The sequence below is a fragment of the Saccopteryx leptura genome, chromosome 2 (assembly GCF_036850995.1).
Source record: "Saccopteryx leptura isolate mSacLep1 chromosome 2, mSacLep1_pri_phased_curated, whole genome shotgun sequence".
NCBI lineage: Eukaryota > Metazoa > Chordata > Mammalia > Chiroptera > Emballonuridae > Saccopteryx > Saccopteryx leptura.
The window spans coordinates 321,589,316-321,695,822 of NC_089504.1; the positions used below are offsets into that span (position 1 = coordinate 321,589,316).

At 45.5% G+C, this 106,507-nt stretch overlaps 2 protein-coding genes and 1 pseudogene across 2 annotated transcripts; 1 reads left to right on the forward strand and 2 right to left on the reverse strand.

Annotated features, from left to right (window-relative positions):
- Positions 1-277: 277 nt before the first annotated feature.
- On the reverse strand, positions 278-55,110 carry ITGB3 (integrin subunit beta 3). The gene is given in 16 exon segments (XM_066363093.1): positions 278-2,663; positions 4,853-5,019; positions 9,325-9,444; positions 11,527-11,627; positions 13,573-13,795; positions 19,011-19,440; positions 21,233-21,367; positions 22,360-22,449; positions 22,858-22,953; positions 24,530-24,691; positions 25,321-25,483; positions 27,030-27,282; positions 28,156-28,351; positions 36,907-36,992; positions 54,820-55,059; positions 55,062-55,110. Coding segments are annotated over 16 exon segments (2,577 nt in total). The 3' UTR covers positions 278-2,597.
- A 4,628-nt stretch (positions 55,111-59,738) lies between these two features.
- On the forward strand, positions 59,739-60,496 carry LOC136391421 (replication protein A 14 kDa subunit-like; annotated as a pseudogene).
- A 17,365-nt stretch (positions 60,497-77,861) lies between these two features.
- Positions 77,862-91,714, reverse strand: MYL4 (myosin light chain 4). Its single transcript, XM_066366225.1, has 7 exons — positions 91,512-91,714; positions 87,124-87,151; positions 81,484-81,633; positions 79,653-79,826; positions 79,098-79,175; positions 78,534-78,577; positions 77,862-78,031 (listed from the first exon to the last, which is right to left on the reverse strand). Exons 1-6 carry the CDS (start codon positions 91,626-91,628, stop codon positions 78,549-78,551), a joined length of 576 nt encoding a protein of 191 aa, XP_066222322.1. The 5' UTR covers positions 91,629-91,714; the 3' UTR covers positions 77,862-78,031; positions 78,534-78,548.
- Positions 91,715-106,507: the final 14,793 nt, after the last annotated feature.

Genomic DNA, 106,507 nt, shown 5'->3' on the forward strand with positions numbered 1-106,507 from the left:
CCTCCCCCTCTCCTTCCTCTCTGTCTCTCTCTTCCCCTCCCGCAGCCAAGGCTCCATTGGAGCAAAGATGGCCCAGGCGCTGGGGATGGCTCCTTGGCCTCTGCCCCAGGCACTAGAGTGGCTCTGGTCGTGACAGAGCGACGCCCCGGAGAGGCAGAGCATCGCCCCCTGGTGGGCAGAGCGTCGCCCCCTGGTGGGCGTGCCGGGTGGATCCCGGTTGGGCGCATGCGGGAGTCTGTCTGACTGTCTCTCCCGGTTTCCAGCTTCAGAAAAATACAAAAAAAAAAAAAAAAAAGTTTGAGAACCACTGGTTTAATCCATTGGATATGTATTCTTTCTCCTTTGATATAGTTTCTTTATATAAACCATCTTATCTAAAGAAAATGTCCAACTACTACTCTAATGGACTCTTGTTTCTGTAGCCAAAGGTTATAGTTAGGCTCTAAATTTCTTGGATTCCTTATCATCCTTCCCCCTCCCTCAGTTATCCCTCCGCCACATTACCATCCCCAACAGTAAAGGGTAATCCATGGGTGACACAGGGCTCGGTTATTTGCCCCATTCCTAATTCCAAGGTTCATTTCAGCTACTTCTTATGGATTCCTCTTCCCTAACATGTGGATGCAAATGTGTGCAAAGTGAACTAAGAAATAGGAACTAAGTGGAGCTTAAGGGCTACATCAGGAGATGTAACCGCTACCAAAAGTTGGAGAAGGGGCCGTAAGACAGGATAGAATGAGGCTTTTTCATTGACAAAAATGACACGGAATGACATCTGTTCTTGCCAAAGCCAGATCTCTCAGGTCTCCCAACTGAAAAAACAAACATCAGCAGCATCCCATGGACTCTTCCCTGTGTGTTTGATGTCACAGAAAGATTTTGGAATGCTGACATTGAAAGTGGCTTTTTAGACTGGCTGGTCCAAAGCCATCATTTATCAAACTAGAAAACTGAGCCTCGGAAAAGAAAGTGACTTGCCTTAATTAAGGTTAACAATTCCTTAGCTGCAACACTGGGGCCAGGACTGAGATTTTCTGATCATCAGATTGTTATAGCTCCTCCCCTTTTTCTTGGGGGTGGGGATGGTTGTAAACACCAATGGAGCAACTGCTGTTGCTACTGCCCATTTCCCTCCCCCCAGGAAAGGTCCAGCATGTCCATATGTCCATCCACACGGGATTCCAGGATAAGAAAGCCCTTACAGATCCAGTAACTGGGCAGAGACTTGCTATGAATGATGCCACGTGGAGCTGTCTGTACCCAGCCCAAGTCTGTATGATTTTTTTTAATACTCTTTTTCCTTGTCATCAAATAAAATTACAAATATAATACAAGTGTGTTTATATACATGTCCCTTTAGTTTAAACAAGCCTCATTGTGGTTTCAGGTGCCTCAATGAGAAAAAAAAAATTGCACTTGTGGCCTCTCAGATTAATGACTGAGTTAAAATGAGGTTACCCAGCCCTCAGGAGAATAGGCCACACATGTTGATACAACTAGCCTATCATTGCACCCTTGTACTTATGCCCAGCAGACTCAGAGACCCGTGGGAATGACTCCTTCACAAGACACCCAGAGGTAGATAAATGCAATCAGCCCCATGGATGGTTGTAGCACAGAGTAGGTGTGTGGAGGTGCCTTCGACAAGGGGCATTAGACCTGAAAGGTGAGCCAGACCTCTGGCTCTAACCGTAGCACCCTCCCTGGGAGGAAAAGCTTTTGGTCATGAAAGTCCCAGTAGGTAGCAAACATCTACAGCAGTGAGAATGTGGCAGTAGGAGGTAAGAGGCGGTGCTGGTACGAGGGTGAGACACTTCTAAACAAACGTCTAGGGTGGAGCTGCCAATGGGGCACATCTGAAGGATTATAATTTTAAACTGGGGACCCTGGCACATTCCTCCAGGCCATGCATGGCCCCTGGGTGGCCCTGCCATCCTCCCTCCCAATGGATCAAAGACTTAGGTGGCAAGGACTCTCTTTATGAGATAACCATGCTGGACCGAGGTGATGGCCAAAGGCACAGGCAGCTTCGGTGGTTCAGCTCTCCCCTGATTGCCCCTTCAGCCTGAGGAGGAAAGGAGACAGAGGGTATAGGTGACACCACAAGGCTGCAAAGCCCAGCTGGTCCCATTGTAGCTGCTGAGAGTCAGGCCCAAGAACCATAAACTCAAGGCAGAGTCAAGGTCCCTTCCTCTAGAATGGGAGGCTTCGGCCCTGCTCTTTTCTTCAGGGAGCACGGCCTGAGAAGGAAAGCTGGTTTCTCACGGAGGTAATGAAGAACATCTGCTCAGCTACGTAGGTCACGCTTGGGTTAAGTAGGGAGACTCCCTGAAGGAGGTGCTCTGAGGACGAAGGCTGAGGAGCTCCACTTATCTAGGATACGTCACAAGTTTTAAATTACACATTCCCCTGTACTCAGCACACTCACACGCACGCATGCACAGAGACCCACACTTCCACATACTGACATTCTCCCAACCCACCCCATTCCAAGTGTCCAGTCCCACCCCACAGATATTATCCCCTGTAAACATGACAGCAAAGATGCCCACAATCTTGGGACAGTGTGAAAGTGATCTGAGGATGACTTCTTGTCATTAAGTGCCCCGATAGGTGATGTTGGTGAAGGTGGATGTGGCCTCTTTATACAGTGGATTGTTGGCCTGTGGAGAGAACAGAAAAGGGTCTTACAGTGAATCTTCAATTCTACCCTCCCTTCAAGGCTTCCGTTTAATCCGAGAAATCTGCCCGAGACACCCTTCTCTGGGCTACACCCTCGGCTCATTGTACTCACACATTCACTCTTAGGATAGGAATGGATAGGAAATACAATAGAAGACGGAATGCCATCCTGCCACTGTTTCTAAGGGCTTCAGTTTGTCCCATCCCTTTTTGGTGATTCCAAAACATTTTGGAATAGCTTTTAACTATTCTTCCCTTTCTCCAACACTCACTCTTTTGCCCTTCTCCCCTTTTTCCTTTATTCTGACTGTGCTGGGAGATGTGGGCAGGGAAGAGAAATGTAGAAGGTGGTGTTCTGAACACAGAGGACAGATTTTGCTCAAATAATTCTGAATATGTTCTTATCTCATCCCTTCAAGCACTACCCATAAACTGTGTCATGTTATCAAGAAGTAAGACCCTCACTAGATTTCCCAAATTATTTTCTAATAAAAAGTGACACATCCCATAGTGTCTGGTAATCCTTAGTGGTAGTTTCAAGAAACATAACACATTCTCATGTGCCTCAGAGACTCAGGATTTCTACATTGTCTAAACAGAAACATTTCAGTTTCGTGGGATCCTTGCGTACAAAGGCCTGAGGTCACCATCAAATGGGAACAAATTTATAGCCTAAACATGGAAAGTCAGGGAGTCAAATGGCCATTTGGAAGGTCTAGAAAAAAGTTGAAATGTAGAAGTTGAGCCAAAAGAGAACAGAATAAAGTTAAATATATAGAGGGTTCTCAAAAAAAAATGCTTGTTTGGATTTAATCAAGAGAAACTTCAGTAAATGTTAGCTATTGTTCTATTTTTTCTATTTGGGTTTAACACTTTAAACCTCATTAGTAGAAGAAAGTATGGTGTTTCCTCAAAAAATTAAGAATAGAACTACCTTATGACCCAGCAATCCCTCTACTGGGTATCTACCCCAAATAACTCAAAAACATTGGTACATAAAGACACATGCACTCCCATGTTCATCACAGCATTATTCACAGTGGCCAAGACATGGAAACAACCAAAGTGTCCTTCAACAGAGGATGGGATAAAGAAGATGTGGGACATATATACAATGGGACACTACTCAGCCATAAGAAATGATAACATACTATCATTATGACAACATGGATGGACCTTGAGAACATTATACTGAGTGAAATAAGTAGATCAGAAAAAGCTAAGAACTATATGTGGGATATAAAACTAAGAGTCATGGACACAGATAAAAGCAAAGTGGCTACCAGGGGGAGGGGGTAAAGAGGGACAAATATACGGTGACGGTAAATGATTAGGTGATGGGAACACAACATAATATACAGTTCAAATGCTATAGAAATGTTTACCTGAACCTATGTACTCTTATTGATCAATGTCATCCCATTAAATTTAATTTTTTAAATAAAAAAATAAATGAGTAACTAAACTTCATTAGTATATAATTTATGTTAGTATATATTATGTTTTCCATGTTGAATTCTCAAGTTTGTCCTGTCTCCTTCAATTGGAGATTGTTTCCTTTTCATTTCATACAGTGTCCAGAGCAGAGATGGGCACTATCTGTGCTCGAGTCAGTATTCACTGATGTGGTCTGTGGTCACTTGTGCTAGAGAGAGAATCAGGTGGTTTCCAGGAAGTGTAAGAAAAACAGGACAGTTAGGCCATTTCCTATTTCCAGATCAAAGGCTAACTGAAGTATTACTGGCTGAACCTGGCTGCCGTGACCATCTGCTGCATCTACTTCAGGATTAAAAGCAATGACTTAAGAAAACATCCACGCCCATTTGCTTCTCAAACCCCCCCCCCCCTTCCTCTCTGTCTCTCTCTTCCCCTCCCGCAGCCAAGGCTCCATTGGAGCAAAGATGGCCTGGGTGCTGGGGATGGCTCCTTGGCCGCTGCCCCAGGCGCTAGAGTGGCTCTGGTCGCGGCAGAGCAATGCCCCAGAGGGGCAGAGCATCGCCCCCTGGTGGGCAGAGCGTCGCCCCTGGTGGGCGTGCCGGGTGGATTTACGGTCAGGCGCATGCGGGAGTCTGTCTGACTGTCTCTCCCCGTTTCCAGCTTCAGAAAAATACAAAATAAAATAAAATAATAAAAAAGAAAACATCCAGCCCAACCTAGACCAGTCTCTTACCGTGTCCCACTTTGCTCTGGCTCGCTCTTCTTCAAATTTCGCAAACTCCTTCCGATCATGGATGGTGATGAGGAGCTTCCAGATGAGCAGAGTAGCAAGACCAATGAGCAGAACGGCCCCCATCACTGAAAGGAGGACCACCAGGATGTCAGGGCCCTTGGGACACTCTGTCAGGAGAGAACACAGAACAGGATGGTTGGAACTGGAGTAGGAATCACTTGAACTGGCGACAGATAAGATCTTCCTGACAGTAATAAAGTACTAGAAAATTCTCTGAAGGAAACAGGACTTGCAAAAAGATTAATTTTTAAAAGGAGAGGAGGCAACACTTAGGATAGTAATAGTCTATCCTGAGTGGTTTAAATCAGGTCATGGGTGTCATAGGCAGAATCTAGTCTACTCAATGTGGATTTATACATATTTATTAAATTTTTTGATTTTGATGTTAATATTGAATAATCAGGAGTCTCCCCTTGAAATTTCAGATTCTTTTTTTTTTTTTTAAATCAGAAGATCTAGAAACATTGAACCTATCTTCCTTCAGGGCAGCAACTGGTAAGAGCTGAGGAGCAGCTCCCCCTTTTAGAGGGGACACATTGGCCAGTGTCCTCACCACTCTCTCTTTACTCCACTAAACAGTAGCAAAGTGTGGCTTGTCATCGAGTCTGCGCTACCACTGTGGGCTCTGGAGCCAGAGTGCCTGGGTTTGAATCCTGCCTTACCACTTACTTTGCTATGTGACCTTTGATAAATTATTTAACCTTCCTGGGTATCTGTTTTCTGTTTTACCATCTTTAAAGTGGAGAAAGTAGCAGCACTGACTTTGAAAACTTGCTATGAGGAATAATTAAGGAATTTAAAGAACTCAGAACAGTGCCTGGCATAGAGTCAGTGCTCAATACTTATCAGCTATCATCATTGCTGGCTTTCTTGTTGTACCTGGCTGTTTTCACTAATTTACTCACCTAGATCCTGTAGGTATTTGAGTTTGTTACCTTGGTTTACATATTTGCATCCCTGAGGGCTGGGAACCTAATGACCTTTTTAGTGTACTTAGAGACCAGGCAGCCTGCCAAACAAGACAATGTTTTGGGTTCCTTCCCAAAATATTTAGTCATCTAAAATCCTAACCCTATTGAAAGCTGACTTCCTCTTCAACCCTAGTCAACAACAAACACAGACAGAGGTGTGTCACCCCTCTGAGGGCCAGGATAAGTATGCTCAGCAGAGCTCTGCTTCCCCAAAACCACAGGAGTCTGAAGAGTGACCTCACTCCAGTAACTTCTCAGGTGTTATGTAATTAAGTGTTTGTATATATGCCTACTGATGGGTCTGGAGAGGAGGTCTCACCCACTTTCCACACTGTCTCCCACCTTCTTCTCTCACCACACACTACCCAAAAACAACTACCACCACAAACCCAAATTGGCATTTTCCCAAGCCACTAAATTACAACCTGTCGATAATAAGGAATGCCTGGAGAGAAGCTATAAGGTTCCAGTGTCTGAGTTCCCAGGAGTGCAGAGCCCAAGTTCTTCTGGGAAAAGCAATTATGAATTCTCTGGAAGACTGAGGTAGGACAGACTCTCAAATCCCAAAGTGAAATCTCTTCAATTCTGTGTGTCAGTATGGGCCGGACAGGTAGAATGCCAGGTGTTTGTGGGGCTAGAGGGCTATCTGTTAACTACCTGTTCTGAAAGGGGTGGATGGCAGGCTTCCTGAAGACAAGATGAAGGGGTCTCTAGACAGCCCTCCCAGCCACAGTGTTGAGGATCCATAGTGGGGTCACAAAAGACTGGGCAAGGTTTGCAGATTTGACAAAGTACAGGAAGTCCAGTTAAATTTGAATTTATAGCATTGAATAATTTTTTAGCATAAGTATATACCAAATATGGCATGGACATATGTATTTTATCAGATAATTTTATCCAGGAGTGATGAGGTCCCAGCTCAGGACTAACACCACTTAGCCAAAGCCAAACCCTTTGGCATTGCACTCTTTACTACCCTGCAGTGGTTCAGCCCTTCAAAGAGAGCCTCTGCAAGGGCATGAGTTAGGGAAGAGAATGAAAATAATCTCGTCCTATACTCCAAGACCGCAGGTGCTACATTCTACTCAAAGCAGAGACCCTGAAAATGGTTTGAGGTAGGGGTAAGAGGAGAGAAAGAACTTGGAATTTCAGAACAAGAGAGGAAATGTGGGTCTTGATCCCATCTCCTAATGTGGAGGTTGGGGTCTACTGTAAGCCAGAAACATTACCCACCCCAGGGGTTATTTATACTATCCCAGGTTATCTTTGTCTTTGTTCCCCACAACTCTAGGTATTAGGTTTCAGCCTCAGAATACTCAGCAAAAAGATTTTTGTGTGTGTGACAGAAACAGAGAGAAAGGACAGATAGGGACAGACAGACAGGAAGGGAGAGAGATGAGAAGCATCAATCATTAGTTTTTCATTGTGGCACCTTAGTTGTTCATTGATTGCTTTCTCATATGTGCCTAGACCAGGGGGCCACAGCAGACTGAGCAACCCCATGCTCAAGCCAGAGACCTTGGGCTCAAGCTGGTGAGCTATGCTCAAACCAGATGAGCCCTCACTCAAGCCAGCAACCTCGGGGTTTCAAACCTGGGAATTCTGCATCCCAGTCCGACGCTCTATCCACTGCACCACCGCCTGGTCAGGCCAAAAGATTTTGGTAAGTGATACAGCAGGAGCACCAGAAAGGATTATTGTTAACAAAGAGATGAAGTAATCTACAAGATTATATACTTGGAGCTAGGTAAATAAATTAGTGAAAACAGCTGGGTATAAAAGCAAGAACATACTGCCCTTTTGAAATTAGAACAAAAATAATTTCTAGTGATTTATATCTTAATCTGTTGTTTAAAGGAAAGGAAGAAAATAAAGGTGGTAAGAAAAAGCAAGCAAATCTACTGTGTTGAATGGTGAAAAAGCTGTGGCTAGCCTATGTACAGTGTGTCCATAAAGTCATGGTGCACTTTTGACCGGTCACAGGAAAGCAACAAAAGACAATAGAAATGTGAAATCTGCACCAAATAAAAGGAAAACCCTCCCAGTTTCTGTAGGATGATGTGGCAGCATGTGCGCACATGCAGATGATGACGTAACACCGTGTAGACAGCGGAGCAGCCCACGGCCATGCCAGTCGAGATGTGGACGGTACAGAGGAAAGTTCAGTGTGTTCTGTGGCTCGCTAAATTCGAATCCGTGACCAAAGTGCAACGTGAATATTGGCGCGTTTATAACGAAGCGCCACCACATAGGAATAACATTACTCGATGGGATAAGCAGTTGAAGGAAACCGGCAGTTTGGTGGAGAAACCCCGTTCTGGTAGGCCATCAGTCAGTGACGAGTCTGTAGAGGCTATACGGGATAGCTACCTAAGGAGCCCTAAAAAATCTGTGCGTGAGCCCACATCAAACTGCACTGAATAGGTATGAAACTAGGAGTTTTCCTTTTATTTGGTGCAGGTTTCACATTTCTTTGTTTTCTTTTTTTTTTTAGAGACAGAGAGTGAGTCAGAGAGAGGGATAGACAGGGACAGACAGACAGGAACGGAGAGAGATGAGAAGCATCAATCATTAGTTTTTCGTTGTCCGTTGCAACACCTTAGTTGTTCACTGATTGCTTTCTCATATGTGCCTTGACCGCGGGCCTTCAGCAGACCAAGTAACCCCGTGCTGGAGTCAGCGACCCTGGGTTCAAGCTGGTGGGCTTTTTTTTTGCTCAAACCAGATGAGCCCGTGCTCAAGCTGGCGACCTCGGGGTCTTGAACCTGGGTCCTCTGCATCCCAGTCTGATGTTCTATCCACTGCGCCACCACCTGGTCAGGCAGGTTTCACATTTCTATCGTCTTTTGTTGCTTTCCTGAGACCGGTCAAAAGTGCACCATGACTTTACGGACACACTGTATGTTGACATGAGCTCCTCCTGCATTCAGACGGCCTTGAGACCAAGCACTGGATTTTCAGTGCTTAGGGCAGCCTTGGGTTGGTGACTCAAACCCTTTACCATGTCTTATGATGAACCTGGTAAGATCAACACCTCAAAGTACCAGGCCTTTCTCTGAAGCAGCAAGCAGGTTGCTCTTGGCAACCATTTAACTTATAGTGGAATAGATGCCTTGTGCTGAAAAGTCCTAGGTTTTAAATTTCTTACTTACTAACATTATCACCTCAAAAAATGCCATGATATATTTTGTTCCTTCATGGGATCCATATTTACCTTCTTCCTCTCCTTATCCACCTTATTTTTCTATCTCCTCAATTAGTAAGTTGCTTTCTTGCTAATATTTGTAGTTATATATATATATCTCCCACACTCAGATGACAGGCCCTACCTTATCACTTATGAGATCAGGCTTAACCTGGCTATTCCCAAGTGAAATAACTTCATAACATGGTTCTCCCTCTCCCTGGGGGCAAGGCCGGGGGCCCTCAGGTTTCACTCACCTGGCTCTTCTACCACATACAAGATGGACTTTCCACTGGAGTCTTCATAGTACTGGAATCTGATAACACAGTCATCCTCATTCTTGTAGGTACAATTCACTGCATCCTTGCCAGTGTCCTCTGGGAGATGAAAAGACGGGAGAATGAAAAATGGGTCATTTCCTGGAAGTTGGAGCCAATCCCAAGACTCAGTCATGGAATTTCTGTGAAAGTATGCAACAGGAAAGTATGCAAGTATGCTTGACATTAGGCAAGATGCCTACATTGAGATGGCTGTCATGCCTGGCAATTGCCTCCAAATGACCCTGGTCAATGTATAAATATTTTGTCTTTCACAGGCCCTTTTTGGTCCTTAGTCCTTCCTCTGAAAGGGACATAATGTAACAGTATTACTCAATCTGATTCAAAGCCTGGCTCTACCATCTACCAGCTGTGTGATCTTGAGTAAGTTACTTGACCGCATGAGTCCCTCTTTCTTCATCTTGAAAAGGAAAATAATACATCACCTCACAGGGTTGGTTGAAAATTAAATGGCATAAAGTATACAGAGGGTGCTCCCTTCCCTGTTTTTCCTTTCTCTGCTTGCTCAATGACAGCATATATATATATTTTAGTGAGAGACAGAGACAGTGGAATAAGAAGCATCAACTTATAGTCTTGTAGTTGTGGCACTCTGTTTGTTGATTGCTTCTCATATATGACTTGACCAGGGGGCTCAAGCCGAGCCAGTGACCCCTTGCTTAAAGTAGTGACCTTGGACTCAAGCCAGTGACCCTGGGCTTTAAGCCAATGACCTTAGGGCTTAAGCCAACATCCATGACATGAACCCACACTCAAGCTGGTGACCCTGCACACAAGCTGAATGAGCCCATGCTCAAGCTGGCAACCTCAGGTTTTGAACCAGGGACCTCAGCATCCCAGCTCAACGTTCTATCCACTGTGCCACAACTGGTCAAGCTAGTCCTAATCTTAACTCAGCACTAATTTGTTTGGGCAAATTACTTAACTTTCTTGAGATTTAGTTTCCTAATCCTTAAAATTAAAATAACAATAGTACTATAGTTATACTTTACTAGGTTGTTGGGAGACGAATAAGATAATGTACATGAAAAGATACTTTTGTAACTTTTATACATTATAAAATTCCATACAAATAAGCATTTATTTCTAATGATTATCATGGCAGGATGGGTTGTAGAAATACTTATCAATGAACCTGTAATACCCATCTGATACAGATAATAAAAATATCTCACATCTGAGCAGCCTCTCTTCCCTGAACTAATCATAACAAGCACAGTTTCCTCCAGAGGAAAAATGGTTTCTTCAAACTTAATCCCCAAATCCCAACTCTCACCCCCACCTCATTTCTGATATTTGCCAAAAGACCCAGAGATCTGACTCTTTTCCATAACATGCCAAACCAGAAACTGGCCGGCTGGTTGTGTCATTCTGTAGCTCTTACTGAAAACGTGTTTCCTGCCTTCATGGGAGATTACCATCTCCAGAGAGACTGCCACCCACTGGCACCACCCAGTGCCTACCTGACCCAGATAACCATGTCAGATGTGCTGACAACAGCAAAGATCATCTCCTTTAAATCAAGATGAAGTACAAAGCAGAATAATTGTAGGCAAGAGTTTTGCTCCCCACTGTATTTCTATCTGTCTTATTCCACGAGGGGCTATAGAGAGCCAAAAAGGCTTCAGGATAATGATTTGGGCTACAAATCCATAAGGGTGAAGGTTCCCCTCCAAACCAGCAAGGCAGAATGCCTGAACATTCTTAGAAAACGCTTACTAGCCTACTAAGCTAAGACTGCCATGCACAACTACTTTCTTACTCCGTGCCTCAGTTTCTTCATCTGTAAAATGGGGTGCATTCTTTTCCTTTCCGTAAGGAGATATAGTTAGTTAGGATTGCCTGATTTATACACACTTTCAAAGTTATTGGCAGGATGTTGTTGAGGCTGTGGGCTCCAGGAAGTGGGAAGGGGAGGGACTGCTGAACAAATTAGTAGAAGTGAAAAGGGACTCTCAGGGAAGTCAGACTTTAAGGGCCTATTATGCATCAGGCCTACGCGACATGCCTCTAAGGTTAAAATTACTCTCTCATTTTACAGATGGAGTTGGATAGTTTCTGGGAATAAATCAGAAAGACTTAGAACCCGGTATGTGCAATGCTAAGATCTGCTGAACTTACTAAGCTCCTTCACAGATTCGATCTCATCTCGACAGTAACGGTTACAGGTGTTTTCCTTGTATAGGGTTCCCCGGTCGAACTTCTTACACTCTACACACTCCCTAAGGAAAGAGGACACAGAGATTAAGGCAAGGGAGGAACAACCCTGAGAGTGTTTCAGTCTGTCTGACCTTCCATCCAGGAAGCTGCCCCATCTCAGACAACATACACACAAACAGTAACATCTGTAAGACAATCCTAAGACAATCAAATCTGGAGTTCAGAGCCTGGCAGGAAGAGGCCTCCAAGTAGCGTCATTAAATTTCTCCATCCAAGACTGTGACAGGAGAGTGAACCCTATGCCACTTCTGGGAGCCTTAAAGTCAGAACCAATCGCATAGTTTGGGGACCCAGTGCAAAATGAAAATGTTATGTCCCTTGTTCAAAAATTACTAAGAATTTCAAGTCAGTGACAGCACAGCATTAAACCAAATGGGGGCCCTTCTAAGCACAGGGACCCCTAAATACAGATGCTATTTCTCACCACTCTTAACCCTTTGAGCAGTACAAACATTCATGTACGTCCTCCTGCCTCAACCATCCAGAGTACGATCGTACATGTATGTCTTTAAACTTTGAATTGGAGAATACAAAAAAGGGCGAATGCGTCTCAAGACATAGTACAATCATGTGAGCTCAAAGATGGCGTGACAAAAGAGAAGTCAACATGCTAACTACAATTCATGAGGACTTGATGATTAAAACTGGCAAAAGTGATTACACTACTGGGCAAAGCATTACCAAGCCACTAAGTGTGGTGAGGTATGAGAATATGGGTTTGATCGACAGGGCTGATATGCAAATAAGTTTCACAGGAAATGTAAGAAAAACCATGAAATGGTATATAAAACTTTTTTTTCATGAAACTGACATTGCTGCTTTGAACTCATACACTGTGAATCAGATGAAGACTAGAAGAAGACCACGGCTATCTGACTTCAGACTGAAGCTCATTGATCAGCTTTTGGAGGAGTTTGTGAAAGACAGGAAATCACCCAGAGGAGGCCGACCATCATCAGTAGGAGACAGCCTTCGTCTTTTAGGGCATCACTTCCCAAAGCCAGTCCCTGCAACAGCCTCAAAGGATAAGCCAGGACGAAAATGCTTCGTATGTCAGCACACTACAAGAAGGGACGCAAACAGAGGGACACAGGGTGGTGTGCATTGAACGTAACAAGCCACTTTGCTGCATTCATGTTTTGAGGAATACCACAGTTTGAAAAATTTTTAAACGTAAGGAATAAATAAAAATACCTATAAATTATCCTAAGAATATCATCATACTCGAGTACATATTTGAGATTCTGCTAATAACAATACTTTTTTATTTACAGAGGGGAGGTACGAGAGAATTGCATGAGATAATAAAAAGTTTTATTTTTAAAATGTGTAAGGCAACATTAAAAAAAGGCAAATGTATGTTCTTCTTGTTTCCATAAATTGGTTATCAAACAAACATGACTTTAATTAATAAAACTATAACTGGAACTAATTTCATTTTTTGAAAAAAAAATTTACTCCTGGGGTGTCAGTAAGCATGAAAAAACTCACTACTCAAAGGGTTAAAGTGGGAGGAGAAATGGTAGTGCCACAGACCTGGGCTGCCAGAAGCTTCCTCTTACCCCCAAACAGTCACGTCTGGTGAACGTCTGTTTCATAACTCCAGCCCCACACCTCTCTGAGAATCAGAACATCAGCACAGGAAGGCTCCCCAGAACTTATCTGGCTTAGTCTTCCTCCCAACTCAGGGATTCAGGATGCCACCCTAGAAGAAAGGTTTCTCCGACTGGAGCCTGGCTGGTACTACCTACTTTGGTTCCTTCACAGTTGGCTCCACCTCCAACTTCCCCCAAAGTTTTCAGTGAAAGATGAAAACTAGCCATGTGGCTGGTGAGTAAGAAACCAATCCTGGAGAGGTGGAGATTCTGGTCTAGGGGACCCTCTCCGCTGACTCCCCCCACCATCCCAACACCAAACTCCCTCCAACTCACTTCTCTGCCCACTCACTTCTTAAAGGTGCAAGCATCAGGACAGGTGGGGCACTTCTCACAGGTGTTCCCGTAGGAGCCCGGCTGGATGCAGACGCAGCTGCCACACTCACACTTGCCCCGGCCGCTGCACAGCAGCCCGTTACTGGACATGCAGGTGTCGGTGCGCGTGGTACAGTTACAGTAGTAGCCCGTCCAGTCGGAGTCACAGAGGCAGTCCCCGCAGCTGCACTGGCCATGGCCTGAAAACACACAGCCCATGGGGGCAGAGCAGTTGGTGACAGCGGCTCCACCTGCTTTCCAGCTTTACCTCTCATGACCCGCCTCGCATTGCCACACATTAGTCACCACACTGAACTAACTGCTCACCATCCTCTACTATCCTTATATTCTCCTGCTCCTGTTCACGTTGCTCTCTCTACCTAGACGCCTTTTCCTCCTGTGACCACTATCAAACTCCCACTCACCCTTTAAGGCTCTCATCTCAGGTGTCCCTTCCTTTCTGTGATTTTTTTCTACCCCCCCCCCCCGGCCAATCAATTATCAATCATGTGTTCTGCCAGCATTTATACACACCTCTATTTTAACCCTTATGTTCAACCCTATTGCTTGCCTATCCATTTCTCTTTCTGGATTATGAGTTCCTTGCCCTCAGCAATATCACATTAATTTTTATTTTTTTTCAGTTACAGTTTACATTCAATATTATTTTGTATTAGTTTCGGATGTACAGCATAGTAGTTAGACAATCATATATATATATATTTTTGACAATCATGTATTTTACAAAATGTTCTTTCTGATATTTCTAGTACCCACCAGGCACCAAATATTAATGTTTGAATCAGTAATGATTAGCATAATATCTGATACAGAATGGGCATACAATTATTGTTTCTTTATCCATCCACTCAATAAATATTTATTGAGCTCACACCACTGGAGATTCAGCAGTGAACAAGACAGGCAGGATCCCTTCTCTCAAGGAGGCTATTTCCTAGTTAAGTTCCAGGAAACACACATAGACATTAACCAACATATGCTCTGTGTTGGATTACCCTATTATTGAAAAGAGCCATCGGCCCTAGAAGAAAAGATCTATTCCCTTTACTACGTTTCTGTAGCAATGGGAGAGAGATTGGGGTGGGGCTTATACTGCTTAAATGCAGACAATAACCCTCAGTGGTATATTCCCCTAATATTCATTTAACAGGGCTTTAAAACTTGGCTCCTAAAGCCTGCATAAGGGTGACTCATTCACTAGGAGCTTGAATCAGAAAGAAGTGGATGAATAATAAAAAGCTGACTGTTAATCAGAGGAAGCACAGGGAACAAGGCGGAATTAACCTGAACTGGTCTGCAGACCATGCTATTGTATGAGCAGACGGGCCGCATGATGCTGGAGGAGAGGGTGTCCGTGGTCAGGCTCAAACAGCAACAAGCTGCACCTAATGCTCCCCATTAGGTCTGGCTAATGTCTCTTGGTCACTTTAGGTCCCTCTGCCATTGAACCTAGCAGCATCTAGTATCTACACTGGCATTCAAGACTCAAACACACCTTCACTGCCTTGGAGAGAAATGTCTGTTTCCTAGGAAGGATGGGAAACACAACCCCACAGGCCACAGCTGCCCAGTACGTATGCATAGTAGAGAGACTGGGCTGGCAGAGGGTGGAGAAAGAAGAAAAGCTGCGTTTGAGGTCAGGTTCCCTAGAAGTACAGCTGTGGTGAGGATTCCTGTTCAAGTGACCCAGCAGAAGGGAAGGAGGGAGGAAGGACAGGGCAGGAGTCAAAGGCTGGCAGGACTGTGGTTTCAGCTGGTCCCATGGTGGGCTCTGGAACATGCATGGCACCACAGAGCTGGCCCTACCTTTGAGGCAAAGGACCTTGTAGTACCCTTTATCCATCAGTCATTGGCCAAGGGCTGAGGGCAAGACAGCTCCTGTCAGTGGAAGATAATTCTCCAGAGAAAGGGCAGCTGTGAGCTATTATGAGCAGCCCCAGCTGGGGGAAGGGTGCCAGCAGAGTGGGGCCCAGTGTCCACTACACCCAGCTTTTGGCCATGGCTCCGGACAGGGAAGGGCTGACAGCATGGAGGCCTGGCAGCCCTCAGAGGCCACAGCCCCTCAGAAACCCTTGTCCCACAGTGTTTCCTTTGTAAAGCTAAACAAAGTGCTCTTTGAGAAGATGGCCTGCCAGGGAGCGAGGCTGCGAGTAGAAGTGGCAGGCCAGAGCCAGCAGGCTGACCCCAAGCCCTGGCAGGGTCACCCATAAAAAGGAAACCACAGTGTAGTGATGTCACAAGACTGGCACCCCTCCAGCAACAGGGTGGCGGGGCTCAGGTTCACAGGAAAGTCAGAGGAGGGGTGAAAAATGAAGAGAAAGTGTGAGAAAGAGGAAAAGCAGGGAAGAAGGTAACAAGGGAGGGTGGAAAAGCAGGAGAGGAAAGGAGTCCGTTTTCTAGGTCAGAGACCGCACAGTCGCTCTTTCTCTACAGCTGGACCTGAGCTGATAGATCACTCTGCTGTCACTTGCTCCTCCCCTGTGTGAGCCAGCCCTTCCTTGGACATCCACCTCTTCCATGAAGCCACCCAGGCCTCCCCTGGACTCCTATAACACCCCCTGAGGACACCTCTCTTCTGGGATCTGGCAGGTTGTGCCTTGTGTTGTGAATTAACCTTAGGTTAAGTTAATGAAGGGCAAAACTGTCTTATTCATGCCTCTCTGTCCCACAACACTACAGCACAGAGTGCTGAACCTGGCTCATGGGGTGCCCCATCAGTCTGTGTTCATGGATGTGCAGGAGGAAGAGTCTCTTGAGGACAAGGATGCACTTCCCATGTATGAAACAGGAGTGCTGATGATGTGTAACCACGAAGACCATGCATGCCTCCATTGGGAAGGATAGGAGGGGGAAGGCCAGGGGCTAGAAAAATGGTCAAGTCATTGCCCTCCTGCCTCATGAGTCCCTGCCTGCAGCAAACAACAGACCACAGGCCAACAGCTCTGGGAAGGGACAATGGCAAGCGGGCTGTAAGATCTGAGAGGTCAGGAATCCTGCATGACCTCTGCTCGCCCATATGTACTGAGTGCCTGGCACACGTCAGGTGCTTAATGATTGTGCACTGTCACTGGGAAATGTGATGGCACCACAGGGTCAAGCCCCGAGGCCAGTGGGCACCCAGCACCCAGGCAGGAAGTGGGCAGGGTCCAGCTCCGAGGCCAGTGGGCACCCAGCACCCGGGCAGGAAGTGAGGGAAGGAAGCCTCTGAGAGGCTACAGTGGCTGCCTGTGGTTCCCTCTGGAATTAGGCTGTAGCACACACAGGACAAGCTGTTCTTGCACTGGTGGGAGACAGGAACCGGGGCTGCTGACCCAGGCAGCTATGTTTCATGGCTTCGGTGAGGCCAGCAGCCAAAGGAAACACTCTGGCTGGGATTCCTCCCACACTCCCTCACACCAGACCAGGAACAATCAGGCCACGGAGGCCTAGTGGACCTCCCTCTGGCCCCGGTGCCCACAGTGGACTATCTGCAGGCTTCCCCTCAGGCAACCTCTTCCCTTCAGTCCCAACCTTCCCCACAATGGGTTTTCCATGTCAAACTTACCCATTCCCTTTGGTACTATGAGTATGATGAAATTACCATTAAATATTAAAATGAACTTAAACTCCTGCCTCATCACCTAATTCAAACTGCTGTGTGTGTGTGTGTGTACCTAATCTCTCTGACATACTTTTTCTCCAATCTTTCTCTGTCATATTATGTTGGCATGTGTAAAGGAAACAACCTTGATAATAAAAAGGAGCCATTTTTCTGTTACTTGGACATGCTTTAGAATGACACAGATTTACCTTTCTGATCAAGCCTTTTTAAAGGCTGATGTTAAGATGAACATCTGATGGATTAGTTCAGCTGCCTAGAACCCCAATACAAATGAAGCCAAGTTGGGCCATAGATTTGATCACTACAGAAGCCAATTATAACCTCTGTTTGATCGGTCACACAATACACCCATAAACCAGTCCCACCAATTTGTAAACCTCTTCAATCTGTCTATTATAAGAGGACTTGAGCACAGTGATTATAGCCCAGCAAAAGCTATCCCCAGTGCCCCAGGAACAACTCAGACTGCCTATTTGCCTCCCCGAGTGTTGTCAGAGCAGATAAAGACAACTACAATAACATCAGTTCAACTTCTTGTTGGGGAAGTAGCCCAGGAGTGGTCTTTGGGGCAAGGAGAAAACAGTTTGAGATTATCAGTAGGCCCCAAGATTTTACTGAATTTTTGCAATGAGAAGGACAACTCAGAATCCTGCTGGTAGAAGGACTCTAAACCAGGGGTCCCCAAACTACGGCCCGCGGGCCACATGCGGCCCCCTGAGGCCATTTATCTGGCCCCCGCCGCACTTCTGGAAGGGTACCTCTTTCATTGGTGGTCAGTGAGAGGAGCATAGTTCCCATTAAAATATTGGTCAGTTTGTTGACTTAAATTTACTTGTTCTTTATTTTAAATATTGTATTTGTTCCCGTTTTGTTTTTTTACTTTAAAATAAGATATGTGCAGTGTGCATAGGAATTTGTTCATAGTTTTTTTTATAGTCCGGCCCTCCAATGGTCTGAGGGACAGTGAACTGGCCCCCTGTGTAAAAAGTTTGGGGACCCCTGCTCTAAACCAAAATCCCCAATCAGCAGGCTGGGACTCGCTATGACAGAGCTGCTCAATATATATCTGTGTGGTCCAACATGGTGGCCACTAGCCACCACACTAGCCACATGTGGCTCCTGAGCAACAGAGAAACTGAAGTTTTACTTTTAAATTAAAGTTAAATTTAAATTTATTTTAATAAATAAAATTAATTTACATTTAAATAGCCACATGTGGCTAGTGGCTACCATTTGATCAGCACAGATCTAGAATTTAAAATGTAATACTAGTGATAACAAAATCGTGACAATGTTTAATAAGAGCTTACTATTTTCGAGTCATTGCTCGAAGTGTATGGGCTCATTCAATGTGCTCCAATATCTTGTGTATATATTACTATTTTCCAAGTCTTTTTGTAATGAAAAGATAAGTTCATGTAAGACAGTGACTGCTTACTTTTACAATATATTCTGACATCATGTATGATTTTCTTTTCTTTTTTTTTCCTTAAAAAGGGGCTGGTACATATCCTCAAAAAGATTAGGAACTAGTGACTTGAAATATATATATTATTAGGGGAAGAGCAGGTGAAAGAAAAAACTGTCTTCATCTTCAAGTTTCCCCACTCCTTCCCACACATCCCCATACCCACGAGCAAGAACACAGGCAGCTGAGCAGAATTAAAGAGAACCTTCTTTCTCCCACCGGAGTGGAACACCATCAACTCAGCTCTGCCCAGTGGGCCTTCCTGTGCTCACCTCAAGCCCAGATGTTTGGGTCCAGGATGGGAGGGGTGTGCAGTTATACTCACCTGAGCACATCTCCCCCTTGTAGCGGACACAGGAGAAGTCATCACACTCGCAATACTTGCCCGTGATCTTGCCAAAGTCACTGCTATGGCAGACACACTGGCCACAGAGACACTCGCCCCGCTGGCTGCAGATGGGCTGGCCCTCCTGGGGGCTGCACTCGTCTTGCTGGGAGGGGCGGTAGTCCTCCTCTGAGCACTCACACTGGGGCCCCAGCCAGCCAGGCCCACAGCGGCACACCCCACATTCAAAGGTCCCATTGCCGTTGTTGCAGTGGTGGCTGTGAGGCTGGGCATCGGCCTGGCAGGCACAGTCACAGTTGAAGGTGACCTGGACGGTGAGGCTGTCCTTGAAGCCCACAGGCTTGATGGTAAAGGACTTTTCCTTCTCCTGGGGGCAGCCACGTACCTTGGCCTCAATGCTGAAGCTTACCTGGATGGAAAATAAAATGGAACTCAGACACAGGTGGATCCCCGTTAACTCTGGCCCTGGAAATAAGCTGTTGTCTGCCCTGCCAAGGAACACCCAAACTGGGTGACTAGAGGCCCTCAGCCTTCCTACTACCAAGGTCTGCAAGGCAAAAGCAAAGCCCTGAATAGCTGTGCGGTTGTGACATACCTGGCTGGGTGCAGAGACATGTGTTTACAGTTATGATATAGAAGGTTGGGTCGTTTTTATTTCACATGTGAAATTAACCAGCTCACGCAGAAGAGCACCTGTGATCTTGTGAAAGCTCTACTCTGGCCAACTAAACTACCTGGACTGGTCGCATAATACCAGCAAGACAGACAAAGCACTCTTTTGCACCACATGATGCCACACAGTGGCCATCCACAGGCTCAGGATCTACAGTTTGATTTCCACATATTATTTCATCACTTGTGCAATCGAACATGTTTCAGATCAATATTTCTTACATGAGGTATGTGCACATGTGCCTAGACTAGATAGTCAAATGGACGAATGGGTAGAGATAGATATAAGATAATACAAATATGGATGATAAATTCTCCTCTTTCCTCCGTCCCCCTTCACCAACCTTTCTCTCCTTAGCCAGAAACTACTAAGGAAGGAAAGCCATAGAGCAGTGGTCCCCAACCTTTTCTGGGCCACGAACCAGTTTAATGTCAGAAAATATTTTCACGGACCAGCCTTTAGGGTAGGACGGATAAATGTATCACGTGACCGAGATAGCATCAAAAGTGACTCTCAGGCCCTGGCCAGTTGGCTCTGTGGTACAGCATCGGCCTGGCGTGCAGGAGTCTTGGGTTCGATTCCCAGCCAGGGCACACAGGAGAAGCGCCTATCTGCTTCTCCACCCTACCCCTCTCCTTCCTCTCTGTCTCTCTCTTCCCCTCCCGCAGCCAAGGCTCCATTGGAGCAAAGCTTGCCCTGGTGCTGAAGATGGCTCTGTGGCCTCTGCCTCAGGCGCTAGAATGGCTCTGATTGCGGCAGAGCAATGCCCCAGATGGGCAGAGCATCGCCCCCTGGTGGGCGTGCCAGGTGGATCCTGGTCGGGTGCATGCAGGAGTCTGTCTGACTGCCTTCCCGTTTACAACTTCAGAAAAGTACAAAAAAAAAAAAAAAAAGAGTGAGTCTTAGATGGATGTAACAGAGCATCGTTCAGACTTAAATATAAATAAAACGGAAATAATGTAAGTTATTTATTCTTTCTCTGCAGACCAGTACCAAATGGCCCACAGACCAGTACTGGTCCACGGCCTGGGGGTTGGGGACCACTGCCATAGAAGGACTCATGGGGCAAAATGAATAATTGCATTCTGAAATTCCATCAGGGTGGATATTTTTGCTTGTTCTATTTTCTATTAAATCTTCAGAAACTAGAACAACGCCTGACACAAAGTCAGTCCTCAATAAATGTTTATAGAAGACACTGCCATTTTACATTGTGCAGGGAAAAAAGGCTTTACCTTGGGGGAGATTGGAAACTGGTTAGGGCTTGAAGGTAAGAAATATTTTCATTTGCAATCAACCGTGCATAAACAAACAGAGGTAACCTAAATGCAAGTTTTTAAAAATTCTGATAATAAAGTTCACTTAATAGAAAAAGTTTAGGCAACAGAAACCTCAGGAAAAGCTTGGCAGCTCCATGACATCTAAGTTGTAACGATCTTTGGGAGGAAGGGGTGGAATGCCTACAGACACTCCAGGGCACAGGCCAGAGCCAAAGCCTCAGCTTCAGTCCCTGCTCAGCCCACCTCACCGTGTCTCCAATCTTGAGTCCAACACAAGACTTGAGGCCTGGGATGACCTCGTTGTTGAGACAAGTGGCATTGAAGGACAGAGACAACTCCTCAGGAAGGTCACGCACCTCCAGCTCTACTTTAGAGCGGATTTTCTGAGCAGAAAAGGACAAAAGAAGGTAAGGGCATGGACTGAGAGGAAATGGGGAGGAGCCGATTCCATCCCAAGCAAAATCTCCCCGGTGACCCCAGACTGACCCAGGCATTGCCAGGTGCTGAGGTTCACCTGGAGGCTGCCGGAGCCCCCCTTTGAGCCTGTTACCTGCTATATTTCCAGTCCAGGCCCTGCTCCCCATGTCTCCCCCCACTTGTGTCTAGGTGAAACTGGATAGAACCCAAATTAGTTACATGGATGTACAAAAGGGAAGTGCTAGGCTGGACTGGTGGTGGTGCAGTGGATAGAGCATCAACCTGGGACACTAAGGTCTCAGGTTTGAAACTCTGAGGTCACTGGCTTCAACACTGGGTCTCTGGCTTAAGCATGAAATCATGTCAATGATCCCATGGCCGCTGGCTTGAGCCCAAAGGTCACTGGTTTGAAGCCCAATGTTGCTGGCTTGAGCAAGGGGTCACTGGCTCAGCTTGAGCCCCTGGGTCAAAGCACATATGAAAAGTAATCAATGAACTAAGGTGACTCAATGACGAGTTGATGCAAGGGAAGTGCTAGTACTGATCACCTTGGGTAGTAGCAATTTCTACCTAATTTTTAACTAACCTCACCTTACCTGTCATTCAGCTCCCTCTTTTCTCTCTCGGAGCCCAGTGCTCGCTCATGTGCCTCCCCCTCTAATTGCAAGGCTCTGCTCCTTTCTCATCCCCACCCCCATTCTCTCTTTCCCCTCAACCTCCTCTAAGCTCATTGCCTATTGTCCCTAAGTTCCCTAGCATTCTATTCTGAGCCATTTCTTTTCCAGAAGCCTGCATTCCTCCCAGTGCTGACCATCACCAGGTTTCTGAAAGAACAAGAGGAAGGCAGGGAAGGCTGCAGGGTAAGTGAGCAGCTAGGACTCCCAAATCTGAGCCCTTCTGGGTAAACGCCACATGAGGTGAACTCTTAGCAAGCCCCTTCCCAGCACAAGACACTTACCCCGTAAGCATCCACAATGAGCTGCAGGACATTGCTGGAATCAGTAGACAGAACCCCCACTGTGGTCCCTGGGATGAGCTCACTGTAGTTCTAGAAAGGAAGACAAAGATACCCAGGGCTGACTGAATGAAGGTGGTGGTCTCCCAAAGCCCTCCCCTAATCATATATGGAGGGCCTTGAAATGAAGATGTAGATATTTGCCTTGTCACTGCCAGGAATAAATCTAGCAGTTTTTCAGCACTTAGCAAAACTGGAAAACACTTTTCATAACTCTTCCCCCACTGAAATGCTCCCATGACCCACTGCAAACATTGACACACCACCCATCCTGCTAGGTTCAAGGTTGGAGGGGAATCATTAGCTCCTGGTAACAGGTTATAGGAGGGTCTTTCCTGGTTGGCAACTGCAGTCAATGCTGGATCCCTGAGCTAGGTCTGCCCATCAGAGGCCCCACTCCCTCTCCCATTTCAGGAAGCCCAAATCTGACAGCATAGTTACCTGGTAGAGATTGACTACCTCTTCAGTCACTGCAAAAATCAGATTGATGTTTTTCTGGGATAGCTTCTCTGTCATCAGCCCCAGAGAGGGATAATCCTATAAAAGGGGAAGATGTGGAGGTTAGTTAAGAAGTCTATTCATCCTGGACTCTAAGCCTTAGAATTTGGCTGAGGCAGTGATAGTGCTTAAACTTTTCCACCTTGATCAAGGTGAGGCAAGGGGGTAAGTAGCAGCACAAACCCAGTTGTGAACTTCAGGGATAGATGAAGAGGTACAGGCTGGTAGTGTCAAAACTAAGCACCTCTTTCTTTCTACTCGAATTTGAAGCATTCATACCAAGAAACAGCTTCCATAGGCCAGGTACTGTTGGACCCTGTTGTTTTGAAGCTTCCTCCTACTCTGCAGCTACTAACAGATGGCTTGGCTTGGCGCTTGCAATCTTCAACCATGTGGTCCTTCTGATCTTCCTTTCCATTCATCGCTTACCTCTCCATTTTCCACTTATCACTGACCTGGCCCATTCTCTTTCTCTCACCTGGAGTGGCCTTCTTTTTGGTAATTCTGCCTCCTGCCTAGAGGCCCAGTTGAGGTCCTACCTTCTCCAGGAGGCCCTCCTTAAACATCCCAGCACATGATGAGCTTTCCTCCTTTGAATACCTAAAGATCTGATTGACTGTACTGCCTATTTAACACTAATCCTGCATCAGGTGTTCACAGCAACACATTTCCTCCACTAAACCAAAAACTCCCTAAGGGTAGGACATGCATATAGTCAGTCTCTTTATCTCCCCTCAGCTTCTGGTAAGGAGCCTTATCTAGACTGGGTGCCAATGGTTACTGACCCACCCCTAGCTAGGTATTGCTCCATTTGGATATGGCTGACAGCAAGGAATTCAAGCCACAGTGGGGACGCTTGTGAATTGTGAACATGTCCCCAGGATCCTAGACCTTGCAGGGAACTCATGAGATCACCCAGCTCAGGCTGCTGCCTTGACGCAGGTGTACTTTTAGGCCACCTAGACAAGGTAGTTGCTATATTGTCTTTAAGAGAAAAAGAGTTGACACCTGGCCCGAGATACCCAGAGTATCAGCATTCTAAGGATCTGTGCATTTTCTTTATGGCATACGTACATCAGTTTCTCCTGTTTCAATGTAAACTTCTTTCCTCTTACTTAACCTTCTACGACCAAGGGAAATGACTTATAAAAAGTATTCCCATGTCTCAGCTAAATCATCCTTTAGCCTTCTTTCCTTCAAGCTGAATCATTCTGAACCCTTTAACCTTTCCTCACAGGACCCGCTCTCCATGCTTTGGATGATTTTTGTCTTTTCCCCTCTTCCTCTTTCCAATAACCACAAGTACAATAGCATGGTATTCCAAGAAAAGGCTAATCCATGCACAGTAGACAAGAAGGCCTGCTTTCTGGCTGGACCTGCAAAAGTCCTTTGGGTCCATTCTGGTTGCTATGATGCTACTGCTGGTGCAGGAGACAGTGGAGAGAGAGGTAGTACTGGTCACCGCCAGGGCCACTTCTAGTGACTGTACATGCTGCACCCTGAAGGAGGATTCTAACAGGATGCAACGAACCCTGAACCCTGCCCAGGGGAAGGGCTGCCATTTTCATATTCACACAGGCTCTGCCGGGGTTAGGGCAGCTGTCAGGAATCTCACCATGGTAGTGGAGGCAGAGTAGTGATTGTCATTGCCAACGTGACACTGCCCATCGTTAGGCTGGACAATGCCTGCCAGCCTTCCATCCAGTGCTATATGGGTCTTGGCATCAGTGGTAAACACCAGCAAGTGGGATGCATCATTCCTCCAGCCAATCTTCTCCTGTTTAAAAAAAAGAAGGCAAAAGAGAGAAAGCAACTTTAGCTATGTCATTTTGGCGGGAAACAAAGACCCAAGGACCTCCCTGCCTGAGGGTCTGAACAAGCTGTCTTGGTGAAGGGACTCATTCCCAGTGCTTAGAACACAAACTGAAACTTTCCAACTTAGGGATTTCTGTTCTCTTAGGAAAGACAGTCTCATCGCTGGTTAGTTCTAGCAGCTGAGAGACACTGACTCAACTCCAGGTATAATTTTTCCAGTGATAATCACACGGCCTACCTAGAAACCCACCTGCATCTTCTGCAGAGCTGGGCTGGGCTAGAACAAATCCTTTTTGAGAATCTTCCTGCTTTGCTGAGGTTAAGTTTACCCAACTTGACTCTGATATACTTCCAGAGAAAATGAGAAGATGCTCTCCCCAGAGAATATGAGGCTCAAAAAAACTGTCGGCTCTGGCCAGAGGACAGACACAGCAGAGGCTGCTTCTCAGGAGAAAGTTATTGCTTACATGGTATGAAGCTCTGCTTAGTTCCTAGCTCTTATTTCACACAGAAATGCCCACAGCTGAGCCACTGCCTTCCCCATTCGATCTGTGCTAACCACACCTGGAAGTCCATACCCTTTAAACTCACATCACAGACAGTAGCCTGCATTATGGCATCGAAGCCACCCTCTGGGCCATCTCGGTTCCGTGACACACTCTGCTTCTTCACCTCCTCATTGAAGCGGGTCACCTGGTCAGTTAGTGTCAGCACATGTTTGTAGCCAAACATGGGCAAACAGGAGGTCTTCATACTGGGAAGGGAGGAAGATAATTTAAGCAGACAGCCTGATGGAAAAGGCTACATGGGGGGTGTAAGGGAAAAAGAGGGGGACAAATGGGGATAGTGGTATGCCCAAGCCAGTCTATACAACCACATTACCCAGACAGTTCAGACTCCAAACCCTTCAAATTACCACATTGACCTTACTTCCAGTTAGCTGAAAAGAGTGAGCTGCAAAACTGGATTGCTTTGGCCTGACCTGTGGTGGCGCAGTGGATAAAGCATCGACCTGGAATGCTAAGGTCACTAGTTCAAAACCCCTGGCTTGCCCAGTCAAGGCACATACACACATATGAGAAGCAACTATGAGTTAATGCTTCCTGTCCCTCCCCACAACTGCCTTTCTATTTCCCCCTTTTTAGCTCTAAAAAATCAATAAATAAATCTTTAAAAAAGGAAAACAAAATACTAGATTACTTTAGTTCAAATCTCAGCTTCTTTACTTCTAAGTCATCGGAGCACATGTCTCATAAAAGTTCTTGTACGGCTTAAACGAGTTAACACATATAAAGCACTTAGATCAGAGTGAGGCTCTTGTTGCTATCATTTTATAGTTAATACAACAATAAAGCAAAAGTTTCATCAATAACACTGTCCCTGAACCATCAATAAATTGATTGATAGGTCTGTGCCAGACAGGAGCACTTCTGTCTCCAACCCAGTGATTTGCTTGTTTAATTGATGGCTGACATCTTTACTAGGAAAGTTTAAAACTCAGAAGCTTAAAGGCACATCATATAACTTTGAAAACTAAAAAATAAATTTGTACCTTGTCAGGCTCAGAAACCATCATTTAAATTATTGTAATGCATGGATTTTCATAGCCTCCACCAATTAAATAATAAGCATTTTAACCCTGTAAGACTCAAACTCTTGATGAGTAGGATGATGATGAAAATAACAATGAAATCAATCCTGTAACCATAATTCCTCTGTTTATTTATCCATAAATTTCTCTCTACTTTTATCTTATTCCCACCACCCCGCCCCATTCTCTCATCTCCCAATTTATTTGTGACCAAGACCAAGAAGCTGACGGATTTTTTTTCTAGGTCTTCAAACAGCTTTGGTGACCTTTTGACACAACTCTACAGATCAGCAGGCTAGCCCACTTACCAGACAGGAAGACCAAGGTAGAGAACATATATGATTTGGCCAGAAGGTAGCCAAAAAAGTTAACCTAGAGCTAGAAATAGAACTCAGGACTTGAACTTGCATGGGAGAAAGGGGAGGGGTAGATTTAGGATCCTAAGAGTGTTACTAGCTTGAGTCATAGAAGTTGTGGAAGTTACTACACTTCAGACTCTAAAGGCTGGATCCCACCCTGAATCCCATAGCACCCACATGCCCTGCACAAAGAAGGTACTTTCTGAAATTCTCCTTGATTTAGTTAGAAAAGTAATAATCAATGCTTCAAAAAGCCTGTCTCTCAGCTTAATCCTTCCTCCCTCTGAAGGTCTCCTGCCCCTATTTTCTTTGCCTCCATGCCCTTCCCCGGCTTCTGGCGGGAGACTTACTAATAGCAGGGGTTTTTGAGGGCCTCTGGTGGGGAGATGTACATGTAGGGTGATGCAGGCTTGTCCACAAAGGCCCCAAAGCCAATCCGCAGGTTACTGGTGAGCTTGCGCATCTGGGAGGCCAGCGTGGTACCCAGGTTCTGGATATTCCGCAGATCATCCTTCATGGAGTAAGATAAGTCCATTAAGTAGTAGATGTCCACAGGGTAATCCTCCACCTGCCGGACTTGGATGGAGAAACTCTTCGAATCATCTGGAAGGCAGAAGGATATTAGTTTTTTTACTTCTTCTTTCTCTAAGAGGATTTGGACAAAGTTAGAATTAAGTAACTTCTTGATCAAGCCAAATGTGAAAACCCTGATCTGTTCTCCTCTCCCCTTGCAATTCTATTTCTCTTCCAATCTCTTGATCCTCCCATTTTTAACCTTTTTGTTTCCATTCTAAAATTCTCCACCTTCACTAAATGCCCATCTGCCTAAGCCTCTGGATCCCAAGGGTCTACTACCTTGAGTTATTGAGGTTGTGACAGTTACCACACTTTCGATTCTATGAAAGGCTGGAACTATGTCCCACCCTGAACCTTTTAGCTCCCACATGCCTTGCATATAGAAGGTACTTCCTTAAATTAGAAACATCTCAATCAATGCTTCAAAAATTCTGTCTCTTAGCTTAATATTTCTTTCCTTCTGAAGGTCTCCTGTCCCTATTTTCTTTGTTCCCATACCCCTTCCCAAATCTCACACGGAAAAGGGGTTTACAGATTACTTTCCCATCTTATATCTCATTTGAGCCTCAACACAAAGCTATAAACTAGGTAAAATAGGCATTGCGGGAAAGAAGCAACAAACAGCTTTTGAGTACCTACCATGGTAGAAGTGCTGAGTAATTTGCCCAAGGTCAAATAGCTAAGATATGGGACAGTCAAGATTCAAAGTCAGATCTTCTGACTCCAAGTCCCAACACCTTCTATTTTCTTCCATTCTCTTGCCTACACTTTTCCCCACACCCTTCTCTTCCTGCTCCATTTCCATTGTGAGCTGCTTCCCCAAGGCTTCCTGATTAGACCTCCACCTCGTGCTCTGTGCCCATCTGTCTGGTATCTCCCCAAGATGAGCCGCATCCCTACCTGGCCGGAGCCGGAGTGCAATCCTCTGGGGACTGACTTGAGTAATCTGGGAACTGTCTCCAGAGCCCTTGTCACTGAGAGGCCTGGCCTCCAGGATGCTGGCCTCACTGATGGGGAACTCAATGGACTCCAGGGCACAGTTATCCTTCAGCAGATTCTCCTTCAGGTTGCAGCGGGGCGATCCCAGAGGTAGTGTCTGTAAAACAGGAGGCCAAGGGGCAGCCCTGTGATTGGAGCTATGGTGTTCCTTGCCTCCTGCGGGCTCTGCTGCCTCCCAATGGCCTAGAACTAACCCAGCATTTTGGAGCTAAACCAGCATAAATGAACTCATGTGGTCCGTTGTACAGAAGGAGGCACAGAAAGGTTGGGTGAGTACCTATTTATGGATTGGTAGTGAGGAAGAGAGCCAATAAAGTATGATGCCTGTTAAACTACTGCTTTTCAAACTCTCAAATACAACCCACTTGTGGGTCTCAAAAATCAATGTAGTGGATCTGAACCATCCATTTATCAAATAAAATGTAATAGAATAGAATAGAATGTCTATAAATAGTAAAAGTAAATATTGTTTTGTGAAACATTTATATATTAGGGAGTAGACTATAATATGCATTAATAAATAATGATAGACAATGTATTTCTTTTTGGAGGTCAGGGTCAAAACAGCTTGGGTGCCACTGTGTAAAGACACTGTCTAGGACCTGAGATCCTGAGGGTAGGGACTGTTCCCTTTCTATTCCCAGTACCCAACCCAGGACTTACCACAGAGGGACAGGCTAAGAGTACAGGACAGCAGAGAGTAGGGGCTAAGTACACAGGAGTAGAGTGGCTGAGAATACATCTCAGCACTGCCTCTTATTAGCCAGTTACTAGTGTGAATCATTTCAACTCCCCATGTCTTGTTTTTCAGCTATAACATGAAGATAATAATAGCCCTAGCTTCACAGGGATGTTATGCAGGACTAAATAAGACAATTCATGTAAAGCACATAATGTGGTACCTGCCCCAGGATAAGTGCTCAATAAATGTTAGCTATTATTATGAGATGCATTATGAATAGTGTCTGGATAAATTAATTTTTAATAAGCTTCCCAAGCTTAGACAAATCTCACAATGCCAGGCCACCAGCAGAGCCCATCTTATCACTTTAAGCTTCCTCCCTCATCCTGGACAAAGAGCCAAGTGAGTATCCTTCCAAAAGCCCTGGTGTGTATCCCACAGCCCTCTGGGGCTCTGCATGTGTTTACACCTGAGTGCTGAATGGGGGACTTCTGTACCGGAAAGAATGCTGGAAATCAGGAAACGGGTTCAATGCTAGGTCTGCCACTTACTACACATGTGACCTCAAATAAGTCATTTCACCCCTGGTAGCCTCAGTGTGTGCACCTGTTCAAAAAGGGGCTTAGAGGACGTGGTGTTTTCAGTCCTTTTCTGCTCTGACATTCAGCAAATTCAGCCAGCACTGTGCGGGCACAAGTCCACAAGGGCTCCTTGCCAGGTTGGGGGAATTGGCGGCAAAGCTGGAAAACCCCACCCTGAACTTATTTTACAATATCTAGGCCTCAGTCCCTCAAATCACCCACCCCCGCTCACAAGCACTTCCAGAAGTCAGCTGAATAAACTATACCAATATCCCAGGACAACCAGTGTTAACATTTATTGAGCCCTCCCTGCACAGCAGGCACTGTTGTGATAAGCACTTTATACATGGATTACTGCAATCTCCTGATTACAGTTCTATAATGCTGGAGCTATTATCATTTTACAAGTGAGGAACCTGAGGCTGGCAGGCTTCACAAATGAGGAACCCAATCTTACAGATAAGAAATCTAAGGCTCAGAGAAGTTAAGTAACTTGTCCAAAGTTACAGAGCTAGGAAATGGCAGAAGTGAGATGCCAATTAGATTGCCTGACTGCAATTATTCTCACAAAATAATAAGCTGTATTACATTCTGCATCAAGTGAGAATCAAGGCAGAGAAGCAGGATTGTGGAAGTGATGGGCCCAGGAAGAGGCACACCTGACAACGACCCAGGTAGGGAACAGAATGCAAGACAGGGATGTGGGAGGTGTGGGAAGGATAGATAACATTCTGCCTTTTCAGTACTCAGGTGACTGGCTGGTAGCCATATTTTCAGGAGAGGGATTGGTCCACAAGAGGCTACCCATGCTTTAAAAATCAGGACTCTGGGCCCTGGCCGGTTGGCTCAGTGGTAGAGCGTTGGCCTGGCGTGCAAGGGGTCCCGGGTTCGATTCCTGGCCAGGGCACACAGGAGAAGCGCCCATCTGCTTCTCCACCCCCCCCTTCCTCTCTGTCTCTCTCTTCCCCTCCCGCAGCCAAGGCTCCATTGGAGCAAAAGATGGCCCGGGCGCTGGGGATGGCTCCTTGGCCTCTGCCCCAGGCGCTGGAGTGGCTCTGGTCGCAATAGAGCGATGCCCCAGAGGGGGAGAGCATCGCCCCCTGGTGGGCAGAGCGTTGCCCCTGGTGGGTGTGCCGGGTGGATCCCGGTCGGGCGCATGCAGGAGTCTATCTGACTGTCTCTCCCCATTTCTAGCTTCGGAAAAATACAAAAAAAAAAAAAAAAATCAGGACTCTGTAGCCCTGGCCAAATAGCTCAGTTAGTTGGAGCACCATCCCAAAGTGCAGAGGTTGCCAGTTCGATCCCTGGTCAGGGCACATGCAGAAACAGATTGATGTTTCTGTCTCTCTCTCTCTCTCTCGATCTCTCTCTCTCTCTCCCCCTTCCTCTGTCACTAAAATCAATAAATAAAACTTAGAAAAAAAAAATCAGGACTCTGTAGCCTAAAACCCCTTGTGGTGCTTGAAGTCTTTCTCCCTTGCCTGTCCAGTCCTTCTGATAGGCTGAATGTCTTCCTGATGTGGATGGGAAGATGAACACCACCACAGGGCTGCATGTGTCCACCCAGAATGTATATGTTAAACCCTAACTCCCCAGGGGATTGTATTAAGAGGAGAAGCCTTGGCCCTGGCCAGTTGGCTCAGTGGTAGAGTGTCAGCTCGGCATGTAGAAGTCCCAGGTTCGATTCCCGGCCAGGGCACACCTGGAGAAGCACCCATCTGCTTCTCCACCCTTCCTTCAATCCTTTCTCTCTTCTCCTCCCACAGCCAAGGCTCTATTGGAGCAAAAGTTGGCCTGGGTGCTGAGGATGGCTCTGTGGCCTCCACGTCAGGTGCTAGAATGGCTCCGGTTGCAGCAGAGCAACGCCCCAGATGGGTAGTGGGCTTGCCGGGTGGATCCCGGTCTGGTGCATGCGGGAGTTTGTCTCTCTGTCTCCCACTTTTTACTTCAGAAAAATACAAAATTAATTAATTAAATAAATAAATAAAAAGGAGGAGGAGTCTTAAGAGATGATTAGGTCACAAGGTGGAGCCCTCTTGAATGGGATTAGTGCCCTTAAAAACAAGCCCTAGAGAGCTCCTTAGCCTCTTCTGCCATGTGAGGACACAACAAAGAGCCATCCATGACGTGGACAGGACCTTGATCTTGGGCTTCCCAGCCTCCAGAACTGTAAGAAATAAATGTTAAGCCACTCAGTCCACGGTACTTCTATTATAGCATCCTAGGTGGATAAGACAAATGGCATGAGGGCCTCCCTGGCCCAGGCAAAAAGTGGAAAGAGCTTTTGGAAGCCAGCAGCTTCCTTCTTTCTCTCTCGGCTTCCCGGGGATGCGATAGAAAAATGGCGTCAGCAATGGGAAACAGCGCATAAGACTCAACCTTCCTGACTCAAAAGATCCCAGCAGAAACAACACAGATCCTCCAAGCCTCTGAAAGAAATGAAAATCCCCTCTCGGGACCCAATTCTGGCCGAGGACAGAATGAAAGAGGGCAGAACTCATGAGCACTTTGTATTTTTGTGCCCAAACTCCTCTGGCTGCTCCTGCCCATCTCTCCCGAAGCCTCTTCCTCAGGAAGCAGTCTCAATCTTGCTCAGAAAACTCCCTACCTTATCTCTGACTCCAGCTGCCCACTAAGCCCCAGTGAGAAACCCTTCCAAAAAAGGCAATGATTGCATAGACCAAGACGCACTGAGGAGCAGAGCCTTTCCAGGACTAAGACAGATGCTGAAGGAGAGAGGGAAGGGTGAGACCAGGACACTGAATGAGAATAGCAAGCCATCCTGTATCCTCAAGCTGCATCTGTGCAGGGAGAGAATGTTTGGAGTTTGGATGGGGGGCTTCCTGACCCCCATTTTCTAATGTGACAGCGCTTATTAGAAGGTTTGAAGTGCTAAGCCTTGCTGACAGTCCTTATGCTTTGTTACAAATTTCCTTAGAAATATAAACACTAAGAAACAAAAACGGTCTCCAGCCCTCCCTTTGTGGTCACTGACATCAGAGGTCAGGAACATAACAGGCCTGCTCCTCAGCCGTGCTCTGCCTGACAGCCTCCTGTCCCAGAAGAATACCAAGGCAGTGACCTCAACATACTCGGGCAACATTCCCGCCCTTTAATCCAGGCAGAGTAGGTAGAAAGGATGTCACCAGGTTACTCAGATAAAAACTGGAAGGAGCAGGGAGGAATATTAAAGTTGCAGTTTCCAGTGAAACCGGATGTTACACAAAAAGGGTAAAAATAACCAAGACCCAGGGGAAGATTGAAGCAGAGAGGTGGGAGGTCCGAGCCACGTGCTCTGTGAGCTGACTCCCCTCCCTCTCCTGGGAGAGTGACACATGCTATTACTCCCATTCTCCATTCATCCCATTTTGGAAATTGGGGAAGTACAGCATGAATTACTGTTATTATCCTACCTACCCCACGGGGTTGGTCAGGGGATAAAATAAGACTGTGAGTGTGAAATGCTTTCAAACTATAAAAATCTCAACATAAGTCAAGTATATTCAAGTCCTTTTGATATGATATAAACAAATAAATGCAAATAGGAGGTGACTGTTTTCTACTACTAGCATTATAACTACTGCCATCATGGCCTACTTTGTTCTTGGAGGACAAAGCGTAATTATGTCTTGGTACTTATCTTTTTCCCCAAAGAGTTACTAAACACCCCCAACCCAAATAAATTAACATTGTTCTCTAGATTAACATCTGGTGAGAACAAGAAATCACTTGAATGTACAAAGAAAGAAGTGTGGAGGAGATAGAAAGGAGAGGAAGAGGAAAGCACGTTAGTTCATGGTTATTAATATTCACACCTTATTATTTAGAGAGGGAAGGCAAGGCCATTTTTAATATTATACATTTTTTACAGTAATAAGTTAGAGAAAAACTCTCAAAATGAACACTTATCCTCCCAGATTAAAAAAAAATGTAGAAAGAAAAATTTTAAAAGCAGAGAAGTAAGAATGAAATGTTAGTAACAAAAAAGGAATTAAATAGTGGCCTAAACCTTTACCCCATGGATACCCAGTAGAAAATAGAATTCCTGTTAAAGTCTTCTACTTTGTTAGACCCAAATTCATTCTCCTTCTTCATGCTTGGATGTCAAGCTGAGTGTGAGCTTATCCACCTTCTGATGTGCTCTCAAGGCTACATAGAAGTTCCTAGGCCCTGGCCGGTTGGCTCAGTGGTAGAGCATCGGCCTGGCGTGCAGGAGTCCCAGGTTCGATTCCCGGCCAGGGCACACAGGAGAAGCGCCCATCTGCTTCTCCACCCCTCCCCCTCTCCTTCCTCTCTGTCTCTCTCTTCCCCTCCCGCAGCCAAGGCTCCATTGGAGCAAAGTTTGCCCGGGCACTGAGGATGGCTCTGTGGCCTCTGCCTCAGGCGCTAGAATGACTCTGATTGCAACAGAGCAACACCCCAGATGGGCAGAGCGTCGCCCCCTGGTGGGCATGCCGGATGGATCCCAGTCAGGCGCATGCGGGAGTCTGTCTGACTGCCTCCCCATTTCCAACTTCAGAAAAATACAAAAAAATAAAAATAAATTTAAAAATATAGAAGTTCCTAGTAGTCCCCCTCACCTTATTAGGGTAGCCAAATTTAGCAAATGCTTGGGACATTCTTATACTAAAAATTGTTGTTTCATTAAAATTTAACTGAGTGTCTTGTATTTTATTTGGCAACTTTAACTCCACCGCCACCCACCATGACCACAATGATCAGCCCTTCAATTAGCAGTATTTGCCAAACTTGCTATCATAACAATCCATTCTGATGCAATAGGTACAGGGAATCTTTATATTTAACAAACACCCCAGGTAATTCTCACCACCAGTCGAGTTTGGAAGGGTTTAGATTCTAACTTGGCACCAATGAGGTCAAGACCCCAAGTTGAATCTTTGTGTGAGGCCAGCCTCTTTGGTTGATTCACAGTCCAAGGACAGCATACTACCCCAACCCATGTCAGTATCCAACCCCTCAAGAACACACCCTATGTGATGGGCCCAAAACTCTGCACTCATCCACATTGGCTATGTTTTCCTATTACGGGGCCAACGCTTGCAATACACACCCAGAGCTGCTGTCCTCTAGGACCGAGGGAATGCTGAGCTCAACCAGTTGTTTTTCCAGTGGCTGCCAATCCTGCCTACAACAGCCAAGGGAGAGGGGGCAGAAGCAGAGGGCTCTCCAGGGTCAATTAATCAACAAATCACATAAAAAATGGCCCGCACGGCTCACTTTTGGTTTTTTAAGTCAACAGCCAGGACACTTTCAGCAGCTAACCTTAGCCTGTGCAGGGGAAGTCCTCAGGAAAAAAAATAGCAGCCGTATTCAGGTTATAGCCTGGGATTCCCACCTCCCATTCCTCCCTGGCTGACCTGTTTTGCCCCACAAGGGGCTCCTCTGATATCTTCCTCCCCTCCTACCTTGCTCTTACCCTTTTTCCTTGCTTCTTCTCTCCTCCCCTTCTCCCTCTTGCTCAGAGATAGTTGTAGTCATTCACTAAACCCTTGACCTCCCCCACTTTCCTATTTATATTCCATTCTTCCAGAGAATACCTTATTGGACTCTCTTCCTCCCCTCGTTAGTCGTCTTTGGTCCTAGAGCACCCATTTCCTCTCTGATTCCACCCCTCATTCCTTAGCTGGTCCTACCTTACGCTTTGATCCTACCCTGTACCTTTCTCCCCTACCCTCCACTGGTCTTTCCCAGAGGACAAAATTCACTAGGGTCATCCATAAATAATCTGTATTTGCATCTCTGAAGTCTGGTCACAGGCCCTAGAGGCTTCATCCGGTCAGTTCTCAGCCCACCTCGGCTACACAGCTTGTCCCTATGCAGATCAAGAGAGGTGACAGACACTCCAAAAATATGTTTTCTTTCACCCCAGACTCCTCTGGGCCACAGCTGTCTCCATTTTCTCTTGCTTTGGGTGAAGAAGGAGGAAAACACTAGGGCTTCCCCTGGTGAGCCCTCTGTTCCAGCCAACTTCAGGCACCTTCCCCATCTAGCACTCCCTTCTTCCAGGATTAAGCTGCAGAACTCCAACCTCCTTGTGAAAGAAGCTTAATAACATCAGGATGGTGAGCAAGGGAAGGAGGATATGGCAAATGAGAAGGGAGGAGACCACATCACACTTGAGCAGCCAGCTCAGACCAGAGGGGTGGAGAACCCGCAGGGGTGGAAAGGAACTGCTCACCCATCCCCCACTGCACCCCCACCCCTAGCCCCAGGGAATGTTTCATTTGCTAAATGAAGTCAATGTGGCCCAGATGTTGGGCAGCTGCCTCTGAAGGCAGTTCCCGTGCTGAACTGCACACAAGCCAAAGCAGTGTGTTGAGCTGGCCTCTGCCTCTGGCATTCCTATAGAAGCATAAACACAGCCTCTCACTCCCACCACCCCCACCCACCACCAGCCTGCCAGGGAAGTTGCCTTTTTAGGAAGCTCAGCAGATCGGGAAGAGAAGCAGACAGAGAGAATGAGAGCCTAGGTCACAGCAGTCAGAAAGCTGCCGAGGCCAGGAACATGCTGTCATGACAGAGAGGGCGCCTCAGGTGGCTGAGATGCAGCCATACCAGGAGTTCAGGTAACCACCTGCCAGGGACCAGGCCAATGACTCAGCCTCAGACTCTGTAATCACTGGAAGCTCTCCAGCCACACTCACCGCTCTCCCACCCCCACCAGGTCTTGCCAGCTCCAAATTCCCGTCCCAGCCACAAACACAGCCATTCCCTCAGACACACTCATTCCCCAGGGCCCCAGACACAACAAACCCTCTGCCTAGACACAGCTAACCCTTTCCTGTCACCCTCTCAACCTCATCAAACTGGCCCTTCCCTCACTGACACCTAGGAGAGGACAGGAAGGAGAAAAGGAAAAGAGGGGAAAAGGTAGGGCCATAGGGCCCAACCGTCAGAGAGGAAAAGGAAAGAGAAGAGACCTTTCGAAGAAACATCCACCCACACAAGGGCAAGATCCTTTTTTATTTGCTTTTTAAAAACTCTGGGATGTCTGTAAATCAGCATCCCTATGTGCCCATAACCCTCTCCTGCCTCTCCTTTAGAGACCCGAGGCCCTGCCTCCCTGGGGTAGTCCACCCCAACAAGAAGGAATCAAAATGTGGTAAAGGGTGGCAATGGCTAGAGTGAGTCCAGGGGGGACCAACCAAGTTGGCCAGGGCTGTGGGTCACATGGTGGACCCTGGATGGTATTTCCAGCAACACCCTCATAACAGCTCGCTTTGCATCCATCAATGGGAAGGCTTTACCCTAGTTTTGCACAGAAGTGGCAGGGGCTTGTGTATTTAGGAGGGACATCTCCCATGCATCTGTTCCCTCACAAAAGCAGCTAAGTCTGGGGAATAAATAAGTTAGGTGTCTGCTCCTTACCTCATCTGAGCACCAGGCACACATGGGACTCACAGCCAGGCATTGCTGGCAGGAGCTCACACCTCGTGTGGTACAGATGTTCGGCCCTGCAACAGAGAGACAAAGGCATTAGCCCTGATCTGACTTGCTGAAGTATCAGGCCTGCCCCATCCTTTCCAAGTTTCCCAAATGCTCAGGTTTACAGCTCTCAGATGCATACAAACACACCCTAATCAAACTACAGACTTTTACCAAACACGCTGTTTGATAGGAAGGAGAGTGAGGAAGATCAGGAGAAACTCAACACTGACCTTCACTATAATAAGGCCACGGTGATGGCAGGTGATGGAGCAAGGCTGAGCCATGGACCCAAAGTGTCAGCTCATAACTGATGGAAAGGCTTGAATTAACAACTGTTTTGACACCTACATTTTGCAAATGAAAACCTGAGGTCCAGAGCAATGGCAATGTGTCCTTTCTCCAATTACTCTGGTGATATATTCACAGCCACTACACAGGGGATCCAAAGCCCTGATACACTAACATTAACATGCAGCCTAAATATTGGGGGCAGGGAGCAGGGGGTAGGGGGCAGCCATGGCAGTGTCCCACTGGCCTGTCAGGGAAAAGCAAATCTGGAATCTTATTAAACTTCTCAATACATCTATCTTTGGATCCAAGCATAGAATGTTCTTTGGGAGAACTGTACAAATGTTAGAAAAGGCAGATTGATATAAGGTGGAAGAACAGGGAGTGTTGGAATTGCAAAGCCTGTATTTGAATTCTGAAGGCTCTTCTTACTAGCCATGTCATGACCGTGGGCATCTCAGTTAACCTCTATGAAATGATAACATCTAGCTCACAGGATTTGTGCAAGAATTCAGAGAAGGGCAAAGTACTTGATACCTTATGAAATGCCACTAAAATGTGAACAATCTTCACACTGTCAAAGGACAGAGAAATCGCAGGGGGGAGGAGCATGGACAACCAGAGGGACCAAAATAGTCCTCAGAAGCCCAGCCTGGAAGAAAACCTTGGGCTCTTGGACAGAAGCCCCCATCTTCTGTGCTTCCCCTACCTAGTTTAGGTAAACCTGGCCTCGGCCAGGTAAACCCTTCAGTGGCCCCAAGAATGCCTTTTCCAATATAAGGAGCAAATGAGGAAAACACATTCTTCCCCATGACCCAGTTTCCTGACAGTTCCTTTATCCAGTTTCTAAAGTATCCCCGTTGCCCCCAGCTGGTGAGACCAGCAAATCTATTTAGAAAGAAATCATTATGACAGCTGAGATGCTTTTCCAGTGTCTCCAAAACTTCTCCTTGAGCTGAATGTCTCAGTCCATTTTATTACAGTATGACTGAACTTCCTCCCTTCCCATTTCTGTACAAAAACATACAAAGAAAATGTGCTTATACAGAGAAAGAGGAAAATGTTAGGAAAAATTATACAAAATTTAGAAATAGGCAAAGGGAATACTGGGTGCCCTTTCAATATAATTCAGCAAGTTGACTAGAAGACACACCAGGCTTAGGGATTATTGGGTTTTCTAGTCATGAGTGCCTTTATTTGACTTCAATTAGAATATTTTACAACTCATTAAGAGTAGAGGTTCACTTATAGAAAACCAATAACAATGCAAATAATTCTCAATGAGAACACTATATATAATTCTTACCCAACAAGCAGCACAAATGATAGAAAAGGTAATCTCCAAAGGTTAGAGTTTATTGCCTCGTAGAACATTAACCAATGCTGAATTTATCTGATCAACAATTTTCAAACGGTGTGACACAATAATTTATAAAACATGCAATACCTGACTATTTAGTCAGGGGCACTGACCTCTTTTCCCTTAGATTGTCAAATTGAAAAATGACACCTTAGCCTGTTGGCTCAGTGGTAGAGCGTCAGCCTAGTGTGTGGACATTCCTGGTTCAATTCCCAGTCAGGGCACACAAAAGAAACAACCACCTGCTTCTCCACCCTTCCCTTTACATCTTCTCCCTCTTCCCCTCCTGTAGCCATGGCTCAATTGGTTTGAGCACATTGGCCCTGGGCTCTGAGAATGGCTCCATGGAGCCTTCACCTCCAGGTGCTAAAAACAGTTCTGTTGTGAGCCCCAGATGAGCAGAGCATCAGCCCCAGATGGGCAGAACATCAGCCCCAGATGGGAGTTGCTAAGTGGATCCTGGTTGGTGCACATGCGGGAGTCTGTCTCTCTATCTCTTCTCCTCTCACTTGGAAAAAGAAGAAAAAAAATTACAATAGTCAACACAATAATAGCTGTCAGGTGTGAATGCCCTGTCTTGAACCATAAATATAGAGGTCATATCCTTGACCAGGCAAGCCCAGGGCTTCGAACCAACCTCAGCATTCTAGGTCAACACTTTATCCACTGTGCCACCATAGGTCAGGATAGGCAGCTTATTTTTTAAAGGGTCACTTGGAGCAAAAAGGATGGGTAACCACTTTTTATTTTTTATAAATCAATAAAAATTATACCTCTTTTGCTGTCAGATCAGTGTAAAATATATTTTTTGGTGTGTCACAGAATTTTAGTAATTAGTTTTTATATGTGCCATGAGATGAGAAAAGTTGAAAATTGCTATATTAGATCATTGATTTGGCATTTCTTTCACTGACCAACTGTATCTCCCTTCCTTGAATTTTCTTTTGAACTAATCTTAACATCTCCCTCATAAATTGAGTTGAGTAAAAACCTTTGACCCATGTTCATTTTATAGTTTCATGGGATTCATACTTTTAACACTTTTAAAATTACACTTTAACTGTATCCATCTCGGAACCTCACTAGGGGCAGAGGGATCCAACAGAGAAGGAACATGCACAGTCTGTAGACTGTGGTCCCAGCTGCGCTGCCTCCTAACCATGTGGCCTTGAGCGAGTCATTCGTCTCCTCACAGCCTGTTTCTTCAACTCCAATATTCCTAACATATTATAATTATATATGCATCTGACATAACAACACTGCCACCCAACAGATTTTAAGCCCCTTGGACGCCTACCCGGTCCTGCCCAGCCCAGCCCAGCCTATCCTGCTCGAAGAAGGTACTGAACTCAATCAGTTTCAACTTTTAAACAACTGAGCTCATTCCTCCAAATGATGCATAGAATTCCAATATAAAACATGCAACAGTTGAAACAATTCCTCAAAATTTAGATTTTCATTGTTCTCCTAAAAACACCAGATTATATGTAGAATCTTTGAAGCACTTCCTGGAAGCCCCAGGTTTCCTCAAAACCTTAAGACTGTCTAACCTCAACTCTAAAATTCTACAAGCAGGATGCCACCACAAGTCCATGAGTAGCCTCTGGAACTCCAGCCTCTGACCTGACTACAACCTTTGCACGCAAGTGCAAGGACTGCGAGGTGAGAATTATGGACATAGTTCCAGGCCTGGCCCTGATGCACCGAGGCCACCTCTGAGTTGGAGCAGACCTCGGCCTCTCACTGTCTGTAACAAAAGAAAGGTAGCCATTCTTCCCAGAGCTGCCAGATGCAGAATGCATGAATGTCTAGAACCAATAAAGCAACCAGAAAGCCTTTCCCTGCAGGGGCTGCCTGGCCATCTCTTAGCTCACAATTGCTCTTTCTCTGGTCCCCCTTTATTGCCTTATTGGAAGAGTTCTGAGAGGACCAGAGCCTGAACTATTTTAGGTATCTGCTTCCCTTTTTGAAGTTTCCATGGGCACCAGCACTCAGAAGGGTAATTTTGGACATAAATGCCATTGATTCTCACTAGGGAAAGGACACTGCAGGGAGAGTTAGATGGAGAGGACCATGGACGGTATGGGTATCATCAAATTATTTTCGAAAATTTTTCCTAGTCTATTCATTTATCCATCCATTCATTCTCAAATTAGCATTTCCTTATGAGTCTTTGACTTGCCGCCACCATAGAAAGCCTCGCCAGATGTGAAATAAATAACAGCAGGCCCCTCCCTGTGGATGGGCAGTCCCTGACCACGGAGGGCGAGGAGCTGCTGGGATGTATTCTTTAGAAAGTCATGCCTGGGGAGTGATGGCTACCTGGTTCCCCTTACCATCTCATCTTAATAAATCACAAGTTAATCTCACGAGAAACAATAACCCCCACATGATACCCTCCCCTAAGACCTGCCACCAAGGGCAGGTTCCTGCAACGCAGTGGCTCAAAGTGATTGACTCATCAGAAGTCTCTGAGCGTAGGCCACGCTGATTCAAGGAGCTGCAGCTCCGGGGCCACTCCCCGCTCCTGAACATGTGGAAGGACTTTGGGCCTCTGTTTCCAGTCATTCATAAGGCCTTTGTTCCCATTCAGCCTCAGTGACCCAGACTCAGCCCTCCTGGAGAAGTGGAGATCTTTATCAAAACTTTGTCATTGCCCATAACAACCCCTACTACCCCTTTCCTCTCTGACAGTTTAGCCAGAGCAGGGAAACAAGGAGGGCTGGCCCTGGTCCTCACAGGGTGATTATAAAGATTCAGTGAACCAATCCCTCTCAGACTCTGAGCACAATGACTGGCACACAGAAAATACTCAACAAATGCTTCTACAGTTGCTATTGTTGTTGCTGTTTTATCCTGAGTCCCAAACTGTTTAAGGCAGATGAACATTTTATTTCCTTTTTCTTCCCCCTGAAGACACTGTTCTACAGGACAGCTGAGTGTACACTAAACACCGAGGTGGTGAGGGCATGGACCCAGAAAGCATCAAGCTAGGGCACAGAGATCAATTGCAGATCTGGCTTCTAAATGGAGTTAGGAATGTTGGTATTCAAAAATTCAAACTAGGAGAGGATGGCCAAGAAGAGAAGCCAGTTAAAAACAACAGACAAGCACAGCCAAGAAGTTTGCCTGGAAAGTAGAAGTGGAAGGCTATGGTTTGGCACCTCAGCCCCATTCACAGAACCAGAAAAGAGAAAAGGGGTGAGAAAAGTGGAAGAAAAAGAAAAACAAGTAAGGGAGTTGGAACCAGTGGAAGTCATAGTGCGTCAGTGAGAGCTATTTTGAGGACGTGCTGTCCAATGAAACAGAATATCAGAATGCAGAAATGGCCACCCTCATGAGGCCAGGGGACTCAGGAGAGGGCTGTCAGAGGGAGAGGTGTTCAGTGGGAAGGGAGGAGGATGCGTACTGCAAACACTACAGATATCTCTCTTGCTGTCTGCCAGAGGGGAGTTCTGGCCTGGGTCCCCAGCCCTGCCACTGACCCTGGACTCATCATTAATTAGGTCCATGGGGACACAGGGTGACTCAAGCAGCACCTGACCTTCCAGTGCAATCACCTGGCTGGGTGAGTCATCTAAAAACAAAACATTTCATGCTAACTGCCCTGTGAGTGCACAAGTGGTTTCTCTAGAGCAAGTTGCTAAGAAAAATTATTTTGTGTTCCCTCTTTAAATGTAGCAGCAGCTCGGCAACACAGGAAAGGGAAGGACACAAGAAGGTGGAGTTCAAGGTAACACATACCTCTGTGCTCTGAGCAGAAAGCTTCAGTAAGCACCACCCAAAGCAGTAGGAAATCCAAACTATCTTGTAGGATGCATCCTGACTTGAGAGATTTAAAATAAAATTTTTAAGCTCATCTGATGGTACTTAATATCAGAAGGTATTCATGTATAATTTGCCTCTACCAATATTAAAATGTGTTAGGGTTGAACTGTTTCCCCAAAAAGGTATGTTGAAGTCCCAACTCATAGTACCTATGACTGTGACCATATTCGAAAATTGGGTCTTGGAGATGTAATCAAGATAAAATCATTAGGGTAGGCCCTAATCCATTAAGACTGATGTCCTATAAGAGAAAAACACTACATGAAGACAGAGACACAGAGGGCGAACACCATGTGATGACAGAGGCAGAGATTATAGTGTTCCAACTGGAAAGCATAGGATGCCAAGGACTGTCGGCCACCACCAGAAGACAGGAAGGTGCAAGGAAGGATCCTCTCAGAGTCTCGAAGGGAGCACGGCCCTGCTGACACCCTTTTTCCTTTAGTGAGAGAGAGAGAGAGAGACAGACAGGGACAGACAGACAGGAAAGGAAAGGGATGAGAAGCATCAATTCTTCGTTGCAGCACCTTAGTTGTTCATTGATTGCTTTCTTATATGTGCCTTGACCACGGGGTTCCAGCCAAGCCAGTGACCCTTTGCTCAAGTCAGCAACCTTGGGCTTCAAGCCAGCGACCTTTGAGCTTGAGCCAGCGACCACTGGGTCATGTCTATGATCCCACACTCAAGCCAACAATCGCTCACTCAAGCTGGTGAGCCCATGCTCAAGCCAGTGACCTCGGGGTTTCGAACCTGTGTCCTCAGTGTCCCAGGCCAATGTTGTATCCATTGTGCTACCACATGGTCAGGAACCTGCTGACACCTTGATTTCAGATTTCTAGGCTCCAGAGAGAATAAATTTCTGTTGTTGTAAGCCACCCAGTTATGGCAGCCCTAAGAGCTGAATACAAATTTGATTTGCATGTCCTAACACATGTGACATGATTTTGAGGAACACTGCCCAGAAATACTCATAATTGAGAAAAGCCAGCTTGGAACGAAAATTTTGCTATGGTTAGTCCACCTACAGATAATGGAAAAATGGTTATTTTTATACTTTTCTACTCATAAATATCAATGGTGTCAGCATTCATTCATTTCATTCACTCATTCCTCAACAAAATTTTATTGAGTAGCTAACTGTGCCCAGCACTCTCGCAGGCTCTGGAGACACACTGATGAACTAAACAAACCTCCTATTCCTGTGGAACTTAAACTTCAGTGAGGAAGATAAAAACAAAAACATACACTACAAAAAGTACAATTTCAAACAGTGGTAAATACTTTAAAAAATAAAGCAGGATAAAGGAATAGTGTCATTGAGAGGAGGGAGTCTCCCTGAGAGACAGTGGACAGGAAAGTCTTCTTTGAGTCGACATCTCAAAATGATACATAGAAGGAAGTCATGGGAAGATCGGGGATAAGCATTAGAGAGAAAAAAACAATCACAACACGTAGATGGACTTCAGCCTCTTAAAGAAATAGTAGGAAGAGAGAGGGAGAAAAGAGGTAGAGAGGAAGCTGACACAGCAGTCCGGGAGTGTAGCACTAGGAAACTGTAGTCATCTCCACATGATAAGCAGAAGTGAATAAGAAAAGATCATCCTGCCAGACCTGTGGTGGTGCAATGGGTAAAGCGTCAACCTGGAATTCTGAGGTCACCGGTTCAAAACCCAGGGCTTGCCTAGTCAAGGCATATATGAGAATCGATGCTTTCTGCTCTTCCTCCTTTCTCTCTCTCTCTCTCTCTCTCTTTCTCTCTCTTTTTCTCTTCTCTCTAAAAGGAATAAATAAAATCTAAAAAAAAACAAAAGAAAAGAAAAAAATATTAAAAAAAAAAAAAAGAAAAGATCATCATGGCCACTGAGAGGGAAAAAAATCAGAAAGAGACAGATCAGGAAGCTATTACAATAATCCAGGCAACATATGGCAGGGGTTTGGAATTGGATGGTGGTGATGTTAATAGTGTGGTCAGGCTCTAGATATATTCCAGGGACGTACTGGTAAATGGCACGTGGGGCATGATGGAAAGACGGGAAGGACTTGGCCCTGAGCAAGTAAATCCCCTTCGATAAAGTTCAAATGTTTGGTCACTGGTTATACCTTTCACTGGCCCTTCTGCCAGTAGACCCTGCCCTTGTACGTGAAGCCTGATCATGTCTGGTTATCATCTTTAACTGGATTAATTAGATGGCCATGTGCTGAACACTCCATAGAGCCCATCCTCAGATAGAGTTCTGTCTTCTGTATGGTTGGGATCTAAAATTAACACCCTTGGAAACCTTGTACCTTGGAAACACTGTAAGGCCAGGGGTAGTAAAACAATGAACCCTATTTTCATGTAACAGTGGCAGTGGTGGGGAAAGCATGCAGACTGGTAGGCAGGACAGGTCTAAAGCCACTTTTACCATCCTCAGGCACTCTCTTCATCTTCTGGTGCTCTAAGGTCCAGTGACTCTTTGATTCTTGGTCATATCCCCATTAAAAAACGTGTCATTGGGCCCTGGCCGGTTAGCTCAGTGGTAGAGCGTCGGCCTGGCGTGCAGGAATCCCAGGTTCGATTCCCGGCCAGGACACACAGGAGAAGCGCCCATCTGCTTCTCCACCCCTCCCCCTCTCCTTCCTCTCTGTCTCTCTCTTCCCCTCCCGCAGCCAAGGCTCCATTGGAGCAAGGTTTGCCCGGGTGCTGGGGATGGCTCTATGGCCTCTGCCTCAGGCGCTAGAATGGCTCTGGTTGCAACAGAGCGATGCCCCAAGATGGGCGGAGCATCGCTCCCTGGTGGGCATGCCGGGTGAATCTTGGTCGGGTGCATGCGGGAGTCTGTCTGACTGCCTCCCCGTTTCCAACTCCAGAAAAATACAAAAAACTTGTCATTGTTTCCTAGTATTTAAAAGGTCTAACCCGGCCCCGTCAGCTAAACACTGGAGACCTCAGCAGTTGCTCCCTTTCCCCCATGCTCCAGATTTGGGCAGAATACTTACCTCTTAAGTTGTTTGGTTTAAATGAGATAACATACGTGAAAGAACCATCCACAGTGGATGCTCAATAAGTGTTGGTTTCTTTTTCCTTACCTTCATGCTAATCACTTCCTGCACTAGAAATGCCCATCTCACTCCCCTACATATCAGAGTGAGACAAAAAAGAGAGTCCTTTGTCTGTAATAGCATATAATAAAGAAATCACTGGTCAGGAGACAGGAGCCTCTGGGGATAGACCCCACCAATGCCACTAAACTAACTGTCAGTTCACCTCTCAGGGCCTCCCTTTTTGCTTCTCGGTAAAACAAATGGTACTCAACTAGATGACCTTCAAGGTGCTGCCAGCCCTCAAAGTTTGTATTCCAACCAGAAAACATCGACAGGGTGACGAGTCCTCTAAGAGGCCTAGCATCTCAGGGCACAGGCCCTTCAAACAATGCACAAATGTCTATTTCATCCTACTGGCATAACTGATATATTTTTTCTTTTTCCAATTAGTTTACATTCAATATTATTTTGTATTAGTTTCAAGTGTATAGCATAGTGGTTAGATTATCATATAATTTACAAAGTGTTCCCTGATGTTCCTACTACACTATAGACAGTTACTGTATTACAATGTTATTGACAATATTTCTTATGCTGTACTTTTCATCCTCATATTATTTTGTAACTACCAATCTGTACCTCTCAATCCCTTCACCTTTTTAATTTTCCTGTATTTTTTCTGAAGTGATAAGCAGGGAGGCAGAGAGACAAACTCCCGCAAGCACCCAACCAGGATCCACCTGGCATGCCCACTAAGGGGCAATGCTCTGTCTATCTGGGGCATTGCTCTGTTGCAACCAGAACCATTCTATCTTCTGAGGCGGAGGCCATGGAGCCATCCTCAGCGTCCAGGCCAACTCTGCTCCAATGAAGCCTTGGCTGCGGGAGGGGAAGAGAGAGATAGAGAGAAAGGAGAGGAGGAAAGGTGGAGAAGCAGATGGGTGCTTCTCCTGTGTGCCCTGGCCGGAAATCGAACCCGGGACTTCCACACGCCAAGCCGACGCTCGACCACTGAGCCAACTGACCAGGGCAATCCCTTCACCTTTTCACCAAGTCCACAACCATCCTTCCCTCTGGCAGCCATCAGTCTGTTCTCTGTATTTGAGTCTGTTTCTGTTTTGTTCATTCATGTTGTTCTTTAGATGTAAGTAAAGTCATGTGGTATTATTTGTCTATCTCTAACATTTCATTTCACAATACCTTCTGGGTCAGGCGTGTCCAACAGTTTTTGCCCCCGGGGCCAGATTAGAAAGAAAACGTTTTTCATAGGCCAGACAAAATATTTAAATTAAAAAATGTTAAATACAAAAACTATTCATTTAAGTAAACAAAATTTTATTATGTAATTTGTTTATGAATAAATATGTGAGTGAAAAATATTTTTAATATACAATATTATTTTAATAAAAATATATTAAAAAATATAATTTCATACCGTATAAATATCTAAACTATATCACAATCAATTGAAACAATATTTAATAGAATGAGCTTGAAGGGGTTATATTGCAAATAAAACAATTATTTCGTTTTACAAACAGCCTGGACATATTTTCAGTTATCAACTGCAGCTATTGTCTATGCTACAATGCCACTTGATTCAGCACACTTGACCACAAAAATAACGAATTGTTTGACCTTGGGTGCACACTGGCAAACTCCGCCTAAAAGAATGTGAGTTTCACATCGCAGCTAAATGTCAAACAGTTCATATGGAGTACAGACGAGTACAAAAGTTGTAAATCTTTATAATGGAATTTTTAAAAAAATAAAGTATTGCAGAGCCATTCAACCAATTATTGGAAGTTAACCCTAGATTAGTCACATGCGGAATTCTTGTCCGTGTATGACTATCTTCTTAAATATCTCAATTTTCAATAATCAAAGACACTTCCGCTTCTGAGTAGCTGAGATTTTAAAGTAGTGTAGAATAGTAAAAATTTAATCGTGGGCCACATAAACTCATTATGCGGGCCTTATCTGTCCCGCGGGCCATATGTTGGCCATGCCTGTTCTAGGTCCATCCATGATGTTCCAAATGGTAAGATTTTGTTCTTTTTATGGCTGAGTAGTCACTGTATATATGTATTCTTCTTAATCCACTTATCTATTGATGGTCACTTGGGTTGCTTCCATAGCTTGACTATGGTAAGTAATGCTCAGTGAACATGGGGGTGCATATATTCTTTCAAACTAGTGTTTGGGTTTCTTCTGCTATAGTCCCAGAAATGGAACCACTGGATCATAAGGCAGTTCCATTTTTAATTTTTTGAGGAAACTCCATTCGGTTTTCCACAGTGGCTGCACCAATCTGCTCAAGGGTTCCTTTTCTCCAAATCTTTAGTGGCCTAACTGATGTTTGATCCAAATGCTGCCATCTCAGGTTCTGGAAAATTTTATCAGTACAGGCCCCACCTCCCATCTGATTCATCCAGGATAGAGTAGAGGCAAGGCTGTACCACGCTCTGTTTGAGCCCAGCCCAGCAATGCCCTGTTGGTGACCTCCTTGGCAATCAGCTGTCCAGTTCTGCTACTCTTCCCCTCTAGCTCATGTCGTGTGGATATGGACAGCAAACATCAGTGCTGTCACCAGTCCTTGCTGCCAATCTGTCCTGGTAGGAGGGCAAATAGGTTGCACCACTTGGAAGAACAATTTGGCAAAACCTATTATTCAATTTTTTTGGCCTGACCTGTGGTGTATTCAACTTTTTTGGCCTGACCTTTGGTGGCGCAGTGGATAAAGCGTCGACCTGGAAATGCTGAGGTCGCCGGTTCGAAACCCTGGGCTTGCCTGGTCAAGGCACATATGGGAGTTGATGCTTCCTGCTCCTCCCCCTTCTCTCTCTCTGTCTCTCTCTCCTCTCCCTCTCTCTTTCCTTTCTAAAATGAATAAATTAAAAAATAAATAAATAAAATGTATTCATTTTTCAAAAATTTTTAAGAAAATCCAGGAATATCCATATAACAGTATGCCTTCTGGCTAGAATTATAGCTCTTAGAAGAAATAATGGAAATCCATAAAGTGGCCTAAAAAGATGTCTATTATATATTAAGTAACAATGATCCTTTGTGGATGATCCTGCTTGAGAAATAACAATAATGATAAATAATTATATATACTGTATATCCAAGAATTTCATTAGCAAAGGGATATAGGGTTGACCCATGGACTATTTAAAAAATTTATTTAGAAAATTAAATTTAACAGGGTGACACTGATCAATAAGAGTACATAGATTTCAGATGATCGTTTCTATAACATTTGAACTGTTGATTATGTTGTATACCCATCATCCAACACATAGACTTTTAAAGTGGCTACTAAATGTGCCTTTTGCTGAACTTCTAGGATCAAATTTTTCAAGCATGGTTTTAGTTGCAGACCTTCCTTTTCTCCCTCCAAAAATCCTGACATGAGATTCTACATTATTAATCAATTAAAGGGGAAAAGTCTCCAGTTGGTGGGAGAAACAGGAGCAAACTAAAGTCTCTCTTCATCACCTTCGCCCACTTTTCAGCCCCTGAGACACCAAGAGATGAGTCCCAAAAGGTAAGATGACAAAGTCACCCAGAAAACTGATTTAAAAAAATAGCCTGCAGGCCTGACCTGTGGTGGTGCAGTGGATAAAGCGTTGACCTGGAAATGCTGAGGTCGCCAGTTTGAAACCCTGGGCTTGCCTGGTCAAGGCACATATGGGAGTTGATGCTTCCAGCTCCTCCTCCCTTCTCTCTCTCTGTCTCTCTCTCCTCTCTCTCCCTCTCTGTCTCTCTCTCTCTCCCTCTCTCTTTCCTCTCTAAAAAAAATGAATAAATAAAATAAAATTAAAATTAAAAAAAAATTTGTAAGACTGCATATTTGTAAGAACAAGAAAATTAAAATAATAAAATTATTTAAAAAAAAAAATAGCCTGCAGAGCCACGAATCGAATACAAGTTTCTCAATTCCAGACCCATAGTTCTTTTCACACTGAAGTGGTTTTTATTTTTTTATATGAAAGCAAATGGCTTTCGTAAGTTTAAGAACATAACACAAGTTTAGGTCAAAGAATACACATGCACATGAGAATCAGGTGTGTAAGAAGAAAAGATCTGAACTTGATCTTAGCCAAAAGGCCAAGAAGAAGTAGGAGAAGCTCTGAATAGAACACCTCTCTAATCAATAGTGGACATCATGGGGTAAGATAATTAGAGAGGAACCAGCCATTTTACTCTCCAATGTTTGACTTTTTTTTTTCTTCTTTTCCAAGTGAGAGGAGGGGAGACAGAGAGACAGACTCCCACACGTGCCCAGATCGGGATCCGCTAAGCAATCTCTGTCTGGGGCCAATGCTCTGCCCATCTGGGGCCATGTTCGCAACCGAGCTATTTTTAGCACCTGAGGCAGAAGCTCTACAGAACCATCCTCAGCACCTGGGGCTAATGCACTCAAACCAATCAAGCCATGGCTGTGGGAAAGAAGAGAGAGAGAGAGAGACTGAAACAAGGAGAGCAGGAAGGGTGGAGAAGCAGACTGTCGTTTCTCCTGTGTGCCCTGACTGGGAATCAAACCCAGGACATCCACATGTCAGGCCAACACTCTACCACTAAGTCAATGGATCAGGGCAATGCCTGACCTTCTTATAATGAGCATATATCATCTAATTCTCTTCTTGAATGTTTAAAATTCTTTACTAACTGAACTAAGAAAGTCTGAGAGGAAGGGGAAATAGTCTTTTTGTGGGAACATGACAGAAAACAGAAAAAAAGACTTGTCGTGGGCTTTTTTTTTCAGAGATGCTACCAAAAAAAATTTTTTTTTAAGGTAGAATACCCCAGGTTTACTTACAGCTTCTGGCTTCAAGGATTATGACATCATATTTGGCCACAAACTATCCATTGTTTTTTAGGACTGAGAATAATAAAAGTGCTGGTTACTGCAAAACTCTTTCCAATATCCCAAAGATATAACTACTTAGCAATTGGGAAATCTAATGGCTTAATCTATACAGCTCAAATACATCTATCCAATTAGAAAATTTAGATTGGAAGTTGGATCCGGGTTTAATGGATGTAGCCCCCTTCTTTCGGGTAACTGTCTCAACACATGGGAATATAAAGTAGCCCTGGATAACCTCTGATACATCCTACAACAACCACGGAATCTCAAATGTATCATACTAAGTGAAAGAAGCCGGACTTGGAAGGCTACTTGCTGTATGATTTCATTTATATGACATGCTGTAAATAGCAGAACTATAAGAACAGGAAACGGACTGGTGGTTGCCAAGAACTAAAGATGGGGAAAGAGAATTGATGACAAAGGAGCTCACAGGAACTGTTTAGGGCAGGGATCGGGAACCTTTTTGGCTGAAAGAGCCATAAACGCCACATATTTTAAAATGTAATTCCGTGAGAGCCATACAACAACCCAGGTATGTTAGGCATTATTCAATAAAAAGTTGGTGTTGTCCTGGAGGACAGCTGTGATTGTCTCCAGCCACCCGCAGCCATGAACATGAGCAGTAGGAAATGAATGGATTGTAATACATGAGAATGTTTTATATTTTTAACATTATTATTTTTTTCCTTAAAGATTTGTCTGCAAGCCAGATGCAGCCATCAAAAGAGCCACATCTGGCTAGTGAGCCATAGGTTCCCGACCCCTGGTTTAGGGTGATGGAAATATTCTGTATATTGATTATGATGACAGGTACCTGAATGTATGCATTTGCCAAATTCATAGAACCATACACCTAAAAAGAATGAATTTTAGGCCCTGGCCGGTTGGCTCAGTGGTAGAGCGTCGGCCTGGCGTGCGGGAGACCCGGGTTCGATTCCCGGCCAGGGCACATAGGAGAGGCACCCATTTGCTTCTCCACCCCCACCCCTTCCTCTCTGTCTCTCTCTTCCCCTCCCGCAGCCAAGGCTCCATTGGAGCAAAGATGGCCCGGGCGCTGGGGATGGCTCCTTGGCCTCTGCCCCAGGCGCTAGAGTGGCTCTGGTCGTGGCAGAGCGACACCCCAGAGGGGCAGAGCATTGCCCCCTGGTGGGCAGAGCGTCGCCCCTGGTGGGCATGCCGGGTGGATCCCAGTCAGGCGCATGCGGGAGTCTGTCTGACTGTCTCTCCCCGTTTCCAGCTTCAGTGAAAAAAGAAAAAAGAAAAAAGAATGAATTTTACTGTATGTAAATTATACCTCAATAAAAGTAACTTTTTAAAGAGCGTTCCTGGAGGTACTGCACACATGAAGAGAAAAGCAAATTTTATAAATTTTTTTTTCTTGGAGAGTTTCACATTTAAATAAATACTAGCATTTTACACTGGAAGAATAGGCAGTGTGATTTCCCTGTGCCCACCTGAGCTCCATCAGGCACAATGATCTTCCTCAGGAAGGGTCAGGGTTCTGGAGAAGGATGAAGGGGCCAATGGGATGAAATAGCAGGCCAGCTCTGTGGGCAGCAGAGGGGGCTGGATCAAGCCAAGTGGTTTATTCCTGAAGCTGCTCAGTCATTCCCCCAGTTAATTATCTGTCTGCTGATTCATGAGTTGTGGTTCCTGTGGGCATGCTTCCTCACTATTCCTGCCAACAAGGGCAGAAAGATTCTTAGGGCTGGGAGGAGATGATAAACAGAGATCCTGAGTGGGGTGGGGAGTTGCAGAGGAGGAATTTCTATTAGGAAATTCCAGAGTCATATCCAGGCTCCCCCTCCTCATTGCTGCCTCCTGGCCCCATCTTATGCTGTCCCCAGGAGACCTCTGCCACACGCACTCACAGTGTTGAGGGGGATAATGGAGAATGCTGCCCTCCTGTGTGTCTCCTCCAGAAAATGGGGGAGGTGGACACTTCAAAGAGGGTCCCCTGACTTTCCAGCACCCTCAGATCAGAGGTCTAAATGATGCAATAATGCAAAGGTCCAAATGCCCGAAGAATTCATAGTCTCGGCTGTATTTTACTCTTCTCCAGAATGCCCAGGTGGAGCACTTGAGGATCCTCTGTGAATGAATTTAGATATTCAAATGTATTGGGTTTCCTAAAGAGAAGCAAATCACCTCTAGATGCTTTATCCTAACATCCCTAAGTATTTTAGCTTCAGCAATAACAATGTAAACAGCCCTCTACATATTATCTGTAACTCCTCCATGAAGATTATCATTCACAGAATGTGAGGATGGTATCATAGGTGTATACTTCTCTCCAAATTTGTCAAGTTTTGTTTTGTTTTTTTCTTCTTTTCCAAGTGAGAGGAGAGGAGATAGAGAGACAGACTTTCACATGCACCCCAACTGGGATCCACCAGGCAACCCCACCTGGGGCCTATACTCTGCCCATCTGGGGACATGCTCACAATCAAGCTATTGTTTTAGCGACTGAGGTGGAGGCTCCGTGGAGCCATCCTCAGCGCCTGGCCAGCCGATGAGATGCACTGGAACCAATACAGCCATGGCTGCGGAAGGGTAAGAGGAAGAAAGAGAGAGAGAGAGAGAGAAGGAGGAGGGGGAGGGGTGGAGAAGCAGATGGTTGCTTCTCCTGTGTGCCCTGACCTGAATGGAACCAGAGATAGCCACATGCCTGCCTATGCTCTACCACTGAGCCAACCGGCCAGGGCTCAAACTCGTCAAGTTTTAGACATTAAATATATACAGCTTTTTTATGTCAATCACATCTCAAAAAGGTGATTTTAAACTTTAAAAAAAATTTATTTTTTTTTTTATTTTTTTGTATTTTTCGGAAGCTGGAAACGGGGAGGCAGACTCCTGCATGCGCCCAACAGAGATCCACCCGGCATGCCCACCAGGGGGCGATGCTTGCCCATCTGGGGCGTCACTCTTGCATCCAGAGCCATTCTAGCGCCTGATGCAGAGGCCACAGAGCCATCCTCAGCGCCCAGGCCATCTTTGCTCCAATGGAGCCCTGGCTGCGGGAGGGGAAGAGAGAGACAGAGAGGAGGGAGAGGGGGAGGGGTGGAGAAGCAGATGGGCGCTTCTCCTGTGTGCCCTGGCAGGGAATCGAACCCGGGACTCCTGCACGCCAGGCCGACGCTCTACCACTGAGCCAACCAGCCAGGGCCCTTTTTTAAAATTTATTTATTCATTTTAGAGAGGAGGAGGGAGGAGCAGGAGGCATCAACTCCCCTATGTGCCTTGACGGGACAAGCCCAGGGTTTCAAACCAGCGCTTCAGTATTCCAGGTCGAAGCTTTAGCCACTGAGCCACCCCAGGTCAGGCTCAAAACAATGATTTTTTAAAAAAGATGTTCCTGCTTTGTCCTGTATAATCTCTTAAACACGCACAAGTCTTGAAGGCAATCATCAAAGTATTTCTGAATAGCTATCTTTGAAATGGACTTATCAATTAGTCTTACTTTAAAGAAAAAGTACTTTCTGCAAGAGTTAAATTGTTAACAATGAATACCACTCCTTTCATTAAAAGTACATCAATGAACACTTGCGCCTCCTCTGCATGGGAACACCCCAGAGGACTAGGAGCCAGGGTTCTCTGAGAAGGTCACCAGAGCTCTAGAAGAACCACTGACAGCACCCCTAGGCTGCGCTGTGCTCCGCCCCTCCCTAGCAGCAATGCCGCCAAATGCCAACGGCCTTGGCCCCTGATAGGGTGTGCAGCAGCAGGAGAGACAAAGGCAGGGATCCAAGCCAGCCTCGGGGACCCTTGGCGTGGCTCCGCATACGCTAGAGATATTTCGGATGCGAGGTCTGTCCCGGAAGCAGAGGCACTGCTGCCACCCGGGAACAGGAGGAGGCAGAGCCCTCATCCCCTCATCCTTCTCCGCCCACAGGGAGCCACCAAGTTAAATAAAAAAAAAAAAAAAAAAAAAAAAAAAAATCCAACTTGGGAGAAAGTGTAACACACGGAAAACGAGGAACGTTGAGTAACTGGTAAACCCGCGAGCACACTCTTATCCGAGTAACTACAACTAAATAAATGCCTCAGCCAACATGCGGGAACAGCCCCAGAAAGCTGCAGCTTGCCCCTGTTGTGGCGGCCAGTCTCCCATTCCACCAGCCGCACCACCTGTGGTGCGCGCAGCCCCGGCTGAACGCGCGGCTCAGCGCACCGCGCACGTCGAGGCCGCCCCGAGCAGGAACCTAACTTGGCTTCGGCGTCCGGGAGGACCAGCCTCTAGGTAGCCCATCACCCTGCCTCCTCGGGGCCGGAAAAGTCCCCAGCTCCAGGCTCCGATAGCCTCAGTCTGGTCGCGCTCACTCCGCAGCCGCTCAAGAACTAACCCCCTCCCCCGGCCACCCGCCCGCCGCCGCCGCCGGGCTTTCCTGCTCCAAGTCTGCAAACTTGGCCGCAGCAGGATGTACGGCACGGATCACCGGAGAGCCCCGTTCCTGCCGCCGGGCGACTAACTCACCTCCAACGCCCACGCCCGCCAGCGCCCCCAGCACCAGCACAACGGTCCAGAGCGGCCGCGCTCGCATCTCGTCCGCTCGCCGCAGCGCTCCGCCTCGGCCGCGCCCGCCAGTCCCACAGTGAGCTGCGGCGCCCGCGGCCGCTTTTCCCGCAGCCGGAGGGGAGGGGACGCCGTGGGTGGGACGCAACGGGGCGGGACACGGACTGGCGCTTCCTTCCCGAGCGCCTTTTTCTGTCCCTAAGCCGAAGAGGGGGCGGAGGAGAATTGCACCTTCTCTCCCACCACCTCCATCACTGGTCCCAGGGTCCGCGCACATGCACTTGATATGCTGAGCAAAGCCAGCGGCTTGTGGCCCCTCTCCGAATCTAGTCTCACCTCCTCAGAGACTCCCACAGGGCTCTTTCACCTGCACTGCACTTTCCCCCTGTACCCTGAGTATCATTCATTAACACTTTCATTCATTTAATTCACAAATATCTGTTGAATGCTGACTCTGTCAGGCACTGGTATAGTCTTTTATTATTCACTAACTTTTTCTTGGATAAGTTTGGTTTTCAGGTAGACTAAAATCTCTTGAGGACAAAACCACTAAAATCTCAAGCTTCTATAAGTAGTGATGTCCACAAAGGCCTCTCTCTACAAATACTTGCTTGCACGTATTAAGTATCTGATAAACATTTTAGGAAATAGTCTAGGGGAAATACATACCAAGACCCCAAGTGGATGCGTATAACTGCAGATAGTACCTAACCCTGTATATACTGTTTTTCTCCTACATATATGTTCCTTTTCACTTAAAGCACGTTACAGCTTCTCTTTGACATATCAGAATTGCCAGCGTCACTACTTTTGCACTTTGGGATTAAGTAAAATAAGGGTTACTTGAACACCAGCACTGGGATACTGTCACTACCTATCTGTTATGACAATACAGCCTGGGCAAAGGGATGATTAACTAACTATCCTAGCAGGACAGAGGGGTCCAGGTCTACTCAAAACTGCGCCCCATTCAAAACTTATGAATTCTTTATTTTTGGAATTTGCAATTTAATATTAATATCAGACTACACTTGACAGTGGGTAACTGAAACAATGAAAAGCTAAACCACAGATAAAGAAAGACTACTGTATCTTCTCTCCAAACAAGCTCAGAGGCTTTGAAGCTTTATCATATTTTTTTCAAAGGCCTCCCCCTCAAATCCTTCCTCTTGGTCTCTGGGTCTAGTTTGTTCATTCCTTGCTTTCAGGTTTATATCTCACATGAGTGAAGGCATATGGTTTTTAATTTCTTTTGTCTAACTTTTTTCTCTTAGCATGATAGTCTCAAGATCCATCCATGTCACAAGTGGCAGTATTTCATCTTTTCTTATGGATGAGTAGTACAATGGAATACCACTTATTTTTAATGGTATTTCTTAGATATAGATTTCTAAGTTGACAGATGTTTTTCTTTTGTACGTTAAAGATGTGGTTCCACTGTTTTCTGGCCTTCATTGTTTCTTTTGTTGTTGTTGTTTCAAAACAAACTTTATTCTGTTTGAAGACCTAATACAATGTATTACAGCAACTTAATTCTGTCCTGTGGTTGCACAGTGGATAGAGCATTGACCTGGAGCACTGAGGTTGCCAGTTTGAGGCCTAGGCTTGCCTGGTCAAGGCACATACAACAAGCAATCACTGAACAGCAAAAGTGAAGCAACTATGAGTTGAAACATCTCATCCTTCCCTCTCTCCTCTCTCTATAAAATCAATAAATAAAAATTTTAAAACAATAAAAATAAATACAGCAACTTAAAACAAGACATAGCTCCATTAAATCTATAGCTTGGACCAAATGTCAAGGAGGCACACTTTCCCCATCCTCTCCAACCCCCCCCCCCCCCCCAGCCTTCACTGTTCCTCATGAGAAGTCAACCGTCATTTACACGCTAGTTCCGTTCTCTTTCTCTGGCTTTTTCTTTTCAATTTTTAATTTTGAAATATTTACACTTAAATAAAAGTTGCAAAATACTAAACACCTTTTATCTTTTACTCAGTTTCCCCTAATGTTAACATTTTATTTATTTTATTTGAGGACAAAACCACATCTCAAGCTTCTATAAGTAGTGATGTCCACAAAGGACAAAACCACATCTCAAGCTATTTTTTTGTGACAGAGAGAGACAGAGAGAGGGACATATAGGGACAGACAGACAGGAAGGGAGAGAGATGAGAAGCATCAATTCTTTGTTGTGGCACCTTAGTTGTTCATTGATTGCTTTCTCATATGTGCCTTGACTGGGGGACTCCAGCAGAGCGAATGACCCCTTGCCTAAGCCAATGACCTTGGGTTCAAGCCAGTGATCTTGGGCTTCAAGCCAGCAACCTTTGGGCTCAAGCCAGCAACCATGGGTTCATGGCTATGATCCATGCTTAAGCCAGCGGCCCCAGACTCAAGCTGGTGAGTCTACGCTCAAGCTGGATGAGCCTGTGCTCAAGCCTGCAACCTTGGCGTTTCAAACCTGGATCCTCAGCATCCCAGTCCAACACTCTATCCACTGCTCCACCGCCCATTCAGGCAATGTTAACATTTTATATTACCACACATAATTATCAAACACAGGAAATTAACACTGATGCAATACTATTAGCTAATCTAGCTTCAATATTTGAATTTTGTCATCATGTCTGCTGCCAACCCATGGTCATTGGTGCCAATTCAACACCAACAGTATTCTCCAATTTGTGGTGCAATGAAGAAGAAAACTTCATTTAGTGCAAACAGGTCAACAATAATACACCATGTTTGTGAAAACAGTATTGCAGTTGAACAGCTTGATAGTGATCAGCACTGCCATGAGGATCCTTTTCAGCTAGGAAGTTCTGCTGTGCCTTTCTCTGTTGTACGCCTAGCAAGACATACTCCATGTCTCAGCTCCAGCCAGGGAAACCCTGTCTCTAGTCTTCAGTGGAAAATGTGCTTCTCTAGACATGGGGAGCTGGCTTATATAGACAGAAGTGTCTCCTCTGTCCCTGATTGGTCTGTCCTCATGCAAAAACAAGACACCAAATCTTCAGAGGCACTGTCCTGATTGGTCAAAATAGAGCAGCTCTGATTGGCCAGAGCTGCACAGTTCCAATGAATGGGGAAAGTCTTCCTACTACTGGTTGAACTAGGACTCCAGGAAACCTTTATAAGGGCTGGCTCAAATGGCAGAAACACAGTGCAGGCAGGCAGTCAATGGCAGAGGCTGCTCTGTGAAGTACAGTTTGTGGGAGAGACCTCTGTACAGAAATGGCTGCTAGGCTCTGCCATTTTTTTAATTTGAGCTCAGTTAGCTCCCAGAAGTCCTTCTTAGTAGGTGTTTTTTGACTGCCTCAGGGTTCATACACCTTAATCTTCAACCTGTGACATTTTTCTCAAATTTTCTTCACCTTGACACTTTTGAAGAGTATAAGTGTTATTTTGTCCCTCGGTTTGGGTTTATCTGATGTTTTTTAATGATTGCCTTAGAGCATTCTGGACAAAATCCCACAAAAATCATGTGACTTGTCAGTATATCATATCAGCGGATACATGATGACAGTATGTCATTACTTATGACGTTAACTTTGATCCCATGGTTGAGGTGGTGTCTGCCTGCTTTCTTCACTATAAAGTTACTGTTTTTCTCTTTCTAATTATCATAGTCAGAAGCAGAAGTTCTGGGATTATTTTATTATTCACTTCCACCTCTTCCACCATAGCTGGACAGTGAGATCCTTGAGTGCATGGACTGTAGTTTATTATCTTTATAGTTCCTAGTAGGCCCTCAGTAAATAAAAGAATCACTTCTTATTTATCTTCTTAGCAGCCTTTGATAGTCAATTTTAATAAAATACAGTACAGTGTGTCCGTAAAGTCATGGTGCACTTTTGACCGGTCACAGGAAAGCAACAAAAGACGATAGAAATGTGAAATCACCAAATAAAAGGACTACTCTCCCAGTTTCATACCTATTCAGTGCAGTTCGATGTGGGCTCACGCACAGATTTTTTAGGGCTCCTTAGGTAGCTATCCCTTATAACCTACAGACTCGTCACTGACTGATGGCCTACCAGAACGGGGTTTCTCCACCAAACTGCCGGTTTCCTTCAACTGCTTATCCCACCGAGTAATGTTATTCCTATGTGGTGGCACTTCGTTATAAATGCGCCGATATTCACGTTGCACTTTGGTCACGGATTCGAATTTAGCGAGCCACAGAACACACTGAACTTTCCTCTGTACCGTCCACATCTCGACTGGCATGGCCGTGGGCTGCTCCGCTGTATACACAATGTTATGTCATCATCTGCACATGTGCATATGCTGCCACATCATCCTACAGAAACTGGGAGGGTTTTCCTTTTATTTGGTGCAGATTTCACATTTCTATTGTCTTTTGTTGCTTTCCAGTGACCAGTCAAAAGTGCACCATGACTTTACAGACACACTGTATTAATCAAGCATGCATGTTGGGGGACCTGAGTATCCATTCTGTGCTTTGCCACATTCTCCACCTGATAGGATCACAGAGGGGCATCCAATGCATGACAGGTAAAAGATCTCCCCTAAGATCCATTTAAGAGGCAAAAGCCACATTATCTGGCCCCTTGCCCAAGCTTGGCCAGACTGACACTTAAATAGACATCCTTTCCCTGTTCTTTTATCAATAGTCTGTCCCCTTGGGGAAGCCCCACTCCTGTTCAGTTTCTCATTGTCACCACTATAAGTTGGAGGAACCAGGTTGGTAGTCATTTCTTGGACCTCTTGGCTTCAAGGTTAGTACTTACGCATTGTACTAAAAATCAGAAGGTCTCTGAATTCAGGTCCTTGCCCCACCTCTTACCAATGCATGATCTTGAAAAAGTGTCCAGCTCGCTTGTTTCCCGCCTGCCACTGTTCTTGCTTTGCAATGATGGTGGAAGTGATATAATTGCCCAAGTCATGCATCAACAGTGGCATACGCTGAGTTCATCAACCGACCCGTCTGCTTTGTAGGGAGGGCGGAAAAGATTCATCCCACTGGAAAAATGTTTTTTCTTTTAGATGGAGAAGTAAAAAGTGGAACCATTGAGTTGATGGAGCCTCTTGATGAAGAAATCTCTAGAATCGTGGAAGTAGTTGTAAAAGCCAAGGCAACCATTGCCCTGGCCGGTTGGCTCAGCGGTAGAGCGTCGGCCTGGCGTGTGGGGGACCCGGGTTCGATTCCCGGCCAGGGCACATAGGAGAAGCGCCCATCTGCTTCTCCAAGCCCCCCCTTCCTCTCTGTCTCTCTCTTCCCCTCCCACAGCCAAGGCTCCATTGGAGCAAAGATGGCCCGGGCGCTGGGGATGGCTCCTTGGCCTCTGCCCCAGGCGCTAGAGTGGCTCTGGTCTCTGCAGAGCGATGCCCCAGAGGGGCAGAGCATCGCCCCCTGGTGGGCAGAGCGTCGCCCCTGGTGGGCATGCCGGGTGGATCCCGGTCGGGCGCATGCGGGAGTCTGTCTGACTGTCTCTCCCCGTTTCGAGCTTCAGAAAAAAAAAAAAAAAAGCCAAAGCAACCATCATCTGTACATCTTATGTCCAGTTTAAAGAAAACAACTATCCTTTTGATCTTGGACTTTACAATGAAGCTGTGAAAACTATCCATTAATTCCCTCAGTTTTTCCCCTTGGGGTTTGTGCAATATGATTGATATTGACTGCAAATGGGCTACATTGAAGACTATTAAAGAAAACCCCTGATATTTGAGGAAAAAATTCCTGTTATTTTAAAGATTTAATTTGTTCTCTTTTTTAATTTAATTTACCTAAACTTATTAGATATTCCAGTATGCCATTTTTAATGGAACTGGTATATTAACAGTTCCCACTATGCCCTCATAAAGAATTCTCTGGCATATGGTCAGGTCAGATGCAAAAACAAAGTAGTTATCTGAGTTTAGTTTTGTGTTTTATGAATGAAAATTTAAATGGCACATGAAAAAAGGAAAAGAAAAAGTGTCCAAATTCTCTCTATACTCATTTTCCTTATCTGTGAAAATAACTATCTGTTTCCTGCCCTTTTCCCCTCCTGGCCCCACTCCATACCTTCCTAACACTCACACTTGGTCATGAGGTTCTGTGAGACCGTGGATATGAAAGCCCTTTGGACTCTGAAAGGCACAGAGGAATATATATATATTGCTATTATTTATGGAGAGATTGTAGACCTCTTGGTGCGAATTCATTCCTCTAACTAAGGAAACTAAGTATGGAGCAGCGTATTGGCTCAGAATCTTCTCCTCCTACACATTTGGCAAAAGCTCTTCTGTCTATTGAGAGAGGGATGACCCAGCTATTCCTTTGGCTTGACGGAAAATGGGCTTTTTAGAATTCCCACTGATTAAAAACATCATAACTTGGAACTTCTGGACTCTGGGGAGCTATCTGAGAAACTACTGCTAGATTTTTATCAAGGTAGTGGTGGAGGGATGAGCTCAGCCTTGACATTTAACATTAATTTGCAAGCATGTATTGGGCAACACCCTCTGTGCTAGGTGCCTCTCAGCATAGTGAGGACGTAGCAGTAAAGAACACCAGACCCTGAGCTCCCAGAGCCTGAACCCAGAACCTGAGGCAGTTAAGTTCTGTTTGGGAGTGTGTCCTCATGTGAGCCAGACCTTCTTCTTTAGCTAAGGAGAAAACGTGAGAGGTCAAGGGTCTTCCATCCCAGTCCACCATGCAAGGTACTGCCTGGCCAAACCTGAGGTTGAAGCTCTGTGCCCATAGAGGGTACCATGTAACTGCTCACACCCCGTTTCGGCCAAATCAGACCCTTTTACAACCCAAACCCCAAGCCAGAATGATACCTCATTTTGATAACAAAGCTGCTGCTTGGCTTCTGGCCTCGAATTTCTGTTCTGTTATCTTTCTGATCCCTAGTCACCCTCCTTGGGGCTCTGCTCCAGTGGACCCAGACTTGCAGCTGGGCTCGGTCCCTCCTTACTCATCTTCTTAAGAGATGGAGTAATGTAAGTGTTGTCTGCACAACAGTCAGGTGGCCAGGTTTTGAACCCTAGCTCCACCATTAGCTAGTTCCATGATCCTGGCAAGTTATTTAACTGTACCAAGTTTCAGTTCCTCCATCTGTAAAATGGGGATTTAATGGGGGGAAAAATGTAAGCCATTTAGCACAAGTACTGGCATGTAGTAAGTATTCAGTAAATATTAGCTATTTTCCCCCTTAGGATCGACTGATCTAAGCTGGATCACAATCTATACCCAAATTCTGACTATAAGTCAAAATTCCCACTGCTTCATTATTGCTGCCTATCATTGGGCAATGTTGGCCAAATTGAGGCAGGAAGTTGTTCCAGGCTATGGGTCCTTGCTGAACAAACTGACCATCGTCTGACAGCTCCTGGGTCAGGTTCACTGACCCTGTCCAACCCATGGCTGATCCTTGGCATAATTAGTGCTGCGGAACAAGTCCCAGCCTGTCCCAAGTTAATGGACCCTTTTTCTTGCCAAGACCTAAAAGTATCAGGTCCCTTATCCCTTCAGAACCTGAGGACAAGCTTTCTTTACCTGAAGTCTCTGGGTGAGATTCAAGAAATCTGTGAACACTCTAATATGCAAAAGTTTGTTTTCCTATAGAAATGGTTCTTAGTTTTCACTAGCTTCTCAAATGGGTCTGCGATTCCAAACGTTAAGAACCATTGTTGCAGGGTAATCTTAGAGTCTAGAAGAACCCCATGAGGCTGGGAGCCCTTCTTTTATTTTTTTTATTTTTATTTTATTTTTTTTACAGAGACAGAGAGAGTCAGAGAGAGGGAAAGATAGGGACAGACAGACAGAAACGGAAAGGTGAGAAGCATCAATCATCAGTTTTTTGTTGTGACACCTTAATTGTTCATTGATTGCTTTCTCATATGTGCCTTGACCATGGGCCTTCAGCAGACTGAGTAACCCCTTGCTCAAGCCATCATCCTTGGGTCCAAGCTGGTGAGCTTTTGCTCAAACCAGATGAGCCCGCGCTCAAGCTGGTGACCTCGGGGTCTCGAACCTGGGTCCTCAGCATCCCAGTCCGATGCTCTATCCACTGCGCCACTGCCTGGTCAGGCGTGGGAGCCCTTCTTTTAGATCCCTGAGGGCTCAGACCCTCCCTGTAGCCACACAGTATCCACAGCTTCTCTGTAGGAGCAGGATCTAGTTAGTGGGCCTCCAAATCTGCCGTAATTCAGTGCCAGTCCATTCCCCAATCTCTCAACACTTCTACTCAACTGAGAAGGCTCTCTCCACAGGTCTCCTCCAGGGAGTAGCCTCCCTTCCCCCACTTACTCCCTCCCATCTTGACAGGCTGCTGACCCAGGTCCTTTTTCTCAGAGTAAGATTTCCTCTGAAGGGAGGAAATGAGAATTTCAGTGTGCCTTCTTTACACATATCTCATCCTTTTTTTTATACACAACCTTCTTTACAAATATTGGTCATCTAACTTAATCCTCACAATAACTCATTTTACATAGGTAGAAACTGAGGCTTGGAAGGGTGAACAGATTATATATTACTATGTTTATTATGATTATGATTATGGTTATTTTAGCTACTATTTATTTTGTGGTGGTTCTGGATAAAATACTATGCTAAGAATCTTTATACTTTGGTCAGCACAAGACAAGCATAGATTCCTGATTTTATAAGTGAAACAATGGAAGCCTGACTGGTGGTGGCACAATGGATGGAGTGTCACCCTGGGACTCTGAGGTCCCAGGTTTGAAACCCAGAGGTTGCTGGCTTGAGTGCGAGCTCATCTGGCTTGAGCACAGGCTCACCAGCTTGAGCGTGGGATGATAGGTATGATCCCATGGCTGCTGGCTTGAGCCCAAAGGTTGCTGGCTTGAGCAAGGGGTCACTGGCCCAGCTTGAGCCCCCTGGTCAAGGCACATATGAGAAGCAATCAATGAAAACTAAAGTGATACAACTATGAGTTGATACTTCTCATCTATCTCCCTTCATGTCTGCTTCTCTTCCTCTCCTTCTCTCTCTCTCTCTCTCTCTCAAAAAACAAACAAAAAAACAAGTGAAACAATGGAAGCTCAGGGAGATGGGGTAATTAGCTCAAAATCACCCAGGTAGTAGGTGGCATAGCTGGGACTGAAAAAACAGGTTATTCTGACTCTAGAATCCACTGTCTTCCTTACTTTAAGTGTGGGTATCGGATGCCAGACAACCCCAAATGTTTCAAGTCAGCATTGCTATCTATGTTCATGGGAGAAATTCCTATTGGAATAAAATGCTCTTGGGTTTTCCATTTCTGAGATAAAATTGGGAAGTCCGTAAGAAAAGTTATCCTTGGGGCCCCTACAGTCCAGGCCAAGTCCAGGAATTCCGTGTACCTAGCTCAAGAAGTCACCCGTTCCCCCCCCCCCCCTTTTTCAGAAAAAGCCTTTTCTTACCCTTTCACCCACAAGGGCTGCTCTACTTCCAACTCCTGACCACTTCCTGTCTTGACTATTACAAGAGGTACAGCCATGCCCAGCTGACTTCTGAGATATGACAGCCACACTGGAAAAACCTGGGCATTAAACCAAGGTCTGGGACAAACAAAGAGCCCCTGGGATTCAGGTTTTCCCTGAAAGGATGACAAAGAGTGGTATGACTATGAACTGAAAATCTGATCAGCAGAATGCCTCACTTCCCCGTGGCTGTGGGTGTTTCCAACACAGTAAGGCCTGCCGTCCTCAGTCCTGATCTGGAAGCCTTGAGGCCTGGGGAAGGAGGAGAGGGAGAGCCCACACCTCCTTCACTCCCACTAGGCCCCCCGGCGTGAGAACTCCACTTTTCTGGCCCCCACTCCTCTCCCCCGCTCGCCACCCCTCTTGCTCCATCCTCCTTTCTTTAGGGCCTCAGACACCTGTGACTATTCTGGGTGGTTACTCGCAAAAGTCATTCATCTGTCTTCCTGACACTGTGTCTTTGGTTCCTCCCAAGGAACCGTAACCCCCATTCCTAAATAGAGGATTTTGTACGTGGTAAAACCTTCAGATGGGGACCATCCTAGTTCATGAATGCTCCTGTTTTTCTAGAGCTTTCCTTTGGCCAGGTCACAAAATGAAATTGGTTCCTACTGCTTCAGAATTTTACTGGGCAATCTACTGAGGAAGATTGAATCTAAGATGACAGAGTGGTGACCATTTTGTAGCTACCGTTTATTGTAGCTACCGTATATTGGTTAGTATGTGCCAGGCACTGTGCTAAATACTTCAGACATATTACCTTGGAAAATTCTCACAATTGCCTTAAAATGTATATTGGGTTTTTTTAAATTAATTAATTTATTTATTTTTACAGAGACAGAGAGTCAGAGAGAGGGATAGACAGGGACAGACAAACAGGAACGGAGAGAGATGAGAAGCATAAATCATTAGTTTTTCATTGCGTGTTGCAACACCTTAGTTGTTCATTGATTGCTTTCTCATATGAGCCTTGACCGTGGGCCTTCAGCAGACCGAATAACCCCTTGCTGGAGCCAGCGACCTTGGGTTCAAGCTGGTGGGCTTTTGCTCAAACCAGATGAGCCCATGCTCAAGCTGGCGACCTCGGGGTCTCGAACCTGGGTCCTCTGCATCCCAGTCCGACGCTCTATCTACTGCACCACTGCCTGATCAGGCAAAAATGCATATTGTTTTTATCCTTATTTTATACATGAGGACACTGAGGTACACAGAGGAAAAGTCACTCGCCTAAGGTCACTCACTGGTAAGTTGTAGTCCTCAATTCCAAACCCTAGCATTCTCTCTACCCAGAAGCCTTCAATGCCTAGCCCTCCCCCCCAAAAAAAGGTGATTAATCATGGACAATTTGGGACACTGTGGCAGCTGACCCTGGGAACCCTTTGAGGTAAGGGCACAGTCTCTCAAAATCCCTTAAATAATAATGGTAGCATGTTAATAGATGGGAGAGATATATGTGATAGAATCTCCAAAGGTATATGAAATTAGCTCCATAAGTAAGACATAAGTCACAGCCCTATTTATCTGTGGCAATTTTTAATTGTATTTTTATCAAACTAGAAAACTAAAAGCAAGTTAAAAAATATGACAGTGATTATGTAGCAAGACCCAACAAGTCCAAATCCTCAGAAAAAAAGCAGTGCTGTAACATGTCTATCTAAGCTGCAAATCGTATCACACAGGTGAGTCATTGCCTCCCCCTCTACCCTCAAACACTCTCTTCCTGCTCCATCTCTCCCCCCCACACACCAAATTCCACAAGATTCATCTCAACCAGGCTCCCTGATGCCACAAAGACAAAACCAGAAGGACAGAGTCACCAGGGAGTCAGCTCCTGATTCCACCTTCCCAACTGGAGCCCAAACAAAGCAACATCCCTCCTTTCCTTTGAGGTTGGCTTTTGAGTGTCTGCTCCCTGGGAAAGGTCTCTGAGTCACATCCCATCTCCAGTTCCTTCCTTACTCCAAATCATCTTGATACTTCTGCTCTGATTTTCATACGTGCTGGTTTGATTTTCTTTTTCACCTGCTGGCAGGTTTGTATCAAAGAGACCTCAGCACTTTCCCCTCTACCTCCTTGTGCATGTCTATGATCAGGGCAGTTGGTGGCCAGACTGAGACATGGTAGCCACATAAAGACAGGACTTGAGGAGAGGAGAGAAAAAGAAATCAGACTCCTTAGAGCTGGATTTTCAGAGTGTCCTTGATTCCTTTACTTCAAAAAGGAACTGTAGCCTGGAATGAGAAAGTGACTTGATAGGTGACAAACTGCCCAGCATGGGGCTGAGGAGCCAGGAAGAGCCAGTGAAGGCAAGGGCGCTACAGCTGAGGCTGAAGAACATAGGCTTAGGCCAGTGGTTCTCAAAGTGTGCGCCCTAGAAGATTTCCAGGTGCGCCCTATGGTATTCCAGAGAAATATGTATGCGCCTGTTGGGGACCAAAAAACCAACAGGGCTTTTGGAGTTTAGACTTTTAGGGGACAGAGGTGTGGGGAATTGGCTGTAAGCTGACAGGCTGCCCAACCCCCCACCTCACTTGCCTGATTAGGTTGCAAAAGGCTGTTAAGCTGTGGTGCTAGATTGTTTACATGACCCCCCCATGTTCCCTGGAAAGACTGGAGGCAAGTTTCTTCTATCCTTTGTTTGGTGTAAAATTAAGATGATATGTATGGTGGGGGTTTTCTGCACTCAACACAGTTAAGAGTAAAGAGAGGAATTCTTCAATGTATTGACGAGGAAATGAGAGTTTGCCTTTCAAATATTGATATATGCTCAAACATTGAAGAAATCGCTAGGACATATCAGGCTCATGTTTCTCATGAACACAAGAATGAAAAAACTTAACACATTCGCACCGGGACTTACCGAATTTACTAAATCTTACTAAGAATGTATCTATATACATATAAAAAAAATAACTTTTTGTCATTTTTTTATTTTATTTTTATTTTTTTTTATTTTTTTTATTTTTTTTTTTTCATTTTTCTGAAGCTGGAAACAGGGAGAGACAGTCAGACAGACTCCCGCATGCGCCCGGCCGGGATCCACCCGGCATGCCCACCAGGGGCGACGCTCTGCCCACCAGGGGGCGATGCTCTGCCCATCCTGGGCGTCGCCATGTTGCAACCAGAGCCACTCTAGCACCTGAGGCAGAGGCCAAGGAGTCATCCCCAGCGCCTGGGCCATCTTTGCTCCAATGGAGCCTTGGCTGCGGGAGGGGAAGAGAGACAGAGAGGAAAGCGCGGCAGAGGGGTGGAGAAGCAAATGGGCGCTTCTCCTGTGTGCCCTGGCCAGGAATCGAACCCGGGTCCTCCACACGCTAGGCCAACGCTCTACCGCTGAGCCAACCGGCCAGGGCATTTTTTTATTTTTTAAGCCCTCTTTTTTACAAATTCTAAAAAGCATAAGAAAAAGTGTAACATAAAAATGTTTTTTAATGTCAGAATAAATTTAATTTTGTCATATTTATTTTGTTTAATTACCATAAAAGCACACTTAGACTTTCTATTATTTTCTTTAATATTTGATTTAATTATTATAATGTATTTCTCAGAAATTTGTATATAGTGCACCTACAATTATTTGTAGGATTTTAAATGCGCCTGACTTCAAAAAGTTTGAGAACCACTGGCTTAGGCAATGAGAGGACATGGGTCTGATTCCTAAAGCTCCCACCCACCCACTGAGTGCCCCTGTGAAAGCTACTTAGGCTCTGTAAGCCTCAGTTTCCTCATTTGTAGAAAGCAACACTCACACCCGTCACTGGGAAGAGTAACTGGACAGTGCAGTGGAAGAGCATTAGCACACCACAAGTATGCAGTCAAGATAGGAACGTCAATAATGAGCACTATTTCTCATTCTATTTGTTTCCCAGGTATTTCTATTATTTGGGGGTTTCTCAAAAGAATTATAGTTGCTTCACTTTCCTTCTTCCACTAGAACTGTCCCCTCTGCCAAAAATACCCTTCTCTCCTCCAGAGCTATATTTCTTGAGTCCTTACTATATGTTACAGACACTACTATAAGTGCTTTACAGGTATTAACTCATTTATGATAACCCAGTGGGGTCAGGATTATATTCCTGATTTTATAGATCAGGAAATTGAGGCCTGGAGAGTTTGAGAAACTTGCTCAAGGTTCACACAGCTGGTGAAGGAGACACATCCTGACACCGAGAACACACTCTTAACTCCACTGTCCACTGCCTCTGTGTGTCAGATTCACCCCTTATGGTTTCGGTGCCAGCTCCTCCTCCTCCAGAGAGCCTTCTCTGATATCCTAACTGGAAATAATCTTGCTTCTCCCTTTAAAATCCCCCCTTTCTTTGTTAGTATCTACCTGACAGCCTTTGCCTTCTACTTGATATTTGTGCACAGTACGTATCTCAGCTTACCTATCAGACTTGATATTCTTTGAGGGCAAGGACCAGGTCTTATTTGATTTTATAAACTCCAAAAACCTGGCAAAATGCCAGCTGTCATTATAAGAATTTGGACCCTAGCCAAATATCACAAAGACTCGATTCTAAGTCAAACCAAAAACTTGCAGTACCAGCAGTAAAATGCATTCAGTAAATGATTGTGAAACTACCATACACAAGAGCTGTCTCCACATTTCAACTGGTAACCAAGCCTTTGAACACTAGATCTTTGCCCTCTGGCTTCTCCTTAACATGCAAAGTGCAGAAAGGCTGAATTGAGAGCTGAGATGTGGTGGGAATGGAATGGGAGAAAGGATGGGGCCAAGGCAACCTTTTTTGGAATCTCCTTTGAAGTTCGGGGGCTGGGAAGTTGAGGGAGGGAGCCCTGAGACCAGCACTGCAGGATGAGCTATTTCAAGTCCTCAGATGCGGAGAACAAAGTATACACACCACAAAGAAAACTGAGACAAGGACCTTGTCAACTCCCTATTCCTACATTGACCATGCCCTTGGTTACAAAATGACACGTCTGTCTCTAATAACACCATAGAAGATGTATGTAAATGCAGAATGACTAAGATTTTCTAGAAAGTACACATACTTTCTTAGGTATGACCAAAAATTTATGAGACGGGAATCTTCTCCATTTGACATTGAACTCTGTTAGAAGAAAAATTAAACTGGCAGGACAGTGGTCATGTGTTGCTGACCATCAGGAAGGTTCACATGTACAAGGAACCCACATGTCCAAGGGAGGAAGCCCAGTGGAGGCCATTGCAACCTGATAAAAGAACAGAGAAGCAGAAGTGACCACAAGGATGTGATGAGCCCGTGGGCCATGGGCTTCCGCTGGGAGCTGGGGAGCATATGCCCCGGGCAGATCCAGCAGTCTGGGCTAAGATCCAGACAAGCTTGATAGGAATCTTTATTCAGCTAAAAGTGGGGCCACAGAAAAAGTAATAGTAAAAGGTAAAACTTCCTCTCTGATCCTAAGTGTGACCCAAGGAATGGCTGGGGAAGAGAGGATCATGAAGAGAGTCCTGGGAGAAGGAGACAAACCATCATAGAGCTTGTGACAGCCCGGAAGGAAGCTGGCCACAGCAGATGCAATGTCAAAACACTCAGGGGAAAGATAAACAGGATCCCACAAAGGCTCTGAAACAGCGGTTCTTAACCTTTGTTGGGTCTTTGACCCCTTTAAAAATATGATGAAAATTCTTTCCTTGGAAAAAAAGCATAAATGTTCCCACAAGGGTCTTTATGATGAAGAATCTCTGTTCCTATCACCAGAGGAATGGATGGCACTCACAGCTGAACTGCGAACAACTGAATAAGGAAACAGGTGGGGCAGGGGCTCAAAAGAGGCTTATGGAGCTGAGGAAAGAGAGTTCCGTAGGGTTCTGATCCATAACAGACGGAAGGAGGGGTAGCCACCAGAAAATTATAAACAATAGTTGTGGCATGGGGCTGGGAGAACATGTCAAGAAGGCATAAGTCCAAAACGAGGTGAAATTTTTTCATGTTAAAATTGACGAAAATAGGTGGTACTATACTTATGTTCAGAGCACCATGAGCAGGAAGGGTGACTAGCAGAAATCCCCAACTTCTATTTTGACTCAGATCTATCTGGAAGATTAATTTCTAGACTTTAATGTGTGAAACTATAATGCTAAGAAGGAGATGAGCCCCAAGATAGAACAAGTTAGACAGCAACTGGCCATGTTAAATGGATTCAAAAGTCTTGCCTAGAACTAGCACCTACTAGAAGGTACTTAGCTGAGGAAAGAGGAAACTTCAACTTCTGTCATGGGAAATGGATTTAGATCTTTTCTGTGTCACTCTGGAAGAGAAACTGAGGACCAGTGGATGAAAATCTCAGGGATGCAAATATCAGATTCCTACTAGGAAGAATTTCAATTGAAGTTCTTCCCAAATGGAGTGGACTACCTGGGGGGTCTCGTGTCATAGTAGGTATGCAAGTGGGCAATAAGTTTAGTAGGCTCTTTTGGAAGGGTTTGAACTAAACCTTTGAACGAAAGCCTATTGTTCTGTTACTCTACAAGACAAAGAGAGAAAAGAACAAGTACTTTCTCAGGCTACCTTCAGAATTTTTTTTTTAATTTTTATTTATTCATTTTTAGAGAGGAGAGAGAGACAGAGAGGGAGAGAGAGGAGAGAGAAGGGGGGAGGAGCTGGAAGCATCAACTCCCATATGTGCCTTGATCAGGCAAGCCCAGGGTTTCGAACAGGCGACCTCAGCATTTCCAGGTCGACGTTTTATCCACTGCGCCACCACAAGTCAGGCTACCTTCAGAATTTTTAACTTTGCTTTTCTACCTTTGAATTGGTGCACATCACTCCAGAATGTGATCCCTACTTACTTCCCTTCTCCTTGTCTCTTATTCACTCTCCAGTTCATTTTCTCACTCTTCTTTTATTATTCTTTATTTCTTTTTACCCAAATCCTAAAAGTTAGTGAAGAAGAAGGCACATTTATCCCTCCCATCTAGAATTCCTCTCTCTGGGTTCTTGTCTATTTATATCTCATCCAAACTCATCACACCTCTTCTATGCAGCCCTCTCTGATCACTCTTCCTCTGGACTCTACTGCTCTGACCCTATTCCTCTCACTTGATCCTTATACATATATGGCCTGGGTTTTGTTTATTTTTTGTTGTATTTTTGTGTGGCAGAGACAGAGAGAGGGACAGATAGGGACAGACAGACCAGATGGGAGATGAGAAGCATCAATTCTTTGTTGTGCCACCTTAGTTGTTCATCGATTGCTTTCTCATATGTGCCTTGACCGAGGGGCTACAGCAGTCCGAGTGACCCCTTGCTCAAGCCAGTGACTTTGGGCTCAAGCTGGTGAGCCTTGCTTAAACCAGATGAACCTGAGCTCAAGCTGGTGACCTTGGCGTTTCAAACCTGAGTCCTCTGCATCCCAGTCCAATGTTCTATCCACTGCATCACCACCTGGTCAGGTAACCTGGTGTTCTTTCTTGTGTTTTGTCTTCTAGTTTCACTTTTCACATGTAGATCATTTTTCCTTCAGTAAATATAAACTTATGGAGTGAAAGATCATGGTGGCTTTTTAAAATCTCCTAAAGCACATACTATTGTGCACTCCATAATTATTCTAAATGAACACTAGATTCTAAAACTGAAGTTTCTATATATACAGAAAGGGTGAAAATAAAACAAATGGACTAAGCTGGATATAGCAAGAAGTTAGTTGTGTACTAAATAATCAGTACCTGTATTTAGAAAAGATGGAAGGGATATTAAAGGTGACCTAATCAACTTCCTCATTTTGCAACCCAGGCCCTGAAGCTGAGAACCTATGTGACTTGGGAGCAGAACTGGACTAGATGTCAGGTCTCTACATTTCCAGAACAGTGTTCTCTCTTTGATCTCTCATTGCAAAACCTTGGTGAGGGGTGCTGAAGCAGATTAACTAGTAGTTGTGAGTCTTTGAAAGTGAATAAAACCTCTACTTGCCTGTTGGCATAGAGATGGAGTGACTTCTGAAGTTACTGGTTGACCCATTGTGTAATCACATACCTGGGCATCTTACGGAAAGCATGCTGTTAAATTATGACATCTAGTGGTAGGAGGTAGATATTGCACCATTAGCCATTCTACCTTAAAAGCCCAAGAGCTTTTAGAGGATGACAAACACATGATGGCAATATGCTAAACGCTGCTCTCAGGTGATTATACTCTACTAGAAGTTTCTAGGGTCTCCTCTAGCTCTGATATCTTCATTTCCAGTTTGGGAATTGCGTTAAGGGGACTAAACTGTGGCCACTGCTAGTTAGCAGAGACCCCTGGTAGTGGGAAAAGTTGTAGGCTTTTGACAGCTGAAAATACTTCGGGCAGAAAGAGGAGTGCACATGAGGAGGGAGGAACAAGATGGATGAAGAGGTCGTGGGGCGAGGAGGGAGGAGGGAGGAGGAGGAGGCAGAGCAGGGAAGCTAACAGGGGGAAGGAGTCAGCTGGCTGCTGCAAGTGGTTCCTAGGAGACTGGGACAAATAAAGGAAGGCCTTAGAAACTGACAGGAAGGTTTGGGAGTGACCAGTAGGCTTTAAGGAGGTTTTGTAAATCCTAACTAGGGAATATATTTTATGAAGTTGGCATCTTGGGAATATTAATATTATGCTGGTGGTTTGCAAAGTGAACCCTGTACATGGAAGGCAAGGAGAAAGAGGCAGACTCCTCCAGATTGGTAGGTGGCAAGTTTAATAAGCGAAGGAACTTATTTGTGAGTCTTCTTTTGGGCAGGAGAAAAGCAAGTAGATCTCTATACCTGCCTATCAGAATCTTCGAAGTTCATGTAGAGGCTTTCATAGGGTTCAGTCACATACACCATCCAAATAGTCTTAACAACACATGGCTCTGTCAAGGCTGCATCCTTGAAACAGTTCCTAGTATGGAACAGTGGGCACAGCGTACATGTCAAGGACAGGGGAGGGGGTGAGGAGCCTCCAGGTCCCTAGCCCACCTCTAGGGTCAACTGACAGTCATATCCTCTTGATGACCTCCAACATGTGTCATGCTACAGCCTTCAACTGGAGAAGGAAATGAAAGGAATTAAGAGTTGATTTTGTGGTTTCTGTGTGATATTTTTAAATTCTTAAATGGGAATAATAACCTCTACCCCCCAAGAGGCTATGACAGAATGAGATGTGAAGTGCCTAGTATAGTGCCCAGCAGTAGAAGTGGTGGCTGAGCTGCAGCAGCCATCCTAGAGGTCACACACTGGAATGCCCCAAGAGAAGAGGGACCTGGATCTTGAGGACTAGGAGGAGAATGGCTGCCATGTCAGCCCTGGACTGCCAACCTCTGAAATTCAACAGGAGGGGAAATGTACTTTTGTATCTTTTATTTTATTTTATTTTATTTTTTTTTTCATTTTTCTGAAGATGGAAACAGGGAGAGACAGTCAGACAGACTCCCGCATGCGCCCGACTGGGATCCACCCGGCACGCCCACCATGGGGCGATGCTCTGCCCACCAGGGGGCGACGCTCCGCCCATCCTGGGCGTCGCCATGTTGCTACCAGAGCCACTCTAGCGCCTGAGGCAGAGGCCACAGAGCCACCCCCAGCGCCCGGGCCATCTTTGCTCCAATGGATCCTTGGCTGCGGGAGGGGAAGAGAGAGACAGAGAGGAAAGCACGGCGGAGGGGTGGAGAAGCAAATGGGCGCTTCTCCTGTGTGCCCTGGCCAGGAATCGAACCCGGGTCCTCCGCACGCTAGGCCAACGCTCTACCGCTGAGCCAAACGGCCAGGGCCTACTTTTGTATCTTTTAAGTTACTGTCTTTTGGTCTCCATAACTCATAGCCAAATATAATTGTAACTTATTGATAATGCATTCAATAAGTGTGGGCTGTTATCATGCACATGATTACGAACATTTACTGTCCATGTGACTATTTAATGTCCATCTTCCCACTAGATTATAAGCTCCATGAGGGCAGGGTTCAAGTCTGTCTGGTTCAGTATATCCCCAAAGCCAAAGCTAGCACCATACACACAGCAGGCACTGAATATGTATCTGTTGACTGAGTCTAACCCAATCTCCCTGACCCTGAGCACCATCCTTGGGGCATCTTTTCCTTAAAGGTCTCACATAAAACCCATCTCCCAAGGAAAATCTCCCCTTCACACCTCACTTCCTCTGGTTCCTCTTCATGAATGTCCCTTGGAACTTACACTGTATGTTACATAGATGAAGTTGTCCTGCTATTGTAATGCTATTTGGGGATCATTCTCTAGTTAGTCCCTGGATGCTTATGTTCTTGCTTAACTGAGCTGTAAGCTACTTTGGCTGGGAAAACACTTTGTTTTTTAATCACTGGTATCCTTAACCCTATTGCTCATACATGCATACAGTGGACAATAAATATCTCATAAAGGGCCTGACCAGGCAGTGGCACAGTAGATGGAGCGTTGGACTGGGATACAGAGGACCCAGGTTCGAGACCCCGAGGTCGCCAGCTTGAGCGCGGCTCATCTGGTTTGAGCAAAAAAACCCACCAGCTTGAACCCAAGGTCGCTGGCTCCAGCAAGAGGTTACTCGGTCTGCTGAAGGCCCGCGATCAAGGCACATATGAGAAAGCAATCAATGAACAACTAAGGTGTTGCAACGAAAAACTAATGATTGATGCTTCTCATCTCTCTCCATTCCTGTCTGTCTGTCCCTGTCTATCCCTCTCTCTGACTCACTCTCTGTCTCTGTAAAAAATAAATAAATAAAATTTTAAAAATATATATCTCATAAAGGAAGGAGGGAGGACGGGAGGGAGGGAGGAAGGAAGGAAGGAAAGAGAGAGAGAGAGAGAGAGAGAGAGAGAGAAAGAAAGAAAGAAAGAAAGAAAGAAAGAAAGAAAGAAAGAAAGAAAGAAAAAAAGAAAGAAAGGAGGGATGGAGAGAGGGAGGGAGGGAGGGAGGACGGAAGAAAAACCTGACCAGACTCTGTGATGAGGAGGAATATCAGCATTTTGAGTGGGGGAGGGTGATGCGTAAAAAGGAGGAATAAGTCAAGTTTTAAAAAAAAGGGGGAAAAAGCAGTCAGAATGGTTGGGAGCAAATAAGAGAGAAGAGTCTTAATAGCCTAAGTTGGAAAAAATGTCAAAGACAGGCTGGTGTGTTGAAAATTTTAGAAATACAGGATTCTGAGAACCTAGGCTTGACTTCCATTAGCTGTACTCTTGAGTAATTCACTTCACCTCTAAGGATATGTTTCCTTATCTTTACAATTAGAAGGTCTGGCTCAATTGTGTTTTCCTGCTTGTGCTCCCAGGAGCCCCGTTAGAGGTTCCAGGAAGCTGGAATTCAGCCCCTCACCTCCTTACCCAGAGAAACTCTGTTCCTTTCAGCTTCGTGCATTGGTTTCTCCATAGAATTTGTTTGAGCAAAAGGCTATGGCACTAAAACAAAGTTTGAAAAACACTGGAGTCAATGATCCATCTCACAACTATATAAACATGTCTGGGTTTATGATTCAACCAATCACTCCCAAAGCTGAAGCCCCTCCTCGAAAAAGAAAGGGTACAGCCTGACCAGGTGGTGGCGCAGTGGATAGAGCATTGGACTGGGACGTGGAGGACCCAGGTTTGAAACCCCAAGGTCACCGGCTTGAGCGCAGGCTGCAGGCTCGTTTGGCTTGAGCTCGAGCTCACAGGCTTGAGCACAGTGTCGCTGGCTTGAGCAAGGGGTCACTCGCTCTGCTGTAGCCCTCAAGTCAAGGAACATATGAGAAAGCAATCAATGAACAAGCAATTAATGAACAACTAAGATGCCACAATGAAGAATTGATGCTTCTCATCTCTCTTCCTTCCTGTCTGTCTGTCCCTATCCGTCCCACTCTCTCTCTGTCTCTGTCAAAAAAAAAATAATAATAAAGAAAGAAAAAAGGAAAATAAAAAAGAAAGGGTACACATGGGCCTTGGTCCATCATACTGTATGATTCCATTTATATGAGATTCCTAGAGCAGCCAGACTTTAAATTCTGAGGAGGCCTAATTTGGGCTTGTGGTTCTCAGCTTTCCATGACAAGCTTCCCATTTGGGCTCATGGAATCTTAGCCTGGCTGGATTCATTGATATTCTACAAAGTTCTGTGGCTGGATGCCTTGACAGTCAGGACAGCAGAAAGGCCATGAGAAGGAGCATCGAATCTACCTTGGGAAGTTCTCAGGGGTAGAGGGGGCCCCATGCAGGGGGACAGGGCCCCTGAGCTCCAATACAAGTGTTTTTGCTCATGTGTGGCTGTCTTTAACTTCATTTCATCATCTTTCTTCTTTTCCCCAATATCTGGTTTTGTCTCTCTCCTCTTCCCATTTGCCCTCTCAGCCTGAGGTCTGTGCTTCCTCTGATCTGACCCTTTCCGGGGCCCTAAGCTGGAGTCCTGGGTATGGAGCCCAGGGTTTGGGTGCAGAGCCAGGGAGATCGCCAGAACAGGCAGGGCTTGTTCAGGTACCACGGGCTTTGTACCTAAAGGACCACATCAGAAACAAGGACCATAAGCAAAACATGGTAATACACACAATGGAATACTATTCAGCTTTAAAAAGAAAGAAATTCTGACACATGCTGAAACATAAATGAACCTGGAGGACATTAAGCAAAGTGAAATAAGCCCGTCACACAAAGACAAATACTGTATAATCCCGTTTATATGAGGTTTCTGGAGCAGTCATAGTCACAAGGACAGAAAGTAGAACAGCGGTTGCCAGGGGCTTAGGGAGGGGGGAGGGGAGGTGTTATTTAATGAGTATAGAGGTTTGGTTTGGCAAGATGAAAAAGTTCTGGAGATTGGTTGCACAACAAGGTGGATATACTTAGCACCACGAAATTGTACACTTAAAATGGTTAAGGTGGAAAATTTTATATTATGTATATTTTACCACAATTAAAAAAAAAAGGCGGCAGCAGCAAGGACCATTGTGGAGTCCCTGGTATCCCCAGAGCTCCTGGTGTCCCTCTTCCTCCTGCCACCTGGAAGTGACATGAGGTGGAGAGTGAGCCTTGGATCAAAATGTTTCCTGATGCCTGGGTGGCACAGTGGATAGTATCGGCCTGGGATGCCGAGGACCCAGGTTCGAGACCCCGAGGTTGCCAGCTTGAGCGCGGGCTCATCTGGTTTGAGCAAAGCTCACCAGCTTGGACCCAAGGTCGCTGGCTCGAGCAAGGGGTTACTCAGTCTGCTGAAGGCCCGCGGTCAAGGCACATATGAGAAAGCAATCAATGAACAACTAAGGTGTTGCAATGCGCAATGAAAAACTAATGATTGATGCTTCTCATCTCTCTGTCCCTGTCTATCCCTCTCTCTGACTCTCTCTCTGTCTCTGTAAAAGTTTCCTGATGACAACTCCTCAAACTGCAGACCCTTCCAGAGTGGTCTGCTCATGGGTCTGAGCCTCATCTTTCTAGATCCACGGGGAGCCCCTGTCTCCCAGCTCCCTGATCTTCCTCATTTCTCTGAGAAATACACCTGAGGCCTCAGGTGACCTCTCTCTCTCTCTCTCTCTCTCTCTCTCTCTCTCTCTCTCTCACACACACACACACACACACACACACACACACACACACACACCAACTCAATTAATTAGTTTTAAAAAAACAACTCGGAGACCGGTGGGGTCATGGCATGTGGCCGAGCCTTGCCAGAGCTGTTTATTCACAGGGAGGGCTATGGGCCCGTGAGGTCCTTGGGTTGCAGTGCAGTGATACCTCCAGGACTCCATCTCCAGCTGTCACTCGGGGCCTCTCATTAACTCACCCTGGGACGGCTAGGTCCAAGGGCCAGGCACCTGAAAAGAAGTGCTCTGTGGAAAGGGAATCTCTCCCTCCATACTCAGCCCCCCATCACAGACCCCACAGCCCTATCAAGAAGGCAGCAAGCCCAAGGGAGTGCATGAGGAGGAAAGGGTCATGAGCACAGGCCAAGGACACTCCACCTGGGACCTGGCTTTCTCATCCATGGAAACCTGTACAAGAGGCCGCAGGCCTGAGGGAGGGAATGGTCAGCCTTGAGAGACCCTGGGAGAGGCAGGAGGACGTGACTGATGAGGGGTGAGAGAGGATGCAAAGACCAGGGAGGGCAGGAGGTGGGGCAGGAGTGGAACGAGGGGAGGAGGCAGGAGCAAAGAGAGTGGCAAGGAAACGATGGGAGGGGCTGGGCTGCGCTCCAGTCAGCTCCCTGCATTTTCTCTTCAGGGGTCCGGCTGGGACAGAAGAGCTCTGAGACCTGTGGGATCTTTCCACAGCCCTCTGCGGCCCCAGAGAGGGCCAGAACGGAGAGGCCGTACTCACCCTGGAGGGGCTGCTTCACCCAGACATGATGTGCTTGACAAAGGCTGAGGAAGAAGACAAAAGTCAGCATTGCACTTGGTCCCTCTCAGCTCTTTGGTGTCCTCTTAGCCCCTTAAACATCTTCTGTCTTCCCTCTACCGCCTGACTTCAAACCTTCCACTCCCCTTTCTCCAAACTGTGATTCTTTCTCTTATTTTGGGGTTGGTGGGAGAAGGTGGAAGAGAGAAGACTTCACCTCTGCTCTGTGTCCATTCTGTGCTGATACTCAACATAAATAAAATGAGATACATTACCTCTACAAATCCCTGCAACCTTAAGAAAGATGCCAACATCACCCCATTTCTCATATGAGAAAACTGAGGCTCAGAGGGTACGTAACCAAAGTCATGCAGCTTGTATATCACAGAGCTTCCATTATGCCAGTATGGAAAAGAATACCAAAGCCCATTTGGTGCTGCTGTCCTCTAGCTCCTGGATCTGTTCTACTTTGCAGGCCCACCCGGCCCACACTATGCCTGCCCTCCCATCCCTGGGGACCCAGGGAAGTGAGACATGACCTGATACCTTCGTAATTGATACAGCCGTTGGCATCCTCTTGCCCAGCTAACAGCTGTTCCACTTCTGCCTCTGTCATCTTCTCTCCTGGTGTGGGGGGTCAGTGGGCTCTTAATTGAAGATAGCAAAGGAGGGAGAGAAAAACCCAAATGCCCAAAAACACAAGTCTGAAGGTCTAGGACTCTCCAGTCTGGGAAGTAGTCATACCAAGCCTCCCCCAAAGGCACTGGAAAGTGGAGCCAAGGGTCTTGTGGCCCTTCCTAGCCCCTGAAGCCTCTCCTTCTGCCTCACAGCTATCACTGGGTGAGCAGACCAGGGCCCTATGACCGAGGCAAAGACGAGGACAGGAACCCTGGGTCCCACCACTCAGGCCTCAGCAGTCATCCCTGCTCTGCCATCCTGCTCCCCTCTTCTCCCAATCCAGCTGGGTGAGGCAGGTTGTTCCTACAGAGCCCAGGGAGAAAGGGCTGGATCAGGATATGATCTTCAGGATGCAGGGTCTCCCAAAATCTGCCACCTGGGCCCTTCCCCCGCCTCCATTCTGCCTCTGCCCAGCTGGCGTACCCAGGGTGGCAAGGACATGGCGAAGTTCAGCGCCCATGACCGTGCCGTTGCTCTCCTTGTCGAAAACACGCAGCCCCTCCACAAAGTCCTCATAGGTGCCCTGCTCCTTGTTGCGGGAGATGTGCTGCAGGATGGGCAGGAACGTCTCAAAGTCCAGCATCTTGGCATTCATCTCTTCAGGTGGCACGGGAAGGAAAGAAGTGACATGAGCAGACTCACAAGGGAAGCAGAGGGTCAGAAGGGAGCCTCACTCCAGCTGCACCAGGCTAGGACCCGTCCCTGGCAGTACCCAGAGGTTAGGTGCAGGCACTTCTGGTTGGGGCACCCAGTCAGTGACACTCAAGGGCACAGAGTCCATGGGAACACTCTTCTCAGTGAAAGGACTTGGACAGAGTGAAAAGGAACCATGACTCCATCCAGACCTCTGACCTCCAAGTGGTCATCCAGGCTGGGACCTGAGGACAGCAGCAGCGGAATCTACAGGGCCCAACGGACTGCATGACCCGCCCTCACATTCACAACCTAAACTCCAGACATGTGACAGACACACAGTCACAGAAGTAAACTGCTAGGATTACAAAAAAATTCTTTTTCTTTTGCATAACTCTGTATTTGGGACTCATTACTGGACCACATTGCCTAGAGCTACTCTGAATCAATAATTTTTATAAATTTGCAATTCTCTTGTGACTAGCACATTTCTCCCACATTGTGGTGGTTGAAAGCTTCAATTAAACAGATGTAAACCATGTTTAAATATCGCAAATTTTGGCATTGCTTTCTTTTATAACAAGCCAGAACCCCACCCCACTCCCACCCCCACCTAATGGAAGTGCCCAGCTATCCTTTGACCTCTAAGAAGCCCTGTTGACACGGGCAAGCTCCTGGTCCTCTGGCCCTCTCCTGCCCACATCCTTCCCACACTGGTGTCTTCACCAGCAAGAGAAAGAGGGAAAGGGGTCAAAACAAAGGAAGGGGGAGGGGGTCCATATGAGGCCCAGGAAGCCTCCAGGGATGGCTCGCCCTGGGTGGGATGCTCCTGCCCAGGTCTGCCTGGCTCTACCTCCTGCGTATACACCTCTGAGGAGAAGGATGTGCATTAGGGCAGCTGTTACCTTTACTGCCTCACATGACAGTTGACATTCACTAGTGAAACACACTCTAAACTCTCTTGCACCACTTTCTAAACTCTCATACACCAAATGCAAATTAGTGAAAGAGGCATCATTCTAGAGCTAATTTTGAATCTGCTCTAATTGAGATTAAATGACTAATTTGCAATCTTCGGTGCTCTAACCATTATCAGAAACAAATCATTTGTGATAAAACGCTTGTGATTTGAATGTCTCCCCTGCTTCCACCCCTCCATCTACCCATCCTTCTCTGGTGTAGGTGAGGATCCTGACTGTTGAAATGGCAGGGAAGTGAAAACAGCACTGGTTCAGGATCTCAAGGGTTCACAAGGGTCACAGAGCTGTGACACCTGGACTAAGAGCCTCTGGGTGGGGAATTGGGGGGCAGGTGGTTGGTTATCAAATTCCCACCAAGCCTCCCTACCCCAGCGTTTCCAGCATCCTCGAGGGTCAGAGGCAGATTGAATGCTGCTCCTGCCCTCCAGGAGCAAGCTCAGGCCGCATTCAAGGGTCAATAAGTGCTGGGTGCGTGGCGACAAATTCTCCAAATAAGAGGCAGGTAACCTGGGGAGGGGAGGCTGGCCGTGAAGGAATAAAGAGGGAAAATGGGAGGGAGCGGCCTAAAGGAGGCAGATCCGGGCGAGAGCCCCAGGGGCGGCGGGCAGACACCGGGAGGCTGAGCTCACGCCTGCGCTGACCTTCTGGCTTGGGCTTGCCAAGGACACGCAGCACCTCAGCGTTAGTGGGATTCTGACCCAGGGCCCGCAGTACGTCCCCACACTGCGCATAGGTGATCTTCATCTCTCCAGTCGGGGTCCGGTCAAACAGCGAAAAGGCCTCTTTGAATTCTGCGGAGAGAAGACCTAGTTGCAGCTTCTGGGCCAAGTGAAGGCAGTGGCTGGGGGCTGATCAGCCTCCACCCGGGGTTAAGCGCAGGTCACTGTGGCTTATAAAATATTTCATTATTTCCCTCCTAGCTCTTTCCTGGAGCCTGCACCCACCGTTTTTTTTTTCTGACAACTAAAGAGGCAGTTTAGTGCCCCTGTGACCTGTTCGTTCGGATACTGGACTGGGATCTCTGCTAACAGTCGGTTGTCACATAATTTGAATGTCTCCCCTGCTTCCACCCCTCCATCTACCCATCCTTCTCTGGTGTAGGTGAGGATCCTGACTGTTGAAATGGCAGGGAAGTGAAAACAGCACTGGTTCAGGAATCAGGATTTCCCGGGCTCTACCCTGGCTTTGCATAGTGCCCGCTAGGTCTGTTTTCTTGCGCACCACGGGAAGCAACAGCGCCACCCACCGAGCGCTTCCAGTTACTGAGAGTGTCAAAGGAGGCCCTCGGCAACGTGGAAGACCTGTTCAAAAGTCAGCTAATTAATATTACTACTGCCTGCTCCAGGCTGAAAGGGGAACTCCCCCACCAGGCAAGGTGACATGGTGGAAACAGACCATCCACTCTACCGCTGACTAGCATGTGGCCTTGGGCAAACTAATCTCTCAGTGTCCTTCGTTTCTTAGCTCTAAAACGGGATATAATATCCCCCACCTATCCTAGTGGGTTGCTTGGAAGATTAAAAATGGTGGTTATTACTATGTTTCCTGGTTCTCAAGCCACCTTAGATCTATAGGAACTACTCTCCCTGAAGGGACCAAGGCAGGTGTCCAAGGGCAAGGCTGAATTCAGGTACTCCTGGACCTTGCAAAGAACCTTAATTCCTCACTAATTTGGATTCAAGCCGTTCATTACTGGGGTTAATCTGGACTGAGGACGGCATTGAATTTACCTTATGCTATCCGCAAAGAAATGGTTTACTAAGCAGATTAATAATATAAACCAAAGAAAAAGTTGTAAACTGTTTAAGAGAAAAGCCGTTTTTAATCTTCTCCAAGTTCTTTAGAAAAACTTATTTCCTTAAAGGCTGCATAGAGGATTATTTACAAATTATTCCACATATCAAAGCAGGTTCCCCAAAACTTTTACTTGCAAAAGAGAAAGAAAGAAAGAAAGAAAGAAAGAAAGAAAGAAAGAAAGAAAGAAAGAAAGAGAAAGAAAAGAAGCCTGACCAGGCGGTGGCGCAGTGGATAGAGCGTAGGAGTGAGGTACAGAGGATCCACGCTCGAAACCCAGAGGTCGATAGTTTGAGAGTGGGCTCATCTGGTTCGAGCAAGGCTCACCAGCTTGAGCCCGGGGCTGCTAGCTTGAGCAAGGGGTCACTCAGTCTGCTGTAGCCCCTCGGTTATGGCACATATGAGAAAGCAATCAATGAACAGCTAAGGTGCCGCGATAAAGAATTGATGCTTCTCATCTCTTTCTATTCCTGTCTGTCCCTATCTGTCCCTCTCTCTGTCTCTGTCACAAAAAAACAAACAAACCCCCCCCCCTACTTTTACTTGCAACTTTTTTAGGCTTTGGATGAATTTAAAAGCTGTAAAACCACAAGTCTTTCACATTACTGAGAATTGAGTTCAAATTCCATTTCTATTGCTTAACAGCTGTGTGACTTTGGCTAAGTAAATATTTAACCTCTTTATAAATGGCACCTATTTTACTGGGCTTTTCAATTCCATCCAAATTAAATACAATAATTTATGTAAAAATCTTAACACAATGGACAGCACATGGTAAGTTCTCAAACAATGTTATTGGTATTATTTTACTGAGTTAATCCCAATTTTACCACTTAACTATGTGACCTTGGCCAAGTCACTTAATCTCAATAAATGTTGGTTTCCTTCTCTGTAATAAGAAAATAACACTGATCTCATAGCTTTATTAGAAGGGTTTAATTCGTTTTAACTTTTGAAGCAATTAGTTTGCCTTCTGGCACAAATTCAATTCTCAAATATATATTTGCTATTTGAATCTGAACTTAGACTTTTTAATCTTATTCTGGTTTATTCAGGAGAGTAAGGATGGATTTAATAAAAGAAAGAGCCTCCTCATAAAAGAATATAATGATACCTAATAAGAGGATGGAACATGAGGAGGAAAGGAATAAGAATAGCCTATGATTTTAGTACTTACTGTGGGCCAGGCTCTGAGTTGATAATTACACATGGATTGCCTCCTTAATCTTACAAAAATCTTGTGCTATAGGCATTATTATCCTCATCTTAGACCAATGCAGATGTGACTTCTGACCAGCTATTACAGAAACCAAGAAAATGATGAGGAGGAAGCAAGAAGAGGCCTGCTGTACCTGCTAATGCTCCAGCCTCTGGGAAACCTGGTGCACACGGAAAACCCAACCGCTGACATTTAGCATTGCTACCAGAAAAAAACAAAGCCAGTGTGGCCTTGAGGTGTATGAGATGTGGGATGCTGATGAGCTCAGAAGAAACCCTTTCTCAATAGTCTGTAGTAGTCAGCTGCTTGCTAGAGCATTGAGCAGTGGTGATAACCCCTTTCTAGAAGGGCATAGAAATCTGGAGAGGGGCCAGAAATGGAAGTCAAGGATTAGAAGCAATTTCTTACGAGAAAAAAAAGAAATAAAAGAAATTTGGGCCCTATCACTTGGAGAATATAAAGCTACAAAGAGATTTGATAACTATCATCATCAGTACATGGGGGGTATCTAGAGGATGCTGAACAGAGTCACAAAATTTCTGAATCGAAAAGAACCTTACTTTGCAGATAAGAAAATTAAGGTTTAAAGAAGTGAGTTGCTCAAAGTCTCATGGTCATAGTGGCAGAATTCGGGCTAATACCAAAGTCTCCTCATTTCAAATAATGTTCTTTCCAGCATGAGAGAATCATCTTTAGCTTCACCAATAAGCAAATGAAGAGATAACAGGGGTAAAATTGAAGCAGAAACAATTCTGATCCAACACAAGGAAAAATATCTTCAAAGCCAGAGGGATGAAAGACCTCCAGTCCTGAAAATCTTCAAGGAGAAAAGAGCCAACTGGCTGTCCCACTTGGCTTTGACCATGATTCCCATTTGAAAAATGAAATATTTTTATCATTAATTGATTTTCTTTTTTCTTTTTTTTTTTGTATTTTTCCGAAGTGAGAAGTGAGAAGCAGGGCAGGGGGCAGCAGACAGATAGACACCCGCATACACCAGACTGGAATCCACCCAGCATGCCCACCGTGGGTGATGCTCAGCCCATCTGGGGTGTTGCTCTGCTGCAACTGGAGCTATTCTAGCACCTGAAGCAGAGGCCATGAAGCCATTCTTAGTGCCCGGGCCAACTTTGCTCCCATGGAGCCTTGACTACAGGAAGGGAAGAAAGAGATAGAGAGAAAGGAGAGGGGAAAGGGTGGAGAAGCAGATGGGCACTTCTCCTGTGTGCCCTGGCCAGGAATTGAACCTGGACTTCCACACACCAGGCCGACGTTATACCACTGAGTCAATTGGACAGGGCATTAATCGATTTTCTAGTCCTCCTGGGTGCCACAGTGTTTATATATACACAAGTATATATATTTAATTAAAATGCATTAGAATTAATTTAAAGACTCTTACAGCATCCCAAACTATTGAGTGAAAGTAAGTGCCCACAGGGTATTGCAAAAATGGAGTCAGATTCAATTCATCATTAGTTTCAAAATGCATCTGTCAGCTTTCATGCCCTATTTGTGGGTAAACTGGCATCACTATTTTAAAGGGCAATTTGGAAATAACTATTATAATTTTAAATGTGCATGTCCTTTGACCCACTGCTAAGAAGGTCCCTAGAGAAAGCAAAGTGATATTCCCCAACTGGAAACAACGTAAAGGTCTCTCAATGTAAGCCTGATTAAATTAAAAGGTACAACCATGTGTGAGAATCTATATAGTTACTTAAAAGAATTAAAAAGTAGAACTGTTGCCTGACCAGGCGGTGGTGCAGTGGATAGAGTGTCGGACTGGGATGCAGAGGACCCAGGTTCGAGATCCCTAGGTTGCCAGCTTGAGAGTGGGCTCATCTGGCTTGAGCAAAGCTCACCAGCTTGGACGCAAGGTCGCTGGCTCTAGCAAAGGGTTACTTGGTTTGCTGAAGGCCCACAGTCAAAGCACATATGAGAAAGCAATCAATGAACAACTAAGGTGTCGCAACGAAAAACTGATGATTGATGCTTCTCATTTCTCTTCATTCCTGTCCGTCTGTCCCTATCTATCCCTCTCTCTGTCTCTGTAAAAAAAAAAAGATTAAAAAAAGTAGAACTGTTTGTGTTAGCTATAAAAATATACATAAAAATTTATTATATTCTTAAATCCAAATATATATTAAATAAAAAGAATGAGGCAGTATTATCATAGGACTTGATTTGTGTAAACTTTATGCATACATACATACTGTCATGTTACGGCATATTTTTCTCAGCGGATACATAGACCTATTAACATTGGTTGTCTTTGGGAGAGAAATCAGTATGAAAGGTAAGCAAGGGAAAATATTTTTATGTTTCATTATTTACTTTTAAGTAGCATATGATTTTTTTACCATGTTCATGTATTTGTTTAATTTTTAAAATATAGTATGTGCTTAAAACCAAGGGGTTGGATCAGGTGATCTTTCAAGGGGAAACAGAGGGATAAGTTGCAAGGACAGTGAGCTCCAGCTGTGAAGTAGATGCAAATTAAGAAACATTTCATTCTCAAAACACCAGAAGATGGGCTAAGGGGCAACCAACATGTTGGAGGGTGCATGGAGGTCTTGAGGCTTGTCTTGATGCTACTCTAAATAACACTTTCTATAAAATGGAGAAAAATAAATTGCCTTCATCAAAGATGGAGTGGTGTTGCTGATGGAGACCACAGGTGGACTAGGGCACCTCCAAGTCACTGCTGGCCCTGCCACCATTGGTGGGTGAGCATCTTGGCAGACTTCAGGAGGAGGGAAGAGGAAGCTGGTAACCCAAAGGAGGACTTTCCAATAACAAGAACAGACATGAGGGCTTCCAAATATCTTGGAAAGTGATTTTGGGAGTGGAGGGGGAAAAGGCATTTTGCTGTACATCTGTTATGTTCCAGGCTGCCTGGCAGAGAGGTTGAGAACTCAGGTCTGAAATCAGATTGCCTGAGTTTGAATCTTGGCTCCACCACCAACTTTCTGTGTGAGACTGGGCAAGCCATCCAACTTCTCTGAGCCTCAGTTTTATCACCTGTAAAATAGGGTGGTAACAATCCCTACTTCACAGGGTCGTTGTGAGAATTAAATGAGTTAGTGCATATTTAAGTAATAACACATAGTAGGCAAAAGTGAGCAAGCAGCAAATCTATAGCAAATATGTTTGCTATTATGTTAATAATTATGATTACTGTTATGATGATGACAACAACTCCTGCTCTTCCTCCAGGAAGTGCGCAGAGAGGGAGTGGTAGGGAGGTGGGGTTGTTAGCACTCACCTTCTATCTGATCAGCAGTGAAGTCTATCTGTGGGGAGAGAAACACAGAGGAGTGAGACTGCCAAAGGTTTCCAAAGGGAAGCAGAAGTGGCTTCTGCCACAGTCCAGTCACCTTCAATAGGCTACTGATGAGGAGGCATGGACACTGCAGGCGAAGTGTAAAACACCAGTCTTCTGACGAGTGGGACGTGAAGGACAAGCTATAAAATAATACAGCCTCCAAATCTCTCTCAATACCACCTCTCAAGTAATGATGCCAAGCAAGAGGAAAGAAAGAAGAATACCCTGGACAACTCTAGAACCTACCCTCACTCCCTATTATAAATCCTTTGAGTCAAATGTAAACTCCTTGTCCTAGCAGCCAGAAACTGGCCTCATTTCATCCCTTTGGACTCTCCCTGCTCCACAGTCCTCCCACAAACCACACTTCCCCTCTGCTTTCGGTGCTCCTTACCCCCACTCTTGGAACTCCCTTTCCTAGCTCATGTTGACTTTAAGTGACCTCCTTCAATGAAGCCTTCCCTCACCTCATTCCATCCCAACCCCTCCTTAGCACACGTCTCTCTTAGACACTCTGGGACAGTAATAGCAGTTTGTGTGGCCCTTTGCTGCTTCCAGACTGTTTTTCAGTCATGCTTGTATGTATATCCTAGCTCCTTGAAGCCAGGGTTCCTGCAGGGCAGAAACATTTGTTATTATTCTCAGAAATGCTTGGCATTGAGTAGGCATTCAAAAAATATTTGTTGAGCAAGGAAATAAACTTTAGATTTCCTACCAATGCACAGTAATTCAAATGAGTATAGAAGAGAAAGGTAGGAGGCTCTGAAAATGAACGACAGTGACCAAATATGAGTCCTCATTTCCATTTAAGATCTTGTATACTAAGTGTTCATTATCCTTATCTTTATTACCCCACCACCACCTCCCCCAAATCCTCTCTTCGTTGTTGGTGGTAAGCAATCCTGGAGCACCTTCCTCATGTACCACAGTTCCCAAGTCATAATTCTGAGCTGTGCTGTGCCCCCTCCCCAAGGTCAGCCTCCAGTTAATGAGGACCCTGCAGATGATTGGACCAAACTAGAAGAACAGGAGGGGGTTATACCGGACTGGAAAGGGAACTAGCTGTGCCCAGGAATGGACTCCGCCAAAGATTGGGGGCGGTCAGAAAGTTAAAGGGAACCCCTTAAATGAGCTAAAGGATGCTCGCATGAACTCTCTGAGAAAGAAATACAGTTTGGCTTACTTTGCAATTCTTTAAGTCCCAGGAGTATATGTGTAAGAAATATTAGTAGAAAGACATAACATCAGACTATATGGTCAGAACCACACATTGGGGTTAAGTTAATTTTGCTCTATCTCTAAGTAAAGATTCTAAGCAAAGGAACTGAGATGTACAAATAATAGGGAAAATAACCTTCATGAAAGACACCTACTTCCCCCCCCCTTTAAAGCAACTTAAAAAAAAAACAGGCCCTGGCCGGTTGGCTCAGTGGTAGAGCGTCGGCCTGGCGTGCAGAAGTCCCGGGTTCAATTCCCGGCCAGGGCACACAGGAGAAGCGCCCACCTGCTTCTCCACCCCTCCCCCTCTCCTTCCTCTCTGTCTCTCTCTTCCCCTCCCGCAGCGAGGCTCCATTGGAGCAAAGATGGCCCGGGCGCTGGGGATGGCTCCTTGGCCTCTGCCCCAGGCGCTAGAATGGCTCTGGTCGCAACAGAGCGATGCCCCGGAGGGGCAGAGCATCGCCCCCTGGTGGGCAGAGCATCGCCCCTGGTGGGCGTGCCGGGTGGATCCCGGTCGGGCGCACGCAGGAGTCTGTCTGACTGTCTCTCCCCGTTTCCAGCTTCAGAAAAATACAAAAACCAAAAAACAAAACAAAACAAAAAACAAAAAAGAATCAGAAAATACAGACATGGAAAAAAGGATTGAAACCAAGGAAAAGAAAGCAGAGAAGGTGGGTGAATAGAAGGGCGTGATAGGCTGAGGGCAAGGCACTCATCTGACACCAGCAGGAGCTGCTGCCCAGACACCAGGGACCAGGTCTGGCAGGGGTGTGCCACTAAAGTGCGTTATCAAAAATCAGAAATAAAGGCGTCCTGATGGGGAGATAGTCAGCTTTTCTTGCCAGGTTCTGCCCATATAGGGAGTGATGTATGATCTAGATTTTCAGGTATTTTTAAGATCTTACACTATGACTCAGTTTCCCCAGAGTGTGCCATAATCAAGCTCAGGAGTGGGGCAACTGCCTCCATCTCTTGGCCAAGCCAGTTCTGCTTAACTCCTGCCCTTTGGAGGCATTGCCATAGATCAACCCCGGGGTTCTCAGCACAATCACAGGATCTCTGGGGCTGTGGGAACTGGGAAAAATCCTGAGAGGGCCAGGGAGGGTCATCCAATGAGAGCTCAGGGTTTTAGCTTCCTGACTACTTACTTGTCACAGAACCTGGTCATGAGCTCTTCTTTTGCTCTGACTCACTACCCCCAGCCCTGACCTCAGGCTGATATTCCCAGGGGCCCACCACACCCAACCTGTTATTTATAGCTCTTCATACCAGTGGCCACTTGACCTCTTACGTTCTGGTGCCAAGGCTTAAAACTGCTTCACTCTCCAGAGGCCTCTGACCTGCTCCTTCCTAGGCCTGTTCCCTCCCAGTTCCACTCCTTCCACAGCTGGGCCAGAGGCCTGGGAGGCCTAACATGACTGAGTCAGCAGGCAGGGTCTACACCAGCTCCAGAGAGGAAGCTTCCAGTGAGAGGGAGCAGGGCAGGGCAGCGAGGGAACAGGGCTGGGGTTGCGAGGAAACCAGACCTCTGCAGATGAGGTCTCAGCTGGGATGAACCAGTACTCTGAATAGTACTAGAACCAGGAGCAGTGGTGGGATTCAGCTGGTTTGCACTGGTTCCTCAGAACTGATACCTAATTTTTTGTTGGTGAACCAGTTGTTAAAATGGCACTTGCATTCAGGGTTCTCTCTAAGATGGGCGCCTGGGCAGCTGACCACTGTGAAAATCACAAAATTACATTCCTTATTTTATTTATTTATTTATTTATTTATTTATTTATTTATTTATTTATTTATTTATTATGAAGTGAGAGATGAGGAGGCAGAAAAACAGACTCCCACACGCACCCTGAGTGGGATCCACCCAGCAAGCCCTCATGGGGCCATGCTCTGCCCATCTGGGGCCGTTGCTCTGTTGCTTGGCAACTGACCTATTTTAGCACCTAAGACAAGGCCATGGTGCCAGCCTCAGCACCCAGGGCCAGCATGTTCAAATGAGCCATGGCTGTGGGAGGAGGGGAGAGAGAGAGGAAGAGAGAGAGAGAGAGAGAGAGAGAGAGAGAGAGAAGGGGAAGAAATGGAGAAGTAAATGGTCGCTTCTCCTGTATTCCCTGACCGGGAATCAAAGCCAGGACTTCCACCACTGACTGGGCTGATGCTCTACTGCTGAGCCAACCTCCCAGGGCTCCTTACTCCTTTTTAACATTCATCTGTACAACAGCGTATTCTAAGTGCCCATAGTAATGTTCATTCTGTCCATAGGTGAAAAAAAATTGCAAGTGAGGACACCAATCAAGGAGCAATATGGAAATATCTTAAATAACAGTTTTATTGTTCTTTGTCAGGTATTATGTAATATTTTTTCATTAATATTTTAAAACTTTCTTATAATCTAGGTTTCTGTACCTCTTTTATTGATCTTATTTAAATATTAAAAGCATAAAATAATAAACTACTTTTTGGTATAGTGTTTTTTTATACTTAAAATGGTCATTAGGGCAGAGAACCGGTTGTTAAATTATTTGAATCCCACCACTGTGCAGGAGCCCAGGCTGAGGCCCCAGAAGGGGGGTCCCACCTGGGTAGGGAAAAGGAGAGGGAAACAGACTTCTCTCACCTTATCTAGAACCTTTCTGCCTCCCACCCACTGCAACAGTCTGAGCGTGAAGCCTTCCCCAGGCACAGGGAGCACACTCCCTCACTACTGACCACTTACTCCAAGTCCCACGGGCAGTTATCATTATGTCTTTTCTCCATATGAGTATCATACAATCTCTCTTTGACTTCACTACGGTGGCCCCCAAAGTGCCTTAAAAAAAGACAGATAATTGCACTTCCCTACCATTCCCAACTCTACTGGGCAAATTTGGGGTGACAGAGCAGTGCTTCTTCAGGCAGAGCAGAAACTGTTCTCAAGGGACAAGGCTGACAACCCAAAATACCCCTTACCAGCCCCAACACCTGCTCCACCACCCCGCAGGACTGTGATCTGGGGCATGGCCACCATAGCCTCACACAGTCCAGCCTCCTTGAGGTAACTCTCTCAGCTCCAGGCAAATAGGATCCTGAATATCATCCCCACCTCATCCCAGTGGCTGAGGCTCACTCACCTTCACACTCTTGGGGTCAAAGGCAGGTTCTTTGGGGGGCTCAGGAGCTGGAGCAGGGGCCGGGGCTGGGGCTGCCTTGGCTGCTTCCTTCTTAGGCTCAGGCTTCTTGGGAGGCATGTTGCCTTTTGGGATTCTTGGTGGAGGTGGCACGTAGGAAGGAATTAGGAGGTGCAGCTCTTGGGAAACAAGACAGGAGACTGGGCCGCCTCCCTCCCCTTTTATCCTGGGCAGGAGCCCCCACAGAGGGGCTGGTGAGAGCAAGAGCAGCTGCTACTGACTATAAAAGGAAGAAACACCGGCAGGGACAGCTGACAACTGTGTATTGTCACCAGGTTTGGGGCAACCAGCCACCCCTCCTCCCCATACCTCACACCCCTCACGGCCTCCACCTCTGGGACAGGCTGACTGACCCCTTCCTGCCAATTGGTGGAAACCCAAAGGGGCCAGGAAAACAGGCCCTCTCAAAATGCCAGCGTCCAGCCAGAGAGATGAGCTGACTTGAGCAGTTGATAACCCTTACACAAAGCCCAGGGGAGGATCAGGCTTTTTTTAGCCCCTCCTGAGCAGAGGCAGCCCACTGCACATTCCTTTTAAGCCAAGATCCTTTAAGCTGAGAGCTACTCTGGGGCCTCAGCTTTGTCCTGAAGCTCAACTCCCAGGCCTGGAGCCCTGAAGCAACAGCTGGTCTGGCCAATACACACTGTCCCACCCCCTTCTGATCCACAGGGTGAACCCTCCACCCTCCAGCGCCAGCATCCTAGGACCTCTACAGACCTCAGACCCCCGGGTCTACCATTAGCACCAAACTTATTCATTCATTCAACAAGTATTGAACACTTAACATGTGCCCAGCAGGCCAGGGTGAGAGGCAGAGAAGTATGGCTGAAAGTTGAGATTGGAGGTCAGAAAACTCAGGTCTCATTTTTTTTTCTTTTTTTTTTACAGGGACAGAGAGAGTCAGAGAGAGGGATAGATAGGGACAGACAGACAGGAACGGAAAGAGATGAGAAGCATCAATCATCAGTTTTTCATTGTGACACCTTAGTTGTTCATTGATTGCTTTCTCATATGTGCCTTGACCATGGGCCTTCAGCAGACCGAGTAACCCCTTGCTCGAGCCAGCGACCTTGGGTCCAAGCTGGTGAGCTTTTTGCACAAGCCAGATGAGCCTGTGCTCAAGCTTGCGACCTCGGGGTCTCGAACCTGGGTCCTCTGCATCCCAGTCCGACGCTCTATCCACTGCGCCACCGCCTGGTCAGGCTCAGGTCTTATTTTTACTGTATTTCTAACTCATTCTGTGCCTCCTGGATGTGTGTGTGTGTGTGTGTGTGTGTGTGTGTGTGTGTGTGTGTGTGTGTGTGTAGTGCTTGCTGTGTACCAGGCACTATTAAGTGTTATTTATATAAACTCTCCCCACATCCTATAAGATAGATATTATTGTTGGTCTCATATTACACATGGGGAGATTGAGACTAAAAGTGGCAACTAACAAGAGCACTGCCTGATTCTAAAGTTTATGCTTGAATGCTTCATATTATAATCCCATTTGTGAGGGAAACATATGTTTCTGTGTTCATCAGAAAGGTCAGGACATACACACACTGAACTGTTAATAGGAGTCACCCCTGGGGAACCTATGGGGTGAGGATGGGACAATATCAACAATTTGCAGTTCTTTACTTTTTCACTTCCTGTATTCATGGAAATTTTTATAGCAAGTATGTGCTGTTTTCGTAAAAAAAATTGTTGAAGTCAATAATGTTCAGAAAAATAACACACACAAAAAGCTTATCTCCTGCACAGAATAGCTTTGAGCTGAATCTTGAGACTCCCTAGTTCAGAGGAGAATGAGAAATAATGCCAAGAAAAGCAGAAAAGCCACTTTGCCTTTATAGGCCCAGTTTCCTCTCCTATTACACCAGATTGCTAAACTACATTATGCCTGGTCTTTGTTAGCTCCTAAACTTGCAATTGGAGGTGCCCTAGAACCACATCCATGCAGGCACTCTAAGCACAGGCTCCAAGTCTCAGCTCTTTTTGAGCCCGAAAAGCACTTAGAGATCATCTCATCCCATCTGGTTTCATAGGTGAGGACTCTAAGCCCAGGGAGACTTTAGAGCTACCTTCAAGACATACAGGCAGAGCTGAGCATATAATCGTGGCCCTGTGTGTGGCGCTCTGACACCCCTTGGCCCTCCTATAGCTTATCCCTGTTCTCACTGCTGGTGGGCAGGGAAGCCTTCAAAGGAAACTGAGGTGGGAAAAGGGACCAGGACTTGCGCAAGGGGATACTAGGGCAAGAGCAGGGCACAAACCATAAGGCTAGTCCTGGTCTTTGGCTAGCATGGGGGCTCTTTCACTATTTCCGCTCACCTCTTCTCTTCTTCTGCCTCCTCTTCTCTCTTCCTCTGACTCCTTGTCACCTGCCTCTGGGTGTCTCTGCTTACATCCTTTCCGTTACCCTGTCTAACCACCCTTTGATTATCTTATTCCCCAGGAGGGTTGGGAACTCAGGTTGTTGGTGATAAGGAAAGAAAAAAGAGGAAGGTGGGCCCCTCCCCCATCTCTATCCTCACAGCCTTGTCCTTCCTGGACTGTATGTCCTGCGAGGTTTACAGATACACAAACTGCGGTTTCTGTAGGCCAGAAGCTGGACAACCCAGACACTAGTCCTGACTTTGTCAGCCACTTTCCCTACGTGGTCCGTAGTTTGCTGTCTCTAAAATGAGAGATAATCAGGAGCTTTCAAATGGTATTCAGGAGACACCTAAGTCTCCCCCTCACCACCCCACTTGCTTCTACTGCAAGGGATGCAGAAAGGCCAGGTCTTGGAGCTCCCCCACCCCCTGCCGCTTCAGTCCACACCACTTCTGTGTGCTTTATAGACCAGGTGGCCCATGATCATTTTCTGTCTTTCTTTCTTTCTCTCTCCCTCTTCCTTCCTCCCTTCCCTTCCTTCCTTCCTTCCTTCCTTCCTTCCTTCCTTCCTTCCTTCCTTCCTTCCTTCCTTCTATCCTTTCCTTCTTTTTCTTTTTTAAGATATGATTTATTGATTTTACAGAGAGAAGAGCAAGGGGCAGTGGAGCAAGAAGTATCAACTCATACTTGCTTCACTTTAGTTGTTCATTCATTGCTTGTCATATGTGCCTTGACCGGCAAACTCAGCATTTCAGGTTGATGCTTAATCCACTGTGCCACCACAGGTCAGGCTTGCTTGCTTTTCCTTCCTTCCTTCCTTCCTTCCTTCCTTCCTTCCTTCCTTCCTTCCTTCCTTCCTTCCTCCCTCCCTCCCTCCCTCCCTTCCTTCCTTCCTTCCTTCCTTCCTTCCTTCCTTCCTTCCTTCCTTCCTTCCTTCCTTCCTTCCTTCCTTCCTCCTTTTTTCTTTCTTTTAATTCTAAGGAGAAGCAAAATATTCAGTCTGCTTGGTAATAGAGTGATGAGATTAGAAAGCTGGGAAGACTGAATGGGGCTCAAGGGGCATCAGGAACACAGCAAGAGTGTGGGCTTTAGGGGCAGATATGCATGGATCTGAATCCTGGTTTTGCCATGATTTCCTTGGCCCCAGTCCCCTCGGGACCTTCCATAGTAAACATTTCCTTCTCAAGTGGTTGTGAGATTTGCATGAAATAATGTCAGTAAGGCACCACAAACTACAGAGGAAACATTCATAGCTTTTCATTTCTTTTTGTTTTCCCAGGCAGATGAAGCTAAAGGTGTCTTTAGATTTCCTAGAAAACATTTCAGGAGAGGGGCCCAAATGAGAAAGGGACAAGGAAGGTGGCAGTGGCTAAGGAGAGTATAAGGTGTGGATTTAGGAATGAGAAAAAAGTGAAAAGAAATGGGAGAGGGGCGAGGGCAGCTGGGTACCCACAGTGTGAAATATTTGTGGCTCAGAAAGCTCGCAGCAGGTTCCTGGGGCCAAGCAGATAAGGAGCATGTCTGCCTGAAACCTTAGGCCACAGCACCCTAGTGGGGTAGGAGATGCTCCTCAAATCAGTTCCTAATTCTCTTTAAGCAACCCAGGCCAAAAAAGGTGTCTGGCACTTCAGAAGTGACCAGGGGAGAGCTGGTCCCAGAAAGAGCCATGCAACACCAGCCTTGCTATTACTAAAACTCACAATGCCCACAGTTCAGCAGAGCCGAGTAACTGGAGTCAGAGGTCTTACCTTCTCATGGTCCTGATTCAGCTTCATGGTCACTGACTTTCACCTTCAAATCTTATTCAGTCCAGGACCTATGACAGGGTCTTACCTTCCAATACATGTTGACCCACCCAAGAGGAAAGGAAAGGAAGGGAGAAGGCAGGAGGCAGCAGTGTGAAGAGGCAAGTATAGTAGCAGGCACCGGTACTAACAACTGCCCGGGAGGAATCTAGTGGTTCCCCAGCCAGAGTTGCTCCAGCCATTCAAATGCTCCCACTGGAAGGACTCAGTGCATGGAAAACGCAGCAGAATTTTATACCAACCAGTTTATGCCGTATGTCAAATTCAGAGACAGATGCATGGGGGAGAAATGACATCAGCCCTCCTTTGGGCTACACTTATGCACACTCACTCACCCTCCTCCCTTCACCTTTAACCATGCAGAACCTATGTCCTGCCCTGAGAGACATCCATTAGTCTCCAGCCTGGGATCAAATGCTGCTAACAGCGGGCCTGGCCATTAATGCCTTGTCCTTGTCACTCTCCCGACTCTCTTCCGGCCAGTGTCTCAGAAGCGAGACACTACATAGCAATTCCCTGACCAACACTATATTAATCTGTCCATAGAGGGCACTGAGTAAATCAGCCTCTGCTGTGAGGCAGAGGTTAAGAGGGCCCACTTAGGAGCCAGACTGCCTGGCTTAGAGTCCTGAGTAGGTTAGTTCACTAGGCAGACAGTTAACTTCTTTATGTCTCAGTTTTCCAATCTATCAAATGGGGCTGCTAATATAACCTCATAGAGTGGTTGTGAGGATTAAATGAGTTAGTATCAGTCACATGCTTACAACAGTGTCTAGCACAGTGCAAGTGCTCAAAATCCTTAAACTTGAGTCCCAATTGAATGAGTGTGACTACTGCTCCCTCTCCCAAGATTAACCGTGGAAGAATAATCAAGAGAAAATACCAAGATATATCTGCTTTGAACTGGGGTGTGTGATAAAGGGGTGGCTTTGGTTTCGGGCAGGAGGGGGCCAGGTATGGCTATAGAATAATAAAAAAGAAAAGGAGCCCTGGGGTTCTGATCAATCTTTTGAACCACCACTGTCTTAGAACAAACAGTGATGACCCTTCACCTGCGGAACTCAAACCTGTGATCCAGGTGCCAGTGAGGGGAACATCAGGGCACTGAGATGTGCTGGTGAGGAGCTAATAAAAAACAGGTAAGGGCAAACTTTAACAGTTGTTTCCCCTCCTCATCCTCTAAATTCTCAGGGCAGGAGAATTGTGATCTAAGAAGCACCTCCCATCTGATCAGGTGGTGGCACAGTGGATAGAGTGTTGGCCTAGGACACAGAGGACCCCAGGTTCAAAACCCTGAGGTCGCCAGCTTGAGCATGGGCTCACCCAGCTTTAGCACAGGCTCACCAGCTTGAGCACAGGGGTCACTGGCTTGAGAGTGGCTTGAGTGTGGGATTATAGACATGACCCCATGGTCACTGGCTTGAGCCAAAAAGCAAACTGGTTTGAAGCCCAAGGTCACTGGCTTGAGCAAGGGGTCACTGGCTCAGTTGCAGCCCCACACCTCTGGTCAAGGAACATATGGGAAAGAAATCAATCAATGAACAACTAAAGTGCTGCAACAAAGAATTGATGCTATTCATCTCTCTCCCTTCCTGCCTGTCTGTCCCTTTCATGGTGCACATTAGAAACCTCTCATGGTGCACATTTTCTAACGTAACATGCAGAAGATTTCTATTATAATCAAAGGCATTATATAAATTGGCTGCAAAAAACGACAGGAAAAGTTTAAATGTTTTGTTGATATTAAATTTACAGTTGCCTTTCTATTTATGCACTATCTCCTTGAATTTCATGTTAGTACTACTGAGTTGACGCAAGAATTAGTGAATTTAATTAACTTGGGTGTAGTTTTGAAACTGATATGCTTTTGCTTCAAAATCAAATCCATTCTTCTAAGATAGATGAAACAATTTTATCAATTTGGATGCAAATATTAAAGGAAATAATGTTTTGTTACTTGATTCAATTACTGGAAAATTTTAAAGTATACTAAGAACAACTTAGGTGTGTGAATCTACTTTTTCACCTGTGAATTTTATAAATTCTAACTCTAGATCAAGTATTTCTTTTTCTTTTCTTTGGGTTTGTTTTTTTTTTTTGGTATTTTTCTGAAGTGAGAGAAGTAGGGAGGCAGAGAGACAGATTCCCGCATGCACCTGACCAGGATCCAGCTGGCATGCCCACCAGGGGGCAATTCTCTGTCCATCTGGTGCATTGCTCCATTGTAACTGGAACCATTCTAGAGCCTGAGGCCAAGGCCATGAAGCCATCCTCAGTGCTGGGGACAACCTTGCTCCAACGGAGCCTTGGCTGCGGGAGAGGAAGAGAGAGATAAAGACAAAGGAGAAGGGGAAGGAGGGAGAAGTATATTGGCACTTCTCCTGTGTGCCCTGGCTGGAAATCAAACCCAGGACTTCCACACAGGCCCATGCTCTACCACTGAGTAAAATGGCCAGGGCCAGATCAAGTATTTCTGATAAAAATTTAGCATCCAAACTGAGATACACTATAAGAGTGAAACACACAATAAATTTTAAAGAAAAAAAAATGTAACACATGACACTAGTGTTATATTGATAACATGTTGAAATAATAACATTTTAGATGTTCTGGGTTAAATAAAATATATTATTTTAAAATTTTAAATACATTCATATTAGAAATATTACTCATTATTCAAGAACACATACAAACAATAAAAATATTTGATGGTTGGCCAACATGAATGTAATTTGGATGGCATGATACATGAGATACGGTAAAAGAGAATAAATAAATGAACAGGAGGCCTTGCACGGACCATTGGTAGAAGAAGGTATAAATCAAGAAAAATTATTAACCTGATCCTCTGTAAGATTCCTTACTGCCAAGGAAGGAGGAAAAAAAGCAATGAATAACCTGAAATTTCATTGACCTGTAAGGGCCACAGCATCAAAGGAAATGCAGAAAAGGAGTGGAAAGGTATCTAAAGTCAAAATTGCAAGGACTATAGTAGCATTGGCTCTCAGAGCACTTTAATCAGCCCTCAAACTTTATTGCCACAGCTGCTCTAGTGCAGGTGGAGGATGCTGCATGTTTGGTCTAATCAATCATCAGCTAAGATGGTTGAAGCTAATTCCTGTGCTTTGATCAGGCCAGTGCCACCTACTGACACATCTCTGAACTAGCCATGGAGGAGGACACTGAGACAAGTGGGTTAGATTCTGCCTAAGGGTCTAAAGCAGAGGGCAGGACAACTGGTGCTTGGCAAAAAAATTTATAGTTGAAAAGCAGCAGAGAGCAAGTTGGAATCCTCACCAGTGATCCAAACTGCATTCTCCCAGGCATCCTGACAGCTGCAAGGGACTTTAGAGGCCAAGAGAGAAAGAGGCGTCTTGCCCAAAGTCGTACTATGAATCATGGCAGACCTGAGGCTAGAACTCAGGTCACTTCTCTAGGGCAAGTGGGATCTGGTAGAGCTGACAAAGGTTCCCTCAGGGAGAAGCCAGACCCCCATTGGGCATGGAAGCAAAAAGGCATCAGTGAAGGAGATGGCATTGTACCTTCCACATGGCATGGCACCCTCACATGGATGACTCTCAGGAAGGGAAAAGGGACTCAAACCCTTTGCAGGTTTTTCTCAGCATTTGAGACTATGCTTTTTAATAACTCCTTTTTAAAAAAAGATTTTATTTATTTACTTTATTTGTTCATTTTTTTATTCAGTGAAAGCAGGGGAGGCAGACAGACTCCCACATGCACCCCGACTGGAATCCACCCTGCAAGCCCACTAGGGGGCAATGCTCTGCCCATCTGAGGCATTGCTCTGTTGCTAAACCTAGCTCTTCTTAGCGCCTGAGGCCGAGACCATGGAGCCATCCTCAGTGCTAGGGGCCAACTAACTCCAATTGAGCCATGGCTGCAGGAGGGGTAGAGAGAGAGAGAGAAAGAGAGAAGTGAGAGGGGAGAGGTGGACAAGCATATGGGCGCTTCTCCTGTGTGCCCAGATGAGGAATTGAACCAGGGACATCCACATGCTGAGCTGATGCTCTACCACTAAGCCAACCGGCCAGGGCCTATTTACTTTAGAGAGGGAAAAGAGAGAGAGAGAGAAGGGGGGGAAGAGCAGGAAGCATAAACTCCCATATGTACCTTGACCAGCCAAGTCCAGGATTGTAAATGGGCAACTTTGGCATTCTAGGTCAATGCTTTATCCACTGCACCACCACAGGCCAGGCCAGGGAATATAGGTACTTTTAATGCTAATGATAATTCTCTTTTCTTGGTTTCCCTTTCCACCAACTTCTTTTACTTCTTGAATTCAGACTGCCTCTCTAGTGCTCCTCTAATGACTTCTTTGCGGCTAGATATTATTGTCTTGTCTCTAGGCCTTCTCTGCTCTACTTTAAAATACCAAAGTTCTGCCACTGACCCTCCTCTCTTTTATCCAGATTACTCTCATTTATTCCTTCAACTAACATTTATTGAGCTCCTATAGTATGCAGGTACGTTTACTAAAGTGATAAGAGGCCATCCCTAGCCCCAAGGAGCTCACTGACTGGTGTGGAGGATGCAGATATATAGTTTTAATATAATATAATGATAATGTCACAAAAATATTACAAAATATTACATAACTAAAAAGAATACATTTAGTTCTATCTGAAAAATCTATATCTCCAGTCCCAACTTCTTTCCTAAATTGTTCAAACCTCACATTTTCCATTAACATTTGGACATTTCTCACTTGAGACTCTTTGAACTCAGTATATTTTAAACCCAGCTCATCCCCTATCTCACAAATCATATATTTGTGACACACAAAACGGACAAACGAGAACAAAGTCTATTCAAGCCAACTATAGTATATACTCAAGAGTGGAATATAGTCAAGTCTGTGTTTGACGCATTGCTGTGCAACTTATTTAGAGAAAAATGAAAATTTACCTAGAAAATGGAGAAACAAAGAATCTATTATTTGGTGGACATCCTCTCCAGATGATATAGATATTTTGGTCTAGCTGTCAGACATATATGTCCCTTCTGAGGAAAAAGAGATAATAGCCAGTAATATCATTCAATTTATTCTTTATGTTTTAAGTTTGTACTCACCAAGAGACCTTCTGGGTAGAGTTTGAATGTCCTAAGGAGAAAGAATTGGATAAGAATATTTCTCACTGTAAAAGAGTAACTCAGAACTATTTTCATTGTCCATCTTTTTTCAGATTAGACCATCTAGGATCTTAGAATAATGGAAATTTAGAGCTGCCTAGACTCCCTAACAGTTTCTTTGCTGCATTCCCAGTCTCTCCTCTCACCTCTAATTCACATAATCTTCAATGGTCAGCATAATCTTTCTCAAATTCCATCCTCATGAGATCACTCCCTAGCTCAATCACCACCAGCAGCTCCCTAGGTCTATTTTATCAAACTAAAGTCATCAGCCTGGAGCCCAAAGTTTATCAACTGTCCCTAACATCACTATTTAAACCAAGCTTATATAGCCTCCACCCCAGGCAAGCTCATTTGCTTACAGTTTATCTTTTTTTCCTGTGCTTTTGAAGTCTGCCTGCCCTTCCTAGCCCCAGGCCACAAAGCTCACCCCAGAACTCACCTCAACCAAGATGCATTTTCTGAGTAGCCTCAACACTTCAGATACTGCTTTAACTTTAATTCCTTTAAGGACTAGCCTGACCAGGCGGTGGCTCAGTGGATAGAGCGTTGGACTGGGATGTGGAGGGCTAGGGTTCGGGACTCTGAGGTCGTCAGCTTGAATGTGGGCTCATCTGGTTTGAGCAAGGTGAACCCAAGGTCGCTGGCTTGAGCAAGGGGTCACTCCATCTGTGGTAGCCCCACGGTCAAGGCACATATAAGAAAGCAATCAATGAACAACTAAAGTGCTGCAGTGAAAAATTGATGCTTCTCATCTCTCTCCTTTCCTGTCTATCCCTATCTATTCCTCTCTCTGAGTCTCTGCCAAAAAAATAAATTTCTTTAAGGACTCATGTTCGAGTCCAGCATGTTCTCTCGATTCAGGAAGGGAGAGTCAAAAAGCATCAGGTCAGGTTATGACAAGGTTATGACAAATAAGAGATAAAATTAGTGGTCAAGTCATTTAATTATCAGATATACTTATAATATTTTAATATTGTTTATATTTTGTGCAGTATACTATGCTAGGTGATGACAACATACAGTGAGTCAAAGTCCCTGTCTTTGTGGAACTTACATTAAGCAAATATAATTAAAACTACTGGCCCTGGCTGGTTGGCTCAGTGGTAGAGCATCGGCCCAACATATGGATGTCCCCAGTTCAATTCCCAGTCAGGGCACAAAGGAGAAGTGCCCATCTGCTTCTCCATCCCTCCCCTCTCTTGCTTCTCTCTCTCTTCCCCTACTGCAGTCATGGCTCATTTGGAGCAAGTGGACCCAGGTTCTGAGGATGGCTCCATGGCTTCTGCCTCAGATGCTAAGAAGAGCTTGGTTGCTGAGCAACAGAGCAACGCCCCAGATGGGCAGATCATCACCCCTTAGTGGGCTTTCCAGGTGGATACCAGGTGGGGTGCATGCAGGAGTCTGTCTCTGCCTCCCCTCCTCTCACTGAATTAAAACAAAAACAAAAAATATCATACATATCATGAAGGGAAAGAACAAAGATGTAAGAGAGACTCATAGGGGCCTGACCTGTGGTGGCACAGTGGATAGAGTGTCAACCTGGAACACTGAGGTTGCCAGTTCAAAACCCTGGGCTTGCCTAGTCAAGGCACATATGGGAGTTGATGTTTCCTGCTACTCCTCCCTTCTCTCTCTAAAAATGAATAAATAAATTAAAAAAAAAAAGAGAGACTCATAGGGTATAGCTAATAATATAGGTAGGACAGGGGATAGTCTGAGGATATGATATTAAAGGGGAGGCCTGAAAAATGAGTAGAATTTAGCTAGCAAAAGAGTAAGGGGGCCTGGCCTGTGGTGGCGTAGTGGATAGAGTGTCAAACAGGAACACTGAGGTTGCCAGTTAGAAAACCTGGGCTTTCCCAGTTAAGGCACATACAACAAGCAATGAACAACTAAAGTGAAGCAACTATGAGTTGATACTTCTTGTTGGCCCCCTCCCCTGTAAAATCAATAAATAAAATCTTTAAAAAAAAGAGTAAGGGGAAAGTATTTTAGAAAGCAGTATTATGTGTAAACACTTCCATTTTAATCACTCAGTCAATATTTTTTTTTATCTTTTTTTTTTTTTTTTTTTCTGAAGCTGGAAATGGGGAGAGACAGTCAGACAGACTCCCGCATGCGCCCGACCGGGATCCACCCGGCACGCCCACCAGGGGGCGACGCTCTGCCCATCAGGGGGCGATGCTCTGCCGCGACCAGAGCCACTCTAGCGCCTGGGGCAGAGGCCAAGGAGCCACCCCAGGGCCCGGGCCATCTTTGCTCCAATGGAGCCTTGGCTGCGGGTGGGGAAGAGAGACAGAGAGGAAGGAGGGGGGGTGGAGAAGCAAATGGGCGCTTCTCCTTTGTGCCCTGGCCGGGAATCGAACCTGGGTCCCCCGCACGCCAGGCCGACGCTCTACCGCTTTGCCAACCGGCCAGGGCACTCAGTCAATATTTTTAAAGAATCTACTAAATGTAATGATTTTTAAAGAGCAATAAGTAAAATATGACTTGGACCTCCCTTAAAAAGACAAGACATAAATAGAATAATCCATTGTATTAGTCTGTTCAGTATGCTGTAACAAAATACTACAAACTGGGCAGCTTAAACAACAGAAAATTAGTTTTCTCACAGTTCTGGACACTAGAAGTCCAAGATCAAGGTGCTAGCAAATTTGGTTTCTGGTGAGAGCCCTCTTCCTGACTTGTAGATGGTCACTTTCTCACTATGTCCTCATATGACCTTTTCCTCAGTACATGTCCACAGGGGAGGGTGGTAGAGAGAGAGTGAACTCTCTGGTGTCTCTTCTTATAAGAACACTAATTCTGTTGGATAAGGGCCCCACCCTTCTGACCTCATTAACCTTAATTATTTCCTCAAAAGCACCATATCCAAATACAGCCACAATAGGGCTTAGGCCCGTGATGGCGACCTATGACATGCGTGTCAGCACTGACACGTGTAGCCATTTTCAATGACAGAGAAGTATGGGGCCACATGCCGAGAAGGATGTTTCATCCTTGGCTCCTGCACGGCCAGGTGCAGTAGCCAAGGATAAAACATTTGCTGTAGTGTATACACTCTGTGCCGGAGGTCTGTAGGCCAAAACAACAGAACTCCGGCACAGAGCATCTAGTTCTGGGACTTCCGATTAGGCTGTTAGGGCAGTGGTCCCCAACCTTTTTTGGGCCACGGACCGGTTTAATGTCAGAAAATATTTTCATGGACCAGCCTTTAGGGTGGTACGGATAAGTGTATCACGTGACCGAGACAAGCATCAAGAGTGAATCTTAGACGGATGTAACAGAGGGAATCTGGTCATTTTTTAAAAATAAAACATCGTTCAGACTTAAATATAAATAAAACAGAAATAATGTAAGTTATTTATTCTTTCTCTGCGGACTGGTACCAAATGGCCCACGGACCAGTACTGGTCCGCGGCACAGGGGTTGGAGACCAGTGTTAGGGGATCTTTGACCTCACTTGGCCAGCGGAGCAGGGAGCAGCGGAATGCGTGGAGGACGCATCTCTGGGGGCCCTGTGATTGTCATTACCAGCAACCACATAACCACAGCAACCATCATCCAATCTACTGTTCTGGGGTGTCATGGACTTCTAATTGACCATCATTACTGAGATAAGTGAGGGGAGGCTGGGCGAGGGCCTGTGCTATGGGTGCTGTTTCCCGCCATTAAAAATAGCAGCAGCTATCTTAATTTACATAAGATACAACTTGCAGAATTTCAAGACAGCATCTGGGCTCAGGTGTTTGTCGATTTGAGGTCAAAGCTTGAGAATCTGGAAAGGTGCTGCTTGGAGAATCAAGAGGAGTGCCGCTACGAACAGGAAATTTGGAGTGCCTGGAACCGATTACCAGACACTTTTAGCACCCTGAAAAATATAGCAATGGCTTTACTCACAATTTTTCCCTCTACGTACTTTTGTGAGACCTTATTCGCATTGTTAAATAATATCAAAACCAACAAAAGAAACAGATTGACAGATGAAGTTTGTAGCGCTTGCTTGGGCTTGAAGTGTACAAAATACCAACCTTCAATTGAAGATTTAGCCAATGAAATTCAGCAACAGAAAAGTAATAGGCAGGTTAGTTAAAGAATTGCCCCTCCCCCTCACTTATCTTAGTTCACGGCACCCCACACAAGTTAAATAATATCAAGACCAACAAAAGAAACCAACTGACAGATGAACAAAGAAGTCACTAAGCAGGTAAGTTAAATAATTAGTTTTTGGTTTATTAAATACAGTTATATATTACAATTATACATTTTTGTTATTTAAACTATAAATATCATGAAATTATGGTTTTTTTCTCGAAGTGACATACCACCCGAGTTATGCTCATTTTTTTGGCAATTTTTTTTTTTGTGTGTGTTTTTCTGAAGTTGGAAATGGGGAGGCAGTCGGACAGACTCCCGCATGTATCCAACCGGGATCCACCTGGCATGCCCACCAGGGGGCGATGCTCTGCCCATCTGGGGCATTGCTGTGTTGCAACCAGGGCCATTCTAGTGCCTGAGGCAGAGGCCATGGAGCCATCCTCAGTTCCTGGGCCAACTTTGCTCCAATGGAGCCTCGGCTGCGGGAGGGGAAGAGAGAGCCAGAGAGGAAGGAGGAGGGAGGGGTGGAGAAGCAGATGGGCGCTTCTTCTGTGTGCCCTGGCCGGGAATTGACCACAGGATTCCTGCACGCCAGGCCGACACTCTACCACTGAGCCAACTGGCCAGGGCTTTTGGCAAATTTTGACACAACAAGCTCAAAAGATTGCCCATCACTGGCTTAGGCCTTCAACACACGAATTCTGAAGGGATATAAATATTAAGTACTGTATGTAGTATAAATGAATAAACAAAATGTAATTAGAGGAACAGAAGGGATTTATTACATTCATTTGTTAAACAATAAGAATGAGTACCCATTATGTATCAGATACTGTACTAAATGTGGAGAATACATCCTGAAACAGGCAAACCAGGCTGCTATTCTCATGGAGCTTATAGGTTAGATACAAAGTGGACAATTAAGCAAATAATTGTAGTAAAGGGTGATGAAAGTAATGACAAGAATGGTAGCACTAGAACAATAACAGTAATAGCCAACCTAACCCTATATTGTAGTAGGTCAGAAAAAGCCTGAAGAAGTATTTTTGGAGGATGGGCAGAGATAATCAAATGAAGAGTGGAATTAAGAGTGTCCTGGACAGAGAAAGCAGTACATGCAAAGTCTCTGAGGCAAGAAAGTGGATCAATAAGTTCCATGTTGCTAGTACAGGGAAAGAGAAAGAATTTTCCTCTCTATACTCTTAGGTTCAGTATCTGGGACTTTGCAATTTAAACTGACAAAAGACAGATTATCAGAATTTTAAAAACTGGAGTTTATACATGCAACATGCACAGACACAGCAGAATTCAGTGATAACTCAAAGAGGTTGTTAGAATTTGTGGCAATAAATTTGTTGTGAAGTGATAGGACAAAGGAAAAAGGGCTTGGGCTTCTAAGGATGGTAAATTGTGGAAAGGTAAATATCTAGAGAAACTTATGGAACATAAAGGCTATTTTAGAAAGTTTGTGCAGACTCAATTTAGTGTCAACTCTGTCTTCAGTTATAACGGTTGTTTTCC

What these genes read in the sequence shown, in the direction of transcription:
- MYL4 (XM_066366225.1), bottom strand. Translation starts at nt 91,628, where the DNA reads ATGCCTCCCAAGAAGCCTGAGCCTAAGAAGGAAGCAGCCAAGGCAGCC. An exon ending in CACTGCTGATCAGATAGAAG is followed by an intron (nt 81,634 to 87,123) that starts GTGAGTGCTAAC and finishes TTCTCTCCGCAG; the next exon opens with AATTCAAAGAGGCCTTTTCG. An exon ending in TGGCAAGCCCAAGCCAGAAG is followed by an intron (nt 79,827 to 81,483) that starts GTCAGCGCAGGC and finishes TGCCACCTGAAG; the next exon opens with AGATGAATGCCAAGATGCTG.